The sequence below is a fragment of the Myodes glareolus genome, chromosome 10 (genome assembly GCF_982192425.1).
Source record: "Myodes glareolus chromosome 10, mMyoGla1.1, whole genome shotgun sequence".
NCBI classification, from domain to species: domain Eukaryota; kingdom Metazoa; phylum Chordata; class Mammalia; order Rodentia; family Cricetidae; genus Myodes; species Myodes glareolus.
This window is the reverse complement of record NC_142035.1, coordinates 67989193-68133371: the sequence shown is the minus strand read 5'-3', so window position 1 is coordinate 68133371 and position 144179 is coordinate 67989193. Positions and strand designations below refer to the sequence as shown.

Below are 144179 nucleotides of genomic sequence, written 5' to 3'. Positions count from 1 at the left end.
CAGGGTAGCCTGGTCTACACAAAGAAACCCCGTCTCGGAAAACAAAATAAAACAAAACGAAATAAAAAAAAAAGAACACTGCAATATGAATGCTACATAATAAGCTATCAGTGATGAAAAATTACTTGATAAGTTCGTGATTTATCAAGTTAAATTTGTAGGTGGGATTGGACAACTGGACTAGTGACCTCCAGCCGGTGTGCAAGTCATGAGGCAGTGCTGAAGAGCCAGAGACAGAACAAGAGAGGCCATCCGCTCCTTCTGGCTCCCTTACGCTGATCTTTGGACATAACAGAAGCCATATCACATCCTCTACGCAATCCCCTCCCTTTTGCCCGTAGACTTTTGCTTGAAGTCTCTGTCATGTACGCTGTATTTCCCAAGACGTATCATTTTCTGCAGTCTCTTGACATCGCCCTTACTTGCAGCCTGGTGGATCTTTTTGAGAGGTTTGTATCTGGGTTTATTTGGGACAGAAACTTGTTTCATGTCACGTAAAAAGTCCAACAGGTTTTTTCGTGGGACATCGCAGAATCCCAAAGGTGTCTTTTCCTTAATTCCGTGAACCAAGTTCCCCATGACTAAAGCTACTGGTCTCAGCCACCTGTGCCTGCCTGACCCTTCGGATTTTCCCAAGGACTTGTCTTTACACCCACTAATTCCCAAACTCAGTATCAGCTTATGGAAAATCAAGATAGTCCCAGAAGGTCTCGCACCAAGGTTGCAGAGTGGGGGAAATGGCTTCTAACACCCCCAGAAACCGTTGATCTACTCCAGGTTGCCAAGCAACACTGGCAGACATTCCTGTGCGCATGAGCAAGAGAGAGCCTCCTGCTCTGCTAACATTCCTGGAGCTTAAGGGCATTCTTTGTGCACGTACAGGTCGCTTCTGGCCATCTCTCCAGGAAAACAAATCTGTGGTTCTGTAAATATCCGTGTCAGTCTCAATGGAGACAGTGCTCCTTTTCAGCTTCCTTCTGAGACCCTTACTGCAACCCTTACTCCCCTCCCCCACCTTTCTCCCTTCTTCTTTCCTCCTCCCTCTCCTTCCCTCTTCTCTCCCTTGTTTACTCATATAAACTTAAGCTCTTTGTCTTCCTCTTCCATTCTCACTACCCCCCCCCCCCATTTGAACACCATCATTTTCTTCCTGAAGCTGCTAGATTTTGAAGCAGAGGATCCCCACCAGCAAACAAACAAACAAACAAAAACATGCCGCCCCCAGCTCCTACATAAAATCTCTTCAATGCACCCCTGGTAAGTATATCCTAGCTCAGGGGATTTCTACCTTACTTCTTTCTCTCTGAAGCCCCTTTCACTCCCTGTTTCCCACAAGAGTCCAGACTACATCTGTCTCTTCTTCCTGCGGACCTTCACCCACGCCATACAATCTTGTCCTTCACTCCACAAAAAGGGAAGCAAGCAGAATGTGATCAAGCACATGTTAATCACAGTGCTCAGGAGGCTGAAGCAGGAGGATTTTGAGTTTTGAGGTCAGCTTGAGTAAATTTAGGTTCAAATAAAAAAAATAGTACAAGAAACATCGGGAAGGAAATGATGAATTTTTTGGTGTTAAAACAGTGGATAATTTATTACTTTCATTTCATTTCCTCTAGTGCTTTTTAAAGAGTCTAAAATATGTATTTCATAATAACAAGTAAATATATGATAAATAAATAACAAAAATGCAATATATAAATGATGATAATACATATGTAATATTATATAACTAGTAACCAATAAATATGAGATCATTTCATTGTCAAATTGAAATAAATTATTTAAGTTTATCAAGCTGTTGCAGTAGGAAAAATAGATTTCATCAAAGTAGAAGAGGTCATTTAATGTTTGTGTTTATAATAGGGTATTCAGGTTGCATATTCTTCTGAGAAATTTAGCAGGCACTTTTCCTACTCAGGAGCTGCTTACTCAGTCTCCTCATTGCCACCTTCATGTCTTTGTTCCTCAGTGTGTAAATGGCAGGGTTCAGGATGGGTGTAATCATGAAGTCTACAATGGCAAGAAACTTATCCACTGGTATTGTAGGAAATGGCCATATGTACACAAAAATACATGGTCCAAAGAATAAAACAACAACAGAGATGTGAGCAGAAAGCGTAGAGAGGGCTTTAGACAAACTGCCCAAGGACTGTTTCCATACAGTGAATAGTATGAAGATGTAGGAGAGAATCAGTAAGAAGAAGGTAATGACTGAAATTAATCCACTCTCAGCAGTAACCAAGAACTCCATCTTGTAGGTGTCTATGCAGGCCAGTTTGATGAACCTAGGAAGGTCACAGTAAAAGCTGTCTATCTCGTTAGAACTACAAAAAGGCAAGTGGATGACAAAAGCTAATTGAGTCACTGAATGAATGAGACCAATAATCCAGGCACCAATCAGAAGCAAAATGCACTTCCGTGGGCTCATGATGGTCAGGTAGTGGAGGGGCTTGCATATGGCCGCATATCTGTCCCAGGCCATGACCACCAGCAACACCATCTCACATCCCCCCAGGACATGAAGGACAAACATCTGAAAGATACAGTCCTGGAATGAAATGGTATTATGACTGGAATACAGATCAGAAATCAATTTAGGGACAGTTGAGGTTGAAAAACAAAAGTCAACAAATGAAAGATTAGCTAAAAGGAAGTACATGGGTGAATGTAAATGGGGGTCAAGGATAACTGTCAGCACAACTGAGAAATTTCCTAGAAAAATGAATGCATATGATATTGTAGAAAATGCAAAGAGGAAGTATTGTGTTGGTCTGTAGATTGATAATCCCAGGAATATAAACTCAGACACTTCAGAGTAATTTGCTTCATTCATTGGATCTTTCTTGAGTTATCTATAGTACCCAAAACAAAACAGGCAAAGCAGTTACCAGAATTAGTAGAATTGTCCCCTAGCAGTAGAATATTTTCTTTGTGATCTAATTACAATAAAATGTTGTACATTAAACAGTATACTTTAAAACAAATAACGATTGAAAGAAACATGCTTCAATGGCTTCAAAATATGTATTAATATAAATAATTCTTCAGAATCATCTGTATTTTGAAGAATTAATGTCTCTGTTCTACTGATATCCATTATGAGTATATACTATATTCAAAATACTATGTTATGTCCTTTGGTAAGTCAATGGTCTTTTTTTTTCTGGCAGAACTACAAACAAGTTGAATACCTGAAAAATAAAAAATCTTTAAATATAAATAAAACCCTGATGACTAAGATGAAGAAAAAAACATAACTTAAGGATTGGTTTATATTGGTGGACTCTGCCTACAATCTGCCAAAGAATAGCCATTACCACTTAAGAGGATTTACTAGAGTGTCCAAGATGTATGTTCTCTGCAATAACCTTGAGACAAGGGAAGTATATCAGTAGTAAAGTAAGCACTTGCAATAAGAAGCGTGCTGTTTTTATCATAATAGCAATCTCAAACTTATCATGTAAATGGTAAAGCTACTTTTGCACTATCTGAGGAAGCATAAACAGAAGGGCAAAGGTAACTGATTTCCATTGTGTCATCAAATTCTTTATAATCTGATGAAATTCTATTAATAATACCGCGAAGGGAAAAAGAGTTTCATACATTGACAATTCTGATGTAATTTGATATAATTTCTTTAACAGATACCTTCAAAACAACATCAAAACTCCAACTACAGGGAAATGAAAACCTGTATTGTATAAAGAGGTAAATAATGTATTTTTAATAAAAATTGCTATGAGACAAATTACATAATAAGCTTGTATTTAAGAGCTACATTATTTTTCTGAAAAACAAAGGGTGATTCTTTTGTGTTTACCTGTTAGTTGCTTTTCTCTGTGATACTGCAAATGCAGTTAGTAGTTTATGAAAATAAAACTGATGTCCTGGCAATGCTGAAGCATGCATGGACAGCCTGTATGTGGGGGTTCCGCTGAACTTGTCCATATTTGGTTCACAGTCTATTTGATGAGGACAACTGAAAGCTTAAACCATACAAAATTGACAATTCTACAGTACAAAAAGAAAAGCTAATATAAATTTTTATAACCTAATTTATCAATTTACTTTCTCTGTCTTAACTTGTTAACTATTTAATTTTTAAACAACAAAATTAAAAAATGACGTTTAGCTCACACATAACTGACTACCATGATTTTCCCACTTTTAATTCCATTGCCAAGCTTCCCTCTAGACTTGGCACTGACAATGATTTATTATCTTATCATTTCCTATACTATATATCATTTCTCACCAAGACTGGATCCACTTGAAAAAAATCCTTAACTGCATAGTAATAAAAAAAAAGTATTTGTGCAAACACCACAGACTCATTGGGCCCATAAAACAAGTTCTATGCAAGAAAACCAGACATGAAGAGGCATTATGATGTTTATAATGTAGGAGTAGGTATCAAAGAAAACCAAAACACTGAAGAATTGGGGGAAAAAGGCAATGATTGTACAGATAGTGACTGGGGAATATTAGAACAGAATTCAGTGATAAGTTCATTATTGAACCAGAAGATAAAAATAGCATTTTCACAATGTTATCACACATATTTAAAAGGATATATATCTTGATCCTGAATTAAACAATGTACTATATATATATGTTTGTCAAAACTTTCATGGCAAGTACATTTTTATGTATAAGTTAAATATTTATAATTTATATTCAAGAAAAAACTAAGCAAGGGATGAAGATACAATCATCGATGTAAATGGCAAAATGCTTTTTTTTCTCATCAAAGGAACTTTAATTATGTCTAAAGCATGTACATTCAGAAGGACAAAGTTGCACAATTGGTATTTTGAAAGAAAAATCAAAGAAAAGCCTCAAGATCAAAAGTAGGACTGAGGAGATGGTTCAGGTGGTAAAGTGCTTGCTGAGCAAGAATGAGATCTTGAATTTCACCCCAGGAATCCAGGTTAAAAACCCAAGCATGGCTTTGTGAGTTTGTAGTTCCAGTATGCAGACAGGCAGATCCTTAAATTTCACTGTCTGAAACAGTCTATCAAAAGCTGTGTGCCTCAGGCCAGTGAGAGACCCTGTCTCCCTCATACACACTCAAATACAACCAAGGTAGTTGACATTTGAGGAACAGTCAGGATCATTGTTATCTTGCATCCACACATACATATGCCCACACATGAACAAGCATACCCACTATATTCACAAACACAAATAGAAAATAATACTATTTGTTTTATTTCTGTTTCTAAATGACTGGGTAACAGTCCAGTTTACACTGACTTTCTTTTTTATGTCAAATGGTTCCATGTTGCCTTTCCATCACGGCTTGGAGAACTATCACCGTTTATATTGATGTTATAATGGTTGATAGAAGTATCAAAATATTTGTGCTGCAAGGAGTAGATCTCATTTTAAGGACAGGTGGTATGTACAGTAACTCACAAAACAGAAACACATTGGGCAATAGCCTTATTAAAATCAAAGTTATCAGTCATTAGTATTTTGCTAGCCTTTAGCTTAACAATCAACATAATCAAGAAAGAGCATCACAAAGGATGATGAAACATAGGTGAGAGAAAGAATTCTCAGTATTTTCAATGCTCCAGAACCAAAAGAATTTTCACTCTTGACCTATAAGTTAAGAACATTTATCAAGATGAGATACCAAGTTGATTTCTATAAAACTAATATCATTGAAAGTTTTATGCATAAGTAATATTTATTAATTACCCACTTCATATATTTTAATACTATTAAATAGTATAAATCCATTAGCTACATAACTGTGCTTATATACAGTGGAGTAGTTTGAAATTAGTAGATTAAGTCATTTTATATACATAAATTGGAAATATTTCCAATTTGAAGATTGGAGAGTAAAAAGTAAAATTAGTAATAGAAATGTTTTTGTTTAAAATAGAATTAATGTTCAAGAATGCACATTAAGTACCAATTTGGAGAATCTGGAAATGTAAACTCCCATGTGGCTTTTCCCTCCTCAGTTTATATTTATGTGTTGTTTAGATGGCTTAAACAACATTATACATTGTCAAGTTAAGAGTTAACAAAAGAAAATGATCAACATGAACCCCTACAAATTCAACAGTTTAATGTCAAAATCACTCAAACACACCTTAAAAATTATAACAAAGAATACCAATATGTAAACAGTGTTTTTCTTGTGAAATATCACAATTTACTTAATAAAAGGCTTTCTCAGCAAGAGTTTTATCACTAACATGAAACTCATTTGTGAACAATCTATTGTTAGTTTTCTCTAAAACATTCCTCTCCCTTAGTCAGCTGATACTAATAAGGAAGTAGATGAAAAACAAAAGAATAAAGAGATGGGACATGAATATGGAGCAGAAAGAAGCAGGAAAAGGTTGAAACAAGCAAGAAAGAATGAATACCATAAACACTAAAGAGGAAGCAGATGAAAAGCACACCGGTGAACTATTTCTTGATGCTTTCTGCTCAAGTAGATGCTTAAAATTTCGTGAATTCTGCATGCAAACTCTTTTTCTATAGCAGAAAAGTTCTTGTAATCCTTCTTCTGTCTATCTCTGCAGCTCTATTCTGTCCATCTCAAGCACACTTTGTTCTTTTATGACTGTACATGTTTCTTTATTTTAGCTAAAAGTTCACTTAATGCTTTTATTTAGCTGGCTACTTCTTGTTTTAAAACTCCAATGTCTATTCATCAAGAATTCCTTTCTATTTAATTCTATTTAATTAGATAGCCTTCCTCTAAACCCTAACATACTTGTAAATATGTTGCATTCCTATTCCATAGAGTAATTTACAATGGCTATTCTCTTGGAGCTATACTAAGTCCATGAAGTTCTGAAAATCAGGCAGTGTATCTTATTAAGAAATTCTGATCCATGTTAAGTTACCTGAGTTTGATATAGACAGTTATATAAATATAAAGGTAATTGATAAAACTACTTTATTGATAGAAGTGTTGCCTTCTATCTTAAAGCCACTGAAAGCTGATGCCAGGATAATTATCAATTGCTACTTTGGGATATATATGTATATATGATTTGAAGAAAGTCCCTTTAAAACAAGTTTCCCGTAACTTAGCTGGGCTCCATGAAAATACAACCGAGACAGAAAAGAAAAGCAAGACAAAACTTGAAAGAGTAAGGAGTGGAATTTTTGACTTCTCTCTGGAAAACCGGTATACGTGAAGGTTCAGTAAATACTTTTAAATAAAAAAAATTCTACAAAGAATAAAAAGTTTTGTTGTTGTGACCTGAGACATGCATTACATAAACAAAATAAGCATTGTTAATTTTAGTAGGCTATTGACTTTAATTGCAGCATCTCTACTTACCTGATTAATGAGATAAAAGACAACACAAATCCCTATTTCCAGTCCTATTGAGTCTCTTAAGAAGAGTCCTTTCTTTGGTACTGTGTGGAGTCTTTGGCCACTTGAAGGCTGGGGAACTGAGTCTCTGGGACTTTTATCATGGGAATTCCACTATTATAACCCAGTGGGCTCAAAAGGTAAATGTTAAAAGTTTTGTTAAGAAGTTGAGTTAAAAGCAAAAAGAAATCTATCTAGTAAAGCATAGCAGCAAAATATCCAGGAATTTCAATTAATGACCTTTCAATGTTTACTTAAGTATTAAATATTGTTGACAAAAGAGGATGGGTGCAAAATAATTAACTAATAAGGATTTAAAGTTAATTTGTAAGTTTGTTCCTGTAATTGTCTTTGCATCTGATTATCCAGTTCATGTAGCACTTTTAGTTAGAGACTGCATTTAACAGTCTTGGCACTCATAGCAAGAGTAAATGAAGCTACGTGTCAGAGCATAGTTTTTTAAACACACTGTGTTCCTTGCCCTGCAAATATATGTCAGTTTTTAAATTTGCTGAGACAATTTTTAATCATGAGAGGTTTAGCTATAGCACCAACAAATATATATAATCTTATGATGAATGAATTGATGTAACAATATTGATAAGAATAATTACATTAATTCATTGGAAAACATTAATACAACCTTGCATGGTTAAAATAGACAAGATCACCAGGCAAAAGTTGGGAGCATAGAGCAGGAGGTGGTTGGGGGGAAGGGGAGAGGGAGAAGGGTGGGAAGAAGGGGAGAGTTGAGGAGAGCTTGGGGGAGTGGGATGGTTGAGATGGAAGAAGGACAGATATGAGAGCAGGGAAGGAGATATAGTAATTGAGGAAGCCATTTTGGGGTTGGCAAGAGGGTGGCTCTGGAGGGGTTCCCAGGTGTCCACGGAATGTCCCCAGCTAGGACCCTGGGCAGTAAAGGATAGGATGCCTGAACTAGCCTCGTCCCATAGTCAGACTGATGACTATCTTGAATATCACCATAGAACCTTCGTCTGGTGATGGATGGAGACAGACACAGAGACCCACATTGGAGCACTGGACTGAGCTCCCAAGGTCCAGTTGAAGAGCAGAAGGAGGCAGGGACGTCAGGACCACCCACTGAGACAATGTGTCTGAGCTAATGAGAGCTCACCAACTCCAGCTGTACTGGAACTGAATTACCATGAGATCAAACTGAACCCTCTGAAAGTAGCTGACAATTGGGGCAGACTGAGAGGCCAATGATAATGGCATTGGGATTTGTCTCTACTGCATGTACTGGCTTTCTGGGATCCTATTCTATTTGGATGTATATTTTCCTAAGCCTGGATGTGTGGGGGGAAGGGTCTTGAACTTCCTGCAGTGAAGGGCACCTTGCCCTCTTAGGACTGGAGGGGGTGGGGGGAAGAATGTGTGGGGGAACAGGAGGGAGGAGGGAGGAATGGAGGAAGTTAAAATTTTGATTGGTATTATTTATAAAGTAATAAAATAAAATAAATATAGCAGTTGGCATTCACTACAGTTTGCATACGGTCTAGATTTAATAAACTATCATTTTATTAAATAATTTTTCCTTTGTGTTCACAATAGATAAAATTTCTGTTTCATTTTTTTTTATATTTTTAAGTATTATTTTTTCCATGTATTACATGGTCAAGAGTCTTAACTTGCAACTTCTACTGTGAAACAACTTTTGGACATTTGGTATCAATTTTTTCATAATGTTTGATAAAATCAATTGCATGTTTTAAGAAAATTAGTAATTCTTGATTAAGTTTTGGTATTAGATGCTAATACAATCTTATTTATTACTCTTTCACATGATATTCATAATTTGTGTCTTTTCTAGGAATTGGTCTATTCTGTCCGAAAAATCAAATATTTTAGTTTTTGAATTATAATTTCTTAGTTTTAGTGTTAAGTATTTTAATTACTGAATTGTAATCCTTTATATGTTTTTTGTTATTTTTATTGCCATTATAAATGTTTGTACATGAAAGAATATGTGTGATACTGTCTTAATGTTTCTGATTCACTTTTTAAATTCTCATTGTAACCAATTTGCATTCATTTTAATATTAATTATAGTTTTTCATGACTATAATTAATATAAATTATATAAATATAATTATTTGATTATATTTATATGCATGCTTCTATTTTCATTCATCTAGAAAACACCAACAACTTGGGTAGTTTCATAACTTGGAGATTAGGAGTTAGTATTTCAGTTTCTCTGGGCTCTGGCTCCAGACTCCTCTTAGTTCCCTAATCCTTCTGCTCCATCCAAAAAAGTCAGATGACACGTGTTCATACTACAGATCGAAAAGAGCAAATAAGGCATAGTGTTTTTAAGGAATGGGAATAGGTCATGAACAAAAAGACATTTGCTTGGCCTTACATTTATACAGTGTGTGTGTGTGTGTGTGTGTGTGTGTGTGTGTGTGTGTGTTTATTTATTCAACTTCCCAACACTTTTTTTGATTTTTTTCTTCTCCTTTGATAATATTGTATATTTGTTTATTTTCATCCCATTAACTCTTCCCAGATGCATCCCTCTTCTTTATCCACTCACCTTTATGTCCTTTATTTCTTTCTTTAGATTTATCAAACCCTTTTGTGCTGCTCAAAAATTCTTGGATGTGTGGATATCCTCTATAACTTGGCTAAATTACCAGAGACTATCTATGGCCAAAAAGGTCTTAAGCCCTAGTGAAAAATCTATTAACATTTTCCAGTATAGGGTCATAGATTTAAAACTTTTCACTATACCTATACATAGTGAATCTCTCAAACTTTTTCTGAGAAGTATCTATTGGGGTATATGGAGATTAACACAGAGATCCAAAACAGGTAATGAGCTTAAATAGGGAAGGAACTGCATATTTATGAGCCTTAAATGGGACATGTATATCACAAACCCTTTATTCAAGGCTGAGGGATCATTGCAGAAGAGTGGGTGGAAAGACTTTAACACCAGAGGCAGAAAATGACTACAGTATAACTGTTTTCTGAACACAATCAGGAAGAGACACATAGGAATTCAGAAAGGATGGGGCAGTGTACACAAGACTGTGCAAACTCAAGCCAGATCAAATCTAAGCATGAAGAGAAGAAGTGAGCAAGAGTCTCAACTCTATTCAAAGACCCATTAGCAACTAATGGTTGCTAAGAAAAGAGTCTTTTTTCTTCAAAAGTATGATCCCTGTCAGGTCAGTTAGGCTTTCATGAATATATTACATATTCAGTACTATGCGGGCTGCACAAACATTATCTGATGGGCTAAAAATGAATAAGATACAGAACTGGGTGGGAAGAAGAGGAGAGTGAAGTTTGGAGGAGTCAGAGGAACAGGGTGAATATGAACAAAATATCTGGAATGAAATTCTCAGTGAACTAAGGAAAATAGGTACTCTGAAGAAACTCACACAAAATTGAATTTATCAGTATAACTTTGGACTCATTCTGGAAATGCAAAAATGATTCAACATATACAAACCAATATACATAATACATCACATAAATGCGCCTGATGGCAGAAATCATCTCAGTAGATATAGAAAAACATTTCTGTATTATCTGTATTATCATATTCGATTCATGATAAAAGTACTGAAGCACATATTACTTATATATGAATAATAGCTGTGAAGTCTTTGATAAGGTGGTTATAATCCATATAACCACAGAAGTTAGATATAATATACGGGAGTGGGGAGGACTTAAATCATCCTTGAATGAGAAACAGAACAGAAAACTATGTGTGTCTCTGCCTCTATATGTATTTCTTGTGCTTTTTCGTATGTTTGTTTTCTGGTCTTACTTTATATTATTATTATCATTATTATTATTAAAATACACATTTTCTATCCTAAATAGAGAGAGAAAGGAAATAGATATGAGTGGGTGGGGAAGGAAAGAGGTGAGGATCTGCGATGATGTAAGAGAAGAGAAGCCATTTTCAGAGTACAGTTTTTATTTAAAAGATTTTTAATTTTATGTAGCAGCCCCAGTTCCCTTTCTCTTCCTTCTTAACTTCCACCTCTCCCTATTCCAACCCCATCCTCTCTTCAGAGGAGGAAAGGCCTCCCTTGGAACACACACACACACACACACACACACACACACACACACACACATCAAATATGATCTGCTAGTCTATATGTTACTTGGATGTATGTTTTCAGGGATGACCATTTGGTATTAGATAACCAATTGATGTGCTCTTCTGAGGGAAGAATATCTGACATTCAGCCTTCTTTATTTGCCTGTAGTTCTTATTTTTCATTTATTTATTTTATATCTCAGCCAGTTTTCCACTCCTCTTTTTCCTCTTACTCCCTTCTTCCAATCCCCCTCATTTTCTAACCCCCAATACACTCTTCCTTCATTTCTTTAAGGAAAGGGCAGGTTTCCCATAGATATTAACAAAAACATGGCTTATCAAGTTGCAGTAAGAATAAGTACATCCCATGTATCAAGGCTGTGTAAGGTGGCCCAGTATAGAGAACAGGGCACCAATAGACAGTCCCTACTCTCATTTTTAGGAGTACTACAGGAGCATCAACCTACATGAGCCCAGGATAGTTGATTCTGTGGACTTTCTTATGATGTCCTTCACCATCTGGCTCCTATAGTCTTCCCCACTTCTTAAGGATTTTCCATGTGATGTCCTTCACCATCTGACTCCTATAGTCTTCTCCCCCACTTCTTAAGGATTTTCCATGTTTTGCCTAATTTTTGACTTTCTGCAACATTTTCCATCAGTTGCTCAATGAAGTCTCTCTGGTGACTATTAGACTAGGAACCAGTCTATGTGTGTAACAGAATATCGTTGATCATCATTACATTGACTATTTTTTTCATCCAGTGGTGTTTGGTTCTATCCTAGGTTTCTGAGTCATACAGCTTGTAGGTCCTGGTTCTGCAGGCAGTGTCATGGGTGAGTTTACTCTCCTTGCAGGGGTTTTAGGCTGTATCAGTCATTAGTTGACCATTGTAGACTACCCTTATGCCAGCATATTCCATAGGCAGGACAGACTGTAAGTAAAGCTTATGTGATTGGGTTGCTTTCCAACTCCCTCCACTTGATTCCTGCCTGGTCACTGGAGATGGCCAGTTCAGGCTAGTCTTCTCTTTGGCTGAGATTCTTAGCTAGGATCATCCTTATAGATTCATGGGAGAGTCCCTTGTACCATGTTTGCACCTGACCCTGAAATACCCCCACTTTCCAGTAGTTTGTTTCAGTATTCTCCACATCTATCTGCTTATCTGTATCTAATGTTACCATCTCCCACAGTTCACTTAGAAAATCTCTTCTATTTTGCCTTTCCAGGGAGATCCAGACATCCCTCTCTGAATTCTCCTTATTCCGTAGTCTCTCTAGGTTTATGAATTGTAGTATAGTTTTTCTTTATTTTGCAACTAATATTCACTTATAAAAAAGTACATGCTATGTTTGTCTTTCTGCGTCTCTGTTGTAGTTTTGATGTAATTTGTTCCATAAGCTTAGGGGTGGCATTATAAGGAGGCATAGATTTGTTGGAGTAGGTATGACCTTGTTGAAGAAAGTGTGTCAATGTGGAACTGGACTTTAATGTCTCACATATGCTCAAATCATATTCAATGTCTCAGTCCATTTTTCTGTTGCCTTCTGATCAAGATGTAGCCAGCAATGTTTCTGCCTGCACACCACTATACTATCCATCATGATAAAAAATGGACTGAAGCTCTGAAACTGCAAGCAAGTCACCACAATTAAATGTATCGTTATAAGAGTTACAGTGGTCATAGTGTCTCTTCACAGCAATATAAACGCTGACTAAGACAGAAAAAAGTAGTTATCAGGGAATGGGATATTGGTGTGTTAGGCTAGTCCATAATTTGTTTAGAGAAATAAGGACTTTGGAGATTGGGTTAGAAAGGCAATGGGATGCTTTAAGTGCTACTTAGTTGGCCATACTAGTAAAAGCAAGGAAGACAGTGATGTTAAGGGTTATTTGAACTGTAAGATGCTGGCCCAAGAAGTTACCGAAGAGAAGAATATTAATATGTAGCCTCTTGTTCTTGTGATATTTTGTGAAAAATGGCTTCGTTTTCTTCTAATTCAAATAGTCTGTCTGAAGCTAAAGTGAAAAGTTTTAGATTAATTCTATTGGCAGAGAAAAACTCATAACATCCTAGAATAGACTCTTGTGTGATTATTAATGTTAACTCTGATGAGGATTTATAAAGAAAAGGAACAAGCTGAAAAAATATAAAAATTACGGAGTGAGAAAAATTCATCATGAAATGGAATAGATCTTAATCCTATACTCAAGAAGATAGATGGACTAAGAAATGAAATAAAGGGAGTTATAGTCTCAGAGCAAGATCCCACTCAGCTAAGTTTCCAACTTGTGAACTGGAATTAAAAAAAGGCTTAGAGGCAGGTGTTGAGGTACACACCTTTAATCCCAGCACTGGGAAGGCAGAGAGACAGGTCAGTCTGTGAGACTGACACTAGTCTGGTCTACAGAACAAGTTTCATTACAGCCAAGCTTAGACAGTGAAAGACAGAATGTTGGTGAAGATGTCATTGAAAGAGAGAGGCATGTTCCGGTCACAGCAAGTGGGAGAACTTGGTGGCTTTGGCCATGTGATTCTAGTTTTAGAGATAAGAATAAAATAAATGTTAATGAAATTTGCCTAAAGAAAGCTGTTGAGGCCAAGCATGTGTCAGAGGTGTACCTAAATGAAGGCCTGGAGAGGCAATTTCACGAAGCTGTGAAGCTGAAGCCTGGGTTTCTTTGGAGAGCCCAAGACTTTGAAGATGCCAGAACTATGAGATACCTGCCAAGGATAAATGCTAACAAGGATATAACCAGCCCAAGGGAAAAAAGTATGTGATGTCAACAAAGCTGAAAGGAGTTGGGTATCTGTAGAGAATTTTGACATCAGACATGGAGATGCAGAGTTTGCAGTTTTCCTGACTGGTTTTCCATCTTGCTTTGGTCCAGTATTTACTCACTATGCTCCCTTCCCTGAGTTTTGGAATACAAATATATTCTGTGTTTTTTATGTCGAAAGCATGCAATCATTTTCTTTGTATTATGATTCTATAAGGGATTACAATTAAGAAAGCACGAGAATCTCAGAAGACAATTTTCACTTTGGACTTTTAATCATTATTAAGATAAATATATCTTGGATACTTTGAAGCTGTACTATATACATTTTGCATTATGATACTGCTAAAAGCTTATAGTTGCCAGGGAATGGAATGTGGTCATTTGAATGTAATGCACTTTCATAAACACATAGGGAATGTCACTATTAAGAGGTGTGGCTTTGTTAGAATAGGATTATCTTGTTGGATAAAAAATGTCACTGTGGGGGTAGACTCTAAGGTCTCATGTATGCTCAAACTGCAGTCAATATCTCAGTCTACTATTCCGTTGCCTTCTGATCAAGATGTAGCCAATGCCATGTCTGCCTGCATGATAAAGGTCATGGGGAGATTAGGGATACAACAATCATACTACAAAAGCATTTGTTCAACTATGTTCATAGCTGCGCTATTTTTAATAGCCAGAACATGGAAACAACCTAGGTGCCCCTCAATAGAAGAATGGTTAAAGAAGGTGTGGAATATATACACATTAGAGTTTTACTCAGTGTTAAAAAACAATGACATCTTGAATTTTGCATGCAAATGGATGAAAATAGAAAACGCTTTACTGAGTGAGGTAACCCAGACACAAAAGGAGGAATATGGTATGTACTCACTCATAAGTGGATTCTAGCCATGGTTGGAGGTCTTTGAGCCTATAATTCATGATCCTAAAGAAGTAAAATAAGAAAGTGAACCTGAAAAAAAAATCATATAGTTATCCTCCTGGATATTGGAAGTGGACAAGATTGACAGGCAGACTTGGGTGCATGGGTGGGGGTAGGGGGTGGAAGTAAGGGGAGATGGTTAGAGAGAAGGGAGACAGGGAGGATTGGGGATTGCTACATCCACTGCTATCTCGCCAGTGTAGCAGAAATGCTGACTGGACGGGCAGGTGTTGCAGGAGGATTGAGATCTGTGCTCCTAGGAGCTGTGTTCCAGGCAGTCCCTTGGCAATCAGTTGTGGTGTAATGCCACCTGAGTCACCATTGTACTGACTCGACCTGACCGTCCTTGACCATATGTCTGTCTTTTCCCTTGTCTGTGTGTTCTTTGTGATCCTTGCATATTGCTAACAGATCAGACTATTCCAGGCAGTTGCAGATACAAACAAGACTACTGAGGACATTTTTGAGTTTTGCCCCACTATTCATTAAAGCCTTTAAGAAAATAGCCAGTTCTGGAAATAGGGAAGTCATCGTTAAAATAATTCCTTAATGATGTGGAGCAAAAGGAGTTTCTCTTATCAGGAGAAACCTTAGAAGCCTTCTGTAGGAAAACAGCTGCAGCAACACTAGATGTTTGCCTGAGAAGTACGTGCAGGAGGCCTATGCAGCCTTTATTATGGCCAGAATAAACCTAGGCTAATTACAACATCTGACCCTGAGAGTCAGGGAGGGAAGAAAGTTGAGATTTATGGTATGAGACCAGTTTCAGACAAGTTTGAGATCATGTCTTTAAAATTTCCTAGCAGAAAGTTTTCCAAGGAAGATAGTGGCCTTCTCCTCTCACACCCCAAGATATTCTGAGCACAAGGTCACTTAGCCCAGCCAGCCACCTGGTACAGACTGGGCGAAAGTCCTTGTGCCCAAGTCAAAGCGTTTTCAAAGATTCTTTTTGTAAACCGTTTTATGCTGTTTTTAAATGATCTGATGATGTATGCCTTTGCCAAGTTCTTTGTTTGTAAAAATATAAAAGCCTCACACTGAAAAAGTAAAATCGCAGCAGCATTTTCAAATCATATTGAGAGTGACTGTCTGTCAATTTCCTCGCTGTATCCTGATTATTCCTGTTCTTCGTCCTGTTTCCCCACGATCTGAGTGGCTCCCCTGAGCCGGTCCATAGCAGTGGATGGCTTGGGGGAATGGGATGGAGGTTAGGGAGAAAGGATGATTATGGGAGAGGCAAGTATATATCTCAACTAAGGGAGACATTTTAGGGTTTGCAAGAGACTTGATTCTGGAGGGGTTCCCAGGCCCAAGAAGAGGTCCCCAGATTGTTTTCTGGGCAGCAGAGGAGAGGGTGCCTGAACTGACCTTGGCCCACAACCATACTGATGAATATTTTGCATATCACCATAGAACCTTCATCTGGCGATGGCTAGAGACTGAGACAGAGACACACATTGGAACACTGGACTTGACTCCCTAGGTCCAAATGAGAAGCAGAAGGGAGAACGTGAGCAGGAAGGGCAAGACCCGAGGGAACCTTCATCTGACGATAGATGGAGATAGAGACGGAGACCCACATTGGAGCACTGGACTGAGCCCCCCAAGGTCCAAATGAGGAGCAGAAGGAGGGAGAACATGAACAAGGAAATCAGGACCGCGAGGGGTGCGATCACCCTCTGATACAAGGGGACTGATCGAATGGGAGCTCACCAAGGCCAGCTGGACTGGGACTGAACGAGCATGTGATCAAACCAGATTCTCTGAATGTGGCTGACATGGGGGCTGACTGAGAAGCCATTGACAATGGCACTGGGTCTTGTTTTGTCTGCATGTACTGGCTTTTTGGGATGCTGGTCTGTTTGGATGCTCACCTTCCTAGACCTGGAGGGAGAGGGGAGGAACTTGGACTTCCCACAGGGCAGGAAACCCTGACTGCTATTGGGACTGGAGAAGGAAGAGGAGAGGGAGTGGGGGGGAGGAGGAGAGCAAGTGGGGGTAATGGGAGGGTATAGAGAAGAGGGGGAGGAAGTGGAAATTTTTATAAACAAATAAATAAATTAATTAAAAAAGAATCATATCTAAATATAATAAAAGCAATATACAGCAAGCTGACAGCTAACATCAAATTAAATAAAGAGAAACTCAAAGCTATTCCATGAAAATCAGGAACAAGACGAGGCTGTCCACTCTTTCCATATTTCTTCAATATAGTTCTTGAAGTTTTTGCAATATAAATAAGACAACATAAGAAGATCAGGGGAATTCAAATTGGAAAGGAAGAAGTCAAAGTTTTGTTATTTGCAGATGACAAGATATTAGACAGAAATGACCCTAAAAACTTTACCAGAGAACTCCTACAGCTGACAAATACTTTCAGTGATGTGGCAGGATACAAGATCAACTAAAAAAAATCAGTATCCCTCTATATACAAAGGATAAAGAAGCTGAGACTTAAATCAGAGAATCACCTTTCATTAAACATTGGGTTTTTTTGCCTTTTTTATTTTTATTTTTTTATTATTTTTTTATTTGTTTGTTTATAAAACTTTCCACTTCCTCCCCTCCTCCCCATACCCTCCCATTCCCCCCACTCCCTCTCCTCACCCCCCCCACTCCCTCTCCTCCTCCCTCTCCAGTCCAAAGAGCAGTCATGGTTTTATGCCCTGTGGGAAGTTCAAGTTCCTCCCACCTCCCTCCAGGCCTAGGAAGGTGAGCATCCAAACAGACTAGGATCCCAAACAGCCAGTACATGCAGACAAAACAAGACCCAGTGCCATTGTCAATGGCTTCTCAGTTAGCCCCTGTCCCGCGCTACTGTCTCGCCAGCAAGAATGACGCAGGACACGTAGGATCCTTCTGCAGAACAGCTTTTAATGCATCTTGAGAGCGAGAGCATAAGCCAACATGGCAGAGACTCAGAGCAAGGCGAACCCAGCCCTTATATAGGAAACAGTCCCCGCCTCGGACGTGTCACTCTCAGATTGGTCAGCTGCCCATCATCCCAGATGACGCCTCGGGAGAGGCAGGGACTACAGCGTTGGAAATTTACCAACACATGCGCGTTATCCTGTTCACCAGGCGTTGGAACCGGATGTCAGCGCCATCTTGGAATGGCGAATGTGGTTGCGGTCCTCTACATCTCCCCCCCCCCTTTTTTTTACTTCTTTGGAGAAAGGCAATTCCCTCAGAAGGCAAAGATAGAGGTCACACTTCCCAAAGTGGAAACATTATAATGGGCTTGCACAGAATCTGCCCCTAGGTTCATGACACCTGGAACTTATCCGGCCTGCCCTCTGCCATTTTTCTGGGAAAGGGAATATACGGCAGGAAACCCTTATGCAGGGCGACATATCTCTCAGAGAGGGCCATTCTCTGTGCGATGCTCTTTAGCTCGACAACCTTCAGGGCTAGCTAAGCCAAGCACTCCACCCTGTGCAATGGACAGAGGTGTCCTAGGGGTGTAGAAGCTAGTTGGCATAAACCTTACTGCTTCAGCATAGATAACCATATCAGTAGAGGTTCCCTGTTCCAGGGCAGCCAGCGCTTGTGCAATAACCACACTTTGTCCCTATGACTTTGGGATTTGAGTCAGCAGACCATCCAGAGGAGAAACACTGATCCACAGCATAGGGCTGTTCCAAACATTCCCACCCCCACCCAATCTTAAAGTAGGAGATGAAGGACACAACCCAGGACTGGAATCCTTCGGCTAAGCTTATAAATAGAAGGTAGGGGAACCCCAGAGTCTTATTGGTTGTAAAATAAAAAAACTAGGAAACACTGCCACTCTATGGCTGACTGATGTCGGTTTCAGGAAGGCTGAGAGTATCCCCCATCGCTGCTCCTTCGTAACCTGCTCCTTCGTAACCGTTGCCATCCATCCGCAAAATGGTAGGAGGAACAGAAGCCAAATCTTCAGGCAAGTCCGCGTGTTGTGGGTCACCCCTCACTGTTTGGGTCAGTCTTTCTGGCAACCAGAATGGATTTTCCTGGTCCTGCGGGAACACACAAACAGCTCCCCTGGATCTCAATAGGATGGGATCCGGGCCTTTCCATTCATTAGAAAACACATCTTTCCATATAACCAAATCCTTGGGCCGCTGCGGATCCGAACTATGTCGTGTTGTAGCATTCTGGCCATTATCATCCAGATTTAAAAAATTTATAGTGAACAGAGCCATGGCAATGGCTACTCTTGGTATTGGGGGTAATTCCTTCAATATTCCCCCTTTTTGTTTAAGTAGATAAGATTTGAGTGTGTGATGTGCTCGCTCTACAATACCTTGTCCCTGGGGGTTATAAGGCAGGCCTGTAATGTGTGTGACTTGCATCTGTGCACAAAATTGTTTAAACTTTTGAGAAGTATAGGCAGGCCCATTATCCGTCTTTAAAGATGTGGGCTTGCCCCAAGCACTCCATGCCTCAAGACAATGTTGAATGACATAAGAGGTTTTTTCTCCTGTAAGTGGTGTGGCATGAATAACGCCAGAGCATGTGTCAATTGACACATGCACATACTGAAGTTTTCCAAAGGCAGTGATATGAGTCACATCCATCTGCCATATTTGTAAAGGCGCAATCCCTCTGGGGTTTACGCCAGTGTGTCTGACAGGGAGAAACTGGCAACAATTGTGACATTGGGTTACAATATCACGAGCCTCCTTTCTGGTAAGAGAAAAACGTTTACGCAGGATTTCAGCTGTAACATGAAAATTATCATGAAAGGTTTTAGCGGTCTGTAATGGGGAGGCAAGAGCTACCGCAGCAAGCTGCGTAGCATGATCAGCCAGATCATTACCTAAACTCATGGGGCCCGGGAGCCCCGAATGTGCTCTTATATGTGTGATAAAAAATGGAGCTCTCCTATTTAGTAAACAGTCCTGTATCCTCTGGAAAAGAGCTGCCACTGTACTAGTAGGTTTTATAATTCCAGCGGTCTCTAATAATTTAACAGCATTAACCATATAGGCAGAATCAGAAACAATATTAAGAGGACAATGAAATTTTTGAAGAACCTCTAGAACCACCATACATTCCACCACCTGGGGTGAGGTGGCAGAAAAGTTTTTTGTATATATTTTAGAATCCATAACATAGGCTCCCACACCATTTTTGGAGCCATCTGTATACACCATCACCCCGTCTTTTAGTGGGGCAGAAGACATAACTCGGGGAAATATAATGGGATGACATGCAGCAAACTACAGAAGAGGGTGTTTGGGATAATGATTTTCAATTTTTCCTGAAAAGGTGGTAACCAAAATTGCCCAATCGTCAGAGGTGGCGACCAAAGTTTGTATCTAAAAGGAGGTATAGGGAACTATCATAACCGCTGGATGCTTACCAAAATGACTAACAGACATTTTAAGGCCTTTAAGGGCAATTTGAGCTATAGCAGCTGGATGCCAATCAATACTTTTGTTAGGAGAAGCATGCCGATGGATCCACAGTAACGGTCCATCCTGCCATAACATAGCAGTGGGTAGCTTTCTTGTTTTAAACATACATAGAACAAATGGTTGAGTTTTATCAATATGGCACAACTGTGCCTCCTTAATGGATTCCTCCATTAGTAATAAGGCTGCTTCTGCTGCCGGCGTCAAGGCCCGAGGGGAGGTAATATGAGTATCCCCTTCCAAGATATCAAACAATGGCTTCAAATCAGCAGAGGGGATTTTTAAAAACGGTCGCAGCCAATTAATATCTCCTAACAACTTTTGGAAATCATTTAATGTTTGCAAATCGTCCCTATAAATTTTTATTTTTTGTGGTAGAATCTTTTCAGGAAGAATAACAGAACCTAAGAATTGGCCAGTGTCTGTAATCTGGACCTTCTCAGCGGCTATTTGAAGACCCCATAGCTGTTCTCCTGAGCCAGAACTTTCATGCTCACTTTCATGGTCACTTTTAATTTGCAGAGCTTCAAGCTCCTGCAGAGGATATAAACTACTGTCCTTTCCTTTTTTTTATTGTTGGTTCCAGAAATCTTTTGACCTTGTAAATCAGTCTTCTTCCCCATTTTTATTTTCTTAAAACCATTGGGGGGTCTTTTTTCCTTATTTGAGACTGTGTGCGCACCTAACCTCTCACTGTACTCAGTTTCTGAAATGCTATCCTGGACTTCCTCCATTGTAGCAACCGCCTGGCAGGATTTATCTTTTAAGCAATCTTTGGCGAAAAATAAGAGGACTACTAAAAGAGATAGCAAGGCCCCTACGAAACCTTCCCAATGTGGAAACAAGTCAAGCTCAAAACCGAAAAATCCAGGAAAAGCCATATCTCTCTGAGTATACAGACCTGCAGTTCTGAATCCTCCTTGTGTCCAAGGGGTCTCCGGTGGTGCGAGCAGTTGTCAGGGTCCCTCAGCGTCCCGAGGGATTCGGCACTAGATGTCCCGCGCTACTGTCTCGCCAGCAAGAATGACGCAGGACACGTAGTATCCTTCTGCAGAACAGCTTTTAATGCATCTTGAGAGCGAGAGCATAAGCCAACATGGTGGAGACCCAGAGCGAGGCGAACCCAGCCCTTATATAGGAAACAGTCCCCGCCTCGGACGTGTCACTCTCAGATTGGTCAGCTGCCCATCATCCCAGATGACGCCTCGGGAGAGGCAGGGACTACAGCGTTGGAAATTTACCAACACATGTGCGTTATCCTGTTCACCGGGCGGTGGAACCAGATGTCAGCGCCATCTTGGAATGGCGAATGTGGTTGCGGTCCTCTACAAGCCCCCATGTCAGCCACATTCAGAGAATCTGGTTTGATCACATACTCGTTCAGTCCCAGTCCAGCTGGCCTTGGTGAGCTCTCATTCGATCATTCCCCTTGTATCAAAGGGTGATCGCACCCCTCGCGGTCCTGATTTCCTTTTTCATGTTCTCCCTCCTTCTGCTCCTCATTAGGACCTTGGAGGACTCAGTCCGGTGCTCCAATGTGGGTCTCCATCTGTATCGCCATCCATCATCAGATGAAGATTCCCTCTGGTCCTGCCTATCTTGCTCACGTTTTCTCTCCTTCTGCTTCTCATTTGGATCTAGGGAGTTAAGTCCAGTGTTCCAATGTGTGTCTCTGTCTCTATCTCCATCCATGGCCAGGTGAAGGTTCTATGGTGATATGCAAAATATTCATCAGTATGGTTATGGGCCAAGGCCAGTTCAGGCACCCTCTTCTCTGCTGCCCAGAAAACAATCTGGGGACCTCTTCTTGGGCCTGGGAACCCCTCCAGAATCAAGTCTCTTGCGAACCCTAAAATGGCTCCCTGAGTTGAGATATATACTTGCCTGCTCCCATATCCATCCTTCCTCTCCCCATCTCATTTCCCCACGCCATCCTCAATCCTCCCCCTCTCCCTTCTCTCTAACCATCTCCCCTTACTTCCACCCCCCACAACCCCCCCCCCCCCGGGCACCCAAGTTTGCCTTGCAATCTTGACTACTTCCTATATCCAGGAGGATAACTATATGATTATGATTTTCTTCAGGTCCACCTTTTTATTTAGCTTCTCTAGGATCACGAATTATAGACTCAAAGACCTTTAACTATGGCTAGAATCCAATTATGAGTGAGTACATACCATATTCCTATTTTTTGTGTCTGGGTTACCTCACTCAGTAAAGCGTTTTCTATTTTCATCCATTTGCATGCAAAATTCAAGATGTCATTGTTTTTCACCACTGAGTAAAACTCTAATGTGTATATATTCCACACCTTCTCTAACCATTCTTCTATTGAGGGGCACCTAGGTTGTTTCCATGTTCTGGCTATTACAAATAGCGCAGATATTAACATAGTTGAACAAATGCTTTTGTTGTATGATAGGGCATCTCTAGGGTATAGTCCCAAGAGTGGAATTGCTGGGTCCTGAGGGAGGTTGACTCCCAGTTTCCTGAGAAACTGCCACACTGATTTCCACAGTGGCTGCACAAGTTTGCATTCCCACCAACAATGGATGAGTGTTCCCCTCACTCCACATCCTCTCCAGCATAGGCTATCATTGGTGTTTTTGACTTTAGCTATTCTGACAGGTGCAAGATGGTATCTCAAAGTAGTTTTGATTTGCATTTCCCTGATTGCTAAGGAGGTTGAGCATGTCCTTAAGTGTCTTCTGGTCATTCGAAGTTCATCTGTTGTGAATTCTTTGTTCAGTTCAGTACCCCATTTTTTAATTGGGTTATTTAGAGTTTTAGTATCTAGCTTCTTGAGTTCGTTGTATATTTTGGAGATCAGACCTTTGTCTGATGAGGGTTGGTGAAGATCTTCTCCCAGTCAGAAGGTAGTCTTTTTGTCTTACTGACAGTGTCCTTTGCTTTACAGAAGCTTTTCAGTTTCAGGAGGTCCCATTTATTCATTGATTCTCTTATTGTCTGTGCTACTGGGGTTCTACTTAGGAAGTGGCCTCCTGTGCCTATATCTTGTAGACTACTTCCCACTTTCTCTTCTATCAGGTTCAAAGTGGACAGAATAATGTTGATGTCTTTAATCCATTTGGACTTGAGTTTTGTGCATGGTGATAGATATGGATCTACTTTCATTCTTCTACAGGTTGACATCAGTTATGCCAGCACCATTTGTTAAAGATGCTTTCCTTCTTCCATTGTATACCTTTAGCTCGCTTGTCGAAAATTAGGTGTTTATAGGTTTGTGGATTAATATCTCGGTCTTCTATTCCATTCCATAGGTCGACTTCTCTGTTCTTATGCCAATACCAAGCTGTTTTCAATACTGTACCTCTGTAATAGAGTTTGAAGTCGGGGATGGTTATGCCTCCAGAAGTTCCTTTATTGTATAATATTGTTTTGGCTCTCCTGAGTTGGTTATGCTAGTTTCTGAAGTCTCTGTTCTTTTACCTAGATTTTCCATAGCCAGCCGGCCCTCGGTTTGTGTTTTCTTCATTGCCTCCATTTCAGTTTTCAAATCTTGAACTGTTTCCATTACCTGTTTGATTGTCTTTTCTTGGTTTCCCAGAATTTCATTTACGGATTTACTCATTTCTTCAAACTTTTTGGTATAATTTTTTTCCATTTCTTTACTCATTTCCTCAATCTTTTTGTTATACTTACCTTCCTTTTCTTTATGGCAGATTTTCACCTCCTGTTTAAGTTCCTCTATTATTTTCATAAAGATCCGCTTAGAGTTGATTTCTTCTATTTCTTCTGGAGTAGGGTGTTCAATTCTTCTAGTTCGTGATCCCTGGATTCTGGTGATGTCATGTTGCCTTTCAGGTTGTTGGAGGAATTCTTGCACTGGCGCCTGCCCATCTCCTCCTCTCAGGATGAAACTCCTCAGCACTCTCTGGATAGGACTCCTCAGCACTGAAACAGGAACTTCTGGTATTCCAAGGACACAGGAGACAAAAGGGTGGCAGCAGTGGGGGCAGGGAGGGGTCCCGTGGAACACTGAAGACCCTGCAGCAGAAGCTGAGCGGGGAAGGGCTGTGCTCTCTTCCGGGACAGACTGCCCCGGCGAGCACCCACTCACCTCTCTGGATAGAACTCCTCAGCACTTTAAACATTGTTTTTTAAGGGGGAAAAATAGTTGAGAAAATTCCAAGCATATAATGAAATATTACAAGGAAAATTAAATCTAAGTTTTAGGTGGGCTCAATGACATAGATATTTGACTATATTTAATATATTGACAGTATAATTTCCTATGTTCAAGAAATAAGTAAGTACTAGCCTAAAACCAATAACTTTTACTTCTAACTCCTTTCAGTAATTTAGTGTTAATTTTAAATATGTTTTCTAAGTTGGTTTTCTATTCTTATAAACTTGAATACATTTCAAACATGTTTGCACTTATATTATTTTCTGTGTAGGAATTACAACATTGCCCACCTGAATGTATGATTATTACTCTATTTTTATTAAAGTACCTAAAATTTTAAAAGTAGGTGTTGATATAATATTCACCCAATAGCACATGGTACTGGCATCTTTTAAAGAAAGCTCATTTAATGGAATATTAGTCTTTCTTGCTTTAGCTGACACATGAATTCATATTTTGAGTTCCAGTGAAAAAGTGTTTTTCCTCAGAGTTTCAACTGTGACAATTAACTTATTTCACAGATTTCTAAGTACAAAATAAAAACATAAAATTTTAAATTTAAACAACTTTTATTACATATGGTATGGATTTGCTTCTTATATTAACTGATTATATTGACTTCCTATTTTTCATGGCCTTATTTAATATAAATTTTATTTGATCTATATTTTAATATTTATTGTCTTACATTTATTTCAATATAAAAGGTGGCATAAAATATTTAAATTTTGGAATACAAGTTCACCCATTCTTCTGCAAGCACTGTGCCTGTGGGTACATACTTGCTATGGTCTTTTTTACTCAATTAAGTAAAAATGTGCATTTTATATTTTAAAAACATTTTATTAATATAGCAATCAAATTCTTTGTAGTTGTGAAAGTCATTCTTCCACCACACCAAGTTTGTCAATTTGGATTCGTTTGATGAGAAATTTCTCCCTTTTTGATCTATTTTTCATAGTGCATGCACGACAAATTTACAACTGATCTGTGCTATGATCTTCTGTTACATATTTTCATCATTTTTTCATATTAAAGTGACGAACCATTTATTAAAGTGTTAACCCAGTTTCTTAAGCTCCTCACCAATATGTGTAGACCTATCTGTTAACACAAATATAACCCTTCATGTGAATCAAAATCTTACCAGTCACTTATTTGTTGTTGAGGTTTTGGTTAAGTCCACTCCTGGGTATTTCTAAGTAATTTTCTCCCTATAAATAGTTTTCACTTACTCATCTAACATCACTGATTCTTTATATCTCAAAACAGACAACTTTCAGAGTGGTATGTATCACTCAATCCCTGATTCATGTTCATGCTATTTAGTCACAGAAACGTGCATACACTATACAGATTTCATGTCTCACTTTGCATGTAGACAGAGCACTAGATGAAGATAAAATCTGTGTTTATTGCATATGGTATAACCTGGCACAAGGCACTTGTATATACAGTTCTCTGGGTTATCTGCCAGGTTATTGAACACTTGTCAAATGAAAGAGCAAATTCTTTTCCAAAGGCATTGTTATATGAAGAAGAGGATTTCTCACTTGTCTCAGCACTTGCTTCTTTTTAAATTATAGTACATTCCTTTATAGTTTTTATGGTTCCTGTTTATTTCATCAAATATAACGAAGGTTTGAATGAAACATATTACACAGAGGTGTCTGAGTTTGTGTTTCTGGGACTTCCTAGGTTTTCTAGGCTGGCCTGCAAGAAATTCATTGTTGCTGCCAACAGGGACATCATTTCTATTGGCACCTTCTTCTTACTGATTTTCTCTTACATATTCATACTGTTCACTATATGGAAACAGTCCTTGGACAGTTTGTCCAAGGCTCTCTCTACGCTTTCTGCTCACATCTCTGTGGTGGTTTTGGTCTTTGGACCATGTATCTTTGTGTACATGTGGCCTTTACATACTGTACCAGTGAATAAGTTTCTTGCTATTCTGGACTTCATGATTACCCCAATCCTGAACCCTGCAATTTACACACTGAGGAACAAAGACATAAAGGTGGTAATGAAGAAACTGAGTGACCATCTCCTACATTTTAGGAAAACGAAGAATAGATAAAAGCTCATTATCCTTTGTTTTAGAACTAATATCAATATATGAGTGAGTCCATACCATGCTCATCTTTCTGGGTTTGGGTTACCTCACTCAGGGTTTTCTGTTTTGTTTTTTCATCCATTTGCATGCAAATATTAAGATGTCATTGTTTTTTGTTGCTGAGTAGTACACCATTGTGTAAATGTATCACTTTTGTTTTAATCTATTCTTCAGTTGAACAAGATCTAGGTTGTTTCCAGGTTCTGGCTATTACAAATAATGTTGCTATGGACATAGCTTGGCAAATGTCCATGTAATATGATTGAGCGTCCTTTGGGTATATGCCCAAGAGTGGTATTGCTAGGTCTTTAGGTAGGTTGATTTATAATTTTCTGCGAAATCACTATACTGATTTCCAGAGTGGTAGTACAAGTTTGCATTCCCACCAGCAATGGAGGAGTGTTCCCCTTATTCTGCATCCTCTCCAGCATAAGCTATTTTTATCTTAGCCATTCTGATTTGTGTAAGATGGCATCTCAGAGTACTTTTGATTTGAATTTCCCTAATTACTAAGGACATGGAACATTCTTTAAGTGTCTTTTGGCTTTTTGAGATTCTTCTGTTGAGGAATCTCTGTTTAGTTCTGTACCACATTTTTTAAGAAGGATTATTTGGAATTTGAAGTTTAATTTCTTGAGTTCTTTAAATATTTTGGAGATCAGTCCTCTGTTTGATGTGGTTGTGAATAACCTTTCCCATTCAATAAGTTTTTTTTTTAACTGTTGACTGTCCTTTGCTTTACAGAAACTTCTAAATTTCAGGAGGTCCCATGTATTTATTGCTTCTCTCAGTGTCTGTGCTACTAGTGTTATATTCAGGATGTGGTCTTATGTGCCCACGCATTGAAGGCTACTTTCCACTTTCTCTTTAATCAGGTTCACTGTGGTCAGATTTATATTGCGTTCAATAATCCATTTGGTTTTGAGTTTTGTGCATGGGAATAGATAAGGATCTGTTTTCATTTTTCTACATGTTAACATCCAGTTCTGTCAGTACTATTGGTTGACGATGCTTTTATTTCTCCACTGTATAATTTTAGCACCTTTGTCAAAAAAATCAGGTGTTCAACGATTTGTGGATTAATATCTGAGAGTTTGATTAGATTCCATTGTTCAACCTGTCTTTTAATGCCAAAACCAAGCTGTTTTTATTACTGTAGCTCTATAATAGAGCTTGGTGTCAGTGATGATGATGCCTTCAGAATTACCTTTCTCATACATAATTGTTTTGGCTATTCTGGGCTTTCATTTTTTTCATATGACGCTGATTATTGTTCTTTCAAGATCTGTGAGAAATTGTGTTGGGATTTTCTTGAGGATTGCATTGAATTTATAGATTGCTTTTGGTAGGATTGCCATTTTTACTATGTTGATCCTACCTACCCAATGCCACGGGAGAGCTTTCATTTTCTGGTATCTTCTTCAATTTCTTTCTTCAAACACTTAAACTTCTTAAGGAATAGATCTTTCACATCTTTGGTTAGTTTTACGCTAAGATATATTATGTTATTTGTGGCTATTGTGAATGGTGATGTTTTTCTGATTTCTTTCTCAGCTTCTTTATTATTTGTATATGAGAAGGTTACTGATTTTTTGAGTAGATCTTGTATCCTGATATATTACTGAAGGTATTTATCAACTGTAGCATTTTCCTGGTAGAGTTTTGTAGGTATTATGTATAGTATCATAATACTGCAAATAATGAAATTTTAACTTCTTCCTTCCCAATTTGAATCCCCTTGATATCCTTTTGTTGTCTTATTGAAGAACTATTTTTAATACATACAGAGAGAGTAGACAGCCTTGTCTTGTTCCTGATTTTAGTGGAATTGCTTTGAGATTCTCTCCATTTAATTTGATGGTGACTTTTGACTGGCTGTATGTTGATTTATTGTGTGTATTCCTGATCTCAAGAGCTTTATCATGAAGGAGTGTTGGATTTTGTTGAATGCTTTTTCAGCATCTAATGAGATGATTATAAATTTTTCTTTCAGTTTATTTGTATAGTGGATTATATTGATAGATTTTCATATATTGAACCATCCCTGCATCTCTGCAATGAAGCAGAATTGATCATGGTAGATGATTTTTTATGTGTTCTTGGATTCAGTTTGCAAGTATTTTATTGAATATTTTTGCATCTATGTTCATGAGTGAGACTGGTCTGTGATTCTCTTTATTGATTGAATCCTGGTGGTTTCTCTATCAGGGTAACTGTAGCCCTATAAAGAGTTTGGAAGTGTTTGTTTTATTTTTATTATGTGGAAGACTTTGAGGAATATAGGTGTTAGCTCTTCTTGGAAGTTTTGGTAGTATTCTTCATTGAAATCATCTAGCTCTTTGTTTTTGTTTGTTTGTTTGTTTGTTTTGGGGGGGTTGATGACTGCTTCTATTTCTTTGCAGGTTATAGGTATTTTTAACTTGTTTGCCTGGTCTTGATTTAATTGTGGTATGTGGTAACTATCCAGATAATTGTCCATTTCATTTACATTTTCCAATTTTGTGGAGTACAGGTTTTTGTAATATGACCTAATGATTCTTAGGATTTCGTCAATGTCTATTGTTATGTCCTTTTTTTCATTACTGATTTTCTTTTTTTTTTTTTGAAAAGAAAAATAAAATAGAAGTTTATTCAACCTAAGAAAAATGGTTTTACATAAACAGAAAACTATCACACAAATGGCAGATTGTGCCTGTTTTGTAGCTACTGAAGTAAATGTTTGTGGCATCCTGGATAGTACACACAGACAGAGGGACCCCAGGCACACCCTGGAGTCTCCCCACAGACAGAGGGACCCCAGGCACACCCTGGAGTCTCCCCACAGACAGAGGGACCCCAGGCACACCCTGGAGTCTCCCCACAGACAGAGGGACCCCAGGCACACCCTGGACTCTACCCACAGACAGAGAGACCAGATAACACTAGCTGTTTTTTACTCTATCAACTTCTGTTCTTTCCTAACTTCCCTTTAGTGATTAAAAAAAAAAAAAACTTTACCAAGACATTTCAGTTTATCAGGAGTAATTGAAAGTTCTTATGCTTATCCAGCACAACTTATGAATACAGCTTGAATTTATAGGGACTATGGACTGCTATTACAGCAAGTGGTAGAAGGCAGAATTTCCCAGCATCCTGTGGAAGTGTTGAGTATGTTCAACCGTGTTGTGCTGGATCACATTTGACAGCCTACTCAGAGGGTAGTTCTACCCTGATTTGTAGGGACTACAGATCTCATGACATAAATATTCCCATCATAACTAAGTCTAAGCTATCAACTGATGTCACCAAATTCAATGTTGTGTCTCACAAGCTGTGCACGGTGGCTCTAGATTTGTGGTTGCTACACCTTCATAGGAATTTTGTGAAGAAAGCACTCATAGTTTGAAAAAAAATGAATGAAAGTCATAGTTGAATGAAGTTAAATGAAGAAATTCTCACAACTATTAACACAGTGATTTGTACAATTATCACTTGAAAAATGTTTAATTTTACTAGTCTTCAGATAAATACAAATCTGATCTATTTTGAGATTCCATTTTACCCCAGTCAGATTGTCAGTCATTAAGAAAACAAATATCAATAAATGCTGTCCAAGATGTGAACAAAAGGGAACCCTTGTATACTGCTGGTAAGAATGTAAATTAGCTCAGTTTTTATGGAAATCTGTATGGAGGTTTCTCAAAAACTAAAACTAGGTTTTCCACATGACTCAGCCATGACACTTACAGTACCTATGTGAAAAATTCCAGGCCAGAGATACTTGCAGAGCAATGTCTACTGAAGCACTTTTCAAAATGACTGAGCTATGGAAACAATCTCAGTGTCAAGAACAGGAGAGTAGATAAGAGAAATACATACATATATTATGTATGTATGTATGTATGCATGCATGCATGTATAAATACAAACACATACATGTGCACATGCACAGACACACACATATATACACAGGCACACACACAGTCACATACATACACATATGTGCATGATATATATACATGCAATGGATTTTCCCTTTGACAAAAGCACAGAATTTATGTCATTTGCAGGAAAATAGATGCAATTGGAGATAATCATAGTAAGAGAATTAAGTAAGTTGCAGAAAAACAAATACATTATACTTTCTGTATTCACAGTTGCTACATTTTCTATAATAATTATAGAAAATCAAAGTAGAAATAAAATTGTCTAGTGCCACAAGATGAACAACAGGATGGAAAAGAAGGGCTGATGGGTATACTCAGCATACAATATACACCCGTACAAAAGTTTAAAAAAAAACAATAATTTGTATTATAATATTAATTTTAGCAAATTTGGTGACTAAATATTTTAATTGGAACACACTTATATTTCATGATATACTTATGTTCCATAGAACACATTTTTTTTTTTTTAGTAAATTTTATTAAATTATAAAAGTTTCCATTTCCACCCCCCCTCCCAACACCCTCCCACTCCCCCTACTCCCCCTCCTCCTCCCTCTTCGTCCCCCAGGGCGGTCAGGGTTTCCTGCCCTGTGGGAAGTTCCAGTTCCTTCCCCCTCCCTCCAGGTCCAGGAAGGTGAGTGTCCAAACAGACTGGATCCCCAAAATCCATTATATGTAGAGGAAACAGGTCCCAGTGTCATAGTCAATGGCTTTTCAGAAAGACTTCGGGTCAGCCACAGTCAGAGAATCCGGCCAAATTCGGAGAGTCTGGTTAGATCACGTCCTCTTTCAGTCCCAGTCCAACTGGCCTTGGTAAACTCTCATCAGATCCGTTCCCTTGTATCAGTGGGTGATGGCATCCCTCGCAGTACTGACTTCGTTTTTCATGTTCTTCCTCCTTCTGCTCCTCATTTGGACCTCGGGGGGCTCAGTCCCGTGCTGCAATGTGGGTTTCCGACTGTATCGCCATCCTTCGTCAGATGCAGGATCTATGGTGATAAGCAAAATATACATCAGTATGGACATGGGCCACGGCCGATTCAGGCACCCACTCCTCTGTCCAGAGAGCAATCTGGGGGATCTCTCCTTGGACCTGGGATCCCATATATACTCAAGTCTCCTGTAAACCCTAAAATGGGTCCCTTAGTTGAAATATAATCTTCCCTGATCCCTTGTTCATCCTTCCTCCCTCCCCCCCCATCCCAGGCCACCAAGCTTTCCCCTTTCTTCCCCTACTCCCTTCTCTCTAACCTTCTCCCCTTCCATCGACCCTCCCTCCCCCCCATGCACCCGAGGTTACCTGGGACTCTTGTCTATTTCCTACCACCTGGTGGATAGCTAAATAATCTTCATCAGGTTCATCTTCTTATTTAGCTTCTCTAGGATCACGAATAATAGGCTCAAAGACCTTTAATTATGGTTAGAATCCACTTATGAGTGAATACATACCGTGGTCCTCTTTTTGGGTCTGGCTTACCTCACTCAGTAAAGCGTTTTCTATTTCCATCCATTTGCATGCAAAATTCAAGATGTCATTGTTTTTTACCGCTGAGTAAAACTCTAATGTGTATATGTTCCACACCTTTTTTAACCATTCTTCTATTGAGGGGCACCTAGGCTGTTTCCAGGTTCTGGCTATTACAAATAGTGCTGCTATGAACATAGTAGAACAAATGCTTTTGTAGTATGATCGGGAATCTTTAGGGTATATTCCCAAGAGTGGAATTGCTGGGTCCTGAGGGAGGTTGACTCCCAGTTTCCTGAGAAACCGCCACACTGATTTCCACAGTGGCTGCACGAGTTTGCATTCCCACCAACAATGGATGAGTGTTCCCCTCACCCCACATCCTCTCCAGCATAGGATATCATTGGTGTTTTTGACTTTAGCTATTCTGACAGGTGTAAGATGGTATCTCAAAGTGGTTTTGATTTGCATTTCCCTGATCGCTAAGGAGGTTGAGCATGACCTTAAGTGTCTTCTGGCCATTCGAAGTTCATCTGTTGTGAATTCTCTGTTAAGTTCCATTACTGATTTTCTTAATTTATATATTTTCTCTCGGTTTTTTGATTAGTTTGGATATAGGTTTGTTTATCTTATTGGTTTTCTGGAAAAAAAAACCAGCTCTTTGTTTCATTGATTCTTTGTCTTGTTTTCTTTGTTTCTATTTTTTTATTTCAGTCCTTAATGTAATTATTTCCTGTCATAGTCTCCTCCTGGGTGAGTCTGCTTTGCTTTGTTGTAGAGTATTCAGGTGTGCTGCTAAGCCACTAGTGTGAGATTTCTCTACCTTCTTTAGGTAGTCATTTAGTGCTATGAACTTCCCTCTTAGCAATGTTTTCATAGTGTCCTACAGGTTTGGGTATGTTGTGCCTTCATTTTCATTGAATTCTAGGAATTCTTTAATTTTTTTCTTTTTTCTTCCTGGGAAATTGATTGAGAGTTCTGTCCCACCTGGTCCTGCAGTCGTTCAACCTCAAAGAAAACACATAATTGTTTACATTAATTATAAACTGATTGACTTAGAATCTCAGGGTTTGCCTGCTTCTGCCTCCCAAGTGCTGGGATTAAAGGTGTGTGCCAACACACCCAACTATTATTCTCTTTCTTTTATATTTTAAGGATTTTATCCTTTTTCTTTTCTATATACAGTTTTAAATACACTGTAAACTGTTTAGAACATTTATTCGTCTGAATCTAACTTTACTGAATCTCTCTTTTTCTGACCACGTGAATCTTTAAAAGCATACAATGGTAGCAAGCAGTAAATGAAATGATGAGATTGTATTTATATATTTAGAGATGTGTGTGTGTGTGTGTGTGTGTATGTGTGTGTGTATGTGTGTGTGTGCATTGTGATAACAAATAAAGAAGACAAAGCCTTCAATCAAAAAGAAAGTAATAATGCTGGCTCCATCTGAAGAGATGGATGAAAATGAAGGAAGGAGAAAAAGGATATAGTTACAGCATGGTTTCAAATATATAATTTAAAATGCTTTAAAGAATAAAAATTACACTTTATTCAATTCTACAATTAAGAAGATCCAAGTGGCAAAGAAAGTATATAGCACAGAAAGAAGGTAAGACCAACCCTGGGAAATAATAAAAAGTGATGATAAGCTTAAAACAGCACATAATGTGGAAAAGTACAAAAGGAAAGAGTAAAAAGTATTTTCAAGATTGAATCCAGCTTTCTGGTTGAGGCAATTGAACCTGCAGTCAAAAACAATCTTAGTTTTAGGTAATAGTATAATTATAGAGAGTTAAATTAGGTTAATGAGTGCAATTAAAGGGCACAACTGGGAGAGAATGCAATTGAACCCCTGATATTAACTGTTGACCATATTTCTGTTTGGAGGAATAACTCCATTGTTCACTCAGGATCTGATTGACTTCAGAGATTTAGCTAGAGAGCAACTTTCACAGAAATCTCACAAAGAACCCAATTCCATCACTTATCAAGCTCCATGAATGAAAACTAGAAGCCACCAGGAAAATGATCATTTTTTAAAGAACTGAAGACTTTTGGCCTGCAGAAGGCACAATACTGTACATATCAAAGAATTACACCTCTTCTTGGAACATGGGGTCACAAATTCAGTACTGTTAAGCATTCTTTCTTTTTATATTTTTATTTTATTTGTGTGGTTTATAAACATAAGTGTATAGATTACCATGTAGTCCAAAGATGTCTAATCTCCTAGAATTGGAGTTATAGGTGATTGTGAGTCACACAACATGAGTTCTGGAAACTAAATTTGGATTGTACTCTTTAATTGTTGAACATTCTCCACCACCGTATTAAAAGTTTATAATATTATGAATACCATTACATATTAATAAGATTTTCTTGTTTTGAGCTTTTATTAAATCTTTATTGTGTACATTTTTTTAATGCTTAGGGTAGATGACAAAAACTGTCAAGAGTGGGTTTCGGGAGGCTCTTCCCTTGGACCTGGCATCTTGAGCAGAGGATTATTTCCTGACTAGTCCTTTTAGTACTAAGCGAATTGAATGAACCCATAGATGTTCTGCGATCTTAACACTTAAGATTCTAGGGAGACTTCAGAACCCACGGAGACAATGACAGTCATGAATTGAGATATGCTACAGACATGGCCACTTGAGACAGCCCTATCTAGACATAAGAATTCTCTAAGCAACACAAGTCTCAGATTAAATCTGGTGACTTAATGGGGTGTGGCGGTAGTAGAGATTTATGTCACATGCTTTGATATTTCATTTTATAATGGCACAATAAAGATTGAAGAAGCAGAACATGGAATAGGTACTAGTAATTTGTCATTTACCTCAAGTTTCACTTGAGATAATCAGAATTATAATGTAAAAGATTATTACCATCTTATAGACAGTTGTTTTCCACATATCAATGAAATTTGTAAACACAGACATTTTAACAACCATTTTATATAACTTTCATGAATTTGAGAATGTTTATAATCTATAGAAAATGTACAGGTGTGATTAGTTTAGTTACCTATAAGTTAATATTCTAACAATGTAAAAATCATACAATATATACTGAAATTCATATGCTAGCATTGTAATCTCTTCATAGCATTTCTAATCTCTTTGTTTCTTAACGTGTAAATGGTTGGATTCAGGAGAGGTGTAATGACAGTATATAACACTACAAGAAGCTTGTCCACCCAGGTTATACTGACTGGTCATTGATAGATGAATATGCAGGGCCCCCAATAATAATATGACCACAGAGATATGAGCAGTGCAAGCAGAGAGAGCTTTGTGTTTCTCGTCCTTAGAGTGAAGGCAGACAGCAATCAGAATAAGAGAAGAGGAGATCAGCAAGAGAATGAAGCATATGGTTGCTAGCACCCCACTGCCAGCATTTATTAAAATTTCTAGAACATAGATGTCCATGCAGGTCCATGATGACCAATGAAATATCATAGAAAAAACTGTCCAATTCACAGGATCCACAGAAAGGCAGATTTACAATTATAACCAATTGGCTTATTGAATGCACAAAGCCAATGATCCATGATGCCATCACTAATCCAATGCACGTATGTCTGTTCATGATGCTGGAGTAATGGATTGGCTTACAGATCACCCCATAATGGTCATAGGACATTGACACAAGCACTACATCTCACCCCCTCCAAAGAAGTGTCCAAAGGAAATCTGACCCGTGCACCCTCCAAAGGAGAGAGTCTTTTTTTCCTTAAGGAAGTCTGTGATCATCTTATATGTAGTGACAGAGGAAAGACAAAAGTCAATGAACAATAAATTGATCAACAGGAAATAAATAGGGGAATGGAGATGAAGGTCAATGATGATGATGACTACAATAAATATTTTGCTCAAATGGTAATTTAATAAAGTGAAGAAAATATCACTAAGAAGGCCTGGAGCTTCCAAGAGTCACAAAGTCCAAGAAAAATGAATTCAGATACCTCAGACTTGTTTAGTTCTTCCTTTTAGTTTCATTCGAAATTAATCTAAAGGAAAATACACAGTACTAGATTCTGTGAACGTCAATGGATATGTATTAAAAGATTTTTTCTAACTGTTTAATAGAAGTGATTGATCTTGGATATTTACATATACTGTTCCCTATAAGAGTCATACATGGTGTGTCCTAGAATCCTTACTCTCATTTATTTACACAGATTATTTTTTCTATATCGGTATAGGAAGAAATGTTTGCTAATGACCATTGACAATAATAGCATATTGTTCTTAAATACAACTGAAATATAATTATGCAAATTGCAGAACTATTTTAGTAAAATATAGATTTTACATGTTCAAAGTAGATTTTTGACATAGTTGTTGCAAGATGAAACACAATAGAAAACAACCAAACTTTGTAAGTATGTGATAAAACTATATCTAAAACAACAAGGAAATCATAGAGAGAAAAGTAACAGCCAGGTGCAGTCAACCTGGCTGCACATAAGCATAATAAAATATTCTTAATCTTCTTTCTTGAATTTATCATATCAAATATTTGTCATTTTATCATTAAGTAATCAGGTATGAGTGGTAATAGATACTCCAAATGAGGAACTCTAATTATTTTGATACCATATATGTAAATTTTTAGAAAAGAGACTTTGGTAGTTATATGATAGGAAAATAAAGTTCTATATAAACTTAAAATATTAGAATAGCTCTTTAGTGAATCTCAATAATTATATGATTCATTTATGCATGAATAAATTATTTAGTAAAAATTAGAAGTGTTAGTACTAGTTGATTAAATTGTTAACATTGTTTCACAATGACAATAGTTAGTTGCATATGAAAGTTGAAAAATCTGTGAAAAGTAAGATATTTAGCTGTGATAAAGTCATAACTATTGAAAAAAATGTCCTCTGATCATGAATTTCAAAGGTTATGAACTCTGTACAAAAATGCTGAAAAACATAAAGGATACCCAATTACAGTGTATCAGGAAGCCCAATGTTCAGAAAGCTCATTTGGTGGTGGACAGATGACTCAGTAGGTAAAAGCACTGGCATATCTTCCAGAAAAGAGGACCTGAGTTAAATTTTCAGAACCCACATGACAGCTTATAATCATTTAGCAAAATGTGATTTAGACAGAGAATACACAATTTAACATCAAATTTCTATTGAAAAGAAAATAGCCTCTTAGAAACGGAAATCTGGACGTCAACATAGAGTTAAATGCAAAGAAGACTGTGGTAAAAAGCAGGGGCTGAAGAGGTGTCAAGTTATTTCCAAGTTAGAAGACCCTAAGTATTTGAAACTGCAGCAACCTATCTACTTTGGTCCAGAATACAACGGTTCCAACATTTCTAGTGTGTTTGTAATTTTTTACTGACTTTCATGTTTCTTAGACTAAAAAATTATTACTTTTAAAAGAGGTGTATGTCTCTTTGTGGGACCCTCACCCCTTATTCTCAAAGGGGCAAGAAAAAATTCCTTAGCAGAATGTTATCCCAGGAAGATAGTGACTTTCCCCTCTCCCACCCAGGATATTCTGAGCACAAGGTCACTTAACTCAGCCCAGCCAGCCTCCTGGTACAGGCTGAAAAAGATGGCCTAACTCAAGAACAGTGGCCTTGCTCTAAAAACAAGGAAAAAGCTGACTTAACAGAATGTGAGGGAGCAAAAGTCTTTGTACCCATGCCAAAGCATCTTCAAAGATTCTCTTTGTAGTTATGCCTTTAAAAGCTTACCCCACAGAAGAGACACAACTCCTCTCTACCTTGTAACTGGGATGGAGATGAGTTCCAAACATGTCTGTATTATGCTGATTAAACCTTGCTTATTACAGTTTGGGCTTCTCTGGTGGTCTCTCTCTGGGGATCATGATCTGGGCACAACACCCTCATTCACCAATGGAAGGTATTTTTGGTTACTCAGGGTAAATGATATATACAAGTTCATTAGGTTCCTTATAGTTGACTTTCAAGCATGTCTAATGTAGCAAAGGTAAATATATATTCCAAAAGAACACATTTCTAAACACTAAAGGCATAAAATCAAGCTTGACCCAAAGAATCAAACCAGGAACATACAAATGAAAAGACCATTGTTTTCTTGGACCATATTCATATTTTAAAATTGCTTCTTTCAGAATCATATTAACTGTTTCCCTGTCAACCTCTCTGATTTCCATATTCCCATTACTTTTAGCAAGTGTGTGAATAATTATCACAACATCAGGAGTATTTCAACATGCATAGCAAGTATTCTTTAACAATAGCCCATTTTCTTCTGTGATTTCACCCAATTTCTTAATTTAGTTCCAGAATCATAACTTTCCTCCCTATTCTTTCTTCTCCCTCTCTCTTATATATTAATAAATAATTGTTAATTATCTGAAAATTTCTTATTATACTCATCTCTGTGCCTGCAAGAAATACCTTACTCTGTGAAAAGTATGTATTCCGATGGTTCACAATCATTGAGTCTTCAACCAAATCACCCAAAGAATAGTCTTACCTAAAGCAAAATATTTGTCTTGATGTTTATAAATATTGCACGTTCCAAGACAGTTTGACAAAAATCTTTATATTTCTGAAATCTCTATGGGATTTCAAAATCCTCCCTATTAATATTTGTGGTAAGATAAATTAAAACATTGAAGAATTTTTTTAAATATCCTAGAGAAGGGGATTAAGAAGAAATAAACTGTGTATAGATAACATTTTATCAGAGAGACATAATACCTGAACAATTGCTTTTGCATGATAAGTCACTGCTCTTAATCATAACAGGACTCCAAAACTGTATCAGAATAAGGTAAAACAACCATTTTTCTGCTGTGCCAAGGGTTCATGGAAATGTTTAAGGCATATATTTAGTGCAGAGTAGCATCATGGAAAGGAAAATTTCTTCTATCTATATCATATTTCTTTGAGACCTCACAGTTTCAGAATTGAGAATATCAGCAGGCAATGAATCTATCTGTTGTTAAAGTTAGGGAAAGTAGAGTGTGGATATGAAACAAAGCTGACATTAGATGACAATGGTTAAGCATGACTTTAAAACATTTCTTTCTTTATCATTTCTAAAGAGTTAATATATTAAAAGACCGAAGTGTTATTTCTCTAAAGATGCTACATTACTTTTGTTTAAAGGAGCAGATGACTATCTTTGCAGATTGATCCATTTAACTTGTCATGTTTGTTTTCAGTCATGCTTGAAAGAAAAAAGTCAGAGAGGAACAGTAAAACTATTCCCATCTCAAATGTGTCTGTGTTAATAAAAACAATATCCGTGTGTACCATATTCAATTGTAAAAATTTCTGTGTGCTGGTCCTGGATCCTAGAAAAGACACCTAATATTAACATAGTCCAAATTCAGTGTAATTTCTATCCTTTTGTCTAGAGATATTTTTAACTCTTACCCCACATCAAATAAGCTTCTTTTTGTGGCACAAAAATAGTACTGCAGACACCAACCACTGGTCAAAATCCAAAGAACAACACACCGTGTGGTGTGTAAAACAATTCCTACACCAGAAGCTCAGATGAAGTCAAGGAAGAGTGGGCAGAAAAGCTTGAAGAACCAAATATCTAGGACTCCTGATATAAGTAATGTCTTCTATATATATCAAGGAATTTATAAGCATTAAATCCCAACAATATGGTCATCTAAAGAAGACATATACAATGAACAGTGTGGACTAAGGACATCTCACAATCCCCAGCCATAGGTGAAGAGCATTTGCACATTAACTCATGCATACATAAACACATACATATTAAACAACATATATTGAGTTTAAAAAAATAAAGAACATATTTCCTGCACAAGGCCTTGAATTCAATTTTTACTACAAGAATCCATAGTCAAAAACTCATTTTGAAAAATAATGTTTAAATCCAAACTATATGACTATTATGCCAAAATGAGTTTTTGACTATGTATTCTTGTCTTTTTGCCTAAAGATAAGTGTATACTTTTCTATAGGCACGTTCATCTTTTCCTTTCTGTTAATTTAATACTATGTAAAATTATGCTTGTATTTTAAAATGTTATAATTAATAAACTGAAGATTAATTTTAAACCATTCATGTTAGCTGTTATTTAGGTTACAAAGGAGTAAATTGGGAATAATAAACAGTATATTGTATATAATACATATTGCTTAGCATTTATGACTATCATTGTGGAGCATTAGGTTTGTTTACACATGGTTTTTTTTTAGAAGAATGTGTAGCATTTAGTAAGCCTAGTATTAACAAATGAATAAAGATCATTTGCCTGAATTCTTCACTAGAAACAAGAACTCTAACTCAATTATTTGAAGATGAATTGTAATCTTATCTAGTCACTTCATAAAAATAATATTACATAATTATATCACAATTTTAATACAGAAATAAAATATATATGAGCTGAGAAAATTAAAATGGGCATAGATTTTTATTTACATGCTATTGCAATGATACAAAAGGAAAATGGACTGTCATGAAGCAACTGGATTTGAATATTATATATTACCTTGATAATCTTTGTCTATATATAAAATGTATAATTATATAGAGAATATAAATATTAATCAATATTGATGACTTTAAATGGAAACACTAATTGCATTAATTAAGCTAAAAAGTTGGTATCAAATGTTCCCTACAATATTTCTTGAATATTCTTGTAATAGAACTGGCTATCATAACATAAGAAGACATAAACTGAACTCACAAAGACAAGACTTTGCCTCATAAATGAGATTTGCGCTTAGGTATAATAACATGAAGGCAAAAGGGGACAATTAGGTATGTGGAGTATGAAAATGGGAAAGTTTGAAGGGGGAGTGGTTGAGAGAACTTAATAGAGGTATTTAATATGAAAAAATATATAAATATATGACATTGTTATAATTTAATTCATTGTTTTATGCAATTAATATGTTAACATAAATAATTAAAATTTAAATGATACTCAATGATTTTGTTAGTAGCTACATGGTTTTCAATAACATTGGTCCAAAGGATATATAAACTGTACTTTGTAATAAAATATCAAGTGCTGTTTTTCTTTAAAAATATTTTATTTTGGTCTCATTTACTTTCTCATAAAATATTTACTAAAACAACTAGTATTTCTCTCTTTGATGCAATGGGATTTTGAAATATAATTCCCATGGTAGATGGCCTGGAGACTTAGGTCACCAACCATCAGTTGGTCACCAAATGCTGTTGTCAGGTTTTAGGTAGTAAGTGCATTGGTAAGAAATATTAAACACACATTATCCAAGAAGAAGACACTTCCTAAAAGATAAAGTAACAGTAGAAATATCAATTTTTAGTATTTGAAGGCACCTGGTAAGTAGACATTAATAGCACACTAAAATTAGCAGTAATTTTTATTGTACAGCTAGTGCACAGCATCTCTGTAGCATGCAGTGTCCCATCTTCAGTACTATTTTTCTTTCAGATAAACTTATTGAGTATCCATTCATGCTTGTTTCCCAAAACAAGTTTAGAGGTTGTATTATATAACCCTAGGTTTCATTTCAACTTTTGGAACAGATAGGGGGTCTGGGTAATAACAAGCAGATGTTGAAAATAGTTTTATAAAAGACAGACAAGATGAAAGCAGGAGAAGGAGCAATACACTAATTCTAAGGACTTGACCACCTCACACAGAGAAAGAAATTCTGAACATGGTGGCTGTTAGGGGTTTCAAACAGTGAATAGGTATTAGAAGACTCAGGAAATATTCCATTCATGTGCTACCTTTGATTTTCTTGTTTTGCTTGTTGTGTATCTGAGCCTGGTCCTTCTGTCATAGACTTAGTGGTAGGTCACTTTGAACATAGCAACAAAATGAGCCTTTAAATTTTACTCTAATTACTTCCATTGTAACCTATATAGTGTTAATTTGGTTTTTTCTAACTTCTCTACTATTTCCTTTCTTTGCCAATGTCCCTTCTCCCTCATGTCTTCTCCTTTAGCATCAATCAAATACCTGATCTGTGTTAAAATAACTAACAATGAACTGCTCCTACATATGAGTAATTTTATTGCTGATGAATCTGATATTGAGAAACTCTTGTAGAGTGACATATATTTAGGAGTAAATATTTTTCTCTACTTTTAAATCATTATTGTAACATTAAATGCTAGTTTGGATAAATCTGAAACCACTCCATTAAATTTACAGATATGTTCTTCCTGTATCTAGTATTTTGTATTTACAAATTCACCTTTGGTTAATGTTGATACAATATACTTTTAGATTGTTTAAGCAACACAACAAAATAGAATTTAGCCCTCACCATTACTGGTGTTATTTGGTGTTTCTTCATAAAGAATATTTAAGTTTAAAATGTTCATAAATAGTCATATTATTATTTTTATGCTTTCTCTTGTTTTTCAGGTAAGTATAAATCTCTCTAGACTTTCCTGTGTAGATCTATTCTGGTGATATTTAAAGTATCATAATATTTTATTGTATGTATATATTGAAATTAATAATTCATTATTTCCACTTTTAAACTATAGTCTGTGTGTAAACATATTTGTCACATATTTAATATTCACTCTTGTAATAATGGCTACATTTTAAAATTTACTAAATATCAATTTATAGTACATATACAATGTACAAAATGAGATTTTTATTTAAAGCCTTAAAAATATTGAGGCTATTTTGCTGATCTACCTCTTCTGCCTTTACAAATCTCTCTTTTTCTCCCCATATTGATTGACAAAACAGTAAGATTATGACTAGTGATGGATATAGAGAACTACTTGACTTGTTAACTGTGTGTGTTGATCTCATTGTGAGTTTTCTATGCAAGTGATACTATTTTTCTAATCAGACACTTTACTTGGTAACATGTTGACAATATTATGAGCATTTATATGATGAATAAATGATGAGTATATTTTTATACTCATGAGTACAGTATCATCAGTGAGAAAATGCAAACACTTGGAAACTATAAACAAGGAAGACAAGAAATAAGCCATTTTATGAAAACTCTGGTAGAGTTTCTTTTTTAAAACTGAAACCATGGGTTTTAATCATCCACACAGTAAAACATACTAAATATGTATATATTTTGTATTCCAGAATATCAATATTTTAAATTTGTAGGTAGCATTTAATGCATTTAGAGTTTTGATTATAGGTCCTTTACAAAAGACGTCTCCTCCTGCTGAGCACAGTGTTCTAGTGTCCCTGTTCTGTCCTGCTCTATTCCATCTGGTATTTACAATATAAATTCTCCACCTGTGCCCAGATAGCAGGGGCTCCTCGCATCACCACTGCAGTGTTTCTTTTTGGTTATGGTACTTAGGAGATATTTATAAAGAACAGTGTGTCCAGCCTTACTGCCTCAAGTTGCTCTGAGCATGTAATCTTTTATTTTATTTATTGTTTTAATTTCATTCTTAGAGCATCTTAATGCAAGGAGCCAGGTATGAAGTGAGTGATGACATGAAAATAACCGCAATAAAGAAGCTGGAGGAGAGCTTCCTCATGTTTCTAAAGTGGGGAATTCAGATACAAGATATTCAATTACCCTTTGCTTTGCAACATGCTGACTCACTGAATCTTTATCTTACTGTTCCAGGTAAACTGCAGGCTGGTACCCCCGGATATGCTTGCTGTTCCCTTCACTGATATGAATACGTACCACTGCACTCGGCTTTTAAACAGGTGCTAAGTATTTGAACTTAGGTCCTCATGCATGCACAGCAAGCACCTTACTCAGTAAGTCATCCCAGCAGCCCTTTTTCTGTCTTATATCTAAATGATCAATTGAGGTCAACTAATGTTTATGATAGAAAGCAAGTATGGCTTGCAAGTTTTATTTATTACATTTTGGTATGAATAATTTATCCACTCCCTAACACCATATATTTCTCCACTGTGCTATGACAGATTACATGATGTCCTTTCTATTTTATATATGATCATTTGAAAGTATTAATTATGGTAAAGCTACTGCTTATGAAACCTCAGAAACTTATTATTGGTTTCAGAAAAACGTTCTAAACATAGATCCAAAATGATGTCTGGCCTGTCCTCAATTCCGATCCTTATCATTCTTCTTCTCACCTATTTGTCTTCCTGTCTTGAACTCTTTGTGTGAACTAGTTCCAAAGATTGACGATCTCTTATTCTCTTGAGTAGTAATAAGGCTATTATCAATGAGTAACGACTACTATAATAAGTCACATACCTGGGGTACTACATTGTTCTCTTTCTTAAATATGTTGTCAGTACATGTTGCAATGTATTTAGTTCCTGATGAACTAATAATCCATTTTTCATATGATTTTGACCTATGTCTTGGCTTATAGTTAATAACTACAGACTATTAGTTGAATAGATAAATGAGTTAAGGAAATTTTCAAATTACTTTCTAATACTATAAAAATTGTTTGGTTTTAATTCATTCAGAGATATTCTTATTTTTTTCAACTTTTTATTTATAATAATTTTTTAAAAATTCCTTTGTTTTTAGTCCCTTAGGTAACAGAAAATAAAAGAAAAAAGAAAAAAAGAAAAGTAAATGTTTAAAACAAATTACACAGAGTTGTCTGAGTTTGTATTTCTGGGACTTTCAACATCTAGACCAATACAGCATTTCTTCCTTGCCTTCTCTATGGTGTTTTATGTAGCCATTGTGCTGGGAAACACCCTTGTTGTGCTTTCCGTGGCCTTTGACTCACATTTACATTTTCCTATGTACTTTCTTTTGGGAAATCTCTCATTTATTGATTTATGTCTTTCCACCTTAACTGTACCCAAAATGATTTCTGACCTCTCCTCTGGGCACAATACCATCTCATTTCAGGCCTGTGTCTTCCAGATATTTGTTCTTCATGTCTTGGGGGGATCTGAGATGGTGCTTCTGATAGCCATGGCCTGGGACAGATATGTGGCCATATGCAAGCCCCTCCACTACCTGATCATCATGAGCCCACGGATGTGTTTTTTGCTCTTGTCTGGTGCTTGGGTTATTGGATTCCTGCATTCTGTTGCCCAATTACCTTTTGTTGTTCATTTGAATTTTTGTGGTCCTAATAAGATAGATAGCTTTTACTGTGATCTTCCTCAGTTCATCAAACTGGCATGCGCAGAGCCCCGCAAAATGCAGTTCATGGTTACTGCCAACAGTGGGTTTATTTCTGTAGGAACCTTCTTCTTACTGATTATTTCTTACATTGTTATCCTTTTCACTGTAAGAAAGCATTCATCAGGTGACTTGTCCAAGGCCCTCTCTACGCTTTCTGCTCACATCTCTGTGGTCATTTTGTTCTTTGGACCATGCATCATTGTGTACATGTGGCCATTTCCTGCTTTCCCTATGGATAAGTTTCTTGCTATTCTGGACTTCATGATTACACCCATCCTGAATCCTGCCATTTACACACTGAGGAACAAAGACATGAAGGTGGCAATGAGGAGAATGATCACTCAACTGCTCAACATGAACAAAATGTCTTGATCTACAGAAGGACAATTGCATATAAGCATGGCTATAAGCATGGATGAAGACTGCTTGGTTGAGACTATTTTATTTTCCTTTATCCAACAGTTTAAAAATGTTGAAAAGTTTATTTCAAGTTGACTAATAATAATGATATCTTAAGTGGAGTTTATAATTTGTTTTGTGCTGACTATACTCTTATTATCCATAGAAAAGCTAAAAAGCTAAAATTTTTATCCACAGTATTTGTTTGCAAAGTTGTATTTAGATGTTGATATCTTTCTGTTTTTCTTGAGAAAAGAGAATTTTATATCTTATTACACTTATATTTTGACAATTAAAGCATGTTAATTTTATATGCTGATTGAGGAATAGTTAGCATTTTTCTTACATCATACTATGAATTTGAAAGAAAGGCAGTGGGTTGAATAAATTTTGAAAATATCTTAATTTTTAAGAAATCGAACTTTGCTGGCCTTTACAGCCAATGTTAATAATACACCTTTCAGTCGCTAAACTTAAGACTTCTAGTCTGCTGTGTACTCAAACTGCTTAACCCTGCTTTAAGAGAATATTCTAAGAATCATTCTTCGTCATCTTGGACTTCTACAACCTAACCGGAAATCTCAAATTCTGTGCTTTCTCAAGCCTCTGGATCAGATACGTGTATCATTTGATGAAAACAACAAATACAAAAGTGGAAAGTAACTTCCTAAAATCAATCATAAATCATAATGCGACCACTTATGGTTATTGGTTGGTAAACAATGATGTTTTATTTTCTGGGTGAGCTGAGAGTCAGTTGGAGTCAGTGCTTAATCCCTTGTAATACTCTGTTAAAAAGTACTGTAAACTACCCCATTGCTTTGCCGTGTAATAGATTTTATGCCATTCATGAATACACAGTGAAGTCCTTTGTTAGATATGACAAGGACATCACACACAGATAGGCATTACTTGCATACATGGCTGGATAAACATTCAGATACACATAGGCGTAGACACACAGACACAGTTGTACCCAGAGTCCGGACTCCCAAAGACAACCAAGTGACCAAACCAGATGCAGAACGCAAGGCGTTTTTTTTTTATTAATTAATTTATTTGTTTATAAAAATTCCCACTTCCTCCCTTCCTCCCCCTACCCTCCCATTCTCCCCACTCCCTCTCCTACTCCCCCCCAACTCCCACCCCTCCTTCCTCTCCAGTCCTAAGAGCAGTCAGGGTTTCCCACCCTGTGGTAAGTTCAAGTTCCTCCCCTCTCCCTCCAGGTCTAGGAAGGTGAGCATCGAAACAGACTAGGATCCCAGAAAGCCAGTACATGCAGACAAAACAAGACCCAGTGCCATTGACAATGGCTTCTCAGTCAGTCCCCATGTCAGTCACATTTAGAGACTCCGGTTTGATCACATCCTCATTCAGTCCCAGTCCAGCTGGCCTTGGTTAGCTCTCATTCGATCAGTCCCCTTGTATCCGAGGGTGAACGCATCCCACACGGTTCTGATTTCCTTTTTCATGATCTCTCTCCTTCTGCTCCTCATTTGGACCTTGGGGGCTCAGTCCAGTGCTCCAATGTGGGTCTCTGTCTCTATCTCCATCTATCGTCAGATGAAGGTTCCTTCTAGTCCTGCCTTTCTTGCTCACGTTCTCCCTCCCTCTGCTTCTCATTTGGACCTAGGGAGTTAAGTCCAGTGTTCCAATATGTGTCTCTATCTCTATCTCCATCCATTGCCCGATGAAGGATCTATGGTGATATACAAAATATTCATCAGTATGGTTATGGACCAGGGCCAGTTCAGGTACACTCTTCTCTGCTGCCCAGGGAACAATCTGGGGCCCTCTCCTTGGGCCTGGGAACCCCTCCAGAATCAAGACTCTTGCAAACCCTAAAATTGCTCCCTTAGTTGAGATATATACATATATGTAGCTACCAAGGTTTTTCCCTTCTCCTGGCAATTCGCAGGGCCGTGTGACCTCCGGCTCCCTGGAGACTGTGCACTAGCTCTGGCTTGAGGGGATAACTTAGCAAGAACCTGGTTCTCTTTGTTATGGTGATTCCACTTGTATTCAAGGTTTTAGCAGTAGGCCCATAGCCTGGCTCCCCAGCTGATCCTGCTCCAGTCGCTGGGAAGACTTTAATCTTCTCCTTCTGCTCCTGGATGGGAGGAGGCCTTGCATTTTCGATCCTTCTAGTCCACTGGTATAAATACCCGACTTGAGTTTAATAAAGTGGCCATTTACTCTGGTAAATGAGCAAAGGTCTCTTTTGTGTATGTCTCTTTTTCAACCCTCAGGACAATCGTCCATTCTCGTGGGCTCGAGTTCGGGAAAGCGCACAGCCTGAACCGGGTGTGGGTATCCATTGGAAAGTGCAGACTCTAACAGATGGCGTCCCTCAGGTGGGCTTGGCTTTAAAGAAGAATTGAAGAGTCGCATCCTGCCGTCAGTGGATCCACCACAAGAACCCCAATAGAGGTGAGGACCCCCCCCCCCACGATCCGGAATCTGGCCAGTTTTGTAATGTGCAATTGTGCACGGGTGATAAGGGGGTGAATAGGTTGAACAGTTTGATTTTTAGGAATATGGGTGCTGATATGCCCACTCCGGAGCTAGAAGGACAGTTAGCAGATCAGCTACTGCAGCTTGTGGAAAAGCTAGGCACCAGGATCAAAGGTGACACAGCACAAGGGACCATCAAGGTAATTTCAGAGCTCAGTCCTTGGTTCTCTCTAACTGGGAACCTCTATATCGAGGACTGGGAACAAGTTAGGACTGATCTACATGTTGCACAGAGAGAACGGGGAACTAAAGCCGTCCCTCTAGCGATCTATTCGCTATGGCGGCTTATCAGAGATGCCCTCCTTAGTGAAGATGTCTTAGTGAAGGAACAGTTAGAGGTTTTAAACAAAACCCTTGATGAAATTCAAAAAGTAGAATCTGTGAGCTCTATCAGGAGTTTTGAGGATCAAGAAGTCAAAAGCATTGATAATTTAGATGAAGAAGAGGAAATATTAGAAGGCGAAATCACACTTCTAACCAAACAGCTAGAGAAGGAGGAAGGTGGGGCCACTAACAGAGATGCCCCCATTAGGCCCCCTCCGCAAAGAGCATTTTCTGCTACTCCATTGCAGAGCAGCCAGATTATATACCTATTAAATGGAAAACTGAAAAACCTGTGTGGACTGAGCAATGGCCCCTTAGTAAGGAGAAACTACTGGCTGCTCAGACCTTGGTCCAGGAACAGCTGGAGGCGGGGTGTATAGTGCCCTCCACCTCCCCCTGGAATACACCTATTTTTGTGGTTAAAAAGAAATCAGGTAAATGGAGATTGTTGCAGGATCTCAGAGCCATAAATGATTGCATGGAAATAATGGGTAGTACCCAACCAGGTTTGCCACAGCCAGTGGGTATCCCTGCAGGATACCATCTGTTAGTTATTGACCTGAAGGATTGTTTTTTCACCATTCCCCTGCATCCTAAAGACTCTGATAAATTTGCTTTCAGTGTGCCTTCCACAAATCTCGTGGAGCCTTTCAAACGCTACCAGTGGAAAACCTTGCCACAGGGAATGTCATGCAGTTCAGTCATTTGTCAGGTGTTGGTGGCAAGGGTTATTGCCCCTATCAGACAGAAATATCCTCAATTGTATATTATCCACTATGTTGATGACATACTTCTTGCTGGACAGAAGCCAAAAGTAGTTCTTGAAGCCTTTGCTGACCTGAAGGAATGTCTAGCACATGCTGGGTTGGTGATTGCTGCTGATAAGGTACAACAACAGTTCCCGTATCAATATTTGGGGCAGAGGAGCGGTTTGCATGTTTCCACAGGATGCAGAGCTCCCGATCTGGGTCCCTGAACATCTGGTGCGGACTGTGGATTCCTCTGTTCAGAAACCTGAGGACGAGGCAAGATCAAGAGATACCACGGACACGGCGGCGGAGGCGGCAGCGGAGTTGGCAGATTCCTGAGAGATGATCCAGTGCCTGATTTTACCCCTTTCCCAGCTTTCTGTCTCTCTGCCTGATCTGTCCCTTTCAGCCAAGGCTGTTTGACCCCCTGAGGGGAAAATAGCTACTTCTCCTGCCCTCATAGCAGCTTTGGGTGCTCAAGGCTAAAACCTTGCCAGATACACAGAATTGCCATACTATTCAAAGTATCTAAATTCACAATTGGACGTTGTAGTCAATCTTCACAACTGTGTGTGGATTTTAACCTCTGCTGGTCACAGGTTAAGATTTTGCTGCTTTTTCTTGGACCCCGGAATACAAAATTGCTAATTGGCTCTAATTTAGTTTGGCTAGTCATACTAGGGGTCCCATTTGCCAGTGCTGTAGCCCTACTCAAGGGCGCTATTCTGAGCCAACGTTTCAGATATTGTGCAAGCACTATCTCTTCCAGGAATGCTTATGCATGCATATGCTGGAGTATCTTCTCCTGGGCAGTGGCTTCAGGTCTGCCACAGCCTGGCCCTAGCAGGCGTTCGCCTTGGAGTATCTTTCAGCATAAATGTGGCTGGATTCTATGTATGACTAGTGAAGCAATGACGGGTTTATTGCACGGGGGGGCGGTCTCGCCTAAGACAAGGGGTGCGTTAGGACCTGAACACATTCCCATAGACGGGTTTAGAGAGCTGACCCAACGACCGACATGCCTAAGACAGCTGCTAGTCATCATATTTTATATATATATATATATAAAGGGAGACTTGTAGCTACCAAGGTTTTTCCCTTCTCCTGGCGATTCGCAGGGCCGTGTGACCTCCGGCTCCCTGGAGACTGTGCACTAGCTCTGGCTTGAGGGGATAACTTAGCAAGAACCTGGTTCTCTTTGTTATGGTGATTCCACTTGTATTCAAGGTTTTAGCAGTAGGCCCATAGCCTGGCTCCCCAGCTGATCCTGCTCCAGTCGCCGGAAAGACTTTAATCTTCTCCTCCTGCTCCTGGATGGGAGGAGGCCTTGCATTTTCGATCCTTCTAGCCCACTGGTATAAATACCCGACTTGAGTTTAATAAAGTGGCCATTTACTCTGGTAAATGAGCAAAGGTCTCTTTTGTGTATGTCTCTTTTTCAACCCTCAGGACAATCGTCCATTCTCGTGGGCTCGAGTTCGGGAAAGCGCACAGCCTGAACCGGGTGTGGGTATCCATTGGAAAGTGCAGACTCTAACACATATACACATTAGAGTTTTACTCAGCAGGTAAAAAAAAAAAAATTACATCTTGAATTTTGCATGAAAATGGAACCGGGTGTGGGTATCCATTGGAAAGTGCAGACTCTAACACATATACACATTAGAGTTTTACTCAGCAGGTAAAAAACAATGACATCTTGAATTTTGCATGAAAATGGATGGAAATAGAAAACACTTTACTGAGTGAGGTAACCCAGACCTAAAAAGAGGAAAATGGCATGTACTCACTCATAAGTGGATTCTAGCCATAGTTAAAGGTCTTTGAGTCTATAATTCGTGATCCTAGAGAAGCTAAATAAGAAGGTGAACATGAAGAAAATCTTATAGTTATCCTCTTGGATATTGGAAGTAGACAAGATTGCCAGGCAAACTTGGGTGCAGGGGTGGTGGGGCGGTGGGTGAAAGTAAGGGGAGATGATTAGAGAGAAGGGAGAGGGGGAGGATTGGGGATGACTTGGGGGAATGGGAGGGGGAGGAAGGATGGATATGGGACTAGCAAAGAGTCTTTTTTATTATTATTATTACTATACCAGCATACTGGGGCCTGAACATCCTTCCAAAAGGCAAGATGTCAATGATCCTGAGAGCATTGTAGGATTTTTTTTAAGCCTTACTGAGGGGAGTGGTGAAGGAAGTTTGGTAATTTTAGATATTAGTGGCTTAAGCAAGTTGAAATCATATTAGTGCACCTTAATTGATTAGGGCTAGTCAGGGGTTCGTCAAAAATACAGTTTTCCATCTTGGGGCAGGCCTGGCCAAGTTTCAGGCCCTGTCCCTTGAACTGCTGTAGAGGGCAGCTAAGGCCTGTCTAGTACTGTATGTACCAGACCTCCTCCTTGCTGCTGGGGTGGTATAGATAGATTTTTATTTATGCATGGCTTTTCATCAGAAACTGCTTATTCAGTCTCGGGAAATTGCAATTGAGGCCAGATCTTTGTCAGAAAACTGGACAGCCTGTTATGGCATCTGCTCAGTTCTTTCAACAGGGACAGACAGCTACAAAAATAGCCTTTACACAGGCACAGAGTCAGGCAGTAGAGATATCAGTTCTGGACTCACTTTTGGTTAAATGATTCCAAAGGAAATGCCTTTATATCTTTGCTCAATACAATATAGATGCATTTTTGATAACTCAAATTTAATCACTTAAACTTTACAATCTATGCTCTAAAGAAACCACTGGCCTCTAATAATCCCCCCATAAGTCCCTTCCACCATCGTTGATGTGGGTGATCCCCATTCTGTGCAGGTCTTCTGTAGATAACCACAGCTGCGGGAGTTAGTGAATGCAAGAGCTGCGCCATGTTCAGAAGATGTCTGTCTGCTTGCTGCACATCTCCCAATCTTCTCTCTTCACTTTTGGTGTCCTCTCTTCTACATTGATCTCTGATCTTTGAAGAGGGATATATGGGTGTTATATATAGGACTGAGCATTCTAATGCTACTTATTCATAGCACTTTACCCAACTCTATGTTTCTGTGTTAACATTCACTGACCCGTACATACCTCCACAGAAAACTACAATAAGAAGCTCCTCTGATGAAGGCAGACTGCCACATTAATCTTATACAACAAATCAGAGCTTGGATGTTTTCTCTCAACTGTGACAAGGGGACTGATCTAATGAGAGCTCAGCAAGGCCAGCTGGACTGGGACTGAACGAGCATGCAGTCACAGATACATTTTTAACCACCATCATCACTTTGTTTTTAAATCACATTTTTTATTGCATTTTCCTAGCCTAAATCAAATCTAGGTTTGATGAAGCATCAGAGTCATGTGAGGGCTAAATTTAGAATGAGTATGAAATTTCCCCTAGGAAAATGCTAAAGAAAGTCTTTCCAAGTTTGGGTTCTATTTAAATAAACCACACACCTGGAAACATTTTCTACAAAGAGGCTTTATAATACATTGTTCTACACTGAGGAAGAATTCTCATTACATTTGCTCAGTGTAGAAAGTGAGATCATCATCATTTTGGGTAAAGGCACAAGCTAAAATAACTGCTGTCAGATAAGAAGAAGCTGGTTTCACAGGCAATTCCTATAGGTAACTTCATGAAAAACTCTTTTTGATTTAGGGATATCACTTTCCATCTAATTAGGCAATTTCAGAATATTTTCCCCTGTGGCATGTCTTTTTTTTTTGACTTCCAAATATAGATCTTAGAGTCCAAAATGTATTTATTCATGTGAGTATCAACCACAAATATAGATTTAGTCTCAGTGAGTAGTTTGGGGACTCATTTCTGCAATTTCACGTACATACATACAAACACACACACACACACACACACACACACACACATACACACGGAGAAAAAGAGACCTACAGTCTTACAAGTGTGCTCATGAATTTAACTTGGAGTGCAATGGCTTTCAATTGAAGTCCAAGTTCCTTTGATCTTGATATTTTCTAATTAGTTCCATATTTTCCTCTTTTATCCCATAATCAAAGTAGTAAATTCAGGTATGCTCAACTATTGATATCAACAGAGTAGTCTACACTCCACACTGATGACAAAAAAATTAAATGTTTTTAATAATAATGTGCACTTCCATCCAACCTCTGTTAATTGTGAATATATGTGTATGTGTGTGTGTGTGTGTGTGTGTGTGTGTGTGTCTGCTTTCACCACCACAATGATGAGTCTTCTGTCATCTTTAGTTTACTCAAAGTCAAAGTTTTCTCAAAGTCAAAGTTTCTATAGAATCCAGATAATCTTTAGTACATATAATAGATCTGCCACTTTCTACTAATATGAATGAGTAAAGCAAGACATAACATCTACTATGGTGAAAAAAAATATGTTTACTTAAATAAATAGGAAAATAATTTTTCAAAAGAAAAGTTTTAAGGCACACAAAGATTAATATAGACAATACGTTTGTGCTTATTTAAAGTTTACCTAAGCTTCAAAATAAACTTAGAACTTAGTTTTTAACAGAAATTGTCATAGGGGAAAAGGTAGCTTGTATTTCCCTCTCAGAATAAATTATTTGGTTTACTCTGTAACTCTACAAATGAAACATTTTTTCTACAGATTAAACAAAGTACAAACCTATTTTATATAATAAATATCTATTTGATCAGCCCATATGCTTGAGTAATTTGTCTATTTCTGATTACTTTATAATTTTAGAAATACAGTGCTGTAAAATACTGTAAAAAATAAATTCTGACATTGGCCTTCTCATTTCCTTTAAATATAGACACATGGAATAGAATGACAGGGTCATTAAATACTGTAATTTAGAATTATTTCACCTTTAAGATGGAGTATCCAATGTAGTTCTTTATTTTATAAATGAACATTATTTCTTTGATATATCCTACCTGCCTCCTAGAAAATTTTCTCTATGCTTTATAAAACCTGGAAAAGTAGTCAAGCAGAGTGGATGATTAATACACGAAAAAAATCTAACCATCAAGTAAATTGAAGGTCATATCTAATGGTTATGTAACTTATAAAACTATACGTTAAATATTTTCACTTCAATCATGTGGTACGAAGTGATACACGGGCATGGAAAACCCTATTGTCTGAAAAATCTCTGATTTGCTACTTTTTGAGTCCCTAAAAGTACTGAGTGTTGGTGTCCTTTCATTCATATGCACAGTCCAGCAAAGAAATGGCCAGTAGAGTAGTCTAAGGAACAGGGTTAGATACCATTCCTTATAAACTGAAGTCATCTGACTTCTACAGTGACAAGAATAGACATCTGAGTTTGAAATTAAAGTTCTAGATACAACCCAAAATAATGTCTTTATACACACATGAACAAATAAAATAACTCACAGAGTGAAAGGAGGAACAAGGGGAAAGAGGCATATCTGAGAAAAGGTCACTGAGATTGATCTTCATTTGAAAGGGTTTTATAAGCTGTTATAAACACTGCAAACAATGCAGCATGATTCTGAATGAAAAAGATTTCATTTTACAGGGTAAAGCAAGGATTCTGTTTTGGGTTGTTTCTGTTTTTGTTACTGTAGCTTTTTTAAATTGAATTTTCTAAATTATATTTAGACTTTTTTCATACAATATACTCTGAATATTATTTTCCTTCCATCTACTCACTCCAGGTCTTTTCCACCTCCCCAAATCTTTCTCATATTAGAAAATGAACAGTAACCTAAGGGATACTAATATAATGAGATAAGATAAAACTAAAACATACAAATTGGAATAGGACAAAACAAACAGGAAAAAAGTCCAAGAGCAGACATGCAGAGACCACTGATATGTACATTCAAGATTTCCATAAAAGAAGAAATCAGTAAGCCACGATATACACATTAAACTTATATTACAAAAATAAAACAATGACTGACTGAATGAATGAATAAATAAATAACACTATAAATCTTTAAAAAATGCCAGAAATGGCAAAATAACTCCAATGATGCAGGTAAGTTCCTTTTCTGTTGACTATTGACTGTGGGCCATAAGACCTGTTCTTCAGATAGTGTGTTTCTCTAGTGAGACTTCTTTGGAGAAAGGTAAATTTCATATACATGTGGTTATCAGTTGGAGATAGTTTCAGCGTTAGTGATGATGCCCTCATTCTCTTGCAGGTCCCATTCAGGCTGCAGGTTTCTAAGGGGGAAATGCTGAATTATAAAAAGCAGTCCTGGTTAATATGTGATCTGTGCTTTGTGCCTACAGCCTGTGTCTTCTAAGTTCTGAGATGATCTTTCTTCATTTTCTGGCTTCAAGCACTCCACCTGTCAGCTCTGTTGTGTTTGAAATGTCACTGTTCTGTACTAAAGTTCCAAGGCAAAAAAGGAAATAAAAATGCCTGTGTTAAAGACTATTACACATAAAGGAAAGAATAACCAGCCTATAGTCCACAACCCCATAAAAGCTAAGAAACAAGGAGAACCCTTCGACAGACATACATGGATCTCCCTGGAGAAGGGAATTGGACAAGATCTTCTGAGAAATATTGGAGTTTCTGTGGAGAAAGGAAGGGCAAAAGGGGGGGGGAGTAAGGGAGTAAAGAAGAGAGCATGAGAAAATGGGATGGTTTAGATGGGGGAAGGACAGAGAGGAAGAGCTAGGAAAGAGATACCTTAACAGAGGGATCCATTATGGGGCTAGCGAGAAAACCAGGCAGTAGGGAAATTCTCAGGAATTCACAAGAATGATATGCCACTAGGACCCTAAGCAATAGTGGAGAGGATGCCTGAACTGGTCTCCCCTGTAATCAAAACCTTTCTCCAGAAATTGATGGAAGCAAATGCTGACATCCGCAGCTGAGTACTGGACCAAGCTTCTGAAGACCAGTCCTTGAGAGGGAGGAGCAAAGGGGTCATGACCATAATGGGATACCCACAGAACCACCTGACCTGAGCTAGTGAGAGCTCTTTGACTCTAGACTTAACAGCGCAGAAACTTGCATAGGACCAAATTAAACCCACCAAATGTGGTGACAGTTGTGTGGCTTGGGAAGTCTGTGAGGCCACTGGCAGTGGGACCAGGATTTATCCTTAAGGCTAGAACTGGCATTTTGGAATCCATTATCTTTGGAGGGATATCTTGCTCAGGTTAGAAATAACAGGGCATGGGGAGGCCTTGATCCTGCCTCAAAGTTTTGTGTCAGACTTTGTTGACCCCACTGAAAAGCCTTACCATCTCTGAGGAGTAGATAGGTAGCTTGGGTCCTGGGAAGGTGGGGGGAGCAGGTAGAGGGGAGGGAGAGGGAACTGGACTAGGTATGTAAAATGAAAAAGATAGGTTTTTTGTATTTATTTATTTTTTGTTGTTTTTATTTGTTATATGTTTTTCTGCTGTCCCCTTCCTTTCTTCCCCTCTCCCCTTCTACCCTCCCCCATGACTCCCATGGTCCCAAGTTACTAAGAAGATCTATTCTTTTTCACATTCCTGTGTAGATCCATGTATGTCTTTCTTAGGGTCCTTTTTGTTGTCTAGTTTCTCTGAAGTTGTAGGCTATAGGTTAGTTTTTCTTTGCTTTATGTCTGAAAGCTATTTTATATATAAAGTAGCTTGTATATATAAAAGTGAATATATATTATATTTTTCTTTCTGGGAGGCAAATGGATGAATCTAGAAAAAAACATACTGAATGAGGTAACTCAGATCCAAAAAGAACTTTTTTTTTATTTTGAACATTTTATTTTATTTTACTAATAGATATTTGGGGATGAGAGGAGCCCCAGAGGCAGAAAAAAATGAAGTAAACAATCTTTTTTTTTCCATTCAAAAAGTTACACTTCCTCGCCTCCTTCCAATCTCCTCCCACTCCCCACTCATCCTCCTCCCTCCCCCTCCCTCCTTAAGAGAGGGCAGGGAACCCTGTCCTGTGGGAAGTCCAAGGCCCTCCTCCTTACATCCAGGACTAGGAAGCTTTGCATCCAAATAGACTAGGTTCCCAAAAAGCCATAACATGCAGTAGAAACAAGTGCTTAAAACCAATAACTATTACTTCTGATTCCTTTTAGTAATCTAGGGTTAATTTTAAAAATGTTTTTTTTTTGTCGGTTTTATATTCTTAAAAACTAGAACACATTACAAACATGTTTTCTTTTATATTATTTGCTGTGTAGGAATTACAACGTTACCCACCTGAAATATGATTATTACTCTATTTTTATTAAAGTATCTTAAATTTTAAAAGTAGTTGATGATATAATATTCACATAATAGCACATAGTACTGGCATCTTTTAAAGAAAGTTTTACTTAATGGAATATTAGTCTATCTTTTTTGAGCTGATGCATTAATTCATATTTTGAGTTTCAGTGAAAAAGTGTCTTTCCTCAGAGTTTCACTTGTGACAATTAATTTATGTTCACAGTTTTCTAAGTACAAAATAATATCATATGACTTTAAATTTATACATCTTTCATTATATGTGGGATGAATTTGGTTCTTATACTAACTGTATTTCCTTTCTATTTTTATAGTCTTATTTAATATAAATTTCATTTTATCTTAATTTAATATTTATTCTTACATTTATTTCGATACAAAAGTTTGCATATTATATTTAATTTTTGGAATGCAAATGCACCCATTCTTATGCAAACATTGTGCCTCCGGGTTCATACTTGCTATGGTATTCTTCACTCAATTAAGTAAAAATATTCATTTTACATTTTAAAAACATTTTATTATCATAGAAATCAAATTTTTGTAGTTACAAAAGTCATTATTTTTCCTCCAAAGTGTGTTAATTTGGATCATTTTATGATAAATGTCTCCCTTTTTGATCTATTTTTCATAGTGCACAATAAACTACAACTAATCTCTGCTATGTTCTTTTGTTACATATTTCCATTATTTTTCATATTAAAATGACTAACCATTTATTAAAGTGTTAACACAGTTCCTTTAGTTCTTCACCAATATGTGTAGACCTATCTGTCCACACAAATATAACCCTTCATCTGAATCAGAATCTAACCTGTCACTTATTTGTTGCTAAGGTTTGGTTAAGTCCACTCCTGGGTATTTCTAAATAATTTTCTCCCTATAAATAGCTCTCACTTACATATCTAACATTATTGATTCTTTATATCTTAAAACTGACAACTTCCAGACTAGTATGTGCTACACCTGTAAGCTAATGTATTACTCAGCCTCTAATTCATGTTCACACTACTTACTCATAAACGCACACATATACTATTACTGATTTCATGTCTCGCTTCGCATGTAGTTAGAACAGTAGATGAAGACAGAGTCTGAGTTTATTGCATGTAGTATTACCTGGCATAAGGCACTTGTATATACTGTTCTCTTTGTTATCTGTTACTTTATTGGACACTTGTCAAATGAAAGAGCAAATTAATTTTCAAAGGCATTGCTATATGCAGAAGAGGATTTATCACTGGCCTCAGCACTTGCTTCTTTTAAAATTATAGTACATCCCTTTATAAGTTTTGTGTTTTCTGTTTATTTCAGCAAATATAATGAAGGTTATTGAATGAAACATACTTTCAAAGGTGTCTGAATTTGTGTTTCTGGGACTTTTAACATCTAGACCAACACAGCATTTCTTCCTTGCCTTCTGTATGGTGTTTAATGTAGCCATTGTACTGGGAAAGACCCTTGTTTTGCTTTCAGTGGCCTTTGACCCACAGTTACATTTTCCTATGCACTTTCTTTTGGGAAACCTCTCACTTATTGATTTACTTCTTTCCACCTTAACTGTTCAAAAAAATTGATTTCTTTCCTATACTCTGGACACATTACCATCTTATTCCAGGGCTGTGTCTTTCAGGTATTTGTCTTTCATGTCCTGGAGAGATCTGAGATGGTGCTCCTGATAGCCATGGTGTCAGATAGATATGTGACCATGTGCAAGACCCTCCACTGCCAGATCATCATGAGCCCACGAACATGACTTTTGCTTCTGTCTGGTGCTTGTGTTATTGGATTCCTGCTCTCAGTGACCCAGTTAGCTTTTGTTGTTCATTTGAGTTTTTCTGGTTCTAATAAGATAGATAGTTTTTACTGTGATCTTCCTAGATTTTTTAGACTGGCCTGCAAGGACACCAACAAAACGGAATTCATGGTTGCTGCCAACAGGGGCATCATTTCTATTGGCACCTTCTTATTACCGATTGTTTCCTATATTGTTATCCTGTTCACTGTATGGAAACATTCATCAGGTGATTTATTCAAGGCCTTCTCTACACTTTCTGCTCAAATCTCTGTGGTCATTTTGTTCTTTGGACCATGTATCTTTGTGTACATGTGGCCTTTTCCTACTCTCCCAGTGGATAAGTTTCTTGCCATTCTGGACTTCATGATTACACCCATCTTGAACCCTGCCATTTACACACAGAGGAACATAGACATAATGATGGTATAGAAGAGACAGTGAGCACCTCCTGCATTTTAGGAAAATGAACTAAAGTATCCCTAAAAGTTTCTCAGAGGGAGTTCAATGTGCTCAAATTGTAAGTAGCTTATGTAACTATGTTGTTTTCTGATTTCTTTAAGATAGTACAGTTTTCTTAAAATTAACTATGATGCTGTAAATGATATGGTATAAAAATTTTTATAGATATATAAACTCAATTTCATAGAAATCAGCTAGTTTTTAAAGATTAATTTATTTTTATTTTGTGTGTAATATTTTGACAGTGTCTTAGATACCCTATTCATTACATGTAAGCAGTGATTGTGGTTTCCAGAAGAGGGCATCAGATCCTTCAGAATTGGAGTTCATGATAGTTGTGAACAAATATGTGGTATGGGAAACCATGTCTTCTACAAAACTGAATCTTTTAATCAGTGCTGTAAAGAACAATTTCTCTATTTATCAATCCAATTACACTTATCATGAATTCACATAATGTATATTGACTTTCACAAATATGGGAATCTTTGTGGATATATATATATATATCATAAATAAATTCAGAAAAGTGATAGCCACATTATGAAAGTTTTATTTATTAGTTTTCTGAGAATCTTCCTTAATGTTTCGATCATGGCTGTATTAATTAATATTACTGACAGCAGTATAGAATAATTCATACCTCTTTATCATCTTGCCCATATTTATTCTTAATATTTCACTAGTGTATATCAATTACACATAATTATGAGTTTCCATTTTAATATATATGAATAAAGTAGTGGATCATATTCATGTCTAACTCTTGTCTTTTGTCAAACTATCACACATCCTAATTCTCTTCATCTTCCAAACTAACTTCACTTCTACTTTCATGAATTCTTTTGTGACTCAATGGCTCCTATTCAGGTTCTTTACAGGAGCATAACATTTTGTCAGTGGATCTACAGTGAAGACAATGGTTCTCTCTTCCTTATGTGCTCTTGTTTTGCAGTGGTGATCCCTCTAAGAAGACCATTTCCATGACAGAATTCTGGTGGGCCAAACTGAGTACAAGTCTCATGAAGATAATTGTAGCTGTCGTGAGTTTTAATGCAACAACTCTGTCAAGCCCAGAAGTCAACATTTCATACACTTCTACCATTGATCAATTTCTTATATTCATTTCTTTTCTCATTCTTTAAAGATTCCTGTGTCTTAGGGAGGTGTTGTGATCTACATCTCTCTATACCATTGGTTAACCACACTCATTTCTTAGTATTTTCCGGCTATGAATCTGTGCATTTACCACTGCGCATGGCATAAATTACCTTATCTGTCATAAATTGGAAGTATATGTTTTTCTATGTGAATAAACATAATTATCTAAAAGGCAATCTGACAGGCCTATCATGTACACTTACAGGAATAGCTGTTTTCCCAGTAAGACCTATAATCTTCCCCAGACATGGGCTTTTTAGCAGGGTTAAAAAAAAAGATATGAATTTTGTCCTACTTATCAAAGTCGAATACTGTGAGAATGTGGTTAGTTACACCCATGAAAAACTTTTCACTATTGTAACAGTGAGCTAATCTCTGAACAATGATATTGTTGTAAGCACAGTAAAAATCTGAGTAAGATGACAAAAGATAATCTTTGAAAATACCACAAAAGATATTCTGGTTTTACAAGTGGATAACTAACAAGGAGAAGGATTCCAGTACCAGATTAATTTATCTTTGTACTGACCAAAGCATGTGGTGTTTGCTGTAATTTTTTTCTATCTAGTAATAGTGACCAACCAACTATACTGACAATTGCCTGTATTATTATGAGGGTCTAGCAAAACTTTCTGACCAATAACTCATAAAGAAATAGCATACACCCAACACTGAAATTTTTTGTTTTACATATAAATCAAATTTCCCACTCACTCTCTTCCCTCATCCCATTCCCTTCATCTTTTGTTCATTTCAATTTTTGAAAAAAAATGGGATCTGGATTATAAGAAGATGTTGAAAACAGTTTTATTATGGACAGACAAGATGAAAGCAGGAAAAGGGACAGTACACTGATTTTAAGTACTTGACCATCTCACACAGAGAGGGAAAATTTGAACACGGACGCTGTTAGAAGCATCAAAAAGTGGATAGGTATTAGAAGATTCAGGAAATATTCCATTCATGTGCTACCTTTGATTTTCTTGTTTTGCATGTTGTGTATCTGAGCCTGGTCCTTCTGTCATAGTCTTAGTGGTAGGTCGGTTTGGACACATCAACAAACTAAGGCTTTAAATTTTAATATAAGTACTTCCATTTTAACCTATATAGTGTTAACTTGCGTTTTTTCTCTCTTCTCTACTATTTTCTTTCTTTGTCAATGTCCCTTCTCCCTCATGTCTTCTCCTTTAGCAACAATCAAATAGCTGATCTGTGTTAAAATAACTAGCAATGAACTGCTCCTACACGTGAGGTTTTTGTTGCCATTGAATCTGATATTGAGAAAACTTATGTAGAGTAACATATATTTAGGGTAAAATAATTTCCTCTAATTTTAAATCCTCATTATAACATTAAATGCTAGTTTGGATAAGTCTGAAATTATTCCATTTAATTTACCAATCTGTTCTTCCTAAATCTAATATTTTGTATTTGCAAAGCCACCTTTGAGAAATATTGATGCAAGGTTCTTTTATATTGGCTAAACAATATAAGAATATAGAATTTAGGAAGGGAAAGCTACTTACAATTCTACCTTTTAGTCCTCCCCATTACTGGTGTTATTTGGTGTTTCTTCTGGATGAATATTTAAGTTAAAAATGTTCAGAAATAGTCATATTACTATTTTATACTTTCTCTTGATTTTCAGGTAAGTAAAAATCTCTCTAGACTTGCCTGTGTAGATTTATTCTGGTGATTTTTAAATTATCATAATATTTCATTGTATGTATATACTGAAATTAATATATTCATTATTTATGCTTAAACTATAGTCTCTGTGTTAATATATTTGTCACATATCTAGTCTTCACTCAGGTAGTGGTACTTTTACCCTTGACTTTAAGATATACTATCCTAAACATCATTCAACATTCCATTTTTATTTTTATGAGAATGCTGACAAAAAGTTTTATGTAATAATTTCTTTCTAAATTACATTGTTTCAAAAATATAGGTAAAAATATATTTGATTTGACTAAGTATACAAATTATCATGTATAATATAAAGCAGAAAGCATCATAATCTGTAACAGAGTTACCACTTTAAATTAACATTCTGTAATACTATTTTCCAAAATTATATCAGTCAATTAATATTTATCTTATAAGGATTCCACAAATAGTATATTGCTAACAATTATGATTTTGACAAATTGCTGAACTTATTTGGTTTTCTTCATATATGTATACTCCTTACTTGTTTAGATCATACTGAAATGATTTTCTAATGCTTAATACTTCTTGATATAGGTATTTATATTGTTCCGGTTCTAATACACTTAATGCTCTGCTAACTTTCAGTATAGAGACTGTAGATTTAAGGCTTCTAATTTTGTTTTTTATAGCATTTATTATTGAAGTTGTATCATCCTCTCCTAAGAATTTTAAATATGGTTTAGTTGTTGCTTGTGCCTGAAACATTAAATGCCTGTATTAAAAACCTGTCTTGTATGTCAAAATCAATTTTACTCAGGTAATGCAAGGTGCTTGATGACTATAGCTTTAAGCTAGTGAGTCAGAGAAAATTTAAATATACAGTAAGTAAGAGGTGATAGAATCTCAACTCTTCATCAATATCAATTGCACTAAATTAGCACAGCTGGGTGGTGGTGACACATGCCATTAATCCCAACATGCAGAAGGATGAAGCACAATGACTTCTGTGAGTTCAAGGCCAGCATGCTTTAAAGAACATGTTCATGGACAGCTAGGGCTGTTACATGGAAAAATCCTATCTTGAAAAATCAAAAAAAAAATCATCACAAAGATTGACTTGTTCAGTTGCTTGTGAGGCACAGGACATTAAAACCAGATCTTGCCATATGCTAGGTACATGCTCTAAGACAGGAGCCACATCATCAGTCTTAAAATGTGGGGCTCATTTATGGTATGACCCGTGGGCTATGTTCAGCCAGAAGTTGAGAAAAGTAATTTTTTGAGGGTGTTCCCAGCAACCTTTCAGAAGGCCGTGGTCTATCATACCATATTGGGATAGAAGCAATCCACAGGGTCTCATCCACTGTGAAAACTAAAGAACCTCTTTTCCAAAGCATCATATCCTTAGATCCAAATTCTGAAATCAATATAGATTTATAATATACATATTGGATTAGCTTAGCAGATCACACAATGAAATGTCTCTCTGTATTTAGGTACTTCATTGTCAAGAAATTTGAAGAAAATGCAATAATATACAGAATCCAAACTCTCTGTGAATTTTCCATTTTTATGTGGCTTGTTTTTCTTTATTTCTTTTAATCTATAACTATCTATACTCTGTCTCTTTAAAGATTTTACCCCTTTTTTATGGCATTAACTTTATTCTCTATATTCTTTTTCTTCTCTCTCTCAAGCCTACATATGTCCAACATTATGACCTATTTAGAGCTCTTTTATGTCTGAATCTGTCCCATTGTATTGTCTGTAATTCTTTACTGTCCAGGAACATTTTTGCTTTATGCCTTTAAAATGCTAAGTGCTTAAGAATCTTAGCTGTGACATTTTTAGGTCAAAAACAGGTACTGTGGGCTTGCCCCGCTCAGTCCAACACAGCGGAGCCACTTGTGTCTCTGAGCCATGCACACTGCACCTTTAGCATGGCAGAACTGCTCTGGATGTTGGCTCCAAGCCGAGCCATTGACATGGTCTCAGAGTACTTTTTTCCTGATCCCGAGTGGGCACACAAACATCTAGTCCCATAAAAGCCATTGAAATGCTTTATAGCGGGAATTCTCGCTGGTGGCACGGCCTAGGAAGCTGCATTTTAAAACCGTGCAATTTTTTTTCCCTGCTACAGATGCTGAGTCAGGGAAATTTCTCTGTGGCACCCCATAAACAAACAGAAAAAAGCTGTGTTAAACTCTATATTTGTGTCTCGAATTCCTTTTTAAGCCCTGCTAGGTTTTACATGGAGTTAGTTACCACGTTGCAGCGCCACTGTGTTGTAAGGAGGAGCAGTTGCATTCCCACCTGGCTCCTGGCCACCTGACTATCTTAACCCCAAAATAATTACACAGAAAATTTTATTCATTTAAACACAGCCTCGCCCATTATTTCTAGCCTCATATTGGCTAATTCTCACATCTTAATTAACCCAGCATCATGGCAGTAGTAGGGGATGGTCCATCAGAGTGCATATACCCCATCTGATCCCATCTTTTATGTCCATGTGTCCATGTGCTGTTTTAATTTATTCTTTAGCTGCTCTTGTCCAATTCCCAGATCCAGGTCAAGCAGGAAGTAGCATAACCTGCTGACACCATTCTGTGAATGTGTCTTCTTTGTATACGTTGATGAGCAACTTTAAACCTACATGGCTGAATCTAAATAGAAACTTAAAAATATATGGCCGAAAATCTGGTGCTTAGATTAACTATATGAATATTTCAAAGAGTAAAAACTCAATATGACTAAAAGAGGGATGGTAATAAAATGTGCCTCAAAAAACACTTTATCAGAGACCACCTTCTGATCTAACTTTTCAAACACATATTGCCAGGTAGCTTTCTCACTCCATTGGTCTCTGGATCCAACTTTACTAAAATTACTATTTAGCAATTACCGAATTTGTTGATTGTATATTGTGTAAAATTTTCTCTTTCTCACCTGTTAATATAGAAATAACATTTATTTTTTAGTTCTTCAGGATAGTATTGCTTGTACTTTTCTAGTTCTCCTTTGCTTGACTCTTTTGGGAACTTTAAGATTGGAGACTTAAGACTTCAAACTCTTCATTGTGTTTTCCATCTTAGTTATTATTGAAGTGTGCTTCTTATCATTTTTTTTATTTTCTCAAACAGCTGTTGCCGCCTACTACAAATTGAAATTTACATTTAGAGAAAATATAGCTCAAATAATGCTACCATATTTGACTCTTTTCTTTTGACATTTTATTCTTTCAAAGTTGAGAAAATGATTCAGACAATTTTTTAAATGCTTAAGAAATATGTTGCTGTTTAAAATATTCATTACCAATATAAAAAGTATTAAATATGAACTATAAAATTACTCAGTTATGTGGTATTGATAACTGAACTCACATCTTGGAACCTTGCTAGAAATACACTCTACCTAAGGGAGTAGGGAAAGTGGTAAAAGTAATGAGAAAAGAATTAAAGTGTAGGAGACTAATGGAGTGAGAAAGCTACATGGTAATATGTGTTTGGAAAGTTAAATTTAAACACTCTGTACACATAAAATTATTTAACTTTAAAGTATTTTTAATGTGACCTTTCATATGTTTCCTAAAGTATTTCTTTTCATTGCCAGAAAGGGATTAACATGAAACTGATATACCAAACTGGGACTGGGTTCCAGGCTTTGGTGTGTGTCTTGCAGATGGCTCTGCAGATGTTCTATTTCCTCCTTTCAGTTCTTCACTGTAGCCATTAATGAGGTATTTTCTAGTTTTAACCTAAAAGATATTCAATCAGAGTTTAGAATATTTTTTCACATATCAATTTCAAATGCTACATTATTTTTACTTTTTAAAGTTTTAGATGTCAAACAATATCATGTTTCATTGCAAGATTTTCAAAGAAGTCTATTATTATACTTTATTCTTATTTGCCATTCAAAAATCATCTCCTTCCCCCTTTTCCCTCTTCCTGGATTCTTCTTTCTCCTTCCTACTGTTATTTTCTTGACTCAAAAATCTCCATTAATCCTGAGTTAATTCCCTCTCACTTTCCATTAGAACTCTTTATTTCTTTTCTATTCCATTTTCTAATCACTCACACACTCAATCTTACACACAACACAATACATAACATTTGTATACACATATGAGACAGTGAGTTTATAAAAGAAATATACCGAATGTCCACAATGAACTAATTGTACAATTTTTGAGCTTTTATAAAAGAACAAACAAGATGTAAGTACAAGAAAATTGTGTATTTTTTTTGGTTGGGACTGTCAGGAACAAATATTCCACATGCATGCAGAGCCATGTTATGCCTGAGTTACTTCTGAAACTCTGTGTTGTGAATTTTGAAAAACATATTTTTACATATTTACATATTTTACAGTGTTTTCATAGTAACTGTGAGTTGGATAAGTTTCATATCATTTATTTGCTATATAAATATATGTAGATTTAAAGTTTACACGGTAGTTGGTTTTCCATCTTCTGTACATGTTATTTTTCTTTTTGTAACTGAATGAAAGATGAAAAATAATTTTATTAATACATTGATACAAATTGAGTAATCAAACTCTTTGATATAAATTGAGCTATCATCTATTTATGTGATAAGAATTTTTATAGGAATAAGAGCATATCCTTATATACACAAAGTTTATGGCTGCTTTGATGCTACCACTACAGTTTTAATTTAGTTGTTGCAACAGGATTCTCCCAACCCACAGAGCAGGAAGTAATATGGTCTCTCTGTTCATAAAAATAAATTAATTCTGTTAAGGTACTTCAGTTCCTTACATTGCTATTTCATCTTTAATCAAATATTGAAGCTGACAAAAATGAAAGGGGAAAAGTCCTTCTGGCCTTTGTGATTTTGATTTACAAGGGCTACATAGTCATTTTAATCTTAAAAATGTTGTGTATATACAAATATATAAATATGTGTATATGTAAATGTATATACATACATACATATGACCAAAGCTATACCAACAATGGTAAACATTGACATAATATTGTCTATGCATGCGTGTGTGTGAAGTGGCAAGATCATAGTTGTAACTGAAGACAATATGAAGTGTTCTTTGGGGCCTGTTGTCATTTATTTTTCATTGATATAAATATATTTTCATATATTTATATCAACTATGGAACTGAAAAAGTAGGTTAGAATGGTTGGTGATGAAATCTAAAGAGTTCATCTGCTGCTGCCTCTCCAGAGCTGTGATCACAGCAGGCATGGCCATGTCTGTTTTTAATGGGTTCAGGGGACTGAACACAAGTCTTTCTGCCTGCTTGTAAACATTTTGTGCTGAATTCCTAGTGCCTGACATGAGAATTTTTGAAATAATTAGTTATTTTATTGAAGGATGTGAGCAAGATGTTGAGGCAGTTTAAACACTGATGCCTGAATGTGAATGTGTGAGCCTTAATCCCAGCTTCAATTACTACAAGATGTTTGTTCTGAAACAAGTTTAGGTCCCATGTCTCAGGTTTTATTAATCAACAAAATGCAAATGATAACAATGTCTACTGCTCTTCAATATTGATAAGTCTCATGTGACACAGTGACCGAATTCTTCTATCTAAGCAAACTGATTCATTTTTCAATACCATTGGAATCATGACAAAGGATACATGTTCTTCAGGTCTGCATGCAACTTTCCCTAATTCCACTACTGATGGTAACTTCATTTCTTTATTTTATAGTGTGCCACAACTTAAGGATCTATGTATCCGCTATCAAAAATGATGCTTCCATAAAAAACTGCATACTATGCCATTTATTAACTTGTGTGTAGATAGAATGATCCTGAGTGGTAGCTAAAGCCACTGATAGGAAAGCGTTGTGCATCACACTACAAAACAAGTTTCTCTGGACTCTTTACATGAGAAAAAATTGTGACTATTTTAATTATTTACAAGTTTACTATGGATTCTATTCTACCATATCTGTTTTATTTTTGTCATTTTGTATAATCTCTTTATACATTATATTTCAATCACATTCTTTCTCCTTCCCCAACTCCTCCCATATTCGATCCTGTTCTACCATCTACCCAACTTCCTTACTTTCCCTCACTCACTCAAAGAAAAGAATACATGAAAAACTTCATTCAACAAAAAATGAAACTAAAAACAGATAAAGGAAAATAAAATTACTGAGATGAAAAATACCAAATTAAAAAAGAAAGTAAACACACACACACCCATGAAGTCCATTTTCTGTTGACAACTCTTATTGAGCATGTAGACTGTTTGATACGCCCAGTCACATTCTACTGGAGAGAAGTGATTTTCTCTTTCCAACTATATGTCAATCATTAAAATCTTTTTAATTATGGTGATAGTTTGTGCTTTCTTCTTTCTAAATGTCAGGATTTTTTTCTGGTTTGAACCTGAGCAGTCTTGTGCATGCAGTTACAGTCTCTGTGAGTTCATATGTCCATAAGCTGTGCTGTGTCTGGAAAATAATGTAGTTTATCCACCACCTAATTCTGCTTCTTCTTCTGCATAGATACCCAGTGTTGATGGAGGAGTTTGATGAAGACATCCCATTTATTGTAGCTGGAAGAATTTTATGTCCTACTGGTTTCCCTGGACTGTTTTTTCTCTGCTTGCCTGTTTCCAAAGCCACTTATGAACTAACCACTACAAGGTTTATTATCGTCACAATTTTCTGGCCCATGTCTTAGACTTCGCATTGGTTAGCTTTAACTGTTAAATTAACCAGTTTATATTAAAATGTGTATTGCCATGAAGCTGTGGCTTACCTGTGTGGCACGTTACTTTTTCAGGAGCTACATGGAGTTTCTTTCAACTCTTCCTATTCTCTCTCTCTGTTCAGATTTCCTACCTGCTTTTATTCTTCAATGCCATTGACCAAAATAACTTTATTCATTAACGAAATAAAACAACACACATACAGATTGACATTCCACAGCAGTTTATGACTGAGTGCCCTAAAACTTCATTTCCTATACATTTTCCAGTTGGGGCCCTCTGTTAATTACTATGCACTGCAAAAAGAAGCTTTTTTGATGCTCTCCTTATCTTTAGATGCTATACTTCTTATGCATACACTTCCCACACTAAACCCAATATATATATTATCTAAAGCTGTATTCTGTACATTAGAATATATGTAATATTTTAGTAGTAATTTGGTTTATTTCACTTTACATAATAATAACCAGATCCATACATTTTTTTATGGAAATGGTAGATCTTTATATTTTACACCTGGTTAAAATTCCTATGAACGTATAATGATTTACTTGTCCATTTCTCAGTTGATGGATGTGTAGTCTTTCTTCCTATCTTGGAATTTTGAGTAGCACTTAAATAAATATGGGTGTTCAAGTAATGCTGGGGAGTACAAACTTAGACGCCTTTAGAAATATGTTAAGCACCAGTATAGCTAAGTCATATTTTCCACTTATGCTTCTGTTTTCAAGAACTGAGCTGGATTCTTTCACTCACTTAGTATTAGAATTCTGAGTTCCTTATAAATTCAATATACTATCTCCCTATTGTATATTTAGTTTACATTTTTCCTAGTTTTTAAGTTGTCCCTGTACTCTGCTCATTTGGAATAATCCTGTTTTCAATTTTTTCTATCATTTTTTGAGTTATTCAATCGGGGCTTTCACAGTCCAGAGGTTCACATTTAACATTGTGGTGATCTGTCAGTTTAATTGATTCACTTATAGGGAGAGGTAAATGTACAGATTTTCATTTCCCTCCATGGAGAGGTCCACTTTCCCCAGAAAGTTGTGTTTGGAAACACCCTCCCCCATCTCAAAAATATAGTTGTGGGAGCTTTGTTAAAACAACAAACAAAAAGTCCAAACAGGTTGTTCTAATAAACACATGGTTCTGTGTACCACTTCTCTGTAGACAGAGACCAATCTACAAGAGGATGATAGACACTGAAGAGGCTCGTTATGGTGTTGGTTAGCAGTTTGGGCAAGAAATTGCTCTTGCCTGGACTGCTTGATGTTATGCTATGTAAAATGAATATGCAGGACCCACAGAAAAATGACTGTTGAAATTGCCTAAGTGTGAATTGATTCTTCAGGGTACCTGCTTCATGAAATGGTCTGCTGGACATTCTGAAGGACACAGAAGAAAGTGGTTGACAAACTGCCAATATAGGCAGAACTGACTTTGAAATTTCCTGCTTCATGAAAAAGTCTGCCTGATACTTGGGTCAGTAAGCTGAAGATGCGTGGCCACAATGGTACAGAAGGACTTTGGGTAATTGTCCAAGTAGCAATATTTCTCTGTCAATTATAGAGGTTTTGAAGTTGCTTACAATGCATTTTCTGTTAACTTAGGTAATATTATATCCTTCTGAAGTCTTTGATGGAGTTGAAGAATAGATATAATTATTTTTCCTTAGTTATGATAAAATATAAAGAAGATATAAATATTGTAGCTGTCATTCTTTCTTGATACTTTTTTGTTATATGTAATTTTATTTTGTTAAAGTTAAAACCTTCATTTTTATTTAGACCAAAAAAAGGAGGTGATGTGGGTTTTCCCTCTGTATGATGTGGTTAATCAAGGCTCTGTCTTGAGCCTGACAGGACAGAATAGATGTAGGCAGAGAATACTGAAATGAATGCTGGGAGAATGAATTCAGAGTCAGAAGAAGACATGTAGTTTCTACACAGATAGATGCTGAATAATGGATGGAACTTTACCCAGTAAGCCACAGCCATGTGGGAATACACAGATTAATAGAAATGGGTTAAATTAAGATGTAAGAGCTAGGCGGCAAGAAGTTAGAGCTAATAGGCCAAGCAGCAATTTTAATAATATAATTTCTGTGGGGTTATTTAGGGTCTGGGAAGCCAGGAACAAACATACTAGCATGGTAAATCTGCCAAGGTTTTCTATGTATATACTAACTAAGTTGGTTTCGTAATGAAACTGACAAAGAAAAGGTTTCTTTGATTACATATCTGTTACAAAGTGAAATATTATTAAATCAAAGGCATATTTAAATATTAGTGAGTTAAAGTTGCAATACTATTTTGTCAAAGATTAATTACCTGCTTTAACCCCACATCTCTTGTTTTCAGACATATTTCAGGTTCATGTGTCTCTGTAACTTCTCTGTTGAATTGCTCGCTTCTCTCAGTCATCTCATCTTTTTCTTTCAGTTCCTCTGCAATCTCATTATAGGCACAAATCATTTTTCTTTTCTTCTTTACTTGCTCTTGTATGAATAATCTGTGGTTAAATAAACTAATATTAGAAACACTCTTTTCATAAAACAAAATGTTCACTTTATAAATTGGAGTTCATTTGAGGAATTTTAATAGCAAGTAATGGTGATCATAATAATAAGCACCAATATGCTTTTAAAATAAAAGAACTTATTACTGCTTTTTCTCCATAATTGATAAAATTTAATTGGTTAATTTAATCATTACTTGTGTATGACTAAGTAGAGAGGTGCCTACTATATCTCAGCTCGTAGGTTTGATACAAAGTATCATCCAAAATACATATTAAATTTGTTAGCATATTAAAATAATCACTTGTAGTGAATTGAACTAGAATGGGTCCCATAGACTCATATAGTTGAATGCAGTGGAACTGTTTGAGGAACAGAATGCTTAGGAGGTGGCCTTGTTCAAATTGGTGTGGCTTTATTGGAGGATGTGTGTCAGAGTGGGTAGGCTTTGAGGTTTCAAAAACCCATGTCAGGCCCAGTTTTACTTTCTTTTTCTGCCCTCATAAGAGGATGTACAATTCTCAGATACAGCTTTAGAATCTGTTTGCCTGACACCATGCTCCCTGCCATCATGTTCCAAGCCATGATGATAATGGACTAATACTCTGAAATGGTAAACAAGCCCCCAGTGAAATGCTTCCTTTTATAGGAGTTGCTTTGGTCATGGTGTCTTTTCAGAGCAATAGAAAACTACAACACCACTTAATGTGAATGACCATAATTTTTCTTGAGAAAAATTTAGAAATATTAATCAAAATAATTTTAAGCTTTTAAGTATTTCAACAAATTTCTGCATGTGAAATATATTCATTATAAACAGTTAGAAATAGAAGAAATTATTCACCTCAATTTTATTTCTTACAGAATAATTTGTAATACATAACAAAATAACCAATAAAATTCTACTTGTTCAATACAGATGTTTAATTGTAGTAGGCTTCCATATATATCTTGCATTGGGATTGTAAAAAGCATATGCTTTTGGTTATCTACGTATAGACAAACATATTAAAATATTAATGATTATATAGTGGGTTAATTATTTCTAAAAAGTTCTTTTGCCCTTTAAATGAAAAGCTTTCTCATGCAAAATGCTGAAAGGAAACCAAGATATTGTCAAAGTCCATTTACCATCTCTATTGCCAAATGTCAAAAGGAAACTAAGAAATTTCCAAAATTGTTTTGCCAATCTTCAGTTTAAATAGACTAAGTGTTTCTACAAAGGACGATGGTGCTTTACCTCAGAATATACTTTCTTTTTCTTACAAAACCATGAGTTGCTCTAACCATGAGTTCTCTTTTTTTACTTCAGATAATTCATTTTCCACTTTAGTATTTTCGGAGAGTATTTGAACATTTGTGTCCTAAGTTTTACTACCTCTTTATGTGAATCAAAGACGGGTGTACTTTTTAAGGAGCTCCCAGGTTCTGTATCAATAAGAAAACATAAAAATAAAATATGTAAGTACATGTTATGATAAAACAGCACTTATTATACTAAATTCAAGAGAAGAAACGAACTCGTTCTTTAATATTAGACTATCTCTAACATTAGATATCTAATATCAAAATCTAGCAGATAGAGCAGACAAATGTCTATTATGACTTCTGATAAGTATTATAATAAAGCCAAGTTTTCATATCAACTAACAGTATTAATTTGTACACCCAGCACTATTCCCAGGGAAAAAATGGCTGAATATAGAGACAAAAAAGAGGCAGGAGAAGACACGCAGAAAGTAAGACATATCTTTGCCAATATAGAGAACATACTGAAGTTTGAGCAGTGTATTTCTGTCTATGGTGGAGAAAATGGGACTATTGCATGTCAAGAAAGAGAAAGAAATTATGCTCCCTGTCTACAGAATCTTCACATGGGAAGATAAGGCTGAAATATCTTGAGTTTTCAATCATCTGGAGATACATGGCATGAGCCTGTCACAAATGAAAGAACTTTTGGGTTTGTGGTTAGAATCATTGCCAGGGCATTTCCCCAACTCTCCTACAGTCCTGAGTATTAGAACAAATATTTGCTCAGGTTCCCTGGGCTAAGATAATAAAGCTGATCATACCTTAAAACTAATGCAATTTTGGACAAGAGCATTAAACTAACAGAGAAAAGAACAATGCAGAGAAAGAATTCTGGGTAATTGCAAAGGGTCCCTCAAATATTTAGCATAGCTATTGTTGGGCCCTGTCTCCCCTTACTTCCTGGGGTGCCTCTCTGAGGACAGTTCTAGTCAGCTAGCTAAAGCTTCCTGCTAGTCCCTGTGCTCACTCTGCTAGCCTGGTGATTTAGCTGCAGGGCACAGACCACCTTTGGTATGGTAAATTCCCACCTGCCTGGTGCCAAGGTCTCTGTCACTGCTGTCACTGCTCTCTGCCCCCTACCTGGGGAGGAATCCCTATAGCTCCAGTTTCCCCTCTGGCTGTTGTGTTTTTTGTTCAATCTCCAGGCCTCTGCCCAAACTCCTGATCTGTATGGAGGCCTGCGAACCATACTGAGAAGGGTAATGCAGCACCGGGTGGTACAGCTATGACCAAAAGGATGCCAGAGCATACCTGAGTCTGAGGTGAAAGCACTTGAAATTTTCACAGGAAGCTACAACAATGTTCACATAGTGGCTTCCCACATAGTGACAGGAAGCATCCTCTTGGATGAGCTAGATAAGTTTATAATTTACAGGATGTTGGGCAGATCTTTTAAGTTAGGCAAAGAAACTGAAAACAGTGAAATTCAAATATAAATTTGAATTGATAGTTATCACCTGAACTAGGTACAAGCAGCAGACAGACTAGAACTGAAATCAGCTGTACTTTCTGATAAATTACCTATGTTCTGCAGGAACACAGTTCCTGTAAACCACGGGGGAACCTGTGGTCACCATAATTCAAAAATAAGTTCCATGAAATTCTCATTGTAGTAATGTTGGTGAGACTTTATGGTATAGCTTCTGATGTAACTAGGAGAATCAGTATCACAGCAAACACTGTAATTATTTGACTCTTAAATCATTTCTGTCCCCTGTTTCTCAATTGTTCTATAGGTTTATCCTTTGGGACTCAGATCTATAACTCTGCATTTTAATTGGATGTGTGCTGAGAAACATTTGGTTATAAAAGCTGCTATATTAAACAAACGTGCATATTTTAAAAATATCTTGACCTCAAAATTTAAGTCAATAGATATGTTACTTTGGAGAAAAGGTTTTGCCTTTGTTCCAACAGGGAATGTGAGGCTGTGGGTTCATTCTGTGTTAAGAAAAATATGGTTTGATTGAGAATGACTCCCTGAAAAATCGCTGATGGAAAGGAATGACACAGATGATCCAATGTTTTAGAGCACCTCTATTGCAGTTTCCTCTGTGTTCTACATGCAGAACAGCTTCCAGACTGCTGGCTGATATGAACTAGACTCACAGAGTACTCCAGTCAGGGCTGGACTAAAATTCTAAATTTTCATGGGGTGCCAAGATTACCAGTGACACCAATAGGCAAAAAAGTAGACTAGAAAACTGCACCCACATTCCCAAAAAGTTGGCTACAGATGTTTGTAATCCTTTAAGGGATTGGTTACAGGTTGTTATTGGAAATAGAAAAAAAGCTGAACCAAGGATTTTATATTCAAGGATTCTTTCTAAAAAGAAAAAGAAGTGGTATAGAAATTGTAGGATAAAAGAGTCAATTATTGAATCCAATCCAAAAAACAGCTATTAATCTTCAATATTTTACATTGGTATGAATTTTGATCTATTGATACAAATTTAAAGATAATCTGATTATACTGTATGTATATCACACTCTTGTTTAAGGTTAATGTTTATACAGCTCATTTAAAAATTTAATATATAATTAAAATACAGGTTAATAGTAATCTATAATAGTCAAAATTATAGTCATGTTAGGTATGTTCTAAGGTCATACATAGATATGTTAGATAGAAGGTCTTAAAACCCTTCAACAATATATAGAATATGATATTTAATATGTTTAAAAACTTAAGGGTTTCATGACAGTGAGACACTCCTAGCAGCACCAGTCTTCTTCAGAGATAATGGGCATCAAAGAAACTCTGTGTGGAATTTGTTTTCTTTGTGGCAAAATCTAGCCAGAAGGGCAAATAAATTACTCTTACCTCAATTGCTGACAGCTATTGTGCAAGCTAACAAGCAGAACAAAAAAGGCACCTGCAACACTTTACCAAGGTAGGAGAGCCCTTCAGCATTTACTACTTCACAGGAAAGTCTGTCAGATATTATTGGCCTGTAGGTCAAAGATAGATGATCCAACGTTACTGAAGAACTTTGAATGATTGTTCAGGCAGTGAGATGTCCCTGTTGTTAGGTAAATTTTCACCCTTTTGGGGTCTTTGATGGAGACTTTGAAGACTAAATAGTTATAATATTTTTCCTTATTTATATAGAAAGTAACTTAAATTCAAAATTTTAGACTAAGACAAGACAGATAATATTTTCGCTAATTTGTCAAATACAAATATACTGAATACTCTAACTGTAATTCTTACTTGATAACTGATTTTATTGTATAAAATTTTACTATGTTAAAGGAAAAAATCTTCTTTTTTAATTAGACAGAAAGGAGGAAGTTCTGTGAAATTATCCTGTTGTACACTATAAAGATTTATCACTCAAGTTGCTTAATAAAACTCTGCTTTGCCAGTAGCCAGGAAGCAAGGATAGGTGCGGTGACCAAATTAAAGATGATGAGGGGAGAAGGTTGGAGTCAGTAGTTGCCAGTCAGATGCAAAGGCACCAGCCGATGAGTGTGCCACGCTAATAAAGGTACTGCCACATGACAGAGTTTAAATGAAGGATATGTCTTAACTTAAAATGCTAGAGCTAGTTAGTAATAAGCCTGAACTATTGGCTGAGTGTGTATAATCAATATAAGCCTTTATGTGGTAATTTGGGAAGCAGCTGACAGGTATTTCAGACCAAGCATTTCTAAGACAGAAAACTTCAGCCTACAGATGTGATCTTCTATAATTGTCTCTGTCTCTTGAAAAGAGAAATTGTTTTGTTGTGGGATGGAGACTATACACATGTATGTTTAAGTAAGTATTTATACTATAGCTTGGAATTACTCTGATTTAGTAGAGTGATTATTGTAGGGTTGCCTCCATGTGATGTGTGAATCACACTTCTATCTCTTGGCAGTAGGGATTGATAAAGGACTACAAACATTGTAAATAAAGTTTTTTTTTTTTTTTAGTAAATTTTATTAAATTATAAAAGTTTCCATTTCCGCCCCCCCTCCCAACACCCTCTCACTCCCCCCACTCCCCCCCTCCTTCCCCTCTGTCCCCCAGGGCAGTCAGGGTTTCCTGCCCTGTGGGAAGCTCCAGCTCCCTCCCCCTCCCTCCAGGTCCAGGAAGGCGAGCGTCCAAACAGACTGGATCCCCAAAATCCAGCATATGCAGAGGAAACAGGTACCAGTGTCATAGTCAATGGCTTTTCAGAAAGACCCCGGGCCAGCCACAGTCAGAGAATCCGGCCAAATTCCGAGAATCTGGCTAGATCACGTCCTCGTTCAGTCCCAGTCCGACTGGCCCTGGTAAACTCTCATCAGATCCCTTCCCTTGTATCAGTGGGTGATAGCATCCCTCGCAGTACTGATTTCGTCTTTCATGTTCCTCCTCCTTCCGCTCCCCCTCCGGACCTCGGGGGGCTCAATCCGGTGCTCCAATGTGGGCCTCCGACTGCATAGCCGTCCTTCGCCAGACAAAGGATCTATGGTGATAAGCAAAATATACATCAGTATGGTCATGGGCCACGGCCGATTCAGGCACCCTCTCCTCTGTCCAGAGAACATACTACAAAAGCATTTGTTCAACTATGTTCATAGCTGCACTATTTGTAATAGCCAGAACATGGAAACAACCTAGGTGCCTCTCAATAGAAGAATGGTTAAAAAAGGTGTGGAACATATATACATTAGAGTTTTACTCGGCGGTAAAAAACAATGACATCTTGAATTTTGCATGCAAATGGATGGAAATAGAAAACGCTTTACTGAGTGAGGTAAGCCAGACCCAAAAAGAGGAACACGGTATGTATTCACTCATAAGTGGATTCTAACCATAATTAAAGGTCTTTGAGCCTATTATTCGTGATCCTAGAGAAGCTAAATAAGAAGATGAACCTGATGAAGATTATTTAAATAAAGTTTTGAAAGCAATGTATGCAATCACTATGTTGATGTGGAGATTATATGTGTGAGTGTATGTCAAAAGTAATAAAACTGCACACTGTGAAATATATCAATCATAGCTCACCAAATTATGTAAACTAAAGTTCCTTTTCTGAAAGAAACACATAAGATAGCACCTGGATTGAAGATAGAAGAGTGAAATGATTCATATTCTAGCACTTAGAAGTGGTAGTTGATTTTTAAATTTTTAAATGAGAGACAGGGAAAATCAAATGTTATTGTTTTAGAAATATATAGAAGTACACAGACATGTGATAGAGGTCTCAGGAGATTTGGTAGCAAGGAAAATGGTTCTAGATTTACTGCTGGTCTATGTGGAGATAACAAGATCTCAAAAGTGTGAAGACACAGGGAATAATCAGAGTCAGCAAAGAGGAGGCATTGGTCATGGCCATAGCATTTGACCAAGAGTATACAGTGCTTTCATTTTATGTTAGCTCAAGGATAATTCTTGTATGAAGAGCATGACGACTCAGCAGGGCTCCACAGGCAGTTCCAAGCAGTGTGTGTACATGTATTGCAATACATAAATTACTTTATATTCATGCAATGTTATTGGAAACTTACATTCTGCTGAACACGATTCAGTTATTTGAGACAAGGCATTACGATCATGTGTGTCTTTTGCTGACTTTAGGTTCTATAAGATAAACAATACTGTCTACAAAGGGGATAATTCATCCTTTTACATAAATAGAGAAAAATGTTCCTCTTGAAAGTACCACTATGCATGGTATTTTAACTATAGCTACCTTCTTAAATATTCTGATATACTATGTTTAAGCAAAAAAAAAGTTCTACAGTTTTTTACTATTTCAGACTGCTCTTTTTTTTATATATATTTTAGCCTTGCCTGTAACTTATAAACGAGTTCAGGTGAGCCAGGATCTCATGGCAATTCTCTAGCTTCACTCTTGTGTCTGCTGAGAATCCAGTGAAGTGCCAGTACAAAGAGCATTATATAATTTTGCATTTAAATATTGTTATATATTCTGTAATATTTTCTGTCTTTCATAAAATATATTGAACAAATTAATAAGTGTTTATACAATACCTTAATTATTTCTTTAGGTATGTTCTTTCTGTCCCTAAAAATAGAATACATATTTTTAGATAACATTAAACATATAAAAAAGCTCATATCTAAAGTTATTAGGTATTCATAGAAGATGTCTTTTATAACTAATTATGTCATTTGTAAAGTTTATATATATAAACATATATATACTATCATATAGTAGTTTCTACAGGTATAATTTAGTAATAAATAGAACAGAAAACGGAAAATAATTTCAGTACTAATAGCATTATAAAAATAATTTTGATAAATTTTCTGACAGTCAAAACAAAGCAATCATAGTGCTATGTATATTATGAATTATGAATTATTACACCAAGTTTATTCTTTTTTAAATGATTTTATTTTTGAAATTATGTAAGTACATCATCTAACCCTTCGATATCCTTTCAAACCCTCCCCTATGGACCTCTTTTCACTGTTACAAATTCATTGCATCTTTTTTTTCATATTATTGTCTATGCATATATTTATGAAACATGCATTTATTTTTAATATATAATTTTTGAAATGTTGCATAGTATCATGGGAGCTAGTTATCAGGTAGTTCCATCTCAGGAACCTCTTGGCCCTGCATCTTGAAGTGCATGGTGTCTTCACCAAGAGAAACTTTGCCTCTGGGGAGCAACCAAAGGCAATAGCAATAGTCATTTTAATAATTTAAAGACTATTAGTCTGTAAGGACCTTTAGACAACTCTGATCAACACTTTAAAAGAGAGCTTCTCATGCATGATCTAGGAGTTTTTGTTAGGAATTCTTTGGCTGACGGAGGGAGATTATTGGAAAAAAATTGTTTTAACTATTTATATATATTTATACACAAATTTATGTGTACTATAGATTTTTTGGTAAAATAGCTAATTTATTATTACTTTTTTAGAATCCTTACTATTATTTTACCGTCCATCTCCTTCTGCTGTATTCTCTTCCCCTTCCCTAATTAGAGGCTACGTCTTTCTCATTTTCCTGATCTGATATCTTATCTCCATTATTCCCTTCATTACTGCTCCCCAGTTCTCCTACCCTACCAACAGTCCCAATTTACTTTCAAATTTTTGAAGTTACTCTAGGATACATACTTACACCTGAACCCCAGATGGGGTGGAACATGCATGACCCCCTATTGCTGGAGACACCTCACACTTAGGACAACGAACCCAGATTTTTAGTTGTATTTTAGAAAAACCTCTTTGTTGTGGTCTAACTTTCATGGTTCATGATAATAGTATGCAAGCTCCCAAAGGAGGGAAGCAATGGAATAGTCCTACCTAGCAGCAACAGCTCTGGACCACGACAATGATCAACATGACAAGATGTGCATAAATGTACAGTAAGTGACACTCTCATGTCAGGAACCGACAGCTATCTAACCAGACTTAAAGTTTATTCAACAGGAGGGAAATCAAGCCTGCTACCGGAAATCTAGTTAGCTTTCAGGGAACTTAGAAAAACATCTGCTACTGCCACTTTGTTAGGCCAGCACAATTCCTTACTACATTTTTAAATAACCACCCCTCATCAAAGAAACTTCTCTTTACAGAATATAGAGACATTATAGAAAACCAATGGGACACAATCAGGCATCATTAGGTTGTGGGGAGCCCACGTCCAATGGACACATCTACATTAAAGTTCCTGCATCTATGACTTAGGGAACATCTTGGAAGAGAGAAAATCAAATTTAAGAACCATAATATCAGGGATTCGACAGTCAAAGTGTCTCTCCTGGAAATAAACAAGACAGGGATAGTGATAATACTATTGGACATGGAAATACAGATGGAGGAAAATTTAAGGATCCTATTCCAAACCAAAAGAACTACAGACACTAATGACTGAGGTAAAAGAAGAATTAGCTTCTTTCAAGAATGAAATTCCTTTTGGTTTTTTAAATCAGACTAGTCAGACCTGAAACCATAAACAAACAAGCAAACAAAAAAATTACACGTTGTATGTATATATTTGTGTGCACATGCATGAACACACACACACTTACAGACACACACACACAGACACACACACACACATACACACACACACATACACACACACACACACTCACCTATAATAACCAAAGAAAAAGAGGCTATCAACTTGAGAGTCCTGGAGCAATTGGGGGGGGGGGGGGTCCTAGATAAAGTAGCTGGATAATGCCAGAAAGAGAAAAAGAAGGAGGAGTTATACTTTATTCTACTTTAATTAAAAACAGATTTTAAGAAAGGTCTAAGGAAAAAATAACTTATTAAGACAAAATATCATAGTATCATCTAATTTCTCATAAACAAATTAAGAAAGCAGGAAAAATGTAATGAAACACTTCATGATGTTAGAGTAACTTCCTACTAAGATTGCTTTATCAAAAATGTGGATTTTAAAATTTTACAGTAAATAGAATGTTTCACAAAAAGTACATAATACCAGTTCATTATTATGAAGCCAACACAGCGGGAGATACTCAAAGAAATACTGTGCATAGATGAAATTAAAGGGAGAGTCATAATTATGGGATAAAGTAAAGAATAAATACCTTGGGAGCAATTCCTGAACAATAAGTTGGCAACAAATCCATCATGCCCCACAAGAGAAATCAACACAGTCCCTGACAATAATTGGGGAGAATGAAAATCCAATAATAATGCAACACACCAGAAAATCAGGAGACACAGTTACTAATAAATATTTTTAATAATAACCTTACATTTAAATAAGCCAAACACACCAGAAAAGAAAGCTAGATATGCTTAGTGAATTAACAAAAGTGTATCTAATTATCTGAGGTCTTTAAGAAATTTTGGCAAAGAAACTCATTGGTTAAAAGTATAAAGTATGAAAATCAACCTATCAAGTGGATAGAAACCAAGAAAAATAGGCATAAATACTCTGATATTTGATAATAAAATTCAAACTAAAGTTGGTCCACTGCGTATCAACTGAAAACATATAACAGAAACATTTATTGATATTTTCCATGAGTGTAATGCTCTCAGCAACACCAAGGCTAATTTGGGGTTTCAATTTTCACCACAGGGGTATGGGAAGACACAGACAGATCTAACAGCTAATAGTTTTGCTAATTAAAAAGCAGCTTCTTTTTGCAACTCTCTAGATGTAGTTTTAGAACAAAATTAGCTTGCTATGTTCTATCAAAATCCTTGTCTCTAGTATACGTTACTAATGAAATAATGAGTCCACTGAAGACTGAATAGATTGAAACTTGTTTTGAAATGTTCACATACTACATTTTATGAAGATAAGGTAATTTAATTCCTTACTGATGGTTATTTTAAGTCTAGTGCCATAAGCTGAGTATACTTAAATAAATGCCCTTGTTTTATGTGCATGTGCATCTACACACACATTCAAAGTCTGTATATTAAATATCCTCAACTATGTTTATTATGTATCACATATATGTACATCTTTTCTATTTTGCCTATGATATACTATATTGATTATCAGAATGTTTGTGGTTGTACTTAAAAACATTTTCTATGCTAAAAGAGCCCAACCTCATAGTGAAATTGTTAGATCAAATTTGTGATTTTTTTTTCACAGGCATATAAACTATTTATTAACAGCAAAGGCCAGGGACTCATTTCTTCTTGGATACACCCACAGTGCGGCCCCGGCGGCCAGTGGTCTTGGTGTGCTGGCCTCGGACACGAAGGCCCCAGAAGTGGCGCAGCCCCCTATGTGCCCGAATCTTCTTCAGTTGCTCCAGGTCCTCGCGCAGCTTGTTGTCCAGGTCGTTGGCCAGAACCTGGCTGTACTTCCCGTCCTTCACATCCTTCTGTCTGTTCAAGAACCAGTCTGGTATCTTGTACTGCCGGGGATTCTGCATGATGGTGATCACACGCTCCACCTCATCCTCCGTGAGCTCTCCAGCCCTCTTGGTGAGGTCAATGTCCGCTTTCCTCAACACCACATGAGCATATCTCCGCCCCACACCCTTAATGGCAGTGATGGCAAAGGCGATTTTCCGCCGCCCATCGATGTTGGTGTTGAGTACTCGCAGGATGTGCTGGAACTTCTCAGGGATCACAAGAGACATGGCGGCGGCACAATCGGCGACGTGTAGGCCTCCCGTGGAAGAGAAATTTGTGATATTTTTGAAATGAATCACTGTTACCATATTATGGCTCAAAACTGATATACATACTGGTTTCCAAATTTCTTTTGCCTCACATTTGACAACCCAGGTTATAATATTTTAAAAATAATTCATCAATATTAATACTACCTAATTCAGTTATTTGTCCTGGTTTGCATGTTGGCTGTCCAAGATTATCCCTAGCATGGAAATTATCAAGAAGTAGAATTATTGTACAGGGCAGGAACAATACCTGTTTTCAGTTCTTCCTAGCCTTACCCATCTTGTATCTCTGTCTCCTCAACAGAAGGTTGCAGCTTTCTGACTTCTACATACTTTTTCTGTGGAATAAATCTTTTTGTAACAGTAGCAGCAGGTGCAGCAGAAGGAGCATTGGGAAGATCTGTTGCTGCAACAGCAATAGCAGCAGTAGTTATAGCAGACACACCTGGAAAAACAGCTGCAGCAGTAGCAGCAGCGGTGGCGGCAGCAGCAGCAGCAGCAAGAGGAAGAGACACAACAGCATGAGTAGCAACCGCAGCAGCGGCAGCAGTATCAACAGCAGCAACAGCAGAAGGGCTGCAGCTGATGTGGTAGCAGGAGGAGGAACACAAGGAGCTACAGCAACACCAACATCAGCAACGAATGCAGCTGCTGCAGCAGAACTAGTAGCTACAGCAAAGGTAGCAACAGCAGCAGCCAAAGGAGCAACAGTTAACAGCAGCAGCAACCACTGCCGCAACAGAAGCAGAAGCAACAGTAAGAGAAGTAATCACAGAAGCCGCAGCTACAGTGGCAGCCGCAGCTGCGGCAGCAGCAATAGCAGCAGCTCCAGTGTCTGGAGCAGCTGCCTCAGCAGCAGGAACAGCAGCAGCAGTCGCAGCAGCCACAGGAAAAACAGAACTGTCAGATGCAGCACCAGAAGCACCAGCAGTGAGAGTATTAGCATTTGCAGCAGGAGAGGCAGTAGCATCAACTGCAGGAAGAACAACAGCCATAATTGCAGCTACTGCCACAGAGGGAGCAGCTACAAAAACAGTAGCCCCAGAAACAACAGGAGCCGCAGATGCTTCTGTAGAATCAGATGAGTGAACTACATATTCCGTTTCATTGCTTGTATATTTCTTCCTGCTGGCTGTAACCTTTAATTGAGAGTTGAATAGTAAAGGTAATTTTATTTTTTATAATACAAAGCTGTTTTCCCCAACAGTCTTTACGAGTTGACTCTTGAATATTAAGAATTTACTTCATAAAAATTTTATGTGCTCAGTTTGTCATAAGAGGCCATGGAAAGTTTGGAGAATTCTGTTTCATTTATTTCCATGTGAAAAAATATTTTTTATTTTATTTTTCAAATTTTTAAATAGGATACTCCTTATTTTGAGCTTTTTCTTTCATGTATGCTTTTCTAACTCATATTTCTAATTTCTATAAAACTGTTATAAAATAAACTCTGATAGTGACATTTAGCAGTAAAAGTGACTTTTAAAAAATGTGACTTTTGGTTATTCCATGACAAGTGTGAGGAGGTCCTGTCTATCCGCACAAAGATAGTTTTCCACACGGACTTTTATGATCCTTCCTTTTTCTTGGGAAACCTAAATCTGAAGGTGCTCACAAAAATGAAACCAGGTTTTTCAAAGCAAGGCACACAGTGGAACTTCAAAGCTCTCAGTATGATAACTTGGAATAGTTGGAAGATGTAAGACGATTTCCAAATTCCACATTCATCCACCATAAAACTTGGCAACTACAAGATATGTTAACACATATGTTATCTTCAGATCCACTTATAAAATTCAGCCACGTATCCACTTTAGTTAAACAGTGGAGCTGACAATGTTCTTGGATGTCTTTGAGGAAAGTCGTGTGAGATGGTGACCATCTTTTCTATTATCATTTTGAAAGTATGGGAAATACTACGTTTTTTATAATTAACCCCACTATACCTCTGAACAAACGTGAAATTTTTTATGGGAATGTTAGGGTGCAGAAACATAGATGCAGAAATACCTAAGGAACCATTCATTTATTCAACATTTGCCCAATATTCTAAATGTTTCTTTAAATTTTGGTAAAAGTGTGATATTTTCATTAATTAGGATGAATCCTTCTGTCACACTGGGTTGAAATAAAGTAAAACCAATAACACCACATCCATTTCAGGCATTTTGAAATGCTTTTTTCTAGAATAATTTGTGAAGTTACCTGACTTGTATATTTGGATTTCTTTTCTTTCAAATTTTGTATTTCCTTCATTGTCTTTTATTTCAGTGGCATCCTTGAAGGAATTTGAAACAAAACACTCAGTAATTGATTCATATTTCACAAAATATGATAAAAGTTTTATGGGGGAAATGAAATTACCTACCTCTTTTAGAACATATATTTTGATAGATCCTAAAACAAATCAAGAAAAAAAAATATAGCAATTTACATGTAAAGACGACTATCCTATATTTATACAAAGAAACTATGTAGGTCATTCATTGTAATTCATTTGTAAATGGTTACTTTAAATTTTGATTTGGGAGGATAATGTTTCTTGTTTGCTTTAGAGAAAATGGTTTTAATGAAGAGGCAATATTGATAAGTGTAACTGAAATAGAATAGAAACATATACTATCTTGAACTATTGCTTAATAGAGAGAAACATGCTTTGTATAGGATCAAGTCATAATCCTGAGATGTGGCTTGACTGTCAATGAACAAACAGACAAACAAAAGGTAAATGTTTATTTCTTTAATGGAACCCTTCACAGAAAATTATCCCATGAAATTATAAAATTGAATCAATCACTTTTGTTCATTTGTAATTTAGGAATTGAAAAGTGATGTCAATATGCTAAAAGAAAAACAATTAGTTATACACAAAGTTTTGTGGATGAATAAACCTCTGCGTACAATTGTAAAAGCTAAGTTTATAAAACATTCACACTTGTGTATGATATTTATGACTACATGTTCCCACATATTCTCATGTATTCTTTTTGATTAACTTGAATGAGAAGGAATATAAACTATAAACTAGGTGTAACATTATCCTCTAGTATTGATGCAGAGTTATTTAAAGCAAACACAAACTGCATTTCTAATTAAATATTGCCTATTAACTTTCTACAGATTAAGCAGTTCTGCTAGTATTCAAAGAAGATCTTCTATAATAATTTTTAAAATTATTATACATTAGCTTGGAGTAACATTTTTATACTCAAAATCACTTATGATAAGTCTTTTTCCGCACGTAATTTAGTATGTCTTCAGTTGTCATTCATGTGCTGACTATGTTTAGGTAGCCACGTTGGTGAGACTCCCAGCAATTTTAAAGACCACAAGAGAGAGGTGGTAATGGTACCTAAGTCAGACTGAGCAGGTTTTTATTCTTGCCTCTTTGTGGATGGCTTCCCTTCCTGCGGTGACACCTGCAGGAACCCACTCATCCACCAGTTTACAGAGCTTATGAGTCCCAAGGATGAGATTGGCATGAACATAGTTATCATGGTTCACACAGGCTGTTTGCTGACATTTCAAATTTGTTTAACAATGACTGGATTCACGATGTGAGACCTGCAGGGTGCTGAAGGTGTTTCTGGAGAACGGGATACACAATGTAGCTATCCATAGGGAGCATTCCAAGTACAAGACCTTCACCAGCATGTGCTTGGTTTACAAGCTCAAGTACCAGGGCCACAGTGGGTCTACATTGCCAGTAAGAATTTGTAACAGCCTCAGCTCCTCTCCTTATTCAGCTGTACTTACTATATTTCTTGGAATATAACCTCGTGCTCACCCTTACCATACACTGCAGCTGAAGTATAAAAACTCCCTGGTGTCTCAATATTTCTGAGTCTCTCCATAACTACACCATGAAATTATTTCCAACTCTGTTATTTTGATGTATATGATGCTATCTTTTGAAATAGCAGACTTTTAAATAACATTTCTATGTGCATGGCCTACTCAATATGCTATCATATGCCTATGGTACAGCACAGCCATGCAAGACCATGATCTCAGTGCTTAGCAAGGCTCCAAAAGAACAATATAAAGAAGAGAGGAAAATTCAGAACAATTTTTTTTTAAATCTGCGCTTTAAAACATGATGTATATACTTTGTACATTTATTGCTACCATCATTTTTTCAAGAAAAAGAAGCACTGTTTATTTTCAACTTTCCATTGTTTATATTTGTCAAACTACCTTTCATGGTCTCCCAGTACCCTCTGTTTTCTTATTCTCCATTTTTCTTTCTTTTTTCTAACTACTTAGTTCATTAAATCTTTCAGATAAATACTACTTCGTTACAGAGTTACATTTCAGATCTTATTTCAATCTTATACATTTGGAATGTCACTGAAACTGTATAACGTACTTAACTTGTTATCATATTATACACACTATTTTTTACCATGCATTTGATCGCCATCTCTTGGCTCATAAATATATAGTTCACCCTGGTTTTAAAACAAAACAAAAAAAGGAAAAAAAGCAAACAAACTATAAAAATTCATTTTTGAAATACTGACAACATGCAACTCTTACTTTTCCCTTGTTTCCTTATAGTATTTCCACGTTTTGGAACTAGTCTCTTCAAAAACTGATATATTCGCCTTGGTGGAAGATGCTTCACACTATCCTAGAAAAAAAAATACCAAAATGAGTTACACAAGATTTTCTCATTACTTTATAGGAAAAAGTAAACTACTATTTTAAAAACAAGTATTTCAATATTTCTTAGTTAAATGTAAGTATATTATTTCAAAATATATTCAAAAATAATATATGCTATCTACATCAAGTACATGATTATTTGTAGTAGAGTATGGGATTATTACCTATTTATTCAATAAAGAAGTTTAAAAACATAATGCTATTAGCTCTATGTACATTTTTTTGCAAATCTTTTTATTATATATACAAAATTCTGACTACATGTATGCTTGGATCCCATGAGAGACCAGCTCTCATTACAGATGGTTGTGAGCCACCATGTTGTTGATGTGAATTGAACTCAGGACCTCTGAAAGAGCAGTCAGTGCTCTTAACCTCTAAGCCATCTCTCCAGCCAGCTAAATTGTTTTATTAAAAAAAAATTGTAATAATAGTATTTACATACCATTGGTTGCTTAGTTTTGCTGTCCTCACACATATCTTGATCATCTTCCAATACCACTGTTCATCACAAATAAATGTACTTAGCTATACCACAAACATTAAAGAAAAACACAAATTGTACGTATAATAGCCAAAAAATCTACAGTAAATACTATTTTTTCATTTTTCCATTTGAGAATTTCAATTCAGCTTATTTACCTTTAGCTGAAAACTTTATTTTAAGTGGTACTTATACTTCAATATAATCTTTTGACAGATGTCAAATATTTGTTTTTTTGTTTTAGGCAAAAGAATTAGAAGGTTTAGTCCCAATCGCATCTTTATCCTTAAGACACATACCTGGGCTCAGATAGCTGATCTGACCCTGGGCATCCTCTAGGCACTCCGAGCCACAGAAAGCATGTATGTCAATCCCGACTCTGGCTGCTCTAGGGCCATGGACCCAATCATGACTTGGCCCTTAGCAGCATCCTTGGCACAAATGAAACCCTCACCCCAAGGGGCAGCACAGGACAACCACATTTCTATGGCACCTACTGTGGCATGACTCCCACACTCCAACCAAGCCACAGGTTCCAGCTAAGATCATATCTCTCTGTATAGGCCTTAGTGGCAACCTAAGCCAGACCTTCAACACAGACCCCGGTTTTGTTTAGGCCACTGACCTTAGGTAGCAGGTCTGCATGGTCAACATCCAAGTGATATTCCCGTCCACTCAGATCAGAATGGCCGACGCATTTTTCTGTTGTTGTCTCCTAAGGATTTGTATGACAATTTTTAAACTTTTAACTTATCTATTTTTATTCTACAAGTCTACATTTATGAACTATTGTTTCCAATTTTGTGTTCTTAGGAGATTTTAGTGTGTGCCAATGCGGGAATCTCTGTGTCTTTATGTATTCCTTGTGCATTGATTCTCGCTTGTTTTGTCCTGTTCGAGTTTGTTTTGTTTTTATATTATTTTATTACTATACAGTTTTTGATATTTTATAGATTTTTTTCCTAAGGCAAATGTCTATAAAATATAGAAAACTGAATAGTAATAAAATAACATAACTTTTATTATAGGTTTTTCTCACCCTAACACTAAAGGTGATATTTAAAATATGATTTATATACTTTGGACATTTATTGCTACCATCATTTTTCTTCGAAAAGTAAGAAACATTATTTATTTTCAACTTTGCAGTGTTTATATTTGTCAAACTACCTTTCATGGTCTCCCAGTACCCTCTGTCTTCTTATTCTCCATTTTCCTTTATTTTTTCTAATTACATAGTTTATTAAATATTGCAGATAAATAATACTTTGTTATAGAGTTACATTTCAGATCCTGTCTCAATATTATAAATTTGGAATGTTACTGAAACTTTATAAGATACTTAACTTATTATCATATTGTACACATAATTTTTTCCATTTTATAAATGTATAGTTTACCCTAATTTGAAAGCAAAACAAAAAAGGGAAAAAAAGCAAACAAACCAGAAACAATGCATTTTTGAAATACTGACAACATGCAACTCTTACCTTTCCCTTGTCTACTTATAGTATTTCCACGTCTTGGAACTAGCCCCTTCATAAACTGATGCATTAACCTTGGTGGAAGATGTTTCATACTATCCTGGTAAAAACAAATACCAAAATGAGTTATACAAGATTTTCCCATTTCTTTAGGGGAAAACTAAACTACTGTTTTAAAAACAAGTCTTTCAATATTTCTTAGTTAAAAGTAACTTGTATATGTTTCAAAATATATGAAGAATATATGCCATCTAGATCAAGTACATGATTAAACTGATATGGTAAGAGAAATGTAAACATCACATTGATGACAATGCCTGGTGTAAAGCTTGTTCAGCATCAAAGGAATTACAATTTTTCAGGAAGAACTTAAACACTGAGCAGACTATTTGCTCAGTAGACTAGTCTACAGTTACCTGAAATAGAAACTAAAAGTGTCTGAGTTAGTTAAGATCTAAAATATCCCATAGACTACTCAATATCCATGCTCACTATTCTCGTTATATTCTCTGACTTTTGTAAGTAAAACAGAAGTTTGAAGTTATTGTTTGTTTACAAAATAACAGGAGTATTTGTGGATCACTTTTCATGTTTTCAGGTATTTTTAATAACATATTTTCATATTTTACCTTTCATTTTTACAATTTATGAATAAAATAAGGAAATAAGAAAAATGAGGGAAAATAAAGCGAAACTAATATGGACTTCTGTGCATTCTAAGAGGGTTCAAAATTTCTAAATAAATATATTTAAAGTTGAACTGTAAGTTATGAAATATTCACCCCAAATATTAATGTATAAACACTGCATATAACATATACTTGCTTGACTACTTTAGAAAATAATATTTATTAAAATTAGGAATTAAAGTTTTACATACTGATGATTGATTGCTTTTTTGTTATCAGTAAGTTTCTCCTTTACCTCTGATTTCATTTCCAAGTCTGTTTCTGTTGAAAGAATTTAGTATTTATTTAATTCCAATAAATTATGAATGAAATCTCTAGGCCCTCAGTACAGGGGCAAAATTCCAGCTTCTTCCACCAGTAGCCAGCCAGTAGCAAGCTTGCTACAGGTAGGCTTCTCCAACAATCCCCCATGGATTGTACCCTGTAAGCTGCAAGGCCCATGCCTGCCACCAAACACACCCACCTCTGTCACCTCAGAGGATAATCAGCCAGCAGGCTGGGCACCCCACTCTCTAGGTTCTCATTACTGAGGAAAAATTGCAAGTCCCTCCCCAAACTGCTGCAACTTCGCTAGCCAGGCAGCAGGCAAGCTTCCTGCAGGTAGACTTCTCCAACACCCTCACCCCTTTGAAATGGACCCTGCAACCCTCAAACCTCAGAGGAACTCTGAAGCACAGACTGTGACTGCACAGCGCAGACCAAGAGAGGGGACAAAGAGAGATCTCAGGGGCTCCCTGAGACAAAGACGGCAACTACAGAGTGCAGAATAAGAGAAACTCTCTGAGACATAGACAGCAACGGTAAGCATTTGACCAAGACACAAAGAAACTTCTGGCACCAATTGGAGGCAGAGATAGATAGATAACAATGGAAGAATTAATTCATACTAATTTATAAATGAAACAAGCATGTCACAAGTAATCCTAAGGGTACAATAGTGGCACACCTACCTGGGTAGTAATCAATAGCTCTTTAATGGACAACTCAATATGAGGAAAATAATTTCTGGTACCGGAAACTTGGTCAAATACCCAAGGATTGTCAAGTCTAGGATCTTGGGGGAGAATATAAAACCAATACTTTACTCAAACAGCATAATCCCTAATTATTCTTTAAATTATTATAACCATAGAGAAGGATAGTTTTTAACCTTTATTAAGACATATTTTTTCTTTGCAAGGATAGAAACCATTACAGAAAACAACTGACTAAAACCAATATTGGGGAACCCATTCCCAGCTAATACATCAACAATATTGCTCAGGCCACTAGCACTTAGAAATAATAATAGAGAGAGGACATAAAAGACTATAAGAGCAGAGGAACAGGAAGTTCACGATGAGACTGTGCCTCTGTAGTATATCGTGCATTTACTGTTTAATTTCAGAGAATCTACACTCATTAAGTCTTAGCAAAATGAACGACAAATAGGACCTGAACAAGAACACCGATAGACATGCTAATATAGAAGAGGGAAAGCACTTAAAGTATCCACCCTAGAAAAAGAACAGCTAAAGAATATTGAGAACTGAAGAAACAATCTTCTCCATGAAAGAGCATTCCCATTGGTTATCCACTAAAAGATGGTCAGCCAGGAATACAAAAGCATACAAATAGTAACAAGTAACAAATGAACTGATAAGACTGTATTTATATGTTTAGACAAGTGTGTGTGTGTGTGTGTGTGTGTGTGTGTGTGTGTGTGTGTGTGTGTGCGCGCGCGCGCGCGCACAGTGAGAACAAATAAAGTAAGCAAAGTTTTCAATCAAAAAGAAGACAGTAGTGCTGGATCCATCTGAAGAGGTGGATGAAAATGAAGGAAGGAGAAAACAGATATAGTCACAACATGGTCTCAAAAATATAATTTAAAATGCTTTAAAGAATAAAATGTAGACTTTATTTAATACTACAATTAAGAAGATCCAAATGGCAAAGAAAATATGTAACACAGAAAGAATGTAAAACCAACCTGGGAACTAATAAAAAGCAATGATAAGCTTAAGAGAGCACATAACATGGAAAAATACAAAAGCAAAGAGATTGAATCCAGCTTTCTGGTTGAGGCAATTGAACCTGCAGTCAAAGTAAGCTTAGTCTTAGCTAAGAGTATAATTGTTTGTGAGTTAAATTAGGTTAAAGAGTACAATAAAAGGATACAACTGGGAGAGAATCAATTAATCCCCTGATATTAGCAATTAACCATATTCCTGTTTGGAGGAATAACTCCATTGCCCACTCAGAACCTCATTGAATTCAGGAATGCAGTTGGAGAGAAACTTTCACAACAATCTCACAGAGAACCCAATTACATCTCTTATCAAGCTCCATAAATGAAAACCAGAAGCCACCATGTCAATGATAATGTTATAAAGGACTGAAGCCTTCCGGCCTGCAGAAGACACAATACTGTACATATCAAAGAGGTATACCCTTCCTTGGAACATGGGGTCACTAATTCAGTACTGTTAAGCAGTCTTTCTCTTTTTATTTTTATTTTATTTTTAATTGTTTTATGTGTATGTGTTATATAAACATGTGAATATAGGCTACCATGTAGTCCAGAGGCGTCAAATCTTCTAGGGTTTGAGTTACAGGTGATTGTGAATCACAAAACATGAGTTCTGGAAACTAAATTTGGGTTGCACTTTTTAATTGTTGAACTTTCCACCACTGTGTGAACAGTTGATAATATTATGAATACTATTACATATTAATTTCATTTTCTGTGTTGAGTTTTTGTTAAATCTTTATTGTATACATTTCTTTAATGCTCTGGGTAGATGAATAAAACTTTCAAGAGTGGGTCTTAGGGAGCCCCTCCCCTTAGTCCTGGCAGCTTGTGCAGGGGATTATTTCCTGAATAGTCCCTTTAGTAGTAAGGAAATAGGATGACCTCATGGAAGTTCAACTATCTCAGCACTTAAGATTCAAGGGAGACTACAGAACCAAAGTAGTCAATAACAGTCATGAAGAAAGATATTCAGCAAACATGACCACTTGAGACAGCCCTATTCTCGACATAGGAACACTCTAGGCAACACAAGACTCAGATTCAATCTGGTGGCTTAATGGGTTGTGGGGCCAGTAGAGATTAGGTTACATGCTTTGATAATTGATTTTATAATGGGACAATAAAAATTTAGAAAGTAGCAAATGTAATAGGTACCAGTAATTTGATATTAACCTTAAGTTTCACTTGAGATAACCAAAATCATAATTTAAAAGATTATTATCATTTTATACAGAGACGGTTATTTTCCACATAATTGTCAATGAAATTTGCAAGCACAGACGGTTGAATGACCCTTTTAATAACTTCTATAAATTTGAGAATCCTTATAGTCTATAGAAAAAGGAAGAGTGTAATTAGTTTAGTTACCTATAAGTTAATATTCTTATAATGTTAAATCATAAAATACACAAGGAAATTTATATGCCAGCATTAGTAATTCTTCATAGCATTTCTAATCTCTTTGTTCCTTAAAATGTAGATGGATGGGTTGAGAAGAGGTGTAATGAGAGCATAAAATACAGCAAAAAACTTTTCCACCCAGTGTATGATGACTGGCCACTGATAGATGAAAATACAGTGCCCCCATAAATAATATGACCACAGTGATATGAGCAGTGCAAGTAGAGAGAGCTTAGGGTGCCCCATCATTGGAGTAAAGGCATACAGTAATAAGAATAAGAGAATAGGAGATCAGCAACAGAATGAAACATATGGTTGCTAGTACCCAACTTTCAGCATTAATCAATATTTCTAGAACATAGATGTCCATGCAGGTCCATGATGACCAAAGAAATATCATAGAAAAAACTGTCCAATTCCCAGGATATACAGAAAAACAGATTTACAATTATAACCAATTGGCTTATTGAATGCACAAAGCCAATGATCCATGATGTCATCACTAATCCAATGCACATATGTCTGTTCACAATGCTGGAGTAATGGAGTGGCTTACAGGTGGCTCCATAATGGTCATAAACCATTGGCACAGCAGTACCATCTTGCTCTCTCCAAAGAAGTGTCCAAAGAAAATCTGATACATGCACCCTCCAAAGGAGATAGTCTTTTTTTCCTTGAGGAAGTCTGTGATCATCTTAGGTGTAGGGACTTAGGAATGACAAAAGTCAATGAACAAGAGACTGGTCAACAGGAAATACATAGGGAAATGGAGATGAAGGTCAATGACTATTATAACTACAATGAATATGTTGCCCAAAATGGTGATTAAATATAGTGAGGAAAGTATCACTAAGAAGAAGAACTGGAGCTCCCAAGAGTCACAAAACCCAAGAATTATGAATTTAGATACCATATACTGGTTTGGTTCTTCCATTTAGTTTGGTTCCAAATTAATCTAAAGGAAAATAAACAGTAGTAGATTCTGTGAACGTCAGAGGATTTGTATTGAAAGGATTTCTTAAACTCTTCTGATGGAAGTGATTGATCTTGGATTTTTGGGTATACCACTCCCTGTAAGTGTCATTCATGGTGTGTTCTAGAATCCTTACTCTCGTTTATTTACACAGATTATTTCTTGTATATGGGTAGAAGAAGAAATGTATGCAAATGCTAATGGCCATTGACAAAACTGGGATACTGTTCTGAAATACAACTGAAGTATAATGATGTAAAATGTAGAACTATTTTAGTAAAATATAGATTTTACATGCTCAACGTATATTTTTGACATAATTGTTACAAGATGAAACACAATAAAAAACATACTTTGTAAGGTTGTGATAAAACTCTATATGAAACAATAAAGAAATCTTAAGAGAAAAGAAACAAAGTCAGGTACAGTCAAAAGTAAGCATTTCATGTGCAACTGAGCATATAAGCATAATAAAATATTCTTAATCTTCTTTTTTGAATTTCTCATATCACATTTGTATAATCTTATCATTCAATAAAGAGGTATGGGTGGTGATAGACACTCCAAATGAGGAGCTCTAATCAATTTGATACTGTATATGTGAAATAAATGTAAAAATTTAAAAAAATAATCTTTGGTAGATACATGATAGGAAAATAAAATCCTATATAAACTTAAAATAATAGATTAGCTCTTTAGTGAATCTTAGTAACTATATGATTAATGAATATATGAATAAATAATTTAGTAAAAATTACAAATAGTAATACTAGTTGCTAAAATTGCCAACTGTTTAACAATGACAATAGTTAATTGCATATGAATGTTGAAAAGTCTGTGAAAAGTACGATATTTAGTCCTCTAAGCTAAAGTCATTGGAGAGAAATGTTCTCTAATCATAAATTTCAAAGATTATGGGCTCTGTACAAAATTGTTCAAAAACCTAAAATATACCCAATTACATTGTATCAGGAAGTTTAGTGTTCAGAAAGCTCATTTAGGGTTTGGAGAGATGACTCAGTAATTAAAAGTATTGGCTGCTCTTCCAGAACAGAGTACCTGAGTTCAATTTCCAGAACCCACATGATAGCTTGTAATCATTTAGTCAAAAGTGATTTAGACAAAGAAAACACTATTTGACATTAAATTTTTGCTGAAAAGAAAATAGCTTCTTACAAACTGAAATCTGGAAGTCAATATAGAGTTAAATGCAAAGGAGACTGGGGTGAAAAGCAGGGTCTTAACAGCTATCATGTGACTTCCAAGTTAGAAGACCCTCAGTATCTGTAACTGGAACAACCTATCTACTCTCTTCCAGAGTACAATGGTTTTGTCATTTCTAGAACGTTTATAATTTTTCTAATGACTTTCATTTTCCTTAGACTTAAAAATTATAACTTTTAAAAGAGATGTGTAAAGTTTGCTGTCTCTGGAGTAGATCTAAACAGAGAACTCTCAATAGAGGAATCTAAAATGGCTGAAAGACACTTAAAGGAAATGCTCAATACCCTTAGTCACCAAAGAAAGGCAAATTTGAGATTCCATCTTATGAACATGGATACTTAAAGGAAATCCCACATTACTTAGAATTCAGTATAATAAAGGCTTATTTATTTAGGGGTAGACTCACAAATCACAATCTTCTGCTCAAATGGGAAATAGCAACCAAATCCATCAGCTATAAGAGAAGCTGGATGCCTGCTTTACATCAGCATTTATAGTATAATAGGCCACACACAAGTGAGCAGGTAACTTAAAGGCTGCTGGCTGTAGGAATGCCTGTAGCACCTATCCCTTTGTTTAAATAAGAAAGTTCTAAGCCTAGTACAAAATTATATACAGTAAGAACAAATATCAGCTATTAAAATTAGAATTTCAACCAGTATAAACAATATCAAGCAATAAATGTGATAAATGTTTCAATAATTATCCTATCCTAAGGAGCTTAAGTCTTATATTATAAATAACTTGGCAAAGTCATGAGAGGAACGTTGTAACATGAGGGGGCTGGCTTGTTGGGGTTTCCGTCCTGCCCGGTACCCCACAACTGGCAAATCCCAAAGAGAAATCACACACAAGATTCCATAAGATTATAAACTGATTGGCCCATTAGGTCAGGCTTCTTGTTAACTCTTATAACTTATGTTACCCCATTATCTTTATCTACATTAGCCACATGGCTCCGTACCTTTCCTAGCTGGGCAAGTTACATGCTGCCTCTTCGGTGGTCTGCGCAGGAGTGGCAGAGGGAGCTCTACTTCCAGAATACTCCCAGTCTCTTTGCTCCACCCCTACTTCCTGTCTGGCTTTCCCGCCTATACTGCCTGCCTGGCCAATCAGCATTTTATTAAAATGATTGACAGAATACAGACAATTCTCTCGTATCATTTCCCTCTTTTTTTTTTTTAAACAAAGGAAAATACCCATAGTCCATTTGTTGGGAATGTGGGCGTAGTATTTCAGGCTACTTCCTGCTGGTTGGGGGCGCTGATAATATTATGGGGACCTAAAGAAAACTTAGAGTTATAATCAAGTCATGACTGGAGTATCCTCTGAGTCTTGATCATCTCAGGCAGCAGTCTTGAACCAGTTCTGGATGAAGAACTCAGACATTTGGGCCATCTGTTCCTGTCGGAGATTTCTCAGGTGGTCTCCCTTGATCAAAGCTGATTTTTCTTAACTCAGAATGAATCCATAGCCTCTCATTTTCTGTGGAAACAAAAGCAAAATCTCTTCTCCAAAGTAGCATACCTTTTGACTTCAGTTTTGAAGCCAAGGTATTTTCAAAATGCCTATCTTGGGTTAGTTCAGCAGTATTTATAAACAAAAGTCTTTTAGCAGCTGTTGCTCCTTCCTCAGCATTCAAACAATTCAAAGAGAGAATAATAGCATACAGTATCAAGATTCTCTGTTTATTTTCCATCTTTATGCAGCTTTATTTCAACCTCTATTTCTTTTATTTTTACTTTTACTTTTTGAGACAGGTTCTCTGTATATCTTTGTCCTGGAATAACTCTGTAGACCAGGCTGTCCTTGAACTCACAGAGATCCTCCTGTCTCTGCCTCCCCAGTGTTGGGATTAAAGGTGTGTACCACCACACCTTGAGGTCACAGAGGTCAATCTACCTCTGCCCCTTGAAGTCACAGAGGTCAATATGCCTCTGCCTCCCAGGCATTGGGATTAAAGGTGTGTACCACCACACCCTATTTCTCCCTTTCTTTCTTTTTTATTTTTAATGACTTTAACCTTTAGCCTGCATATATTTTTAACACAGTGTAAACCAGTTAGAGGTTTTCTTTCTCTTTGAATCTCTCTTTACTGTATATCTCTCTTTTTCTGACTACATAAGCCTTTAATTTACTAAGCAATATGGAGAGCCGTGGCTTTGATGGCTAGATCCAGCTCATTTTTTAACTTTTCAGCCTCATGGCTAAGATACCAGCCAGAGCTGTGTTCACTGCCACAACTCTATGGCATTTCAAGGTCCTTGCTAGCAAGCAAGCTGCAGCATTCTGCTCACAGACCACACTCAGTCGGACTGCCTGCCTGAAAGAGTCAGAGTTTGCCCTGGCAGGACAGTCCAGAAAGCCGGCATTTTAAAACAGCGCAGCTTTTTTTCCTGCTATGACTGAAAACCGAAAAGCATGCATTCAGATTTTTGTAAGCACAGTTTAAGTGTTTAGTGGCAGGACCTCTTAAAAGAGCTGCAAAGTTTTGCAGTTAAAGCTGAATCAGGAAGCCTCTCTTAGATGAGAGTGCTTGCTTGCCTCTAACAAGCAGAGCAGACCCGAGAAATTGCTCCTACCAAGAAAACATGCTTTACTCTATTCTTTCTCAAACTTTCTCAGGCTTTCTGTGGATTCAGTTATCCACGTTGGGCGCCATCTGTAACATGAGGGGCTGGCTTGTTGGGGTATCTATTCCTGCCCGGTACCCCACAGCTGGCAAGTCCCAAGGAAAAATCACACACAAGACTCCATAAGATTATAAACTGATTGGCCCATTAGGTCAGGCTTCTTGTTAACTCTTATAACTTATGTTACCCCATTATCTTTATCTACATTAGCCACATGGCTCCATACCTTTCTCAGCTGGGCAAGTTACATGCTGCCTCTTCGGTGGTCTGCGCAGGAGTGGCAGAGGGAGCTCTGCTTCCAGAATACTCCCAGTCTCTTTGCTCCACCCCTACTTCCTGTCTGGCTTTCCCGCCTCTACTGCCTGCCTGGCCAATCAGCGTTTTATTAAAATGATTGACAGAATACAGACAATTCTCCTGTATCAGAACGTAACTACAACTATTTAGTTTTCAACACCATCAAAGACCTGAAAAGGGAAATAATATTACTTGAGTAAGCAGGACGTGCAATGAAGCAACTTCCAAAATGTGCAAAAAATAACAGAGACAACTGGCTACCTGGTCAGTCACTGGAAATCTCATTTCCAATGTTGGAGCAAACAGACTTGACTAAGGCCCAGAGTAATTGACAGACTATTTTCAGAGGCAGAAATTTTTTCAAAACCATATTACCTTGTCTTGGCAAGATTTGACAGTCCTTTTTTCTTGTATCCTGCTTGTCCTGTCTGGACATCATGCATTTTGTTAGTAGTCGATGCATGGGCAGTTTCTTGCCCAAAGGCTAGTTTTGCCAAGAAGAAAAAAAAAAGCCCAAGTGGAGTGTCTTCGGTGCTCAACATTCTCTCAGTAATAGTTCAGTGCAGTCAGGAGCATTCGTGTCTCACATAAATAGAACCCTAAATTATTTAAAAGGCATATCCCACAACATTTTGAAGTGGTTGAAGATTACCTATATATGCATAATACAATTTCTATGTATCTAAAGAACCTGATTAGTCTTACTACAATTATGACAAACTTGGATGGCTATTGACCTATAATTCTTTATACCTATTTTCTTAATTATACATTACATTTTTAAATAAGCTGTATAAACACAATACTTTAATCAAGATCAGAAATACATATACATATAACAAAATTGACCTTCAATTTAAATCAATAAACCAAGATCTATACCTATGCAAATTTCTATATCATATCCCCCTTTAAATGTAAATAAACATTGATAAACACTATTTGAGAATATGGGCATAGTTCTCTCCAAACTGCTTCCTTCTTTTTGTTGGGCAAAGTAATTCTGGGGGGTGTTCACGGCAACTGTTCAGGAGGTCTTGGTCCATCAAACCATATTAGGCTGGAAGGATGCCACAGGTTCTCATCCTCTGTGGAAACAAAAGAAAGAATCTCTTTTCCAAAGCAACAAATCCTTAACCCAAATTTTAAAATCAAGATACCTTTAACATATATAGTTTGGTTTAGCTTAGCTGCCCATACAATGAAATATCTCTCTGTACTTAGCTCATTTGCAGTTAGAAACTTCAAAGAATACGTAATAATATACATAATTCAGACTCTCTGTGTATTTTCCATTTTTATGCTATTTATTTTCTTTATTTCTTCAATTTATGACTACCTTACTCTGTCTCTTTAAAGACTTTGTTTTTTTAATAAAACAATTTACTTCTTTTTATTACTCTCTATACTCTTTTTCTTCTTTCTCCCAAGCCTACATACACTACATGCATTTTTAAAACACACCGTGTATTGTTTATATGTCTTTTAAGTCTGAAACTGCCCTATTGTGTGCATTTGTAATCCTTTTCTGACCAGGACCGGTTCTTATTTATTTATTTGTTTGTTTGTTTGTTTTGTTTTGTTTTGTTTTTGTTTTTCAAGGCAGGGTTTCTCTGTAGCTTTGTAACTTGTCCTGGACCAGCTCTTAAAATGCTAAAGCAGCTTGGCTAGTACTAAGGCTTCTTTGCCTTTTGACTTAGCCCAGTCCAACATGACAGAGCAGAGGGCTGTTTAGTGTGAGCCACGCTTCAGCCCCATTTTCAGGCACACATCAGGTCTCTGTTGCTGTTAAGCAAGTTGTAGCCCTCTGCTCACAAACCACATTTAAATGCTTCATAGCCAGACCTCGAAATAATCAGAGTCATTTGTGTTGTCAAACCAGAAAACCATCATTGACACTTTTTTTTCTTTTTTTTTTTTAATGCTACCATTGAATCATGAAGACATCTCTTAAATGGGCCATGGTCAACAAACAGAGCCCATGCAAAAATAAATGAGGCTAAATTTTGTTTTTTAGTGTCTAGAAGTCCTTCCCAAGCATTCTCAGGTTTTATGTGAATTTAGCTAGTCCATGCAACAGAGCACTCTAAAATAGCAGAAAGACACTTAAGGAAATGCTCAACATCCTTAGTCATTAGAGAAATGCAAATCCAAATAACTCTGAGATTCCATCTTATACCTGTAAGAATGGCAAAAAAAAAAAACAACAAAACACTGATGTCAACTTATGCTGGAGAGGTTGTGGGGTAAAGGGAACATGTCTGCATTGTTCATGGGAATGCAAGCTGGTATAGCTACTTTGGATATCAGTATGGCAATTTCTCAGATAATTAGGAAACAACCTTCCTCAAGACCCAGAAATACCACTTTTGGGTATATCTCCACAACCTCTCCAGAATAGGCTATCATTGGTGTTTTTGATTTTATCCATACTGACAGGTGTAAGATGATATCTCAAAATTTTTTTGATATGCATTTCCCAGATCGCTAAGGAGTTTGAGAATGACCTTAAGTGTCCTTTGGCCATTTGAACTTCTTCTGTTGAGAATTCTCTGTTCATTTCAGTACCCGATTTTTAAGTAGGTTAATTAGAGTTTTAATGTCTAGTTTCTTGCGTTCTTTATATATTTTGGAGATCAGACCTTTGTCTGATGCGGGGTTGGTGAAGATCTTCTCCCAATCAATAGGTTGCCTTTTTGTCTTAAGGACAGTGCCCTTTGCATTGCAGAAGCTTCTCAGTTTCAGGAGGTACCATTTATTCATTGTTGCTCTTATTGTCTGTGGTACTGGGATTCTACATGGGGGGTTCGGGTCGGTTGGGGGGAAGGAGAAATGGGGAGAGAGAAGAGAGAAGGGGGATTGGGGAGAGCTTGGGGGAATGGAATAATTGAGATGGAGGAAGGGTGGATATGGGAGCAAGGAAGAAGATATCTTAACTAAGGGAGCCATTTTAGGGTTGTCTAGAGTCTTGGCTCTAGTGGGGTTCCCAGGAGTCCAAGGGGATTTCCCCAACTAGGTCCGTGGGCAACAGAGGAAAGGGTGCCTGAACTGGCCTTCTCCCATAGACACACTGATGAATATCTTGCATATCACCATAGAACCTTCATCTGTCAAGGGATCGAGATAGAGACAGAGACCCACATTGGAGCACTTGACTGAGCTCCCAAAGCCCTGATGAAGAGCAGAAGGAGAGAGAATATAAGAAAGGAAGGCAGGACGGCGAGTGGTGCGTCCACCCATGGAGACTGTGGAACTGAGCTAGTAGGAGCTCACCAAGGCTAGCTGGACTGGATCTGAACGAGCATGTGATCAAACCGGATTCTCTGAATGTGGCTGACAATGAGGGTGGACTGAGAAGCCAATGATAATGACACTGGGTTTTGATTCTACTGCATGGACTGGTATTTTGGGAGCCTAGTCTGTTTGGATGCACACCTTCTTAAGATGGAGGGGGGACTTGGACTTCCCACAGGGCAGGGCACCCTGACTTCTCTTAGGACTGGAGAGCGAGGGGGCGGTGTAGGGAGGAGTAGGAGGCAAATGGGAGGATGAGAGGAGGTGGAAATTTTAAATAAATTAATTAATTAAAAAAATAAAGAAAAGAAAAGAAAAACAAACAAAGAAACAAAAACTTGTTATCAAGGAAAAAAATTAACTGCCTTGGCCTGTTAATAGGGTGGAGAAAACTAAACCGAATGCTGGGAGACAGGAAGCAGAGTCAAAGAGAAGCCATGGAGCCATCACTGGAGACAGATGTGTTGGTAGGCCATGACCTCGTGGTGATGCACAGATTAATGGAGAAGGAATTAATTAAGATATGAGTTAGCCAATAATAAGCTAGAGTTAAGGGGTCAAGAAGTGATTTAAAGAATATAGTTTCTGTGTGATTATTTTGCGTCTGAGCTACTGGGCAGCCAGGAAACAAGTGTTTTTTGTTTTTTGTTTTCTTTTTACTACAGTGTATAGATAACAATTTATCAGAGAGACATAATACTTAACCAATTATTTTTGCATGATAAATCACTGTTCAGAGTCATAACAGGACTCCAAATGTGTACCAAAGTAAAGCAAAACAACCATTTTCTGCTGTTATCAAATGTTTGTGAAAATGTTTAAGGTTTATATTTAGTGCAGAGTTGCCTCATGGGAACAAAATTTTTTTATCTATATCATATTCCTTTGAGACCTCACAGTTTCAGAATTGGGAATATCAGCAGGCAATGCATCTATCTGTTGTTAAAGTCAAGGAAAGTAGAGTGTTTATAGAGAGCAAAGTTTAAGATGACAATTTTTTAAAGCCTGACTTTAAAACCTTTCTTTCTTTAACATTTCTAAAGAGCAAATATATTAAAAGACTGAAGTGTTATTTCTCTAAAGATGCTACATGGCTTTTGTCGAAAGGAGCAGATGACTATCTTAGCAGACTGATATGTTTAACTGGTCATCAGTGTTTTCAGTCATGCTTGTATGAAAAAAGTCAGAGAGGAATAGACAAACTATTCCTGCTTCAGATGTTTCTGTGTTATTAAAAACAAGCTCTGTGTAAAACATATTCAATTTTAAAAATTTCTGCAGGCAGGTTTTTTAGATCATCAGTAAAGCTTTTATTTGAGGGCATGCCATATACAGAACAAGTAAATTATTAATAATATTAATATTATTTAGGATGATATTAATAATTTAATATCCTTGACTTTAACAAGAGATAGATGCATTGCCTGCAGATATTCTCAATTATAAAACTGCGAGGTCTGAAAGGAATATGATATAAATAGAGGAAAATTTCCTTCCCATGAGGCTACTCTGCACTAAATATAAGCCTTAAACATTTCAATGAACCCTTGGCACAGCAGAAAATGGTATAAGTAATGTCATGTACACATATCAAGGAATTTGTAAGCATTAAATCCCAACAATATGGTCATCCAAAGAAGACATACATAATGACCAGTGTGGACTAGAAATCTCTCACAACCCCCTTCCCTCATTGTGTATGTGTGACCATTTCCTACTTTCACTGTAGATAAGTTTCTGGCCATTCTGGACTTCATGATTACACCCATCCTGATCCATGCCATGTACACACTGAGGAACAAAGACATGAAGGTGGCAATGAGGAGAATGATTACTCAATTGCTCAACATGAGCAAAATATCTTGATCTACAGAAGCACAAAATGCATCTTCTAGTTGCTCTCCTATAAGCATGGCTGAAGACTGCTTGGTTGAGACTATTTATTTTCCTTTATCCAACAGTTTAAAAATGTTGAAAAATTTATTTCAAGTTGACTGACACTAATACATCTTAAGAGGAATTTATAATTTGTTTTGTGCTGATTATACTCTTACTAGCCATAGAAAATCTAAAAAGAAAATAATAAATTTATATCCACAGTACTTATTTGCAAAGCTATTTTTATAAATTTATAGCTTCCTATCTTTCTTGAGAAAAAAGAATCTTGTATCTTAGTGCATTTATATTTGGCAATCAAAGCATGTTCATTTTATATGCTGGCTGAGGAATAGTTACTATTTTTTCTTACATCATACTATGAATTTGAAAGAAAGGCAATAAACTGAATAAATTTTGAAAATATCTTAATATCTAAGAAATTGAGTTTTTGCTGGACTTCACTGCCAATGATAATAATACACCTTTTAGTCACTAAATGTAAGACCTCTAGTCCGCTGTGTACTCAAACTGATTAACCTGGTTTTAAGAGAAGATTGAAAGAATCATTCTTACTTGTCTTGGACTTCCCTTATAAATAACTTTTACAACCTAACCAGAAATCTCAAATTGTTTGCTTTTCCAAGCCTCTGGAACAGATACATGTATCATTTGGTGATAACAACAAATACAGAAGTAGAAATTAACTTCCTGAAATCAATCAAAAATCTAAATGCAACCACTTACAGTTATTGTTTGGTAAACAGTGATTTTTTTTTCTAGGTGTTGTGGGAGTAACTTCCGCTGCCTCAACCAATAATCACTGAAGCAGGAGCCCACAGTGCAGCGGGGAGCGACTTCCGCTCCGTCAGCCAATAGCTGCTGAAATACCAGCCCACTGGGGCGTAGTATATTTCTCTCTTAAAAAGAGAAGCAGTTCCGGATAAGGCCCTCTTGGTTCCGGCTCTTGGTTCCGGTGCTCGGTCTCAGCTGCTGCTCCCGGCTCCTGCTCCAGCGACTAGGCTCCCTTCCTGACGGTTTATGGTGTATGTAAGTTTTACCCCCCGCCAAATAAATAACCCCTTAAAACATAACTGGTGTGGGATTGATTCGTTAATAATTGGTGCCCAGCGTTTGGTTTAAGAACCGCCCCACCCCCCCACCCCCAGCTCGGCCTCCCAGGATACACAGGTCCGGACAGTCTCTGCCGGCTTACTTTGCCCTGTTCGGCACGGATTTTTAAATTTCTCCTTGCAACGTGAGTCAAAGAGCTCACAGCGCAAGCTCCCTTTGAAGTTCCAGCAAGCTGTTTGAAACCCATAACTGATTAGGAGTGCTGAAAGCAGCTTGACCCTTAATCCCGGCACAGGGACACGGGGCCCAAAGCACTAGGCCTCTTTAGCAACAGCGCAGTGGCTGTGTCACGACCCTCTGCATCCGGTTGAACAGAGCAGCAGGGCCTTGTTTATTGCCTTGTTTTTTGGCCACTAGAAGCTCTCTGACCTTTTGTGATCTGTGGATTTAACCTCTGGATTTGAGTGTATATATTCTAGAGTTTACTTTCTCAATCAACACCACTGCCACGTGGATTCAGGTGCACCCCACCTCCTACTGGCAGGCAACGGTCATTACAGGTAAGATTTTTCTTTTCGGTTGAAAATAAATACATACATACATACATACAAGTACAATTTCCTTTGATTGAATATGTCGGAAAATATTACTATCCAAAAGTTCAATGGTTTTTTCAGTTGCGCTAGGAGGATATTCTGAAGGATGTCTCAGATATTCCTCTTACTTTGTTATTCCTGGGATCTGTTGCTTTTCTGGTGTTTGGCTATTTTATAAGAAAGATACAGTCCTTACAGACTGAATCTACAATGCTGAGGGCAGAGATTAAAACCTTAAGAACAATTCAGACTGATACCAACCTCCTCAAAAAAGAGTTTGGAGATTTCAAGGAGGAAATTAGATCAGAGTTTGGAGTTTTCAAGCAGGAGACTAGATCAGAGTTTGGAGTTCTCAAGGAGGAGAATAGATCTTTGTTTGATATGACTCAGTCAACTGGCCAAAATATCAAGAAGGTACAGTCTGATATTGCTTCTTTAGAAGGGAGCGTCACTGCCCTGGAGGAGGGGACAACCACAATGACGCATAACCTCCAGTCCATGACTGTAAGTGCTGAAACATTAGCTGAGAGGATTATAACCATTGAATGTGAAAATCGGACTTTATCAAAAGGGTATGATAGATTAATTGACAGGATTTCCATACAAGAAGGCACAGTACATGCCATGAGGATTATGTCCAAGGAGGATATCGTGTCTCTGACGGACAAGCTCCATGCCTTAGAATCGTTAATGAAGGCTTTGGAGCATAATACTGGACAGGAGATTCAGGACTTACAGAAGGCAATGGTGAGCAGATTTAATAAGATTGAGGAAATCATAGACTCTGATGAACAGGAGCAAAAGGTAGAAAGGCAACCTTCACCTCAAAAAACTCTCAGTCTACATAGAGTTATATCTGCCTTTCCAGTAATAACATCAGAAAAGATAACTGGCTCCAAAAACCCTAAGGTCGTTAAAGAACATACATGGGAGCCTATACGTATGAATGATCTGAAAGAATTTAAACAAGCAATTGTGAATTATGGACTACATTCATCCTTTGTTAGGGAGATGTTAAAATCCTGGGCTCTGAGCAACAGGGCCACCCCTAAAGATTGGAACCAGCTCACATCAGCTGTCCTTGAGAACGGACCTTTATGGCATTTCAAATGCCTATTCAAACAAGAGGCCAGACTTTTACAACAACAAGAATCAGCGAAAGGAATTGAGGTTTCTCTAGATCAAATTCTAGGGGAAGGACCTTACTCTGATCCTCAGGAACAAGCTCTTTATGATGAAAACATTTTATCCATATGTGCTACAGCAGCTCTAAGGGCCTGGGACAGGGTTCAAGACTCAGGTCAGAGAGTAGAATCGTATGTCAGGGTCAAAGAGGGTCAGAGAGAACCCTTTAGTGACTTTTTGCAACGACTAACTAAGGCTGTACAAATAGGGATACCTGATCCAGAAGCAAGAAATATAGTAATTGAGTCTTTGGCTTATGAGAATGCCAATGTAGAATGCAAAAGGATCCTGGGGCCTTTAAAGCTCAGATCAGCGCCTTTGGACGAATGGGTTTTACATACAATGAATGTTGATACATTTGATTATGGCAATGAAACATGGGTACAAGAAGCAATTTCCAAAGGTAAAAGGAGACATCAGATTACAAAATGCTTTCATTGTGGCAAAATGGGACACATGAAAAGGGACTGCAGACAATGGAAGTCCAGGAATAATGCCTCTTCTAGGAATAACAGGAATAGGAGGACTCAGCCTTCAGGTTTATGTAGGAGATGTGGAAAGGGCAGGCATTGGACGAATGAGTGTAGGTCAACAAGAGATAAACAGGGCAACCCGTTGCCATCGGGAAACTCAATAGGGGGCCTCTCGAAGGCCCCCATGGCAAATGTGGTCCAGTCATTTCCGATCACTGCAGAGAACATGCCTCTTCAGGGAAATTAGAATGCCCCATGCCTGCTGTTAAAAGCAATAACGGCCTGAAGGATGAGTTAAATGTGGTGAATGAATCAAGAAATCTAAGAGGACAAAGTAAACGAATATTCTGGCAGACTTCTATAAATGAACAAAGGCCACAGCTAAGAGTGTGTGTAAATGGCAAACTTATTACTGGCTTACTGGACACAGGTGCGGATGTAAGTATCATTACACCAGAGTCTTGTCATCCGCATTGGCCTCTTCAGGAGGTAGATATTCAGTTCTTAGGAATTGGAACCCTATCTCGAGTAAGACAAAGCACGAGATGGGTCAATTGTATAGGTCCAGACGGACAAATAGGAAAACTAAGGCCATATGTAGCAAATATTGCAGTGAATTTATGGGGCCGTGACCTATTGCAGCAATGGAATACCCAAATTAACATTCCTGCTGCTTCCAGAGCCCATATTTCTGAGGACAATATTACAAGATATTACAGATGGCGGAAACCAGCCATTAGAGCTATACAAGAACACAACACAATTGATGGCTCTTCAGAGGTACCAACAGCCATGCCTCTACAATGGTTGACTGAGAAACCAATATGGACTAAACAGTGGCCTTTAGCTGAGGAAAAGTTACAGGCTTTAGAACAGCTGGTACAAGAGCAATTAGATGCTGGACATATAGAAGAATCTACCAGCCCTTGGAACTCTCCTGTGTTTGTTGTTAAGAAAAAATCTGGTAAATGGAGAATGGTGACAGATCTTAGAGCTATCAACAAGGTTATTCAACCTATGGGCCCTCTGCAATCTGGAATTCCTCTGCCCTCCCTGTTACCAAAGGGATGGCCTCTTATAGTTATTGATCTGAAAGATTGTTTCTTCACTATACCATTACAAGAAAAAGATAGAGAAAAGTTTGCCTTCACAGTGCCTACCTATAATAACTCTCAGCCTGCAAGGAGGTACCAGTGGACCGTCCTCCCACAGGGAATGTTGAACTCTCCCACCCTGTGCCAATATTTTGTAAGCCAACCATTGACAATTATACGCAAACAATTTCCTAAGTCCATAATATACCACTATATGGATGATATCCTGATATCTGATCAAAACAAAGATACCTTAGAAAGGCTGTTTGAAGAAGTAAAACTAGTATTACCTAAATGGGGATTGCAAATTGCTCCTGAAAAAATTCAGAGAGGAGATTCTGTTAATTATTTAGGTTATAAAATAGGCTTACAAAGAATTAAGACTCAAAAGGCACAAATCAGGAGAGACCGGTTACGAACGCTTAACGACTTTCAAAGATTATTAGGAGACATTTCCAGTCTACGACCAGCTGTTGGGATAACACCTGATCTAATAATTCATTTAAACAAAACCTTAGATGGTGACAAAGATTTGAATAGTCCCAGAGAGTTAACAGCTGAAGCAGAAAAGGAACTGATGATGGTTGAGGAAAAATTACAGGAGGCACATGTAGATAGGGTGGATCCAAATTTTAGTTGCATTCTAGTTATATTGCCTTCCAGAATTTCTCCTACAGGAATTTTAATGCAGAGGGAAGATACTATTTTAGAATGGATTTTTTTACCACACAAACCAAGTAAAAAATTAAAAACTTATGTGGAAAAAGTCTCTGAATTGATTATAAAAGGAAAATTGAGACTTCGTCAATTAGCAGGTATAGACCCATCAGAAATTATAGTGCCTTTCACTGCTGATGAGATAAAAAAGTTGTGGGAAGACAATGAACCATGGCAAAGAGCTTGTGCTAATTTTTTGGGAGAAATCAATAACAATTACCCAAAAAGCAAGAGACTTAACTTTATAAAGAGAACTTCTTGGATCCTCCCTCGAATTGTCCGTGATGCTCCAATAACCGGAGCCCATACATTTTATACCGATGCTAATAAATCAGGGAAAGCAGGTTACAAATCAGAAGAATTGAGTAAAGTGGAACAAAGTCCTTATGATTCTGTCCAGAAAGCAGAATTATATGCCATCCTTATGGTGCTTAGGGATTTTAAAGAACCTCTTAATATAATTACTGACTCACAATATGCAGAAAGAGTTATTTTGCATATTGAAACTGCTGAATTTATACCTGATGATACAGAACTGACCTCATTGTTTATCCAGGTACAAGACATGATCAGAAACAGGCTCTGCCCTATGTATATAACGCATATCCGATCCCATACAGGTCTGCCAGGTCCTCTAGCACAAGGTAATGCAGATATTGATCAATTATTGATTGGTAGTGTGCTGGAGGCATCTGAATTTCATAAAAAACATCATGTCAATAGCAAAGGCTTGAAAAAAGAGTTTTCTATTACATGGCAACAAGCTAAGGAGATTGTAAAGAAATGCCCTACTTGCTCTTTTTATAACCAAACACCATTGCCTGCAGGGACTAATCCAAAGGGTATTAAAAGGAATGAAATTTGGCAGATGGATGTGTTTCACTTTCCAGAATTTGGCAAGTTAAAATATGTACATCACACCATTGACACTTATTCAGGCTTTCAGTGGGCAACCGCTTTAAGCTCAGAAAAAGCTGACTCAGTAATCACACATTTATTAGAAGTTATGGCCATTATGGGTATACCTGCACAAATAAAAACAGATAATGGTCCAGCTTATGTATCTAGGAAAATGAAACGATTTTTTGCTTATTATAATATTAAGCATGTTACAGGTATACCATACAATCCTACAGGTCAAGCCGTTATAGAAAGATCAAATCGTACTATAAAGGATATGCTAAACAAACAGAAAGGGACGAAAGATACCCCCAGAAATAGATTGCATAATGCTTTATTAACCTTGAATTTTCTTAATGCTAATGAGAAAGGAACAACAGCAGCAGAGAGGCATTGGATAATGGAAAAAACTTCTGAACTAAACCAACCTGTTTATTTCAAAGACGTGCTGACCCCTCAATGGAGGCCAGGAGATGTGCTGCGTTGGGGAAGGGGTTTTGCTCTTGTTTCCACAGGAGAAGAAAAATTGTGGATACCATCAAAATTAATAAAGGTTCGATTTGAAGAGGAGAAACCTCTTGGAAAGGAGAAATGACAGCTCATCCACAATGATGATATTCATAGTTGGTAAGAAAAACATATAGAATGGGGGCAGGGTTCTGTTCTTATCTCCACAGGAAAACACTGATTTTTGAAAAGTTCAAGGGACCCTGGATATCTGAATACTGACAGATGGAAAATAATGGCACAATAAGGACTATCAAGAAAACTGAATAGGTTCTGTAAGTAAAATATACTAAATCATATTTCTAAATTTATAGAGCTGGTTTTAGAGTTGGACTCTGGCTCAGTCCCTCTCTAATTCCAAGCCTGTTGTTAAAAGAAAAACCCAGAATTTCTGGAGTTTCTGTCTCATGTCAAGAGCCATGATATGGGACAGAAAGAAATATGAGTTTAGAAAACATTTTTACTTTTCTTCATATCTATCATACCTTTCAGTGAATATATCTATCATGTCTTTCATTGAATATATGTATGTCTGTATATGTCTATATGATTAATATACGATTATATATTATTATAATCATATAATATATGATATTAATATATGATTAATATATATGATTAATGTTTAATTTTTCCACAATGAACAATAAGTTTTTCCTGCAGTGACATTTGAAGTTTCCAGGAAGAAGATGGGGCCCCATAACAACAACTCCACCTGGTTGATATGACATCATGATACTGATAGCGCTACTACAAGACCTGTTTTGAGTACCAGCTGCACAAGACGATGCCAACGTGGTTAGCTGAAATGATGCACATCTTGTACAACATTCTGGCCAGACCTCCACAAAATACTCAGAGACTATTTGCAATTTTAAAAGACATTGATCTTGAAATTTAACCATCATTTTACTTTCACAGGATCCCCCAGAAAGAACGTCGCCCCCATGACAACTGGAAGTAATTCTAGAGAACGACGTCCCCTCTCCCAATAAAGTTTATCCTTGGGTTTAGGGACATCATTTAGGGGTTGGTTATAATTAGTATAGAGTTGAGGGTTGGGGGAGGAATTTTATAAGCGCAGGAATCAAAAAAAAAAGAGGGATAATTGGATTATGGGATAATAGCTTTGTACTTGTGAGTTATTGTTTTTGACAAATATATTGGTATTGATTCTTATATATTGATACAAAGTTAAATTATGTTGACTATTTTATGCATACATGCTTCTACCTCTGTTTAAAACATTTTTATGTATTGACATATATATATTGTATTGATATATGTATATTTTACCATATTGCATTGTACACTTCTACCTCTGATTAAGATACTTATATATTGTTTATGTATTGATATATATATTTACCATATTGCAATGTATACTTGCACATTGTTTATATTTGGAGGTCATATTGTCCCCATTTATTGCACAGTTGTTTACTATTTCAGTCTTTAAGTTAGATAGATATTGAGAATAATATAGATCAATAGTCATCTAAGTTTGTCATTTATAATTAGACTAATCAGGTTCTTTAGATACATAGAGATTATATTCAGTATAGATAGATAATCTTCAACCTCTTCAAAGAGCTGTAGAAAATGGCCTTTAATCTAACTCAGAGTTCTGTGGTAGGGAGACACAATCCTTCCTGGCAACACTGATCTATTCCCGAGAGAATGTTGAGCACCAAAGACACTCCACCTGGAGCCTTTCTTCTTGGTAGAACTGGCCTTTGGGTAAAGAAATGCCCATACCTCAACTACTGACAGAGTTGCAGAGTATCCGTAAATGGATAAAACAGGACTGTCATATCCTGCCAAGACAGGATAAGATAGTTTTGAAAAGTTCCTTGCCTTTGAAAATGGTATGTCAGTTACGTTAGGCCTTAGCCAAAGTTGGTTGCTTCAACGCTGCAAACGTGATTTTGGGTGATTGCCCAGGTAGCCAGTTGTCTCTGTGATTTGTTACATGTTCTGGAAGTTTGATTGCACTTCCTAATTACTTAGGTAACATTATTTCCCTTCTCAGATCTTTGATGGGATTGAAGATTATATAAACGTAGTTACTTTCCTTTTATGACGTGGCCAAGTTATTTCTTATACAAGACTTAAGCTAGTTAGAATAGGATATTTGTATTTATTGTATATAATTGTGTAGGTTTGTACTTACTGTATATAATTTCGTAGTAGGCTTAGAACTCTCTTACTTAAACAAAAGGGGGAGGTGTTGTGGGAGTAACTTCCGCTGCCTCAACCAATAATCACTGAAGCAGGAGCCCACAGTGCAGCGGGGAGCGACTTCCGCTCCGTCAGCCAATAGCTGCTGAAATACCAGCCCACTGGGGCGTAGTATATTTCTCTCTTAAAAAGAGAAGCAGTTCCGGATAAGGCCCTCTTGGTTCCGGCTCTTGGTTCCGGTGCTCGGTCTCAGCTGCTGCTCCCGGCTCCTGCTCCAGCGACTAGGCTCCCTTCCTGACGGTTTATGGTGTATGTAAGTTTTACCCCCCGCCAAATAAATAACCCCTTAAAACATAACTGGTGTGGGATTGATTCGTTAATATCTAGGTGAGTTGGAAGCAGTTGGAGTCAGTAACTTAGTCCCTTGCGACATTCTGTTAAAAAGTACTGTAAATTACGCCATTGTATGCCGTGTGATAGATTTTATGCCATTCATGAACTTACAGTGAAACAATTTGTTAGATATGATGATGACATCACACACAGATAGGTATCGTCTGCATACATGACCGAATAAAAATACAGATAAACATAGGAGTAGACACACAGGCACAGTTGTTGTACCCAGAGTCAGGACTCTGAAAGACCACCAAGGGACCAAATCTGATGCAAAAAGCAAAACGTTTATTATTATTATTATCATTATATTATTATTATTATTATTATTATTATTATTATTATTATTACTATACCAGCATGCTGGGGCCTGATCATCCTTCACAAAGGCAAGATGGGAATGACCCTGAGAGCTTGGTAGGGTTTTTTTTTAAGTCTTACTGAGGGGAATGTTGAAAGAAGTTAGGTAATTTTAGATATTACTGACTTAAACAAGTTGAAATCATATTAGTGACTCTTGATTGACTAGAGCTAGTCAGGGGTTAGTCAGAGCTACATTTTTCCATTTTGAGACAGGCCTGGCCAAGTTTCAGGCCCTGTTTTTGAACTGTTGTAAAGGGTAGTTCAGGTCTGTCCTGTTCTAGTACTGCATGTACCAGGTCTCCTCCTTGCAGTTAGGGATGTTATAGATAGATTTTTCTTTATGCATAGCTTTTCATCAGAAACTTATTCAGTCTCGGGAAACTGAAATTGAGGCCTGATCTCTGTCAGAAAACTGGACAGCCTGATATGGCGTCTGCTCGGTCCTTTCAACAGGGACAGATAGCTACAAGAAAGCCTTTACACGGGCACAGAGGCAGGCTCAGATGACAGACAGAAGACATAAGACTCAGAGAACAGGCAGTAGAGAAATCAGCTCTGGGCTCACTTTTGGTCAAATGACTCCAAGGGAAATGCTTTTATAACTTTCCTCAATACAAGATAGATGCATTTTTGATAACTCAAATCGAATCACTTATACTTTACAATCTGTACACTAAAGATACCACTGGCCTCTAATAATGCCCCTATGAGGCCCCTTCCACCATCCTTGATGTGAATGCTCTCAGTTCTGTGCAGGTCTTCTGGAGATAACCACAGCTGCAGTGAGTTAAGGAGTGCAACACCTGTGCCGTGTTCAGAAGATGTCGGTCTGTTTGCTGCACATCTCCCAGTCTTCTCTCTTCACTTTTTGTGTCCTCTCTTCTGCATTGCTCCCTTATCTTTGAAGAGAGACATATGGGTGTTACATATAGGACTGAGCATTCTAATGCCACTTATTCTTAGCACTTTAGCCAACTGTATGTTTCTCTGTAATGTTCGCTGACCCGTACATACCTCCGCAGCAAACTACAATGAGAAGCTTCTCTGATAAAGGCAGACTGCCACATTAATCTTATACGACAAATCAGAGCTTGAGTGCCTTCACTTTACCATGACATCTGCCTATAATTTTTTTAAATTAAAAACTCCCTTCAAAGATTTAACTTTGGTTTAATGTTTTCTAGCTGTTTGTCATTTACTTTAATCAGATTTTTTTTTAATTGGCTTATCTGGGGTCTAGAGAGATGGTTGAATGATAAAGAAAACTTGATGATCTTACAAACAACTGGGGTTCAATTCCCAGCATCAAGTGGTTCAAAGCTGTATGAAGCTCCAGCTCAAGGTAATCACTGCTTCTTTTGGTCAATGTGAGTGCTGGATTGCATGTGAACAAAGGCATATTCACATACACTTAAATAAATAATTGTGTTTTGAATATGGCAAGCAATTATATTCATTGTTGCAATATTGGTATAGGAGTTAAGCACATTTTGTCTCTATCTAAAGTCTGCTCCCTGGGAATAAACACCTTATAAAGTGTAAATGACAAGGCAGTATCACTTTTTCTCAACTACAACTTAAACTCTCATATTGTTATTTCTCAGACTATGTTATCTTGAATACTGTGTTGACCTTTCTATGTTAACTTCTGCATGGGAGCAGTTTTTGGTAGAGACATAACAGGTTATGTAATATTACCTCATTACAGAAAATATTGGGAAATGATGGATGAATATAATTAGAGGGAATTTTTAATAATTGCTAAAATACATACATGAAATTATCTTTATCCTATTTAAATTATGATACATATGCAATTTTATTAATATGATAAATTACGCTTCCATTATGTTTTCTTCTCTTAAAGTTATGCACAGAATATACACAATCAAATTTTCAGAATGTCAAAAAATAAAATTCTGAGAAAAATGAGACTACCTGAATCATAAAAAACAGAAGTTCAGAGAGCTGCTTAAGTTATACATATAGTGGAAGCATGTCAGTGCTACCCTGGCTGTCATTACCCATCTATATTTAGCTGGTGATAGTCACTTAGTACTGGAATTCACATTTTAGTTCAATTTGCAACATTATACAAAGAGAAATTAATGTTGTTCTCTCTTCACAGATACATTTTTAACCATCACTATTATTTTGTTTATAAATCACATTTTTATTGCATTTTCCTTGCCTAAGTCAAATCTAAGTTTGATGAAACCTGAAAGTCACTTGAGGGCTAAATTCAGAGTGGATATGAGATTTCCCCCAGGAAAATGCTAAAGAAAGTGTTTTCAAGATTGGGTTCTACTTAAACCACAGACCTGCAAAGATTTTTCACAAAGAGGCTTTACAATAGTTTATTCTACACTGATGAAAATTCTTACAACGGTTGCTCATCGTAGAATATGAACTCACTATCATTTTGGGGTAAAGGCACAAGCTAAAATAACCATTATCAGACAAGAAGAAACTGGTTTCATAGGCAATTCCTGTAGGTAAGTTCATGAGAAACTCCTTTTGATTTCGGGATATCACTTTCCATCTAATTAGGTAATTTTAGAATATTTTTCCCTCTGGCATATTTTTTTACCTCCAAATATGGATCTTAGAGTTACATATGTATTATTCATGTGAGTACCAACCACAAATATTATAGATTTTTCTCTCCAGTGAGTAGTTTTGGGACTCATTTACTGCAATTTCACATACACACACATACACACACACACACACACACACACACACACGCACACACACACACACTTACACACACACATACACACTTACACACACACTCTCACACACACAATCTTTCTCTCTTTCTCTCTCTCTCTCTCTCTCTCTCTCTCTCTCTCTTTCTCTCTCTCTCTCCCCCTCCCTCCCTCTCTCTCTCTCTCTCTCTTTCACACACATACACACACACACACATACACACACAGACACACACACACACACACACACACACACACTGAGAAAGAGACCTACAGTCTTACAAGTGTGCTCATGAATTTATCTTGGAGTGCAAAGGCTTTCAAATGAAGTACAAGTTTCTTTAATCTTGATATTTTCTAAATAGTTTCAATTTTTCCATTCTTATCACATAATCAAAGTAGTAAATTCAGGTATGCTCAACTATTGACATCAACAGGGTAGCCTACACTCCACACTGATGCAAAAAAAAATTAAATGCTTTGAATAATAATGTGCACTTCTGTCCAACCTCTGTTAATTGTGCATGTGTGTGTGTGTGTCTGCTTTCACCACCACAATGATGAGTCTTCTGTCATCTTTATGACTTAGTTTTCTCAAAGTCAAAGTTTCTACTAGAAGCCAGATAATCCTTAGTATATATTATATATCTGCCACTTTCTACTAATATGAATGAGCAAAGCAAGATTTAACATCTACTATGGTGAAAAAAGATGTTTACTTAAATAAATAGGAAAATAATTTTAAAAAGAAAAATTTAAAGTCTAGACACCATTTTGTCTGGTACTCACTAAGATTAATATAGACAATACAGTTTCTTATTTAAAGCTTACCTGAGTTTCAAAATAAACATAGAACTTAGTTTTTAATAAAAATTGTCATAAGGAAAAAGGTAGCTTGTATTTCCGTCCTAGAATAAAATATTAGGTTTACTCTGTAACTCTACAAATGAAACATTTTTTTCTATTTACTACAGATTTAACAATGTACAAGTCTACTTTATACAATAAATATCTATTTGAGCACCCCATATGCTTGAGTAATTAGCCTATTTCCGATTACTTATACTTTCAGAAATATAGTGCTATAAAATACTGTAAGAAATAAATTCTGATATTGACCATCTCATTTCCTTTAAATATAAACACATGGAGTAAAATGACAAGGTCAGTTTTATAAAGGTTTGGTCTTAAGTGATTTCTCTGCTCTGTGGATTCACTGTGACTCATGTTCTAATCACTGAGGCTGAAAAGTATTTCAGACCATAGCAGCCACGGGATTACCATAGTCTCAGAAAGTGTCTTGAGACAAGCTGGAAAAGTTTCTGAAATTTCTTTGGCCTCAAAAATAAATCTTAACCAAAAGTTTAAAAATAATTTCTACATCTGGAGAGATAACTCAGTGGTGACTCGGAGAAGGCTGAGAGATTACTTCTGGTGTTGAAGAGGACAAGAATATGCATCCAATGTCCTCTCCTAGCCGTGTGTTTACCTGTACACATGTAGCATATACACAGTCAAACACACAGAAGCTCATATGTGTGTGTATCTTTATTGGTATATGTCTATTATGTAAAGTGTCATAATTTAGAAATTTGGAATTACCCAGAGATTTTTTAATAAGACATTTTTAATAAGATCATCAGAAATCAATGGTCTCAGTATTGGCCTGCATTAATAACAACCAGTGAGAGCCAGTCATTCATGTTTCAACAAATTTGTAATAAATCACTTAGTATATTAAATTGAACTCATGACTATCTCATTTTTACTGTGGTGATTCCAGTTTGCATTTTAGTTTTAGTTTAATTGATCAGAAATTTATTCATATAATTCTAAGAACTCTATATCTCAAAAATCAGCCTGAATCTTCCGGTAACATCACAGGGTCCTGTCTCTGATCATGTCATACACATGTACAGTGGTTGCATAGGTTATTTATGAGGTAAATGTTTACAACTTTCAGTTATTTTTCCAATTAGCATGGTTGACTCTCACATTTTGTTAAATTTAAATATATTTCAGAAGTTCAAATTTTTCAAGAAAATGCATATTCACTGATTTATATTCACAAATGTCATCCTTGCATTCAGTTTTAATTATATTGGATGTGCTTTTAAGGGACAATGATAGCTTGTATATTTTCCTTTAACTGACTTTAATTTCTTGAAACAAACACTTCTGTGATCCTCAAACGATTCTTTCTTTGCTACTTTCTTTCAAAGATTATTACTGGATTAAATCATCTGTACTTAACAAATGTTGTTTGTTTCCAGGTTTTCTTCCCTTTAAGAATCTTCAAAATTACATGTATAATCCAAAGATACTGGATTAATATATAGTAATCTTGTTTCAGTATTTCACAAATCATCATTGTTTGGATTTTTAGAGTAGCAATTGTTTAGCAAACTAACTCACTAGGAAGTTCATGGTTAGGCTGGTGTCCAACAATCGTAGAACCCTTACATCACTTGTTCAAGGTTCTATGCCCATTTTATGCTCTGTAAAAAATAACAAACGAATGAGTTAAATAGTCAATTAGTAAAATTTCTGGAGGTCACATCTGAAGTCCCATTGTGCTTATGTCTTTTCAGTGTTCTGTGACTTAATTAATCAAGACTCTCAATTGGAGAGGTAAGCAGTGCTATTAGATGCTGATTGGAAACAAAACAGAACATGGAGGAAAACAATGCAATCTCTTTACATTTTTGATTTGGGAAAAATATGAAGAAAGGAAACCAAAAGCATCATCAATAGGTACAAAAAGTGAACCGCTGAAACTGCTTCTTTGTGAAATCTGTGAACCTGCAATGTATATGTCAAGAACAGAAGTCTGTGGTATGACTATTCTTTGTATCTGGGAAAATGGTAACAATACACATTAACAGACTGGGTTAGCCTATAAGATTATAAATTCAGGTTTTATAGATTAACTTGAAGCCCTGGAAAAGCTTCTTTACAAATATGCCATATGTAACTTTGAGCATTGTACTCTGGGATTTAAAATTGAAATTAAAGCAAATAATTTAATAATTTAATAATAAGACACTAATTAAAATGAGTATCATTGTGATGAAATAAGCAAAGCAGGACAGGTCTAGGGTGAGTGAGACATGCAAAATATTAAGGGTTTAAATAGGAGAAACAATCACTCTTAAAAATAAAAACATGGAGAAAGGTTACATGAAATTTTTCAGAAAACTGATTGAGAAAATGCCAGGTTCAATGTAGTTGTAGTCATCAGAAGTTCTTGTTTGCAATGGATCACAAAGAGTAGAGTTCAGTTTTCCCACATGACTTGAAGAAATCTGGAAAAAGAACTGATGGCTTTGGTGAAGTTGGTCAACATTCACACTGAGTGCTGGGCTTTGTTCACGTTTCCACTGCGCTGCATGCAAGACGTGGGCTTTGTGCATCATAGCTGCAGCATTCTTAAAAATAACAATAGCACTAACTACTTAAATGAAATGAGAAGCAAAAATATACTTTGTCTGCTGGAAGGTTTTTTCCATATTGAGAGGAAATGACTTTCAGGAAAATTACTAACTTGGTATTACATGCCCAAATTTCAATGAAAAATAGAAATATCACCACATGTTCAAAAATAAACCCAGACTTCATATTCCTGATGTGAGATAAATCTGTAATCCTTAAAAATTTGTGTTGGAGCTCTCTTCCCCCCTTCCCCATGGGGCCACAAGATCTCCCCAGAGCAGCTCCCTTGCTTGCTGGGCCTGGGCTGTGGGCACAACCTGGCAGGGGCAGTTCCTGTGCTTTGATAGCCTGCCTGAGGACAGGCAGGCCCTGTGTCAGCTCAGCCGCATTCCTAGCCAGCAAGAGGCAGTGATCTTCTAGCAGACATCCATTGGAGGAGGGATCTCCCCAGAGCAGTTCCCTTGCGCACTGGGCATGGGCTGTGAGTGCAACCCGGCAGGAAGGAGTGCCTGTGTTTCACTAGACTGCCTGAGGAAAAGTAGGCCTTCTGTCAGTGAAGTCCCTGCCCAACAAGGGAACCTGACCTGGTACCAGAAGATCCAATAGAGAGCATTTGAAGGAAGAGATAGACAGACACCAAGGCAGGAACTCCTCCACAATCTGAAAAACAACATGAAAACACCAGATCCCAACGACCCTAGAGTAGAAGGACTTGAACCTCTTAATTCAGAAGAAGTGGGAAAAAGTACCATTATGAAAGCAATAGAGTCCCTTAAACAGGATATGAATAACTCCCTTAAAGAACTGGATGAGAAGTACAACAAAAAGATTGAAGAAATGAGTAAAGAAATGGAGGAGAAGTATAACAAAAAGTTTGAAGAAATGAGTAAATCCGTGAATGATACACTGGGAAACAAAGAAAAAACAGTCAAACAGGTAATGAAAATAGTTCAAGAATTGAAAACTGAAATGGAGGCAATAAAGAAAACACAAAACGAGGGCTGGCTGGACATGGAAAATCTAGGTAAATGAACAGAGACTATGGAATCAAGCATAACCAATAGGATACAAGAGATGGAAGAACGAATCTCAGAGTCTGAAGACACCATAGAGAAAATAAATGCTCTGATTAAAGAAAACAGCAAATCCAACAAATTCTCATCACAAAACATTCAAGAAATCTGGGACACAATAAAAAAACCCAAATCTAAGAATAATAGGGATTGAAGAAAGAGAAGAACTGAGATCAAAGGACCAGAAAATATATTCAACAAAATTATAGACGAAAACTTTCCCAATCTAAAGAATGATATTCCTATGAAGGTTCAAGAAGCATACAGAACACCGAATAGGCTTGATCAAAAAAAAACATCCCCTCGCCATATAATAATCAAAACACAAACATACAGATTAAAGAAAGAATATTAAGAGCTGCAAAGGAAAAAGATCAAGTAACTTATAAAGGTAAACCTATCAGACTTACACCGGACTTCTCTATGGAAACCATGAAAGCCAGAAGGTCCTGGATAGAGGTACTGCAGAAACTAAGAGACCATGGATGCAAACCCAGACTACTATAGCCAGCCAAGCTATCATTCACTATCAATGGAGAAAACAAAATATTCCAGAAAAAAGAACAAATTTAAACAATTTGTAGCCACAAACCCAGCCTTACATAAAGTAATAGAAGGAAAATCGCAACCCAAGGAACCCAACATTGCCAACACTGCCTACAATAACTCAGACATCTAGCGACCCTTCACGAGCTTAACTCAAAGAAGGGACACATACAAACTCTATTAAACAAACAAACAAAAAATAATAATAAACAGAATCAACAACCACTGGTCATTAATATCACTTAATATTAATGGACTCAATTCACCTATAAAAAGGCACAGACTAAGAGACTGGATACGAAAACAGTATCCAACATTCTGCTGTTTACAAGAAACACACCTCAAACACAAAGACAGACATCGACTCAGAGGAAAGCGTTGGGAAAAGGTTTTTCAAGCAAATGGACCTAAGAAACAAGTGGGTGTGGCCATTCTAATTTCCAACAAAATTGACTTCAAACTAAAATCAATCTGAAGAGATGGAGATGGACATTTTATACTCATAACAGGAATAATTCATCAGGAGGAAGTCTCAATCCTGACTATCTATGCCCCTAATATAAAGCCTCCTGCTTATGTAAAAGAAACACTTCTAGAACTCAAGGCAGTCATCAAACCACACACACTAATAGTAGGAGACTTCAACACTCCTCTCTCACCAATGGACAGGTCAATCAGACAGAAACCTAACAGAGAAATAAGAGAATTGTTGAGGTATTGAATCAAAAGGACTTAACAGACATCTATAGAACATTACACCAAAATAGGAAAGAATATACCTTCTTCTCTGAAGCTCAGGGAACCTTCTCGAAAATTGACCACATACTTGGTAACAAAGCAAGCTTCCACAGATACAAAAAAAATATTAGTAACCACCTGTGCCTTGTCTGACCACCATGGATTAAAGTTAGAATTCAACAGCAGTGCTACCCCCAGGAAGCCAACAAACTCATGGAAGTTTAACAGTCAACTATTGAATCACCCCTGGGTCAAGGAAGAAATAAAGAAAGAAATTAAAGTCTTCCTTGAATTTAATGAAAATAAAGACACAACATACTTAAACCTATGGGACACTATGAAAGCAGTGCTAAGAGGAAAGTTCATAGCACTAAGTGCCCAATTAAAGAAAACGGAGAAAGCACACATTGGAGACTTAACAGAACACTTGAAAGTTCTAGAAAAAAAAGAAGCTGATTCACCCAGGAGGTCTAGAAGACTGGAAATAATCAAACTGAGGGCTGAAATCAACAAAATAGAAACACAGAAAACAATCCAAAGAATCAATGAATCAAAAAGCTGGTTCTTGGAGAAAATCAACAAGTTTGACAAACCCCTATCCAAATTAATCAAACGGCAGAGAGAGAACATGCAAATTAATAAGATCAGAAATGAAAAGGGGGACATAACCACAGACACAGAGGAAATTCAGAGAATCATTAGATCTTACTACGAAAGTTTATATGTCACAAAGTTGGAAAATGTAAAAGAAATGAACATTTTTTTAGATAAGTACCATATACCAAAGTTGAACCAAGAACAGGTGAACAATCTAAATAGACCTGTCAGTCGTGAAGAATTAGAAGCAGTTATCAAAAATATCCCTATCAAAAAAAGCCCAGGACCAGATGGTTTCAATGCAGAATTCTACCAGAACTTCCAGGAAGAGCTAATAACTATATTCCTTAATGTATTTCACAATATAGAAACAGAAGAATCATTGCCAAACTATTTTTATGAAGCTACAGTTACCCTGATACCAAAACCACACAAAGACACAACCAAGAAACAGAATTACAGACAATTCTTACTCATGAACATTGATGCAAAAATACTCAATAAAATACTGGCAAACCGAATCCAAGAACACATTAGAAAAATTATCCATTATGATCAAGTGGGCTTCATCCCAGAGATGCTGTGCTGGTTCAACATACGCAAATCTATCAATGTAATCCATCATATAAATAAACTGAAAGAAAAAAACCATATGATTATTTCATTGGATGCTAAAAAAGCATTTGACAAAATTCAACACCCCTTTATGATGAAGGTGTTGGAGAGATTGGGGATACAAGGATCATACCTAAATATAATAAAAGCTTTTTACAGCAAGCCGACAGCTAACATCAAATTGAATGGAGAGAAACTCAAAGCCATTCCACTAAAATAAGGAACACGACAAGGCTGTCCACTCTCTCCATACCTCTTCAATATAGTGCTTGAAGTTCTTGCAATAGCAATAAAACAACATAAGGGGACCAAGGGGATTCGAATTGGAAAGGATGAAGTTAAACTTTCGTTATTTGCAGACGATATGATAGTGTACATAAGCGACTCCAAAAACTCTACCAAAGAACTCCTACAGTTGATAAACACCTTTAGTAATGTGGCAGGATACAAGATCAACTCCAAAATGTCGGTTTCCCTCCTATACACAAAGGATAAAGAAGCAGAGAGGGAAATCAGAGAAACATCACCTTTCATGATAGCCACAAATAGCATAAAATATCTTGTGGTAACTCTAACCAAGGAAGTGAAAGACCTATTTGACGATAACTTTAAGTCCTTGAAGAAAGAAATTGAGGAGGATACCAGAAAATGGAAAGACCACCCCTGCTCTTGGATTGGGAGAATCAACATAGTAAAAATGGCAATTCTAGCAAAAGCAATCTATAGATTCAATGCAATTCCCATCAAAATCCCATCAAACTTCTTCACAGACCTTGACAGAACAATAATCAAGTTTATATGGAAAAACAAAAAACCCAGGATAGCCAAAACAATCTTATACAATAAAGGAACTTCTGGAGGCATTACCATCCCTGACTTCAAACTCTATTACAGAGCTACAGTATTGAAAACAGCATGATATTGGCATAACAACAGAGAAGTCGACCTATGGAATCGAATAGAAGACCAGGGTATTAACCCACAAACTTATGAATACCTGATTTTCGACAAGGGAGCTAAAGGTATACAATTGAAGAAGGAAAGCATCTTTAACAAATGGTGCTGGCATAACAGGATGACAACCTGTAAAAAAATGAAAATAGATCCATGTCTATCACCATGCACAAAACTCAGGTCCAAATGGATTAAAGACATCAACATTAATCTGACCACCTTGAACCTAATAGAAGAGAAAGTGGGAAGTAGTCTACAAGATATAGGCACAGGAGATCACTTCCTAAGCAGAACCCCAGGAGCGCAGACAATAAGAGAATCGATGAATAAAGGGGACCTACTGAAACTGAGAAGCTTCTGTAAAGCAAAGGACACTGTCAGTAAGACAAAAAGACTACCTTCGGACTGGGAGAATATCTTCACAAACCCCTCAGCAGACAAAGGTCTGATCTCCAAAATATACAAAGAACTCAAGAAACTACACACTAAAACTCTAATTAACCCAATTAAAAAGTGGGATACTGAACTGAACAGAGAATTCACAAAAGATGAACTTCGAATGGCCAAAAAGCACTTAAGGTCATGCTCAACCTCCTTAACGATCAGGGAAATGCAAATCAAAACAACTTTGAGATATCATCTTACACCTGTCAGAATAGTCAAACTCAAAAACACCAATGATAGCCTATGCTGGAGAGGATGTGGAATGAGGGGAACACTCATCCATTGTTGGTGGGAATGCAAACTTGTGCAGCCACTGTGGAAATCAGTGTGGCGGCTTCTCAGGAAACTGGGAGTCATATCCCTCAGGACCCAGCAATTCCACTCTTGGGAATATACCCAAGAGATGCCCTATCATACTACAAAAGCTTTTGTTCAACTATGTTCATAGCAGCACTATTTCTAGTAGCCAGAACCTGGAAACAACCTAGGTGCCCCTCAATAGAAGAGTGGTTAAAAAAGGTGTGGAACATATACACATTAGAGTTTTACTCAGCGGTAAAAAACAATGACATCTTGAATTTTGCATGAAAATGGATGGAAATAGAAAACGTTTTACTGAGTGAGGTAACCCAGACCCAAAAAAAGGAATTGGTATGTACTCACTCATAAGTGGATTCTAGCCATAGTTAAAGGTCTTTGAGCCTATAATTCGTGATCCTAGAGAAGCTAAATGAGAAGGTGAACATGAAGAAAATTTTATAGTTATCCTCTTGGATATTGGAAGTTGACAAGATTGCCAGGCAAACTTGGGTGCAGGGGGTGGGGTGGGGGATGGAAGTAAGAGGAGATGGTTAGAGAGAAGGGAGAGGGGGAGGATTGGGGATGGCTTGGCCGAATGGGAGGGGGGAGGATGGATGGATATGGGACTAGGGAAGTATATATCTCAACTAAGGGAGCAATTTTAGGGTTTGCAAGAGTCTTGATTCTAGAGGGGTTCCCAGGCCCAAGGAGAGGTCCCCAGATTGTTCCCTGGGCAGCAGAGAAGAGCGTACCTGAACTGCCCCTGGTCCATAACCATACTGATGAATATTTTGTATATCACCATAGATCCTTCATCGGGCGTTGAATGGAGATAGAGACACACATTGGAACACTGGACTTAACTCCCTAGATCCAAATGAGAAGCAGAAGGAGGGAGAACGTGAGCAAGAAAGGCAGGACTAGAGGGAACCTTCATCTGACGATAGATGGAGATAGATATGGAGACCCACATTGGAGCGCTGGACTGAGCCCCGAAGGTCCAAATGAGGAGCAGCAGGAGAGAGATCATGAAAAAGGAAATCAGAACCGTGTGGGATGCGTTCACCCTCGGATACAAGGGGACTGATCGAATGAGAGCTCACCAAGGCCAGCTGGACTGGGACTGAAGGAGCATGTGATCAAACCGGAGTGTCTGAATGTGACTGACATGGGGGCTGACTGAGAAGCCATTGTCAATGGCACTGGGTCTTGTTTTGTCTTCATGTACTAGCTTTCTGGGATCCTAGTCTGTTTGGATGCTCACCTTCCTAGACCTGGAGGGAGAGGCGAGGAACTTGAACTTCCCACAGGACAGGAAACCCTGACTGCTCTTAGGACTGGAGAGGAAGGAGGGGTGGGTGTTGGGGGGAGGAGGAGAGGGAGTGGGGAGATTGGGAGTGTAGGGGGAGGAGGGGAGGAAGTGGAAATTTTTATAAACAAATAAATTAATTAATAAAAATATTGTGTTGGAGATCATTAAATGATAGGAGAACAAGTGGTTATAAGAGCTTCATGAAGACAAGAAGCCAAAGCCTTAGAAACATACAAAAGCAAATTAATAAATTCAGAACTGAATCCTGCAGTGAAATGCTGTAAAACAGTAAGTGAAAATGGATCGCTATAGAAAATATCAAGAATAGTTTCTCTCAAGGAACACGGTATCCATGGCAATTGGATGGTAGGACTGACTGACTGAACACCAGAGATTGCTGAGGAATGTCTGGCAATAGAGAAGAGTAGTTACAGTGGACACCACTTCAGAGATTTTTATCTTAATGAGTTTATAAAAGCAAAATACATATGCTGAAGGTTGTTTGATTAGAAGGTGTTTGGAGTATATTTCAAAGTACCAATCATAATAACATAGTTCTGTAGTCAAAAGAATTGAATATGTTTTCCAAATTTCTAAATGTAAGTCTTTAGCCTGACACTTTATCCTTTTGTAACTGTGGAGTTTATTTTTTAACATTTAAATCTAAAACAATAACAGAGAATATAAAAACAAAAACAGAGAATAGAAACAGAATTTTACATGGTATAATATTTAATGGACCTGCTAACCATATCTGCACAAAAGAAGTACACATAAATGTTATATCTTAATAGATAATTTTATAACTAATAACATGTTTACTTTTACAGTCACTAAATGTTGCTGTCTAAGCAGGATAATGATAAATGTGTCACAAGCTAAATGTTTTTTATAAAAAAATAATCTCAATTTGAGTAGGTAACATCCATAATAAATTGTATAGAAAAAAGAAAACACATGTAAGATATGAATTATTCAAAAAAACTACAAAAAAAGTAATGCAATTTGTCACATTGGTATTGGCATATCTTCAAATAGGATACCAAAACTATACTACAGTGAAAACAAAAATGATGAAACAAAGATCTATATAACAAAACAAAAAGAAAACTAACCAAAAGGAAGGAATAACAATATAATAATGTGAACATTCATCTGTAATATTTAAGAAAGTCAAAATCCTAAATCCTACGCTGAAATAATAGACAATTCAATATGAAAATCACGGGGCAATGAGAATGAATGTCACTTCAGAAGAAAATAAATACAGATGTCCAAATGATATATAGAAAAATATTCACTATTGGGATGTTGAGATAGTTCAATATAAAAGACCACCTGCTGCCTTTACTTGGGACCCATGTTAAATTCCCATCACCCACAAAGTAACTTGTAGCCTGTAATAACTCAGGTCGCAGAGGATCAAATGCTCTCTTCTAACTTCAATGGGAATTGTACATACATGGACCACATATAGATATACAGACAAAATAGTCATATGCATAAAACCAAGAAAATAAATATGTAAAATTCATTGTTATACCATAAGCCATGAGAGAAACACAAATCAAAACTACAATGCAATCACAGTATCATCCACTATCCAATCAAAAATTATCCAGTGTTAATCAGGAAAGGATAAAAGTCCATTTTTATGCAATTGTGATGAGAATGTTTATGTATCAGATGTAGTGAATCATAGACATTTCTCAAAAAGTTAAAATAGGGCTGCCATATTTATCAACTATTTTACCTTGGACTGTATGTTAAGAAATCAAATTGAGATTACCAAAGAGATACATGATTTTACATACTTATGATTGTACTATTTATAATAGCTTACACACAGAAATAATTTACATAACATTAAATATTAGTCATTCAAGAAGGAATTGTGTCATTGGCAACATGATGGAGAAAACTGAAAGGCAGTTTTTGAAAGGAACTGTCAGAGAGAGAAAACATGTCCAACTTCTCATCATTGGTAGAAAATGTTAAAGAAAAAGTAAGACTGTAGAAAAGTAATCAATAAAGATTTAGGAATGAGAAAATTGAAAAATATAAAGACTGAAAGATCCAAATTAAACACAAATGAAATGTGTATAAAAATAGCTTTATGCCTAAACTGCCCTTTCACCAGTGTACAAATTTGTGAAAAAATAATTTGCAAAATAATACAAGAACACATTCTACAGATATTTTCTGTCATCTGAAGTGATTAGACAGTGAAAACATTTAGAAAAGAGTTCAGAGAACTCATATTTAAAAATGCTGCAAAGCAAATCTACTATAACAGAATATCTAGATGCAGAATACATAGCAGAAACCCCATTTGCTTTCCTTTACCATATTTATGCTTGTGTTTCCTTGAGGGCACTATCATGAAAGATTTATTATTTTTCAGTTGCTTATTCTTTTGCTATCCAACTCAAAGTTTTTCTCTTGATTTTGATATTCAGAGAATCAAGAAGTTTCTTAAGCTGAAAATATACAATAGTAGCTAAGGTACAAATTTTCATCATTTCCTAACCTCAAGTGATTTGAAGCTTCCCACGCCAATGGATCAACTAAATGACTCCATGGTTTCTGAGTTTGTGCTTCTAGGACTCTCTAGTTCTTGGAAAACTAAAGTATTTCTCATGCTGACTTTCTCTACACTCTACTTAGGAATCATTGTGGGAAATCTCTTCATTGTCATTTTGGTAATTTCTGACTCACATTTACATTCACCTATGTACTTCCTGTTGGCCAACCTGTCTTTGATTGATGTGTGGGTTTCCTCAACCACTGTTCCGAAGATGATCTCAGATCTTCTGAAAGAGCGTAAAGTAATTTCTTTCTACAATTGAATGACTCAGATCTTTTTTATCCACATTATGGGAGCAGGGGAGATGGTGCTGCTCATAGCCATGGCATTTGACAGGTACACAGCCATCTGTAAGCCTTTTCACTACCTGAGCATCATGAGCCCTAAAATATGCATTTCATTTGTTACCGCTGCCTGGTTCCTTGGTGTGGCTCATGCTCTGGTCCAGTTCTCTTTTGTTATAAACCTGCCTTTTTGTGGTCCTAACAAAGTTGACAGCTTTTACTGTGACTTCCCTCGAATCATACAACTCGCATGCACTGATGAAGACAAGTTTGAGTTTGTTGTTGCTGCCAACAGTGGCTTCATGAGCATGGGGACCTTCTTCCTGTTTCTCCTCTCCTATGTCTTCATTTTGGTCACCGTCTGGAAAAGGTCCTCAGGGGACTTGTCCAAGGCACTTGTCACTCTGTCAGCACACATCATTGTAGTTGTTCCTTTTTTCACTCCATGCATGTTTCTCTATGTGTGGCCTTTCCCCACATCAGCAGTTGACAAATACCTGTTTATTGCTGACTTTGCTATCACACCTGCCTTGAATCCTGTCATCTATACACTTAGGAACAAAGATATAAGAGTGTCAATCCAAAGATTATACAAAAAGTTTGGTTATGACAGATTTTGCTGAATAAATCTGGTGTGGGAGCTCTAAAAGCATATGGACAACTGTATAATATCTCGTTTCACTAAAGCACATAATCTCGTAACCAGCACAACATATCCCTTCCCTCGCAACACACATTTATTCCCATAGACCATTAGTGCCTTGCTCCTTTTTCTTTGAGAAATTAGAATATTTCCGTATTCTAAAAATGCAATATGGATAAATAAATGTGGGGTTTTTTGGGTGTTTTAAACAACATATAGTGATCAAAAATGAACACCAAATTTGTCTGTGTAAATAAAGGAATAATCACAATGAGTGGTTCTGTATATAAAACTAGTGTCTCAGCAATTTAGATTGTGTTGTTTCCAAAAGTACACAGAGTTTACATTTAAAAGTAAATAATTTATACTTAAGTGGATTCAGAGTCATCAGTGGGAAAGTATCACATTAGTAGCTTCTACTGGCTCTGCTCTAAAGGCTCTGCTGTAATTTAGAATTATTTCAATTGTGAGATAAAGACTATTAGTCATAAACTATTAGTATCCTGAGCAATCATGCGTTCCTGCTTTTGCTGCATTTCATTGCAAACAGAAGCTTCTCTGATCAGGACTGAGAGTAGCAGAGTAGCGTTTGTGTATGGGCATAAACAGATATTTAGCAGCTTGGTACCATACCAGCTTAACTAGTTGTTGATTAACCTCTTGATTTTATTATGTTTTTTCTGACTTTGTATATTTTTGTAGTTCAGTCTTAGAAGATGCCATGCTTTTAGGAATCTGCTCATATATTCTAGGTTACCCAATGGGTTGGCAAATAATTGTAAGATCATTTCTATTTATGTAGCAATGGCTGTTCTTTCTGCTTGTGAGCCTACCCTTTGAAGGCTGATCCAACTCTCCAGCCTACCTCGTTTATTAATTTTGACTTTTCTTTCTTCTCTGTAGTTTAGATAAACATTACTTCATGTGCCCTTTTAAAAATATTTATTTCATGTGTGATTTTCTCTAGTGTCTCTTTTATTATTTTTGCTTTAATTGTAATGCCTCTTCTTAAGATAAAAAAGTTTATAGTCATTTCCAATTTAATTTAAAAATATTTATTTACTTTTTCATCCATAAATTATGCATCATAAAAGCATGCCCACAAATTACTCAATAAATAACTATGGAACATAAGAAAATTGTCTCATAATTGGGGTCAAAATGTGCTGATTAAGAAGCAGATGGAGATAACTATATTCAATTCCTACTTTGAAAAGAAAAGTTGGACCTTGTGCTACATGACTTTAATGGCAACACACACAAGACTGAGACAAAACGGTGATTTTTTTTGCTAGATTTGGCTGCATACCAAGATTATAATTCTGGCCTTTATTGGGAAGGGAGGTATAGCAAGATAGTGGAACAAGGTAAGATAAACAATAAATAATACCTCAAAAAAATTGAACAAGAGCACAAACAATGAAGAGGCATTACAAAATTCTTCTTCAAAAGAACAAAAGACTCTTTAATACCATGGGCTACAAAGATGACATGGTAGTTAAGGAAACCTCAGCACCCAAAATCTACACTGAGTTATTTACAATCAGCTTTATCTTCAGCTTCAGGTAATCATACCTAAGACAACTGCAAACACACATACATATGCACACACATACATACATAGATACATGTCCAGAGACTCAGACATAGGCACACACACATATACAAATGTACATACCTGTATACTCACATATATTCACACACACACATACACATGGACAGTCACACTGACACAGGTTAAAAATCGTATTAATCTGAAAACCATGTGCTGCAAAGATGATTGCTTGACTAGAACTCCTGTGGCTCTGGAGAGCTCTGATGTTACCAGTCTAGACCCTACTGTACTATCATTAGTCCACTTAATAGCCATTCATTGACTACCTCAGCTATCTACCTAAATTCCAGACATGTGAATACTAGGTAATTATTTTTTTAAATGTACAAAAAGACCTTTAACTTTTACAAAGACAAAATTAAAAGGCAATGCATTAGTTAATGAGTAGAGATATTACCCATCTGATGTTCCCACTAATGTATTTTAACAGAGTCTTGATATTTGACCCTCTCTTGTTCTGTCACCATAAACACTCCATGAAACTGGTATGACATTGAAACATGGTTTTTAGGCAATTTGAAGCTGTGGTCCTGGGCAGTGGTCACTCTTACTTGTTCTCAAATAAACTATTCTTCCTCCTGTTGAGATAGAAATGTGGTTTTGGTATATGCACTATAATATTTTTATGCTAAGCCCAAATGGAATTAGAGAGCATATTTAAGGCATTCTTGCAGATAGTATGATAAATGCACTTAGAAAACTTGTGTTTTAAACATCATTCTTTTTAATACTGTAATTCATTATTGATTCTTTGGGATTTTCATATCATGCACCCCAATTCTGCTCGTTTCCAGTCCTTTCATATCCTCCTCTCACACATGCAGCATCCCCTAAAAGAAATTCCCTCCAAAACTCAATTCAGAACATAACAAAAAATAACCCTCTCCTTTGTGTTTTCTAATTACTTATTCTATTTTTATATCTACATATCTATGTATGTATGTATGTATGTATGTATGTATGTATCTATCTATCTATCTATCTATCTATGTATTATGTACCTATGTATGTATGTATGTATGTATATATGTATCTATCTATCTATCTATCTATCTATCTATCTATCTATCTATCTATCTATCTATGTATCTATCTGTCTGTCTGTCTGTCTGTCTGTCTGTCTATCTATCTATCTATCTACAGTTTGTTTCTCAGTAGCTATGGAGCCAGTCCTGGAACTCGCTCTTGTATAGCAGACTGGCCTCGACCTCACAGAGATCTGCTTGCCTCTGCCTTTAAATTTCTGGGATTAAAGTCATGTGTCACCACTGCTCAGCTTCTTCGTGCTTTTAACACCTCTTCAATGGCACTGGGTGCTGCTGTATGTCACACAGTATACCCTACTCTCCAAACAGCTACACACACACACACAAAATGTTCATAGCAATGAATTATCAGTCTGGTTCAAGACATTTGACATAACAAATCATAGGACCCTCACCAAAAACTCATCTCTATTATCCTCCTGCTGCCCCAAGTCATGCGTATTCTGCAATTTTTGTTCCACAGGACCAGTCCCTTCATGCACTCTAACAGTTCATAGATGGGGTATATGTTAGCATGGACTAACACATGGTCTAGGATATTGGTATAGGCCATTAGAACTACCCTCCCTCAGGCAGAGTCAGAGTCAGCTCTCCTAGGACCATGTCATGGTGAGAGACAAGGTTAGAGTTTGAGGGCCAGGTGTGCCATGGTGGAAGGTCCAACACTTCTGTTGCAGTGACCAGCAAGTGACAAAGACAGCTATTCCAGATATTGTGAGGAGTGGCACCATTCAGCATGACCTTTGATTTTCAGTTTAATTTGTTCCTATGACCCTCTATGACAATGCAAGCCATGGGCATCAACACAAAATCCAGATGCAGAAGAACCATGGGCATGGACATGACTCCTGGCAGCAACTTGTTCTTGGATGTCATCATGGCACCAGTCGAAGTAACGGCCACCCAGATCAGTATGACCCTGGCTGCAGCAAGGCTTTAGGACACTGATATGGTCTCAGGTAGCTATACAGACCCCTGGAATCCTCACAGTCTTTGGTGCTAGCAGGAGTCACAGACATCAACACTGGTAGCTGAATGGCCATAGACCCCGACATGGCATAGACATGACCCTGTGCAGCAGCCTGGGACCAGACAACACCGTAGTCCTGTATGGCAGCACAGACCACACAGATCAGAATGACTTCAGTTGTGGCGTGTTCCTCAGACACCAATATGGCCACAGATTGTGGCCTTGACCCCCAGAATCCATGTGGCCTTCAGTGTTACCCTGAGACATGGACATCAACACAAGCCTCAGATATGGTAGGACCATGAAACCAGATATGGTTACTGGTAGTACCATGGACTCAGATGTCATCATGACCCTAGGTGGCAGTAAAGGCCACTCACATTGGCATGGTCACCCTTGGACACCCACATGGAACCAGGTGGCAGCCCAGAGCACTGGCATCTGCATGCATTTTTTTTTTGTGGTAACAGCAGCCACAAATGTCAGAAAAGACTCTAATAGCAGCAGGACTGTGGACACAGACATGGTCCCTGCCATCTACTGAGGTCAGATGAAATTATGTCCCCTGGGGGCAGCACAGTCCACTAAAATCAACATTCACCAGTGGTGTCAAGGCCTTTGTGCAACAAAGTGACCACAGGTGGCATCCAAAAATTTGGGTGTCCCTGTGGTTTTGGTGGCAATAGACTTCAGCTGCAGTTGGATCACCAGTCATGGTCCTAGGCAGCAGCCCTGCAGCAGACATCATTCTGGTCCTAGGAAGCAAACAAGCCACCAAGATCAACCCATTCCTCACCATGCTTGCTGGGGTAGATCTGTTTCTTCCCATAGCATAGAAGCCATTCTGCATTTTTGTTCTCTCCCACTTCTCCACCACATACTTGTTAATCATAAGGCTGCACTGTGGGCATCTTTCCTCTGCTTAAGCTACTTGGTATCAGGCAGGCCTGTTTATCTAGGTCATCATAAAAAGACTAATATGTTAAACATATAATAAGCCATTTAACACAGCAAATTCACTATCAATTATTTACCTGAATAAAATTTATCTGTGTGAATGACAAGCACATGAACATTTACACTGTTGCATTCCTAACAACTATAGATTAGATAAAACCCTAATGTACTTAAGTGGGGAGTAGATAAATAGATGTGCATACAATGCTATAAAAGTAGTAAAATAAAATTACTAATACAACAGCATGGTTTAATCCCAAGTGCAGACAGAAGAAAACTTGAATAAAAAGGGAAATCCCCACTGCTTCATATCTGGCTGCTGTGCCCAGGCACCTTTCATGGCTAGTAACTGCCAGCAAGATTTGGTTCCTTGTATTCTGGTCAACTCAATCCTCCATATACAAATGTGCTGCTCTTAATTAATTATTTAAGTACCAGGAAATTAAGGTACGGGAACTTGCCTTGCTGCTGCCAATCACACTCACTTGCAACTGTGACACCTGCTGGCCAATAAAGATTATTACACCTACAAAAGTATGTTCATTTACTTAAATAAATCAGCAAAATTTAAAGTTATATAAGGACAGACAATACCACCATCTAGGAATTTAATAACCTTTTTGCTTATCCTATGGATGGTATTCTGCAAGGTTTATACGGTTTTGCTGACACATCCATTCATTTGATAATGGAACTTAGCTTTGTTTTTCATATTATATCCTTAAGAAAATGGTTTGATAACAGAGTTAAGAACTAGACACTTTTAGAAATGATGCAATTGTTACAGACAAATAATGAAAAGTTAGCTGATAGTATTAATACCATTGAAAATCAAAAAATTTGCTGAAAAAATAGTACTATTGAAAAAGATAACATTAATTTGACAGACAAAATTCAAAAGGATGCTGAGAAATTATATGAAAGAATTCAAACTGTTAAATTTGACATTTGAAATCTATTAAAAAGTTATGATAAGTTAGTAGATAGAGTATCTCTCTAGGAAGGCAATCTGCATGCCATCCAAATACTATCCAAGGGTGAGAAGTTATGCTTAATGGAAAAAAATTCATACCTCAAAATCATATGTGCAGAATGAGGACCAGAGGTGATATGTGTCAATAAAATCATTAGAAATATTTATAGGTCTAAAGATTCATGCTTTACAAAAGACAGTAGTAAAAAGATATGAAATGATTGGAGAATTCGAAATTGATGAGCAGGGAGAAAAGATACAAAGATAGGATTTAGGATTGTCAGTACATTTAAGAATCAGAGATTATTTACCAATTGTTTTAGCTACTTACTGCATAATATGCTCTGGGAAACCTTCCAGTACTAAATACCCAAAAGGACTTAAAGAATGCAAATGGAAATCTATAGGTATAAATTTCAAAGTTAATTAAGCAAGCAATAATATCTTATGGTTTGTACTCACCATTTGTTATGGAGATGGTAAAGATATTGGTGGCAAGTAAGAAGGTTACCCACGTGTTTGGCTTTAGTTAGTCTCAGTGATCTTTGAAGACTGACCACAACTGCTATGGAAATATTACTAGTGGAAAGAAAAAAAAGCTTTAGAACAACATGGAAGAGCAAAAGGATTTGAGGCTTCCCAAGATCAAATTATTGGTGAGGGCTTTTATGTTGATCCATAGGATCAAGCTTTTTTTGATGACTACACCTTGTCCCTATGCCACACAACATCCTTAAATGCTTGGGATAGGATTCAAGATCTAGGAATCATAATTGAATCATATACTTGGGAAAAACAAGATCAAAGAGAACCGTTTAGTGACTTTTTACAAACATTATCTAAGGTTGTACAATTGGGAGTAACCAACCTAGAAGCTAGACAAATACTATTGAATTTCTGGCTTCTGAAAATGCAAACTTAGAATACAAAAGATACTTGGGATTTAAAAATTAGATCAGCACCAATGGATGAATGGATACTGCATACGATGAATACTGAGACATTTCACTATAATACTGAATCTTGGGTAGGAGGAAAAATTTCCAATGGTATGAGCTGATATCAAATCACAATTTTCTTTAATTGTTGTAGAATAGGACATCTGAGAAAAGACTGTGATGAGGCATTCCTAAAAATAATGTCTCCTCTTGAAATGCCAAAAAGAAAAATGTCTCAGTCTTCTTGATTATAGAAGATGTGACAAAGACCTTCACTGAACCAATGAATGTGGATCAACAAAAGACAGACAAGACAACAAGATAGCATCAGGAAATTCCTTGGGGATCCTCTTGTCTACACACAGGTCAAACATGACCCAGTCATTCTCCGTTACTGTGTAGAACATGACTGATCAGGAAATTAATATATCCATTGCCTGGTGAAAAAAAACATACTGGTCTGTATAATGGAATAAACATTGAGGGAGCATCAAAAATTTCAATAGGAAAGGGGAAACATATATTTTTAGCAGACTTCCATAAAATGATCAAAGACCAAAGCTAAGAATGTGTGTAAATAAATTGTGATTGATAGATTACTGGACATTAGGGTAGATGGTAGATATGACAATCATTACTCCAGAATCTTGGCATTCAAATTGGCCTCTTCAAAAGGCATATGATCAAGTCCTAGGAAGTGAAACCCTGTCTCAATTTAAAACAAAGCATGAGATGAACTGAATGCATAGAGCCAGAAGAACAGAGAGCAAGTTTGAGGACATATGTGACTATATAACAGAGAGTTCATAGAGTTATTACCTGCTGCAGCAATGAAATACAAAAATTAAAATTGCTGCAGTCCCCAAAACTCATTTTTCTGGGACAGATAGTATAAGGTACTATAACAAAAGGTCACTAGCCATTCAAACTGTACAAGAAGACAAAGAAACTAGCAAACATTCAGAGGTACCAAGGGCTGTACCTTCAAAATGGTTAAGTGAGAAAACAATATGGGTTAAAAAATGACCTTTAACAGAAGCAAAACTGCAGGCTTTAGAACAGTTAGTACAAAAGAAACTACATGCTCACCATATGGAAAAATCACTAGCCTTTGGAATTCTCCTGTACGTTTTGTTAAAAAGAAATCTGCAAAATGGAGAAGAGTTATATGTCTAAGAGTTGTCAACAAGGTAAATCAGTAAATAGACCCTCAAAAATCTGGGATTCCTTTTCCTTCCCTATTACATAAAGGACGGTCTCTTATTGTTATTGGTTTAAAAGACTGTTTCTTCACCATACCTTTCTAAGAAAAGAATGGAGAAAATTTGCCTTCACGGTGCCTACTTACAATAATCTTAGCCTACTAGGAGATAACAATGGACCATACTTCCACAGTGGTTGCAAAAGTTTGCATTCCCACCAAAAAAGGATGAGTACTTTACTCCACATCCCTTACTCCCTTACTCCACATCCTCTCCAACATAGGCTATCATTGATGTTTTTGATTTTCAATCTTGTTGATTTTCTCCAAGAACCAGCTTTTTGTTTCATTGATTCTTTGGATTGTTTTCTGTGTTTCTATTTTGTTGATTTGAGCCCTCAGTTGATTATTTCCAGTCTTCTACTCCTTCTGGGTGAGTTTGCTTCTTTTTTTTTCCTAGAGATTTCAGGTGTGCTGTTAAGTCTCCAATGTGTGCTTTCTCCATTCTCTTTATGTGGGCACTTAGTGCTATGAACTTTTCTCTTAGCACTGCTTTCATAGTGTCCCATAGGTTTGAGTATGTTGTGTCTTTATTTTCATTAAATTCAAGGAAGACTTTAATTTCTTTCCTTATTTCTTCCTTGACCCAGGGGTGGTTCAGTAGTTGACTGTTCAGTTTCTATGAGTTTGTAGGCTTTCTGGTGGTATTATTGTTGTTGAATTCTAATTTTATCCCATGGTGATCTGATAGTACACAGGTGGTTAGTACAATTTCTTTGTATCTGTGAATGTTTGTCTTGGTACTGATTATGTGATCAATTTTTTAAGAAGGTTCCATGAGATGCTGAGAAGAAGGTTTATTCTCATTTCCACTAATCTGTGCATCAAGACAAGGTTGTTACTTACCAGCAAAGTTTCAATGTGTCTATCTCTGGCTATGGCTCCATGACTTCTCTCTGACTCAACCCTTTTTTCTCCCAGCATTCAGTTTAGTTTTCACTGCCTAGCTCTATTCTACCCAATCAGGCCAAGGCAGTTACCTTATTAACCAATGACATTCACAACATACAGAGAAGAATCTCACATCCCTTCCTGTTTTTTTGTTTAAATAAAAAGGAAGGTTTTAACTTTAAAATAGAAAAGTTACATATAAGAAAACAGGTATCAATCAATAATTACAGTTACAAAATTGATATCTACTTTATCTTTTGTCATATCTAAGGAAAATTATAACTATTTATTCTTCAACTCCAAGAGAGACACCAGAAAACTATGGTATATCTTATGCAAACAGGAAGTGCATTGCAAGCAACTTCCAAAACTCTAGAATTGACAGAGACATCTTACTGCCTGTTCAGTGACCCAAAATTCTGCACCATTGGATCATATATCTTCATCCTACAGGCCCATAGTATCCAGCAGACTTTTTTAAGAAGCAGGAAATTTAAAAGATAGTTATGCCTATATTGGTAGTTTGTCAGTCACTTTCTTCTATGTCCTACAGAATGTCTGGTAGTCTCTTTCATGTAGCAGGAACCCTGAAGGACCATCTCAACTTTAGGCAAGTTCAGCAGTCAACTAACTTACTGTTGGTCACAGACTTTTGGCAAAACACTTCTGTGGCTTCTCTGACTTTTTGCAAGTCCGCTCAGGAGCAGGAAATTCTCCAGTTTGTGTTCCCAGTTCAGATCTGCATATTCCTGGCCCAAGCTTTGAACAGTAACCTCAAGGCTCATGATGGCCTACATGCTCTGTCTTCCTTGATATTCTGTCCAACTCAAACCTTCCCTTTATTGAGACGTGCTGTTCTTAAGTAATTAACTAAATTTGTTAGTAAATAAGTCTCAGGTAATTCAGGTACTATTTATGACCTGCCTTAATATGTCTCTAAGAAAATAAAAGAGTTATTTGCTTTTTAAAATATAAAGCGTATTACAGCTATACCACACAATCCTTTAGGTCAGGCAGTTATAGAAAGAACAAACAGAACTATAATGGAAATGTTAAACAAAACAGAAAGGTATGAAAACAAACAAGTAATAGATTGTGTAATGCTTTATTAACCTTGAACTTTCTTAATGGTAATAAGAAAGGAACAATTGCAGCAGAGAGATATTGGATAATAGAAAAAATCTTCTGAATTAAATCAATGAGTGTCTTTCAAAGATGTGTTGACCTCAGAATGGAAACCAGGAGATGAACTACTTTGGGAAAGGTGATTCTGTCTTGTTTCCACATAATAAAAGCTATGGATATAATCAAAATCAAACAATATTCAGTTTGAAAAGGAGAAAGTTTTTGAGAAAGTGAAATGACAGCTCACCACATAGAGATGACCATCACACAAGTTGTGAGAAAACTTCATAGTAGTTGGAGCCATGTTCTGTTCTTGTCTTTATAGGATAATACCCATCTTTAAAAGGTCTAGAGACCTTGGACATCTAGATGCTTAAAGCAGAAAAGAGAGATATCCAGAAAGAATCACCAAGCAAAAACAAATCTGACATATGACAAAAGTATTAGGGTAAGATATCAATACCTAAATATACATATAATATTAGTCATCATTCATTAGAATTCAAAGTTGACTTTGGTTTTGGACAGTAGATATCCTTCTCTAAATCCAAACATGTTGTTAAAAGAAATATTCAGAGTTCCTGTCTCATATCAGGAGCCATCTATATGGAACAGAGGGAAGATAAAATTTAGGAACTATTCTTATCAAAACTTTGCTTTCGAAAATTTTACTTCTCCCCATACCTATATTTTGTATATATGGCACCTTTTTGTGAATACATGTCTATATGAATAATGTTTAAATTTTCAACAATGAACAATAAATATTCTTATAGTAATATTTGATGTCTGAGGGAAAAAGTTGGGGCTCCACAACAATGACTGCACCTGGTTGATATGATGTCATTATATTGATAGCACCACTTTCAGGTCAGTTTTTGGTTATAAACTGCTGAAAATAATTTTGACTCGGCTAACTGATATGGTGCAACTTCTTACAATGTACTGATCAGAACTTCACATAAGAATTTCAGAAAAAAATCTATCAACTACTCAGAAACCAACTACAATTATACCAGAAAGCAATCTTGAGTCTTAACAATCATTTTAGTTTTTACAGTATGCCATCAAAATAACAACACCCTCATGATTGCTGGAAGAAATTGTAGAAAACAATGTCCCCTCTCTCAGCAAAGTTTGTCCTCAGGGTTAGGGACATATATTAGCGATTGTTTATAAGTGGTATTGGGTGGGTAGAAATGAAGTAGGATCAAGGATCTCTCTTAAAAGGAAAAGGGGTTGGATGAAGTGGGATAATAGGTAGATTAGATTATTACGTGTGACCAACTATGTACGGACAATTTTCATTGGTATAGATTCTTGTATATTGATGCAAATTTAAATTATATTTGTTTACTGATAATGTTCCTATTTATATTTACAATATTTGTGGATCTATGCAAAGTTATTTTGTCATATAATGTGCACGGATGTTTCTACCTCTGCTTAAGATATTTCATGTACTGATGCAATTTTGGATATATTTATCATATTGCATTATACATTTCTAACTCTGGTCAAGATACTTATATGTCCTTTACATTTTGAGGTCATTGTCCTCAGTTGCAGCACATTTGTTTAAAAATTATTTAATATTCTAATATGAAAGGGTTTATCTCTTATTTTAACAGGAGAAGAAAAGCTATAGATACCATCAAAATTAGTAGAGATTCAATTTGAGAAGGAAAAAATCTCTTAAAAAAGAGAAATGACAGCTCACACAGATGTGACAATCATACAAGTGGTAAGGAAATCTCTTAAGGGTTGGGACACGATTCTATTCTTGTCTTTGCAAAAAACATACACACCTTCAAAAAGTCATGAGACCCTGGACTTTTGGATGCCTAAGGAGGAAAAGATAACTATCTAGAAAGGATCACTGAACAAAGAGGAAATAACTTATGAGGACTGGTCATCTGTAGAGTAAAAATTCATATGTACTTTCAATATCTAATACCCAGTAGAAATATAAACTCACTTAGAAGTCAAAGCTGACTTTGTATTAGAACAATGGCTATCCTTCCCTAAATACAAGTGTGATGTACAAAGAAAAATTAGGAGTTTCTGTCTCTTGTCAGAAGCCATCTAATATGAGGCAAAAAAAGACTTTAGGAAAAATTGTACTCTTCTCCTTACCTTTTTTGTCTATATCATATCTTTTGTGGAATATATATCTATATGTTTAAGTTTTCCGTAATGAGCAATAGATTTCCCTGCAGTAATCTTTGAAGTTTTCAAGAGAAAAATGGGCCACCACAAGGACTACTCCATCTGGATGATATAACATCATGCTACTGATAGTGCTACTATAAGACTGGTTTTGGGTGCTAGCTTCTCAAGATGGTTCCAAGTAGGGTTGATGAAATGATTCACATTCTTAAAATGCTCTGGCCAAAACTCCAAATAAGAACTTCAAAAAAACCGCATCGACTACTCAAAGACCATTTGCATTATAACAGAGAGTAATCTTGAAACTTAACCATCATATTAGTTTTACAGCATCCCATAGAAAAAACATCATCCCCATGAAAGCTGGAAATAATTATAAAAAAAACAACTGTTATAACTAAACACTATTTGATATCCCTAACCCTGAGGATAGACTTTGTTAAGAGAGGGGATGTCATCTTCTTGAATTATTTTCTGTTGTAACACAGGTGATGTTCTTTCTATATGGGTTCCTGTAAAACTTAAATGATGGTTAAGTTTCAAGATTACTGTCTGGTATAATTGTAAATAGTCTCAGAGCAGTTGATAGAGATTTTCTGAACTTATTGTTTGATGTTTTGGTCATAACATTGTAAGAAGGTGCACCATTTCATCTAACCAAGTTGGAAATATCTTGAGCAGCTGGTACCCAAAACTGTTCTTAAAATAGTGCTATGGGCATAATGATACCATATCACCCGGTACAATTTGTGGCATGGAGTCCCATCTTCTTCCTGGAAACTTCAAATATTAATGATGGAATATTTATTGTTCATTGTGAAAAAATTAAACATTATTCATATAGACAGATATTCAATGGAAATTATGATAGAGACAAAATAGATATATGGAGAAATATATTTTTTTCTAAATTCTGTTTTTCTATTCTATAACATATGGCTCCTGATATGAGAAATAAACTCTATTTTTCTTTTAAAAACATTCTTGGATTCAGAGAATGATAGTCATTCTCTGCAGATGACCTGTCCTCATAAGTCAGATTTCTCCTTCCTTGGTAATCCTAGTAGGATAGCTATGTTTTCTTCTTTAGGTATTTAAATGTAAATGATCTCTTGACTTTTTGAAAATGAGTATTTTCCTGCATAGTTAAGAACAGAAATTTGCCCCAAACTTTATGAGGTTTCCTCACCACCTGTATGATTGTCACCACTCATGAGGTTTCTTTTTTTCAAATCAAATTTTTATTAATTTTGATGGTATCCCTGGCTTTTCTTCTCCTATCATAAAAGAGTGAAACCCCTTTCCCAACAATGCACATCTAATGGTTTCCTTTGAGAGGTCAACACATCTTTGAAATACGCTTGCTGATTCAATTCAGAAGTTTTTTTTTTTTTAATTTTCCAATGTCTCTGTGCTGCTTCTGTTTCTCATTAGCATTAAGAAAATTCAAGGTTAATACAGCAGTATGCATTCAATTTCTGGGAGTATTTTTCATCCATTTCTGTTTGTTTTACACATCCTTTGTAGTTCTGTTTGATCTTTCTATAACTACCTGACCTATAGGATTTTGTGGTATACCTATAATATACTTTATATAAAAAAATTTAAAAAATTCCATTTTCTTAGAGACATATGCTGGACCATTATCTTTCTTTATTTGTGCAGGTATACCCATGATGGCCATAACATCTAATAAATGCATGATTACTCAGTCAGTATTCTCTGAGCTCAATGCAGCTGCCCATTAAAAACCTGAATAGATATCAATGGTATGGTATACATATTTTAATTTTCAAATTATGTAGCTTGGAACTCATCCATCTGCCATATTTTATTCCTTTGAGTACCCTTTGGGTTAGTCCCTGAAGGTAGCAGTGTTTGCTTTTCTAAAAAGCACGTAGGACATCTCTTTATAATCAATATCCTTAGTTTTTTGTCATGTAATTGAAAACTTATTCTTTAAACTTTTGCTATTGAAATGATGTTTCTTTATAAAATTCTGATGCCTTTACCACATTTCCCATCAATAATCTATCAAAATCTGCATTATTTTGTGGTAGAGGACCTGGCAGACCAGTATGGGATTGGATGTGTGTAATGTATATTGGGCAAAGCCTATTTCTGCTTTTATCTTGAACTTGAATGAATAATGAAGTCAATTCTGTATGATCTGGTATAAATTTATGGGTTTCAATGTGTAAAACAACATTTTTGTTGTTTTTTGCATATTAAAATAAGTAACTTTATTGAGAGGTTTTATAAAATGACTTAGTACCAAGAGAATGGCATACAACACTC

The 144179-nt window shown here is 36.8% G+C and overlaps 3 protein-coding genes and 5 pseudogenes across 3 annotated transcripts in view; 3 read left to right on the top strand and 5 right to left on the bottom strand.

Annotated features, from left to right (window-relative positions):
- Nucleotides 1-579, bottom strand: part of LOC148120692 (uncharacterized) — a 10223-nt gene extending 9644 nt beyond the window's left edge. Inside the window, 1 exon segment of the mRNA XM_087910884.1 lies at nucleotides 344-579. Coding sequence (XP_087767010.1) covers nucleotides 344-579 — 236 coding nt within the window.
- Nucleotides 580-1894: 1315 nt separating this feature from the next.
- LOC146892551 (olfactory receptor 4F6-like) lies at nucleotides 1895-2833 on the bottom strand. Its single transcript, XM_085696230.2, has one exon. The coding sequence runs from the start codon at nucleotides 2831-2833 to the stop codon at nucleotides 1895-1897; it is 939 nt and encodes a 312-aa protein (XP_085552356.2).
- Nucleotides 2834-35302: 32469 nt separating this feature from the next.
- Nucleotides 35303-38670, bottom strand: LOC146892552 (olfactory receptor 4K14-like; annotated as a pseudogene).
- A 6072-nt stretch (nucleotides 38671-44742) lies between these two features.
- On the top strand, nucleotides 44743-45681 carry LOC146892553 (olfactory receptor 4F15-like). Its single transcript, XM_085696231.2, has one exon. It carries the CDS (start codon nucleotides 44743-44745, stop codon nucleotides 45679-45681), a length of 939 nt encoding a protein of 312 aa, XP_085552357.2.
- A 9580-nt stretch (nucleotides 45682-55261) lies between these two features.
- Nucleotides 55262-104205, top strand: LOC146892554 (olfactory receptor 4F15-like; annotated as a pseudogene).
- Nucleotides 82623-83167, bottom strand: LOC148120691 (small ribosomal subunit protein uS13 pseudogene; annotated as a pseudogene).
- LOC148120690 (olfactory receptor 4K1-like) lies at nucleotides 93949-94852 on the bottom strand (annotated as a pseudogene).
- A 24775-nt stretch (nucleotides 104206-128980) lies between the features above and the next one.
- Nucleotides 128981-129916, top strand: LOC146892555 (olfactory receptor 4F21-like; annotated as a pseudogene).
- Nucleotides 129917-144179: the final 14263 nt, after the last annotated feature.

What these genes read in the sequence shown, in the direction of transcription:
- LOC146892553 (XM_085696231.2), top strand. Translation starts at nt 44,743, where the DNA reads ATGTTTAAAACAAATTACACAGAGTTGTCTGAGTTTGTATTTCTGGGA.
- LOC146892551 (XM_085696230.2), bottom strand. Translation starts at nt 2,833, where the DNA reads ATGAATGAAGCAAATTACTCTGAAGTGTCTGAGTTTATATTCCTGGGA.